The 144,179-nt window shown below is 43.6% G+C and overlaps 4 protein-coding genes, 1 long non-coding RNA gene, 5 other non-coding genes and 1 pseudogene across 16 annotated transcripts in view; 4 read left to right on the forward strand and 7 right to left on the reverse strand.

Annotated features, from left to right (window-relative positions):
* Positions 1–264, forward strand: part of ZNF184 (zinc finger protein 184) — a 22,778-nt gene extending 22,514 nt beyond the window's left edge. For all 3 annotated transcript variants that reach the window (XM_055322067.1, XM_055322068.1, XM_055322069.1), the window contains exon 6: positions 1–264. This exon is cut by the window's left edge and continues 2,153 nt beyond it. The gene's annotated coding sequence lies outside the window, so the exon portion shown is untranslated.
* A 29,860-nt stretch (positions 265–30,124) lies between these two features.
* Positions 30,125–40,085, reverse strand: ZNF391 (zinc finger protein 391). 5 transcript variants are annotated; one of them, XM_055322085.1, is made up of 5 exons: positions 39,796–40,085; positions 39,277–39,347; positions 38,224–38,299; positions 33,987–34,252; positions 30,125–33,312 (listed from the first exon to the last, which is right to left on the reverse strand). In XM_055322085.1, the coding sequence occupies exon 5, from the start codon at positions 32,986–32,988 to the stop codon at positions 32,164–32,166; it is 825 nt and encodes a 274-aa protein (XP_055178060.1). In that variant the 5' UTR covers positions 32,989–33,312; positions 33,987–34,252; positions 38,224–38,299; positions 39,277–39,347; positions 39,796–40,085; the 3' UTR covers positions 30,125–32,163. The 5 variants fall into 5 exon arrangements, with proteins under 5 accessions (XP_055178060.1, XP_055178058.1, XP_055178057.1 ...); XM_055322083.1 differs by lacking the exon at positions 39,277–39,347 and having other exon boundaries at positions 33,987–34,170; XM_055322082.1 differs by lacking the exon at positions 39,277–39,347.
* Positions 40,086–43,885: 3,800 nt separating this feature from the next.
* LOC129507848 (protein LSM14 homolog B-like) lies at positions 43,886–58,491 on the reverse strand (annotated as a pseudogene).
* A 2,541-nt stretch (positions 58,492–61,032) lies between these two features.
* Positions 61,033–61,105, forward strand: TRNAK-UUU (transfer RNA lysine (anticodon UUU)). Its single transcript has one exon. It is a non-coding gene; the product is annotated as a tRNA-Lys (tRNA).
* Positions 61,106–67,714: 6,609 nt separating this feature from the next.
* On the forward strand, positions 67,715–71,394 carry POM121L2 (POM121 transmembrane nucleoporin like 2). Its single transcript, XM_055322593.1, is given in 7 exon segments — positions 67,715–68,175; positions 68,296–68,465; positions 68,468–68,857; positions 68,860–69,069; positions 69,072–69,777; positions 69,779–70,178; positions 70,180–71,394. Coding segments are annotated over 7 exon segments (3,552 nt in total).
* Positions 71,395–83,840: 12,446 nt separating this feature from the next.
* Positions 83,841–83,922, reverse strand: TRNAS-GCU (transfer RNA serine (anticodon GCU)). Its single transcript has one exon. It is a non-coding gene; the product is annotated as a tRNA-Ser (tRNA).
* Positions 83,923–86,172: 2,250 nt separating this feature from the next.
* LOC129507629 (uncharacterized) lies at positions 86,173–88,913 on the reverse strand. Its single transcript, XR_008664041.1, has 4 exons — positions 88,699–88,913; positions 88,225–88,483; positions 86,501–86,662; positions 86,173–86,377 (listed from the first exon to the last, which is right to left on the reverse strand). It is a non-coding gene; the product is annotated as an uncharacterized LOC129507629 (long non-coding RNA).
* On the reverse strand, positions 87,846–87,917 carry TRNAQ-CUG (transfer RNA glutamine (anticodon CUG)). The gene has a single exon. It is a non-coding gene; the product is annotated as a tRNA-Gln (tRNA).
* Positions 88,914–109,144: 20,231 nt separating the features above from the next.
* Positions 109,145–109,217, forward strand: TRNAV-UAC (transfer RNA valine (anticodon UAC)). The gene has a single exon. It is a non-coding gene; the product is annotated as a tRNA-Val (tRNA).
* Positions 109,218–124,583: 15,366 nt separating this feature from the next.
* On the reverse strand, positions 124,584–131,599 carry PRSS16 (serine protease 16). The gene is made up of 12 exons (XM_055322146.1): positions 131,333–131,599; positions 131,097–131,257; positions 130,321–130,420; positions 130,110–130,239; positions 128,659–128,782; positions 128,328–128,405; positions 128,205–128,252; positions 127,392–127,682; positions 126,393–126,534; positions 125,053–125,232; positions 124,826–124,971; positions 124,584–124,731 (listed from the first exon to the last, which is right to left on the reverse strand). The coding sequence occupies exons 1-12, from the start codon at positions 131,418–131,420 to the stop codon at positions 124,663–124,665; spliced, it is 1,557 nt and encodes a 518-aa protein (XP_055178121.1). The 5' UTR covers positions 131,421–131,599; the 3' UTR covers positions 124,584–124,662.
* A 6,846-nt stretch (positions 131,600–138,445) lies between these two features.
* On the reverse strand, positions 138,446–138,518 carry TRNAV-AAC (transfer RNA valine (anticodon AAC)). The gene has a single exon. It is a non-coding gene; the product is annotated as a tRNA-Val (tRNA).
* Positions 138,519–144,179: the final 5,661 nt, after the last annotated feature.

A 144,179-nucleotide genomic window follows, 5' to 3' on the forward strand; every position in this document is an offset into this window, starting at 1 on the left:
GTTTGCTCTGTGAATGAGGGGTTTGGAGTAGATGGTTTCAGAAGTGGTTTGGAGTTTTATATTCCAGTTTTGAATATTCACAATATATTCTTGATCAGGGTTACTATACATCAGCATTTTCCTATGTTGCATCTAGAGTGTGTGTATTTATGCATGTTTTGCTAATAGAAAGCATTTGTGCTTCAGTAACTAGACTGAGGATCTATTATGCTCCTGTTCTGATGCATTTAAGTTGATTTATTGGTTCTTAATAAAAATAATTGTAAAAAATTCTTAATTTATCAGTAATATAATAGTTCACCTCAGGGCAAGTATTAAACCTTCCTGTTAACTATCTCTTCTTAGCACGTTTTAACATTCTAGAAGTTCATCACAACTACAAAGATCCCCTTCCATAGCTAAACCAGTATTATTTAACTTTCACTGAATAGTGGAATCACTTCAAGAACTTTATAAAATTCTGTTGCCAAGGCCCCACCCTTGAAGACGTAATTAAATTGGTCAGGGGGTAGGGGCCAGGCTTTAGTATGTTTTTTGAACTCCTAATATGCACCTTGAAAGAACTGGAATAGATTTCATTATCCACTCCTTTAGTTGATAGCTGTGTCATGTGGCTCCTCCTAGGAGCCTCAGAGATTAGCTGTTGTACACATAATTTTGACTACCATCTTGTTTTGTAAGTTGGGTTCTCACAAGCTCTGGGAGGTAGGATTAATTTATTTCCTCACTGAAGTACAGAAATTCAACAGCTTTTTAAAGATCATTTTATTTGCTTATCAAATGCAGATGACAGGGTTAACGATGCCCGTGGCAGTGTGCAGCCCACAGCCTGTATGGCCAGTGGTGGCCAACCTGGTCAGGATAGCATGCAAGCCAAAAATCTGTATGGGCCAAGCACGGAAGAGAAAGGCCCCTATGTTTCCTTCGCGATCTAGTCTAATTATCAGACAGCTCTTTTCAGAGCAACTGACAATTTCCCAGCCTGGCCTTGAGAATGGAGATCTCTGAGAACAGAAGGTAGTACAGAAATGTTCTAGACTCTTCTACAGGGGAGGTTTTTGAGGAGGGGGTGCTGCAGATTTTCACAAGTGAAAATAATCAGTGCAGTCTTTGGCTTACCTAAATGCTAGCAACCTACACTGGAATCTTGTCCCCTCCTTAACTGAAGGTGCCAGACAGAAACAGATCAAATTCAGGAAGTAAAGCAGCTATTTCAAATCTCAGGACCTTTCTCCGTTGTAAGTTGAAACCACTGTAAAGGAATGTCATCTTGGTATTAATTTCTCAAGGCTTCCATTATGGAGGAATTACAGTGCTCCCACTGTAGAGATGTGGAAACCGGCAGAAAGGAGAGATCTCAGGATACAGGGCAAGGCCCTCCCACAGCAATGAAGTTTCTGGACTTGTGTGAAGGGTCTTCTCATTTCCAGAGGAGATCCCACAATGAAACACTAGAGGCCGTGTGGAATGGGAGACTCCTGTCCTTGTGCCACTGGTTACTAAATGAAGGAGTAGAATTTATGTAGAAATTTGTCATTAACCCAGAAGGATCCCACTTTGTTCCACTAATTTGATCTCTTCATAGATTTTGTCAGATCAGATCCAAAGCACCAAGGGTATGTGATCACTACCAAACTTAATTCTTTTCTGCCTTCCCTGTGCTTGCCTGTCCTCCATCTGCTCAGTTTGTAAATGTGCTAATAATCACTCCCAGATAATACAGGCCTGGAGAATAGAGAAGCAAGGAGCCTCCTGAAGTTAACATGACCTTGATATTTCTGTATCTTTTTGAGTAGCTCAAAAAAAACAACATCTCTATTAGTTGTCCCAGAATACATTCCAAGTTCCCCAGGTGGGCAGATTGGCAACTGCTGCTGCTGCTCAGACACAATCAATCTAATGCTACATGGTGGAGAGTGAAAGTGTTCATCACCTGACATGTCCCCTAGCCATGTACATTCTTCCCCCCACCCCTATTTTAAGAACTGAGAGAAATTAAAGTGGTTTCTTAGTCTTTTTTTTCTTGATTATATGCCACAAACACCTACTATAATATAACATGCTCTATCCCCATGTCAGTCTTCCTGCTTAGCGGTGAGTCTGCTTCTCCTTCTCCCTCTGCTTCTCCCCTCTCTTGTTCTCTCTCTCAAATAAACAAACTTTAAAAAACTTTGATGAAGCTCCTTGTCAAAAGCTTTTGAAAAGTTAAATCACATCATCAAGGCAAACTTCATTGCGCTGGCGTAACAGGACTGCCAGTATACCCTCAGTTGATAATAATAATAAAAGCAAATGATCTTTCAAAATGAGTGCCTATACTGTAATGATCATGAAGCAATGAAAAGTAGCATTACCATTTAGACCTGAAATTAAATACCCTGACCATCTGTAGAACTTCAGGTTTTCAGGTTTTAGCTTGTCTATACTATATACAGAGAGCTACAGCATTATCAAATGGATACCATCAGGCTCCCTAAACCTGATTCTTTTGGATGCCTGAGCCACTTCTCACCACCTTTCACTAGAGCTTTCCTCCTGTGGAATCAGACCCAATTCATTCTAACTCAATTTGTCATAAATGAATTAGAAATCAATGCATGACCAATTTGTTGAAAACTCAATTCGTCCATTTTACAAAAATAAATAAATAAATAATATATAATTATATAAATAAAATATACAGTTGGGTAAAGCAGGAAAAGAAATAAGCCATGACAAAAGTGGAAACATTGGGATTCATGAATTCTAATATTTTTTAAGAGTACTGTAAAATTTCAGCTAGGCAATTTTCATTTTTCTAGAATACAAAAACGTTGGAAAAAAAATCAATTTGGGGGACTAAAGATCATAAGGTAGTTTCATCTTCTAATCAGTTGTGCAAAAAAGACTAGACTCGGAGACCAAAAACTTCAGTGTAGGATTAGTACTCGGCATCTGATAGACACGGATCATTTTTTGCTAAGACACAATCTAGGGTGGTGCTTCTCAGACTTTGAAGTACCTATGCATCACTGAGGATCCTGTTACTGCTCTTCAGAAGGTCAGGGGAAAGGTCTGAGTTTCCAACAAGCTGCTGATCTAGGAAGTACACTCTAAAATAGTCCCTAAAGTGGCCTCTTCAACATGAAATAGCAAAGTTTTTGCTACGAATTGCTAGAAAAACAAACTTAGAGCTACAGTGTCATTTATGACATCAATAGAATGGCAACAGTATCTAGAGATTGGCAAAATGAAAAAATAACATTCAAAAATGTAAAAATTCAAAAGTAGCCTCCCAAATCCCATTACCATAGAATTTTAAATTTATAATTTAGTTGCTAGAAATACAAACTTTGAGGAATACAAACTTTAAGTGAATACTCAAAGTGACTTTGGGAGAGTGTATTCACTCAAATACAAACTTTGAATACAAACTTTGAGTGAATACACAAAGTGACTCTGTGGCTTCTGCTTGGAAGCTCCATCTCTCAGATCTTTCCTTGGTGGGAAACTCTTTTCCAAAAATAGCCATAGCAATATTTCCTAAACATTCTTCCAGAAAGGCTCTTCTCCCAACCCAGGCAGAGCTTTGTTACTGCCTCCTGAACAAAAAAAAGTAACCAGGCTTCCAGGTCTAGGTCAAGAAAGGAGAAGACTTCTCCATCCAGCTTCTCCTTCCACCCCAGAAACTGCCTGTTCATCCCCACTCTTGATCCTTTGTAGCATGTGCTACAAGCAGGGACACCCCCTTTGCCTTCTAGGCAGTAGATTTTTGGAGGAAGAGGTCTTTGAAAAATTTTACTTGATCTTTATTACTGTTTTCTCTCTACAATTCATGCAGCTGAAAAAGAGGACAGTATAAATACCAGACATCATGTGGCACTCAAAATCATTCTTTATTCAGCTCTTGATCCTCTATCCTTAGCATCTGATACAGATCCACCCTCACTTCCATAGCATGAACTCTTTGCCACAAGGTTCTTGACCCTTCATGTAGAAACTACTTGTAATTAAGAGTCTATTTTTCATTGCTGACTATTCACACATTTCAAGCTACCCCCACTCGCCCCCTTCTGCCTGATATCTGGGCAAGTCCTGGTGCTTCTTCCTTTGGCATCCTGAGTGGAGGGTGGTCATACCACACAATCCCTGGCTTACATGTGGGAACTCTCATCCCCGTCCATGCTAGGAACCCACCCCCTGCTATTTTCTTGCTGTAATCTCCCCAGAAAGTCTCATTCCATGGGGAGAAAAAACAAAAAACCCTTTCATACTATCTTGGTGCCTGTGTGCAGTCATCAGTCTTGACATCTGAACTGCATTCTGGGAGGGGAGATCCTCCATGCCTGCGTGGGGTGACCAGGCCACCACCTCCATCCAAGTCCTTGCAGGAACACAGCTCGGGGTTCAGCTGGCTCTTCATGCAAAGGTGTTAGGAATCAAACTGCCTGCCTGCAAAACTTGTGGCTATACTACAAAAACATCCTATAAAACTCAGATCACAACCCAGCAAACAGGTGTGATCTGAGTTTTAACAGTTCACACTGCTAAAGCACGCATAATTACTTTGCTCCCCGATCTTGCATTTTGTAGTCTACAAGTGCTGAGAGTGTGGGAAGTTGCTAAAGGTTTCAGAAATAGGGCAGAACGAATGTTGAGGGAAAAAGAAAAAAACAAAAATCCATTAACTTCTCTCCCTGTAAGCTGCAATTATTAAATTTCAGTGGTGCTGTATCTTTCCAGCTACTGGTAGAGAGGGGTTCCCAGGAAAAATAGACAGGTTTCTCTCTCTTGATCTGTCCCTGTGGAGAGGTGTGGAGAGAGGAGGGAAAGGGGACCAATAGGAACAACGGTGCAGTGGGATGGGACCTGTACTCTAGACACTGTGCTGGTCACAGCCTCTGCTTCAGATGGGCTTCCAGGTGCCTGAGCCACCTCGGTCCGGGACCAGCAAGAAAGGACCCAGGTTCAGGGCCCAGGGACAAGAGAACATGTCATCACCCAGGCCTCCCAGAAAGGCAGTTCTGAGCAGATCATTCTGGGGCTAGAAATGTGGACTCACAGTTCTGAGGGCTGATGGCCCTATCACTGCTCAAGAAGATCCAGAAACAAACGTGGGTCTGCTGGCAAAGGAGAGATTTTCAGGGCCCTCTTCTTGTCTGGTTCCTTACTCTCTTTGCCCCACCTCCAGGCAGAGACACAGAAGGAAACTGATGGTACACGCGAGCAGTTTAATGGAAGAAAAAGTAACCAGGACTTGGAACTAAACAAGGACAGTGGACACGGGCATCTGGCAGCTGCAGAGAGACATCACCACCCCTGAGCCTGAAAGATCAAGGGCAAAAGAAGACTGTTCATTTCCTGTGGCGGCAATGGAGGATTCCCGCAGGCTTGATGGCTTAAAACATGTATCTTTTCACATTTCTGGAGTCCAAGAGTTTGAAATCAGTCTCACTAGGCCAAAATCAAGGTATTGTCAGGGCCATGCTCCTTCTGGAAGCTCTACAGGAGGAGTCATTGCTTGCCTCTTGTATATGGAGGTGGCTGCTGACAAGCTTTGGCTTGAGGTTGTATCACTCCAGCCTCAGTCCCTGCGGCCTCCTCCTCTTCCTCCCTCTTAGGAGGACACATGTGATGGATTTAGGGTCCACCTTTATAATCATGATCATCTCCCTATCGAAAGATCCGTAATTTAATGACATTGGCAAAGTCCTTTGTTCCATGTAAGAGAACATTCACTTACCTGGGTGCCAGGGGCTCGGATGTAACTCATCTTGGTGGAGGGTGGTGGTAGTGTTCAGCTTATTCAAGGAGACCCGGTGGGGGGATAAGACTCTAAGCTTGTTCTTCCTCCATCCTGTGCAGTTCACAGAGAGCAGCCTCTTGCTGGTAAAGAATGCACACAGAGGGGCTGCAGGGGCCATGTGAGGGAATGAGGCTTGGTCATGGTGTCCCCGAGGCCATCTATCTCGAGGAGCCCCTGGCTCATTTACCAAACAACCACATACTACAACCTCAGACTGGGGGCCCAGGCACCGTGGAGCTTGAGGTTGACGTGATCTCAGCCTGCAGGAGCTTGCAGCACACACTGGAGAGTAAGTGCAGGCCCAGAGCTCTGGGCGGCAAGGCCAATCAGTCCCCCAGGTGCCATGAGTCCAGGCCTCCTTCCACTTGGCTAATTCTCCAGGGACGTCTCGCTTTGCCTGGGGCCAATGCGCCGCCTGTAACAAAGGAACAAGTCAGTGATCTACAGTTTATTCCAAAAGGAGGAGACAATGAACACGATCTCTAATGCATCATTTTGGAGACATGTGATTTTTGACCTTGCCATTTCTGTGGGGCAATGAATGTGTGTGTGCACACGCACATATGTGTGCACAACCACAACAATCAGTTGGCTGGGGTGTCCTACACACGTGATCCACAAAGCAGGCCAGGAGGAAACCCCAATACCTTGTCTTTCAGCCTTGGAGGTCACACCCGTTCTTTGGAAGGGAGCCCTAAGTTCGGCCCATGCTCAAGGGAAGGGGTAAGGCTCTGCTGTTTGAAGGGAGATTCAAAGAATTTGTAAACGTCTTTCAGACTACTACAGTACCTAACTTGTGGTTGTCCTGAGGGTGAGATAAGACAAAACATGAGAAGTGCTTAGCACGACTCCTGGCTCACATCAAGGACCACCTGTGCAGGCTACCTTATCAGGTAAGGCGCTTGCCTCTGCTTTTCTGTGGTTTTGCTTTCCACGGTTTCAGTTACTCATGGTCAGCCCCTGTCCAAAGCAGATGGTCTTCCTTCTAAGGGTCTGCTGGTCAATAGTAGCCTAAGGCCATGTCCCGATGCTCACATCATTCTGTTCCTCTCATCACAAAGACATTTCATCATCTCATGTCAACAAGAAGTGTGTGGCACATTCAGATATTTGGAGAACAGAACCACATTCACATAACTTTTATTACAAGTTCTATTTTATGTTGTTCTATTTTATTACTAGTCATTGTTGCTAACCTCTTACTGTGCCTAATTTATAAATTAAGCTCTACCACAGGGATGTATTTGTAGGAAGACACATACTAGGATGTAGGGTCAGACCAAGGACACAGTATGTTCGCGACATGGTACTATCTCCAGAGGTCTTGGGATGTTCCTGCAGACAAGGGAGGGAGACTATTCTCTTTCTCTCCCTGTACCCCCGCCACACCTGCTCAGTCAGCTCTCCTCTACCCATACAAAGGAGAGACCGTTGTGGCTGCTATCGTGGTGGTAAAGAGGACACAGCCCACTCTTCCACCAACTCTTAGTCCAAAGGTTCATACTATTTTGGACTTAAATAAAAGTTGGGGGAGCATTTGCCTTTTCATTTATCATAACTTTTATTTATATTTTCTTCTGTTATTCTCACAAGAGGCCTTTGAGGGACAAGTAGTTAATTTTGCAAATAAGAAAAACTGAAGCCCAGGTCTTGTTACATAACATCACAGAAGTAATTAGTGGCACCACAGCAACGAGAATCCTGGGTTCCCTGAGCCTATGTACAATCTCTTCTCAGACCATCACTTCATAGAACTGATCTCTTAGTTCCACAAAACTATGAACTAAGTATTTGGTTTCCTCAAATGCTTCTTGAGTCAGGTGGGTTTTATGGAAGAGTGTCTTCCCTTAACTAATGCAGTCTGGCTCAGATGGGAGCAGATTCAGAGATTGGGCACATGTGTCAAGATAAGGACTTGATGTTGTGTCCTTGGTCTGACCCTACATCCTAGTAACCATCTAAGCCACCCAGGCACCAGGATGATGATTTTTTGCATGGGAATCCTAGGAGCTCCTGAACAGGACATGTGTAGCTCCCAAAGGGGAGCCCAGACAAGGTGGAAATGAATGTTGGGCCCCCACACAGGAGTGGAGGGAAAGCTGGCAAAGCACGCTCTCAGTCTGGGTGCATTGTTTATGGAAGAGTACCATGATCTGTTAAGTTCGGAGGAAAGGTAACTGACTGCAAATGTGAAGAGTAGGAAATTGAAGATCAGAGGCAGCTTAAGAAGCCTTTGCAAAGTTGTAGCTGAGAGTTCATGTGTGAAGTAAGCCAGTGACAGCAGCAGAAGTGGGATCAGCAGGGCTGGGCAATCAGCTCAGTGGAGGAGCACTGAAAAGAGAAGACTTATAGATGACACCATATTTTGAACCAAGATGATGGGCTGGAAGCTGAGGTATGTGGGTCGGACGGTTCCCACTGTGCCAGACTGCCACAGCATTTAGTATGTTTATCATCACTGGCTCCTGCCCACTAGTCAAGTAACCCTCCCCAGTCACTGTGACCACCAAAATGCCCTCTACAGGGGTGGGGATACCACTTGACATAGTAGCCAGTAAAAAAGGCGGGTTGAAGATGATGATGAAGAGTTCCTTTTCACAGCTACTAGTTTGTGGCACCAATAGAATAATGGTCTGGAGACACCCAGGAAGGAGGTGGAAGTTTCAGTGTCAAGCTCCTGAGGAAGGCTGTGTGTGAAGATGCAGACCAGGACTGCAGGGTTGATGGTTTCAACTCATAGGAGGAGGAGAAAGCCAGAGGAAAGACACTAAAGCAGAACTTTGGAGAATGTCCATGGTCAAAAACCAGAAGAGTCAGAGGAAGATGTAAAGCAAGTCAGAGTATGAGTTGGATCAAAGCTCTGAGAAGTGAAATGAGGCAATCCCAAGGCAAGATTGCAGGTGCAGCATGCTGCTTACTGAGCGGGCACTGACATGGGAACAAGCACATCCAGCAACAAGGAGATCATGAAAGGAAAAAGTTCAAGTTTTTGAATAGGTAAAAATAGGGGCCCCTGGGTAGGTCAGTTTGAGCATCTGCCTCTGGTTCCGGTCATGATCCCAGGACCCTGGGAACAAATCCCCCGTGGGCTCCCTGAGGGAGCCTGCTTCTCCCTCTGCCTATGTCTCTGCCTCTTTCTCTGTTTCCTCTCATGAATAGATAAAATCTTTAAAAAAGAAAAGAAAAGAAAAATTGGCTCATTCAATCGTGGGATCCGACAAGTCCAAAATCCCTCAAGCAGGCCAGCAGGCTGAAAACTCGGGCAAGATTTCTGTGTTACAGTCTAGAGGTAGAATTCCTTCTGCTCTGGGAAACCTCAGTTTTTGTCTTAAGGCCTACAACTGATTGAATGAGGCCCACTTCACACTACGGAGGGTTATCAACTTTACTAAATAATCACCTCTACAAAATACCTTCACAGAAACATCTAGTGTTTTTAGTAGTCTTATCAAAGACCTAAGAATGCTGTCCCTGTATCAGCATTTCTTTCCAGGCTTTCTAAATAGCAGTGTTTTTTGTTTTGCACCCTAAGAAAATGCTTCAGTCAGCTCGTATCAAAACAATATTATCAAATTATTAATTTTGTTAGTTGTGATAATGACATTATGGTTATGCTTAAAAGGAAGCAAAATCCTTTATAGGTTAAAAGACATGAGTTGTGTGATATTTGGGTCTTACTGAAAAATACTCTAGGAATCAATAAAAGTGGGGAGCGAAGGGGCAATCACTAAATAAGATTGGCAAAATATTGATCATCATTGGGATACCTAGGTGGCTCAGTGGTCAAGCATCTGCCTTGGCTCAGGCCCTTGATCCCAGGGTCCTGGGACTGAGTCCTGTATCAGGTCCTGGGATCAAGTCCTGTATCCCGGAAGGAGCCTGCCTCTCCCTCTGCCTATGTCTCTGTGTCTCTCATAAATAAATAAAATCTTTAAAAAATATTGATCATCATCGGAGTGAGGGATACACTGGAGTATACTATTCTGTGTCCATTTGGAATTTTCTGTAATGACTTCTCTGTACCAGTGTTCCTCCTGGAACAATGAGGTCTGCTAATTCCTGCCTCATGTTCAGGTCATCCAAGTGAAGAATTTTTACTTGTGGTCATTCCTAGGATGCTGGTGATCCCTCTTCCTGAGACCCATCTTGTTACTAGATTTTCCACAGCACTTCTGAGGCCAAAGTAAATCTCAGGTTTTCCCAGAACACACTTTTTATCTTCCTACTCCCTCATTCTCCCTCCTCCTGGTCTCAGACATACGTGACTTCAGTATCTGGCTTATAGCCTTCTGCTCTACTTCCTGGTCTCATTTCATTGAGTGACATCAGTGTGGCTCACAGGGTCAATGCTCAGTAAATATTTGTTGAATCTCGGTGTCCACATGGATGAATCATCCAGCAAACATTCTGCTTTTTCTCTGGAAGCCTGGGGTCCTGGCAGCAGGAATCCCCAAGCCTGTAGGTGCTGAAGCATCTGGAACCTATGCCTTTCCTCTCCCACCAGTGGTGAATCTAATCCCTTTTTAATTCTTGTTCCCAAAGTTCTCCTCCCCCTCTGCCTTTAAAAGGTGCCTGCCATCTGCTCCCCACCCACAAGCATCTGTCCTCCACACTTTCCACACCCACCACTCAGCTCCTATCATCCATCCCAACTTTGTGGGAGATACAATTCTTTGTCTCTTTTATGACTTTGCTCTCACACTCTTCAATTTTCAGTCTCTCTTCTTCTGGTGACTTGTTTCATTATTACTTTAAACAAGTCTAGTGGGGGGTACCTGGGTGGTTCAGCAGTTGAGCCTTTGGCTCAGGATGTGAGCAAACACTAGATGTTTCTGTGAAGGTATTTTGTAGAGGTGATTATTTAGTAAAGTTGATAACCCTCCGTAGTGTGAAGTGGGCCTCATTCAATCAGTTGTAGGCCTTAAGACAAAAACTGAGGTTTCCCAGAGCAGAAGGAATTCTACCTCTAGACTGTAACACAGAAATCTTGCCCGAGTTTTCAGCCTGCTGGCCTGCTTGAGGGATTTTGGACTTGTCGGATCCCACGATTGAATGAGCCAATTTTTCTTTTCTTTTCTTTTTTAAAGATTTTATCTATTCATGAGAGGAAACAGAGAAAGAGGCAGAGACATAGGCAGAGGGAGAAGCAGGCTCCCTCAGGGAGCCCACGGGGGATTTGTTCCCAGGGTCCTGGGATCATGACCGGAACCAGAGGCAGATGCTCAAACTGACCTACCCAGGGGCCCCTATTTTTACCTATTCAAAAACTTGAACTTTTTCCTTTCATGATCTCCTTGTTGCTGGATGTGCTTGTTCCCATGTCAGTGCCCGCTCAGTAAGCAGCATGCTGCACCTGCAATCTTGCCTTGGGATTGCCTCATTTCACTTCTCAGAGCTTTGATCCAACTCATACTCTGACTCTGCACCTGCAATCTTGCCTTGGGACTACTAAAAATGATAATGTAAAATATTAACATGGAGGAAGTTCTAGATGAATGTATAAACATTTTGTTACATATACACCTCTCTCTCCATACCTAACTTAGGCAGATATAAACAGATATTGGGGGGAATAAAGATTGAAAGAACATGTTCCAGCATGAGTGACGTGGTGTTCGTTTCTGCTTTTTCAGCGAAGGTGGTGGGGTCGGGGAGGGCTGGGGGAAGGATCGCTGCCTCTTGGGCTGAAGCAATATTCAGGGAAGTGACTCATCTTCAGTCTCCCGTCCACAAACCAGAAATGCAGATGAGCATGGGGCAGGCAAGGAAAGAATATGTTAAACACGTTAAACGAATAAACAGATATCCATGGACATAATTAACATGTTAAACATGTTAAACGAATAAAGAACATGTTAAACGAATAACGAAAAAGAGCGAAGGCTTCACTCTGACTTATCACTTCGTTGGAAAAGACAGCAACAGAGTCAGGGTCTTCACCCTCCCAGATGGAGGCGCACCAGCGCCCCGGCAGCACCTGCCGCGGCCGCGCCGTCGACGCCCTGCAGCGGTTCCAGCCCGCAGCCCTGACGTCACACAGGGTTAGCAGTGTGGGCGGGACTTGGCCCTGAGACTCCTGGGAAACGGAGTCTGGGCGCTGGGAGCCCACGGGGGTTTCTGGGAATGTAGTTCTCAGTCTCAGAGGGGGATCAGCCCTCGCCGGGAGGGTGAGGGGTCCCTGGGAGCGCACTCTGCTGGGTCCCGAGGCGCCTCCGCACTGCAGGAGGGACCCGAGGCTCGGCGCGCTCTTACCCGCCCTTGCAGGAGGGGAAGGCTGGGTACGCCGGGTGCTGCCCGGCAGGAAAGGCCTGCTCTAGCGCAGTTCCTGTGCGGGCCTGTGTGAAAGGAGGCTTGCAGCCGCTGTCCGACCGCAGGACAGGGGCGCCCCAGCGCCCACCGACTGGGCCGGACCCAGAGGCCAAGACCACCGCGCGCCTGCGCCCCTGGGAGACGGGGATTCTCACCAGGGAAAACAAACCTGACCTGCCGCTTTTCAGCCCGAGATTTCAGGGAAGAAGAGTCACAGGAAGGAATATATCGTGAAGCCGCCGAGGTCGAAGCCATTTCTGATTGCTTTACCAGGGAAATGTAGGATTAAGGTGAAGCTGCAAAATCCTCTGTGAATATCAAAGAGATGGTGAGTGCTGGGTGTCTCGAAGCCTCAGAGGAGGATAATAGAAAGATGAGATTTAAGAGAAGACCAGAACAATCTCCAAAGGTTGGGAAGATGAAAAATAGACATCCCCGAGGAGAACCCTTGAAGAGAAGTCCGGGGAAAGGATGTCTGTCTTGCTTCCGTGTGAGGTGCCGGCCGAAGCCGTGGTGGCCCTCTGTAATGTCGGCCTCACATCAGGTCATGCAGACCACTTCTTTCCCGTAGGCGCTGCTGTGTGGGCCGTTTCGTTTGGTCTATGAAATTGGGGTGGGGGGAGGGAACACTACAGTTATCAAGCCCCTTAGCCCACTTTCCAAAGGTGCATTCCTTGCAGGGAGGCATGGCAGCGTAGAAGAACGTGCCTCCCAGCCCCAAACAACCTAGGTTCAAGCCCTGGCTCTATATGACTTTGTGACTAAATTATGTATCCCTGCCTCAGTGGCAATCATCTTATCTCTTGATGTCACCATGCCTGAATAATAAAAACTACATTTTAAGAAAGAGGCAAAGAAAACAAGGTAGGGTTTTTAGGCAGGCCTAAGACTGGTGAAAACCCATGAGAAAGCCAGCATATCAAGAGCAGAGGTCTGAGAGGATAGAAAGAGGAAGGAGGTTAACCAGGGCCTCTAAAGACTTTGTAGGTCATATTTAGAATGCTGATCTTTATTCAGGTTGAAAACTGTAATTTTAGTTACTGTCTTATGGAAAGTAGACCGAGATAGAAGAATGTCTGACTCATCTCTGATGTTGATTAGAAAAAATCAACTGGAGGGTGGGCATTTGCATTAGGTGAGTCTGAGAAGCATAAGCAGGGCACTCACCATCTATTTCTTTCCTCTCTTCAGCAAGTAGGGCATAGAGCAGGGATTGGCTACCATTCTCTTGCAGGCTGAGACCCAGGTGAGGCTGAGTTTCTGCTCTTTCCAAAATGCCATTTGGGTTTCTGGAGTGGCAACAAACTTCCCTGTCCTAGATTATTTTTCCCTCCTCTAATCCCATGTAAAGACAGGATTTGCCAAGGCAAAGTGGGATTGTCAAAGAGATAGAGATCAAGGGTGATGGCTACATTTCAAGCCTGAGAGAATGGTTGTACCATTAAGAGATAGAGAAATCAGATTTGGGCTTTTGATGGGAATAATCTAAATTTCCTATCAACCAGGACAGAAAATGGTTAAGAACCTTTAGCAAACCCTTAAGCAAATACTAGACAAATCACATCAGATGATTCTAATCTTAGTAAAAGAGAGAGAGGGGATAAATAACTCATTTTAAATTAGAAAGTTTGCTGTTTGGGTTTCACCTGTACAGTTAATGCTGATTTCCTTGGCTAGATGGTGGATACATGTTTGTTCAATATGTTAACATTTGTAATATTTTGAATGTCTTGAATATTTCCTAATGATTTAAAAAAGCATATGGGGAGATTGTTGGGCAAGGAGGTAGTGTGAATAATTATGTAGACAATAATAATAAATCTCTCCATAATTGTCCATGAAACATTTATAAAAATACTTTAGTTCTTCAAAAAAAATACTTTAGTTCTAAAATTTAACAAAATAATATCTATGCATATTTTTAAAAGCCAAAGAATACTATTCGACTTATAAGGAAAAACAGTTATACCTACTTCCATGACCTGCTGTCCAAAGGGAACTATTATTAAGTCTTTTGGCTATTTTGGCGTTACCCTCAATGTTTCTAAGAAGAATGTTTCTACAGTATTGTCTATTCTTGGTTTTTTTGGTTTTAGGTAATTATATATGGGCTTTTGCTATGGAGGATGAGAATTTTTACCTCTCTCAACCTCCCTATACATACCCTGTCCCCAACCTTTCCAACAAACTGACATCACAAGGTTGAGTGAAATCAATTTTGATAACTAGGACTATATACATATCGTTCACAGATAAGCCACATAGTATAATATGATTAATTTTCTTTTTCTTGGTACAGATTTTTGTTTTTCATAAAGGTAGTTATTAATCCTTTTTTGCTTGCTTAGTTTTCTAAATACCAATTCACAAATTCACCAGTAGATTCATAAAAATCTTCTTGGTACGGTCAAACACATCAGAATATCAGGTCATCTGTTTTTCCTTGCTGACAACACTTTTGGGGGCCGCCTCCTCCTGTTCTCATCTTGACTCTTTATGCTTACTACATGGTTAACATCCTGAGGCCTTACAGCTTGGAACACTATCAATGTTATTTTAGTTTGGTCCTCTCTCACTTCTGGCTACTTCATTCTTCATCCTACTGGTACCATATATCTTTGATGTTTTAGGAACTAATAACATCCAAGGATGATTTTAGACTTTACCCAGGAGAAGGGGCAACAAGTGGACCTTGCTCAGACAGACATATAGGGATGTGATGCTTAAAAATTATAAAAACTGGTAGCACTAGGTAATAATAGCTTCTCCCAAGATTCAAATTTCCTCATGTAAGGTACTCTCTGCTTTCATTCTAAAATGATAATAGTACCTTATATTTGTTTGGTGTTTTACAGTACTTACATTGCTTCTATTGCTTCTATATATGTTCCCTCATTGGATCCAGACAATATCCCTGTTCACATTTTCTTGCTTATATAACTACAATTATTTATTTTGTTGCTGGGTGAACTGGAGAGGCCCTCTTGATCCAGACAACCACAAAGATGTCACCAAGGGCTCTTGGTTGTATCACAAGAAAGAATTCAAGGGCAGACAACACAGCAGAGAAGCAAGAAAGTTTATTGAAGTGAAAGCACACTCTCCCTATCTGAGAGCAGCAAGCTAGAGAGAGAGAGAGAGAGAGCATGGGTTGTATACACCCCCGGGTGTGTGTGTGTGTGTGTGTGTGTGTGTGTGTGTGTGTGTGTGTGTTGTGCTTCTTTTATTGACAGTTGTTAACAAGGGGATGGGAATATCCATCATTTGAGGTGGGAATTTCTTGGATGCAGGGTTTTGTGGCTTTTCTTTGTTATTTGGTCAGGGGTTTCTGACCTTCCATGTCACTCATATTGGGCCTGTCTGGTTGGATCCTGCTTCTTGTGGCTTTGTCTTGGAGTGCTGCCAGGACTGGCTGACTTTCTGAGAGTTAGCAAAGACTTCCTCTTGGCTGACCTCCAGGCATCTTCCTAGAACCTAACTAACTCGCTCTAACAAGTTGAACTGGTATCCAAATAAGATCCATATATTAAGATTGGTTGATGTCTCTTGAGACTTTTTAATCTATAGTGTCTTCTCTGTATTTTTTTCTTGCAATTTTTTATTGAATTAACTAGGTTAATAGTGCTTCCCATTGTTGTACTGGTTCTGCTGGTTGTATGCCCAGTGTCATTTAATAGATTTCTTTTGTCCCTCGTGTTTCCTATAAATCAATAGATCCAAGAGGCTTCATCAAATATATCTATATTTATATATTTACATTTATATATAATTTATATATATATTTAATTATATCTATTTATATATTTTAATTATATCTATTTATATATCTCTATATTTATTCTGGCAGAAAGGATACTTCATAGGCGGTGTTCTACATTACATCTATTAGAGGTACATAATGGCAGTGATGGCAGCCATTGGTGATCATTGCCTCAATCAACTAATTCATTATCTCTTGATTTCTGATTTTAAATATTTTCCTTATTTCTTTTGATCTACTATTGTGTTTATTTGCTCTTCTGTTCTTTGTAGTGTTAGGTTTTCTTTTAATGATCAGCAGAGAAACTTAAAGATAGAGCCAGGCTGTAGGTTCAAGAGTGCTTTAATGGGGAGCGCTCCCAGGCGAGGTTCCTTGACTTGGAGAGGCTCCAGTTAGGAAAGTCGCACCCAGGCAAACTGCAGGGGCGTTTATAAAGTTTTTGGCAGGAAGATGGGGGTGGGGCAGCAAGGCGGCGTTATTGGGAGGTTCTGGCCTCATGTCGGCCATTTTGAGGTCCCCAGTCTCACCAGCCCAACGTAGTTTAATCTTCATTTCTGAAATTATTTTTCTTTTTTTCAATTCTTTCTTGTTAGTTCCTTTCCAAATATCTGTATTTCTGGTTGTGATAGTGGTGAAGTTTTGGAATATAGGTGAAGTCCAGAGTCCACGACCAAGAAAGAACTCTTGAGATGTCTTTGGTGCAAAATGGTTTTATTAAAGCATGGGTACAGGACCCATGCTGCCCCAGGCTTGTGAGGACTGGCTGATTATATACCAGGGAGTTGGGGGAAATAGGGAAAAGGGAGATTTCTAAGGATTTCCATATGCTAAGGAGGACCTCCAAGATACTGGAGGCCTTGCCATTGTCAGATTAAAGATTGTTTTTCTCTCTAGCAAGGCATTAACATTAAGACCATTAGAAACTCTCTGAGGAATGTCATACATATCCCATCCTGGGGTAGGGGGGTTGTTTGTAGGATATCAGCTTGTGCTTTGTCCTCATCTAACCCTCTGTTCCCCATACATACAAATATGTATTTGGCCTTGTCCCATTCCTGAGCTCCAAAAACCCTTGCAATTTCATAAGTAATAAAAGCAATAGAAGCATCTGCTATTTCTGATTTCTGTCCCCAGCTTCTAAAACAGTTCCAGAATGATAGAATGATAAAGATGAAAGAACATCTTTTGTTATAAAAAACAAAACAAAACAAAACAAACAAACCTTACAGCCACCCTGAATTTATGTTAACGAGGTGAGTTTTGGAAAGCCCCTAAGCATGCACTGGTTACCAGGGGAACCACCCTTGTGATTGGAGAGTTGAAACTTTCATCCCTAGTCCCAATTTCCAAGCAGGGGAGAGAGGGCTGGAGGTTGAGTTAAAATTTTTTTTAATTTTTTATTTATTTATGATAGTCACACAGTGAGAGAGAGAGAGAGGCAGAGACATAGGCAGAGGGAGAAGCAGGCTCCATGCACTGGGAGCCCGACGTGGGATTCGATCCCGGGTCTCCAGGATCACAACCTGGGCCAAAGGCAAGGGCCAAACCGCTGCGCCACCCAGGGATCCCTGGAGGTTGAGTTAATCACTAATGGCCAGTGATTTAACCCATCGTGCCAATGTAATGAAGCATCCGTTAAAAACCCTCCCCTGAGGGGTTCTGAGAGCTTCCAGGTTGATGAATACATCAAGGTACAAAGGGAGGGCATAGAAGCTCTGTGCCCCTTCCTCAATACCTTGCTCTATACAACTCTTCTATCTGGCCATTTCCTGACTTACATCCTTTTTTCTAGGAAGTATACAGTAGGATACTATTATTTACTAGAAGTAGAGGCCTTAGAAAGGCCTCCAAAAATTCTTCCTTATAACATGTTGCTAAATCAGTACTCCTGAGACTGGGAATATACTAAATAACCTGTTCAGAAGTTGCTTTCAGCTCTTCCCAAAGAGCTCACTAAGAGGAATAAATGTGTGAAGTGGAGATTATAATACTTATGAGGTCTTGATGCATAAGACTGGCCTAAGAAAGTTAAATGTACATAAATTGGTCTTTGAGTAGGTAATACTATTTTATCCAAATAGTGGAGAAGTCTTATACATTTTAATTATTTCACAAAATGATAAATATGACTGACATTGTTTTGCTCTCACATCAGTTTGTCCCCACAGTATGTACTGTCGTTTATTTTGAAAAATTATCAGCCATTATTACTCTAAATATATCTTTTGGTCCTTTGTCTCTTTCTTCTCTGGTATTCCCATTAAGCATGTCACAATTTTTGGGGTAATTGCTTCATAGTTCTTGGATATTCTGTTATGCTTTTTATTCTTTTTTTCTCTTTTTCAGTTTGGGGGTTTCTATCAACATATATTCAAGGTGAATGATTCTTTGCTTGGCTGTGTCCAGTCTACTGATGGGCCTATCTAAACTATTCATTTCTTTACAGTGCTTTTAAACTCTAGCATTTCCTTTTGATTCATGCTTAGAATTTTTGCTTACATTATCTGTTCTTATATCTTGTTCACTTTTTAAAGCCCTTAACGTACTCATCATATTTTAAATTCCTGGTCTGATAATTCCAAAATCTCTGCCATGTCTTAATCTGCTTCTCATTGTTTGCTTTGTCTCATTAGTCTGTGTTTTGTGCTTTGTAGTACTCCTTATAATTATTTGTTAAAATCCAGACATGATGTATTGGGTAAAAGGAACTGAAGTAAATAGTAAACAGGTCTTCAACATGGAATTTGTGTGGCTAGGAATTAGACTGTGTTTATAATTTTCTGCAGCCACAGCCTCCGAGGCTAATTTCCTCTGTCCTTGTTTTTGTCTTCTCTGTTGTCCTTGGGTTTCCCTAGAGATTCTTTCTCAAATACATCCTGAGTCTTACTTGAAAATAGGCAGATAGTCAGGCTCTGACAGGATGCCTGGAGGCCAGCAAGGAGGACCCTGGGGAAGGTCCAAGGCCTGTCCTGGCAGCAATCTACAGGAAGTCAGATCACACCAAACAGGCCCAAGATGGTGGTGCCATGACAAAACCCCTGAGCAAGTTAGGAAGGAAAGGGAGGAAACCTTGCTTCCAAGAAATTCCTGCCCCAAGTAATGAATAATCCCAAATTAACGACTATCAGTAAAAGACAGAAACCCAAACCCCAGGACATAGTTTGCTCTCTCTTAAGCTCACTTACTCTCACATCTTGAGAGTACAATCTCCTTTAATAAACTTTTCCACTCATGTTGCTCATCCACTGTATTGTGTCTGTCCTTGAATTCTTTCTTCTGACATGACTAAGAAGACAGGTTTGGTCAAGGCCCCAAGGCCTGGAGCCCTCCCAGTTCACTTGGCAACATTACGACTCTTTCATGTGTAATCCTCCATTATTATACAGGAACTATACCGATGTGGTGGTATGTCAGGGTGGGAGGGAGCAGTGTTCTATAATCTCTGGTTAGGCAACAGTTGTTGTGTCCTTGTGACCCTGGGCTGGGACCTTCACAAGTACTTCTCAGTACTCCTCCTCCCTTTTAGGTGAGAGAGGAAGGCAAGAGCTAGAGTCGGGAATTTCCCTTCCCCCACATAGTTAGACTCTAGTAAAATAGTTCTCTAGACAGCAGGCATTTGTCAAGGAGACTAGAATAGCTCTGGGCATATTTCAAAATTATTACTTCTAGCAGGGAGAGGATTTTTCTCAGATCTTCACAGTAAGAACCTGACAGGGCTCCTAGAGGTAAACCTCATAATGTTGGTCTCCACAAAGGTTGGATTCTCAGGTTTTTTAACTCTCTAGTTAGACCATGCTCAGTCTCCAGCAGCTAGTCAATTAGCCTTTAGTTAATCCTATCAGTAGCTGGCTCCAACCTCAGTTTCTGCCCTTGGTAAGTGGTGATTCTCTGTATCCACCTGTCTGTCTCTCCAGTTTTCAGGGTGGTATTTACCCTGTGACCTCAATTCTATGATGGATCTAAGAAAATTTGTTAATTTTCAGTTTGTTCAGCTTTTTTCTTGTTGTGATGATAAGAGTGATAACTTCCAAGCTCTTTACATGCTACCCTGGAAACCAGATGTCTATATTGTATGTTATGGAGTTTTGGTGCTATGTAAGAACAGAACTGCCTCTGAGATTTTTCTCTCAGAATTCTCTGATGCTGTGAAAGACATGAGCTGAGTGAAGATCCTTCCACATGTGCCATATTTTTTTTTTAAATTTTTTTTGTTTTATTTATTTATGATAGGCACACAGTGAGAGAGAGAGAGGCAGAGACACAGGCAGAGGGAGAAGCAGGCTCCATACACCGGGAGCCCGACATGGGATTCGATCCCCGGTCTCCAGGATCGCGCCCCGGGCCAAAGGCAGGCGCCAAACCGCTGCGCCACCCAGGGATCCCCCCACATGTGCCATATTGATAGGACTTCTAATATTTTTTGATGTTAAGACATGAAACAAAACCAAAGGATTTCCCACATTGATCAGATCATGTTTTTAATCTGTATGAGTCAAGAGACGAGTTATGCTTTGTTGGGGAGCAAGAATACCCTTCAAGGTTCTTCTAGCTGGACTAAGAATCAAACTGACATGAGAAAGATTAACAGGAGAAAATAAAATTTAATGACATATATACAGGGAATCCATGCAGACGTGGAAATTCCAAAGACAGTCAAGCAAAATGAGATACTATGTCTTCCTCAAATAAGGAGAAGGGGATAGGGGTCTGGAACTCAAAGGGAAGAAATGCAAAAGATGAAAAGTAGTAAATGTTTGGTAAACAAATATTTCCTGGGCCACTCAGAAACAATGGGACACAGGGAGGACTTTGGTTGAACAGCCTGCTAGGTTCCTCTTTGTCCACAGTACCTAGTTCATACCATAATGTTGTTATCCGTGGTGACAGCTCTCTTCCTGGAGTAGGACCTCTATCTACATTATTTTTAGGCATGTGGGGAAGGTAAAGAGCTTTTCCTGAATCTCCTGGGTTTTGATTGCTTTTTTTTTTTTAAGATTTTATTTACTTATTCATGAGAAACACACAGAGAGGCAGAGGGAGAAGCAGGCTTCATGCAGGCAGCCTGATGTGGGACTTGATCCAGGGATTGAGGGACCACACCCTGAGCCAACAGCAGACAGGCAACTGCTAAGCCACCCAGCTGTCCCTGTTGATTGCTTTTTAAAGATTTTTTTTGAGATTTTATGTATTTATTCATGAGAGACACAAACACACACACACATACACACACACACACACAGAGGCAGAGACACAGGCAGAGGGAGAAGCAGGCTCCATGCAGGGAGCCCAACGTGGGACCAGATCCCAGGACTCCAGGATTACGCCCTGGGCCGAAGGCGGTGCTAAACCACTGAGCCACCCGGGCTGCCCTGTTGATTGCTTTTTAATTCAAAATAGTCTTTTTTTTAAATAATAAATTTATTTTTTATCGGTGTTCAATTTGCCAACATACAGAATAACACCCAGTGCTCATCCCGTCAAGTGCCCCCCTCAGTGCCCGTTACCCATTCACCCCCACCCCCCCCGCCCTCCTCCCCTTCCACCACCCCTAGTTTGTTTCCCAGATTTAGGAGTCTTTATGTTCTATCACCCTTTCTGATATTTCCTTCCCATTTCTTCTCCCTTCCCTTCTCTTTCCTTTCACTATTATTTATATTCCCCAAATGAATGAGAACATATAATGTTAGTCCTTCTCCGATTGACTCATTTCACTAGAAAGATGAATGGATAAAGATGTGGTCTATGTATACAATGGAATATTACTCAGCCATTAGAAATGACAAATACCCACCATTTGCTTCAACGTGGATGGAACTGGGGTTTTCATGCTGAGTGAAATGAGTCAAAATAGTCTTCATTCTAAAGTGGCCTAACTTGGGGGCAGCCTGCTACTGGCCCCTACAGCTTAAAGGCTCCTCCTCTTTACAACAGTGGTATGGTTTTTACCAGTATCAATGGCTGATGTTTGAAAAAGTGTGCAGGGCAAATGTTAAGGCCTTCCCATATTAATTTAACTTGTTGGTTTTTCTCCAGCATGAAGTATATTATACGCTGAATAAGTTATGCATATTGGTTGAAAGAGTTCTCATTATCACTCTTGTTAAACAAGATGTGAACTATGACTAAAAGTGTTCCTACATTTACTGAATTTATATGGTTTCTCCCCTGTAGGAGTTCTGATGTAGTAAGGGAGAAAGGAGCTAGAGGGAGACAGAAAGGGAGAGAGGGAGGGACGGGGTGGGGGGGGGGGGACAGGGATGAAAGAGAGAGAGAAAGAGAGAGAAGAAACACATCTGTCAAAAAATGTTCCCACATTCACTGGCTATAAAATGAATTCTACCTTGCACTGTAAGGGAAGTAGTTCAAGGAAATGCCTTTTTCCATACAGTGCATTTTTAAGGCCTCATTCCTATAGGTATTATTTGACATTGGCTCAAGACAGCTTGCTGAGTAAAGGATTTGCCAAATTCAATACATGTACAAGACCTCTCTTCTTCTTCTCCTCCTCCTCCTCCTCCTCCTCCTTCTTCTTCTTCTTCTTTTTAAAGATTTTATTTATTTATTCATGAGAGACACACACACAGAGAGAGAGGCAGAGACACAGGCAGAGGGAGAAGCAGGCTCCATGCAGGGAGCCTGATGTGGGACTCGATCCCGGGACTCCAGGATCACACCCTGGGCCAAAGGCAGGGGCCAAACAACTGAGCCACCCAAGGATCCCAAGACCTTTCTTCTTATGACTTTGATAACAAATAAAGGCTTTCAAATTCTTTCTTTTTTATCTTGAATAAGATTGGAATGATCAAGTCTTTTCCACAATCATTACAAGAGTATATCTCCTCTCTAGTAAAAATAATCTGATCTTTTATTGGCTTTGAATTCCATTTGAAGCTTTTCTCATATATATTACGATTAATGAGATCTTCCTGTAAGAACTCTATTGTTCAGTGAATACTGTCTTTGTTGGGCCAGTGGGATCAAGGGGGATCGGGAGGCACCAACAAATGGCGCGGACCCCCCACCTTGTTGCCCCAACCCCACCTTGTTGCCCCAACCCCAACTTTCCCATCACCAGCAGACACCCTGCCCCCCCAGGACACGTCATCACAGGAGCCTGGACCTATGCAGGAAACCTGAACCTACTTTACCCAGACCCCATATAAGGGTATGGGCAGTTATTGCCCCAGGCCGATTCCACCAGTAATATGCCTAATACCTATCACCCTGTATAGACATACAACCCCTTCCCCCTTCCCCCTTAAAAAGCCTACTTGCCCTCCCCTGAGAGCGACTTCCCTGGCCCGAGACTTTCCTGCTCTCTCCCTCCCCTGTGGCCGCGGAACCTCGACTGAGAGCACGTCCCAACTTTTGCCTAGCCTCTCTATTTCATTTTACTACCGATCAGATTAAACCTGACATTTGGTGCCAAAACCCGGGAGGAGATCAAGGCCCCATGCTGGTGGGGAACCTCTCTCTTCTCACCACCAGGCTCAGTGGCCCCCTGGGGGTACTTCTGACTAAACCTGACAGTCTTAGCTTTTGCTAAACGTATTACATTCATACTTACACTGCACAGTGCGATTTTCAGGTCAGTGACTAGTATTTTTTGTGAGGCCCCTTTTTTCAGAAAGGTATTTCTTGTGATGTGTTCCTACACAAGTTCTTCTAAGTTAAAAAGTTAAGTATAGAACTACCCTATGACTTAATCACAGTACTGGTATTTACCCCAAATATTCACCAATTCAAAGGGATAGATGCACCCTTATGTTTATAGCAGCAGCATCTACAATAACCAAATTAGGGAAGCAGCCCAAGTGCCCAATGACAGATGAATGGATAAAGAAGATGTGGTATAGACACAATGGAATATTACTCAGCCACCAAAAAGAATGAAATCTTGCCATTTGCAATGACATGGATGGAACTAGAGGGTACTATGCTAAGCAAAGTAAGTCAGAGAAAGACAAATACCATACAATTTCACTCACGTGTCAATTTTTTTTTCACATGTGAAATTTAAGAAACAAGAAACAAATAAGCCAAGGGGGAAAAACAGACACATGAAGAAATAGACTCTAAACTACAGAGAACAAGTGATGGGGGAGGATGGGGGATGGGGGAAATAGGTGATAGGGATTAAGGAGGGCATTTTATCATGATAAGCACTGGGCACTGTATGGAATTGTTGAATCACTGTACTGGATAACTGAAACTAATATAACACTATAGGTTAACTACACTGGAATTTAAATTTTAAAAAAAATTTTTAATTAAAAAAATTTTTAAGTCTCAGCAAAAGAATAAAACAAAGAAAGAAAAGAGGGACAAATAAAGCAAATGTGACAAATTTTTAATAATTGTTGGATCTGGACAATGGGCATATGGGAATTTATTGTACTGTCTAATTTTGTGTATGTTTTAAATTTGTCATAATATTTTTTTTATAAGTGAACACTGTTTTATCAGTTTTTTATTTCCTAGAGAACAAGTTTAAAATGGATTCGACTGGTTTTATGATCTTTGAGATGAAACTTCAAAGCAATCATAGAAGGTATGGACTTGGTGTCTTTGTCCCTTTCCAACCCCTTTTCCTAAATTTTATCACCTTATATGATTACCCTTGCTTTCCATCTCCTTCATTTCCTTTCACAGCCAAATATGAACAAACACCATGTGTTGGGAGAGAAAAGGCAAAAAGTGGTATGAAGAGATAAAAATGGCTTTGGTGAGAGGTAAAAGCTAGATTGATCAGCAGCTGCTGCCCCCATGTCCCAAAACTCAGTGTAAGGAGCCATCAGCTAGGAGTTAGGGCCTGTATCTCAGCAACTGCAAAGTCGGCGTTCCTTTTTCTATCTTTGCTAAAAAAAATATTAAAATGCAACACCTTCTGATTAGTTTGCAAGAACAAGTTGACTCCTATCAGGAAAGACAGAGAACCACCAGCACAATTCCAATAAGGACCTCTGCATAAAAATGGGACCCAAAAATAAGTATACGGATTCCACAGGCAGAGGCCAACAATGCCCTTTCTTCCTTAAAACCGTGTTTCCAGTAAACAGAATCTAGTCAGATCCCACATCCCTGCATCAAAAAGCATTAAAGCAATGATGAAAACAACGCAAGTCGCAGTCCAGTTTTTGGCACCACCAGCAGCTCCCGAAGCTGTCGGAAAATCCGGCGCGCCCCCCCGCCCCCCCCCCCCCCCCCGCCGTCGGAGGAAAGCGCGGCAGGGCCCACGTCTCGCACTCAGGCCACCCGGGAGGGCACCGGGGGACGGGAGGCCGAGGCGCTCCCCGCGTCCCCCGCGTCCCCGCCCCGCCTCGGCGAGCCCGCACTGCGCGTTGGAGAGCGCCTTCCCAGACGTCCGCGCCAGCCCGCGGCCTCCCGGCCCGGGAACGCCTCTGCGCGTCGGTCGCCGGCCTACGGGGTCCAGCAGGGCGGCAGAGCGTCGGAACGCGGGGCCCCGCGGAAGGAGCGCTTCACCCGGGGCCGCGTGACTTCCGGGAGACCCTCCGCCTTTCCTCACTGTAAGGCTGGCCCCGCCCAGTCACGCTTCCCTCTGACCAGACGTCCCCGCGGAAACCACACGGTTCTAGCTCCGCTCTGACTTCAGAGAAGCGGGGTAATCTTACCAGAGCGTCCACACATTCATGTCGCGGTGGTGCTGACCTGAGGTGTGTCAGACCCCGCCCTACGGGTGACCCCACTTCAAAGGGACAGGGAATCACGGCCATCCTGGAGGTAGCCTCTGGACCAGTTCTCCCAGCCAGAGTCCCGGCAGCCTGACTTGCATTCCCCACCTTCCCGGGTCCACAGCTCCCAACTTTCCCCTATGCTCTGACTCAGGTCCATGCCCTCCGGCCTCTCTCCTGGGTTTTTCTCCCGCGAGACTGAACTGCTTGAACATGATCAGCAGCCTCCCGTAATTCCCTTACTTCACACAAACACTATCCAGACCTGGAGGTTGTCATCATCAAGCTATCCAATCCCAGACAGCGATCGCATTCTTGATACCCCGAATTCCTTCCCATGGACAATCCAGGGCCTCTCCTGACCTCTATGCCTGTTCACAGTTCTCTCCACGAAGGACAGTCCAGCGCATCTCTAGAAGAACGGGCCACTCCCCATCTCTGTGCCAGTACTCACAGTTGTCTCCGTGATGGACAGTCCAGCACATCCCCACCTCTGTGCCTGTATTCACAGTTGTCTCCGTGATGGACACTCCAGGACATCTCCATGAGCACAAAGGGCCTCTCCCCAGCTCTGTACTGGTAATCATACTTCTGTCAAGGACAGTCTAGCGCATCTCAAGTTGCAGAAGGTGCCTCTCCCTACCTCTGTGCCTGTACTCGCAGTTCTCTCCCTACCATGGACAGTCCAGCAATCTCCTGGAGCACACAGGGCCTCTCCATAACTCTGTGCCTGTACTCACGTTTCTTTTCCCGCCATGGACAACCAATTCATATCCGGAACACACATCTCTCCCCACCTCTGTGCCTGTACTCACAGTTCTCTCCCTGATGGACAACACTTCAGCTCAACTCCAGGAGTACACAGGGCCTCTCCCCACCTTTGTGCCTATCTCACAGTTTACTCTGTAATGGACAGTCCAGCATACCTCCAGGGTCAGACACAGCCTCTTCCCACCTCTGTGCCGGTACTCACAGTTCTCTCCCAGATGGACAGTCCAGCATATCTCCAGGAGCAGACGGGGTCTCTCCCCACCTCTCCAACTGTACTCACAATTCTCGCCCTGCTATGGAGAGTCCCACCCAACTCTGGGAGAGCACAGCGCCTCTCTGCACCTGTGTCTGTACACACAGTACTTTCCTTGATGGATATTCCAACACCTCTCTGGAGGGGACACGGCCTCTCCCCACCTCTGTGCATGTATTCACATTTCACTCCAGCCATGGACAGTCCAGTGCATCTTGAGCACCACACAGGGCTTCTCCGGACCTCTGTGCCTGGATTCCGTTGTCTCCTTGATATATGGTCCAGCGCATCTCTAGGAACAGATAGGGCCACTCCCTACCTCTTTGCCTACACTAACGGTTCTCTCCCTGATGGACAGTCCAGCGTATCTCTAGGAACAGATAGGGCTGCTCCCTACCTCATTGCCTATGCTCATAGTTTTCTCCATGATGGACGGTCCAGTGCATCTCTAGGAACAAAAGGGACATATCCCTACCTCTGTGACTGTCCTCACAGTTCTCTCCCTGCCTTGGAAATTACAGCACATCTCCAGGAGCAGACAGGTCCTCTCACCAATCTGTGCCAGTACTCACAGTTCTCTCCCTGAAGGACACTCCAGTTCATCTCCAGGGGTAGACAGGGCTTTCCCCACCTCTGTGCCTGTACTCAAAATACTCTCCCTGATAACTAGTCCAGCACATCTCCAGCAGCAGACATAGCCTCCCCCTACCTCAGTGTCTGTACACACAATTATCTCCCTGATGGACAGTCTGGCATATCTCCTCCAGCACACAGGGGCTGTCCACGCCTCTGTGCCAGTACTCACAGTTCTCTCCCTGATGGACAGTCCAGCACATCTCTAAGGAGCTGAGAGGCCTCTGTACCTCTGTGCTTGTGCTCAGTTTTCTCCGTGATGGACAGTCCCGCATATCTTTAACAGCAGACACGGCCTTTCCCCACCTCTGTGCTGGTACTTACAGTTCTCTCCTTTTTTTTTTTTTTAAGATTTTATTTATTTATTCATGAGAGACACAGAGAGAGAGGCAGAGACCCACAGAGAGAGAGAAGCAGGCTCCATGCAGGGAGCCTGATGCAGGACTCGATCCCTGGGCCGGGGGATCACACCCTGGGCCGAAGGAGGGGCACTAAACTGCTGAGCCAACCAGGGATTCCCTAGTTCTCTCCTTGATTCACAGTCCAGCCCATCTCCTGAGCAGACAGGGCCTCTCTGCACCTCTGTGCCCGAACTCAAGAGTTCTCTCCCTGCCATGGACAGTCCAACACATCTACCAGAAAAGACATGACCTCTCCCCACCTCTGTGCTTATACTTACAGTTCTCCTCTGATCGACCATCCAGCACATCTCCAGGAGCAAACAGGGCTTCTCTGCACCTCTGGGCCTACACTCACAGTTCTCTTCCTGTCATGGGCAGTCCAGCGCATCTCTAGGAGCAAACAGGGTCTCTCCCTACCACAGTGTCTATACAAACAGGTATCTCCTTGATGGACAGTGCAGCACACCTCCTTGAGCACACAGGGCATCTCTGCACCTCTGAGCCTGTACTCACAGTTTTCTCCCTGATGGACAGTCCAGCACATCTCCTGGAGCAGAGAGGGCCTCTCAGCACCTCTGTGCCTATACTCACAGTTTTCTACCTGCCTTGGAAATTATAGCACATCTCCAGGAGCAGACAGGTCTTCTCCACAGTCTGTGCCTGTATTCACACTTCTCTCCCTGATGGACACTCCAGCTCATCTCCAGGAGTACACAGGGCATCTCCCCACCTCTGTGCCTATCTCACAGTTTACTCTGTAATGGACAGTCCAGCATATCTCCAGCGTCAGACACAGCTTCTCCCCACCTCTGTGCAGGTACTAACAGTTCTCTCCTTGATTCACAGTCCAGCCCATCTCCTGAAGCAGACAGGGCATCTCCACGCCTGTGTTCCTGAAATCACAGTTACCTCCCTACCGTGGACAATCCAACATATCTCTGGGAGCAGAGAGGCCCTCTCCCCACCTCTGTGCCTTTACTCACAGTTCTCTCCCTGCCATGAACAGTCCAGCGCATCTCTAGGAGCAGACAGGGTCTCTCCCTAACTCAGTGTGTGTACTCACAGTTATCGCCCTGATAGATAGTCCAGCCTATCTCTAGGACCAGAGAGAGCCTCTCCCCACCTCTGTGCTTGTATTCAAACTTCTCTCCCTGATGGAGAGTCCAGCACATCCCTAGGAGCAGAACAGGCCTCTCCCCACCTCTGAAATGATTCTCCCTCTGAAATGGAGAGTGGTGCACATGTCTAGAAGCAGACTGGGCCTCTGTACATCTCTGTGCTTATTCTCACAGTTCTCTCCCTAATGGACAGTCCAGCGCACCTCCTGGAGCATAGACGGTCACCCCCTACCTCTGTGCCTATATTCACATTTTTCTCCCTGATGGATAGTCCAGCCCATTCCAGGAGCAGAACAGGCCTCTACCAAACTCTGTGCCTGGACTCCCAATTCTCTCCTGATAGTCCAGTGCATCTTTGGGAGCACACAGGGCTTCTCCCCACTTCTCTGCCTATACTCACAGTTCTCTCCCTGTTGGACAGTCCACTGCATCTTATAGAGCAGACAGGGCCTCTCCCTACCTCTTTGCCTGCACTCACAGTTTTCTCCCTGATTGACATTCCATCGCATCTTGTGGAGGAGACGGGCTCTCCAACCTTGGGTCTGAACTCATTGTTCTTTCCCTGTTGGACTGTCCAGTGCATATCCAGGAGCACACAGGGCCTTTCCCCTCCTTTTTGCCTGTACTCATAGTTCTCTCCTTCCTGCCACCTTATGTAGTCCAGTACTGGTTAGCAGAACTGGGCTCAAATCCTGGTGTTTGGTAAGTATCTTAACATCTGTAAACTTCAGATTTTTTCATTGTATAGGGCAGGAAATTAGACTCAAATGGGTGAAAAGAGCTTTTCTTATGGTTCACGGTTATTATGTGCTTATCTGCTCTATGCTCTGCTCCTTCTAACCCCACTCCACCCCAAGACAATCTTTGCCCCTACCTTTCATAGCCTTCCACTATGAACTAAATATTCATTTACCGTAGAACCTACATGTTAGATGTTGTAGAAAATATATTGTTTTTTGTTTTGGTTTCAAATGCATTGTATAATTAAATGCAGAGAAATGGAGAAATTCATCTTAAGTCTATTAGGAAAGCTTTGCTGTCCTTGAAGAATGGATATATTTTTCTTTCTAAATACAAAGTAACTAACCTCAGTTGGCGGAATGCTCTGTTGGCACCTCTATCTGGGTACCTATAGCATACCATAGATTGTCTTGATCTTGGTCTTCAAGGCTTTCTCCTTTTTCTAAAGCTGACTTATATGTGTTTCAGTTTTTATTTTATCAATCTTAAAGTTATATTGAATCCTTTTTGACACGTGATAGTTATAATAAAATAGATGGCTGTTGCCTATCATTACAGTTTGCAGAAATGTCTTCTAATATAATTGTAATCCTAGTTTTCCATTTCTGGCACTGGATTTATAGACCCTGCAGGAGATGAAATGAAAGGCTATAGGCTGATGCACTGCAGAATCATAACAATTAGCATTTATTGAGCATTTACTTTATGTTAGGCACTGTTTTCATCATTTTACATGAATAAGCTCCCTTATTCCTTACAACAGTCTCTGAGAAGGGAAAGCCAGGAGGCCAGCATCCCTGGAACTCCAAAGGAAAATATGTCCCAAGAGTGAATTTACATAATTCAAGGTAAGACAAAAAGGACCAAAATTTTTATGAGGTTATCTCTCCCTTCAAAAGACTAAAGAGATTGTACTCGTAAATTAAACCCTGCCGGTCTGGATTAAAACTAGAGTCCAGATCTGTATTATACCATGTATTTAGATGGGGCTTCTGAGAGATTTAAGACAGTTTCTAACTTCAGAAGCTTCTGGGAAAAAAGCACCTGAAAGAATCAGAAAACAGAACAGGAAAGTTTGTAATGCAGGAAAATAAATTCAAACCTCCAGAGCAAAGCACTTCTGAGGTGGAGGACTCAGACTGTCAGATGAGGCAGGATTTGAGAAAGGCCTTTTAGAAAGTGTGGACAGGATTTCTGGCGATACCAGGAGGAAAGCAGGACATGTGAAAGGGTGCCATAGAATCATGTGAAAAGGAGCCACGTGAGAATAGGGCATAGTAGACACACAGGAAAGGCCTGCCCACAGGTCCTGGGGAGTAAAGGAAAATAAGTAAATAGATCTAACTGTGGAAGGCCTTGGAATTAAACCATCTGATCTTTTTCCTGGGAACTGTGGCCTCTTTGAACAAGGTGGTGGTTTAGTCAGGCAGCTACATCAAGACAGGGAGACAAGAGCAGCAGTGTTGACTCTAGTAATCTGGGCCCAAACTGCTGAGCACCTAGCACCTAGCAGCAGCACCAAGAATAGAGGGAGAAATCAACTCATAAGCCATTTCAAATGAAACCTAGCAGGCTGATTACCTGGGAGAAAGTAGGCAGGAATTACAGATCATTTAGTGACTATTCAGCACTTTGGATGTTTTACAGGGATCTAAAAGATTTTTTTCTTCAAGAAGCTTACAATCTAATTGAGTAACCTCAGGTATTATATATATAACCTGATAAAATGAGATTATTCTGGTCTAACTCTTGCCTAAAGTTCTAGAGCTGATCATTGTTAATCAGAGTGTCTGGGAGGTAGGAAAAGTGTGGATCAGCACAGAATAGGATGCCAGAAGAAGTTAAAATTTTAAGGCATAAGCATGGCCAAAAGTGCCAGTTCTGCAAATGTCAAGTAGAAAAAAAAGACTAAGAAATAGGCACTGAATTTGTCCTTGAGAGATCAGCTTTATAGGATTTGGGAGAGTTGGGGCCAGAGGGTGTACATTTCATGAAGTCTATAAACAAAAGAAAAATTTAAAAACTAGGGCAGCATTTTTTTCTAAATAATGGAAGAACTAAATGAAAGTCTTAAGACAGTCTTGGTAATAATAATATAAAATAATATTAGGATTAATTAGGCACATTAGAACTATGGTTTATACTTTGAGGAAAATCTACTACAGTAAAAAAAGGTGTAAGAGAGAAATCTGTCCTTATAAAAGAGACTGAATTTACCTCAACACTATTATCACCAAACTAGTGGGAAGCTTTTTGTCCTGTTCTGAAGCCAGCTCCTTCTCTTCTGCTACTGGAGCCAGTATCATTCACACTGAAACACTCACACAGTCACACATTGGATTTCCTCTTTAAGTCAGGGGCTGATGTGCTTGGGAAACAAAGTTCCCTGACTGTTCAGGGACCTAAACCCCATGGAATAGATAAAGTGGGCAAATACAAGGTGTCAGGTAGGTCTATACACTACGGCTAGAGTCCTCCAGAAGAGGAGATGGACTGTATCAGGTTCTTAAAATCATCCCCTTGTACCAATCACTCATTTGAGCATCTAGATTACAGAAAGGAAGGCAGGCAGGCTAACTTGAAACTAGCTTATAGCTAGCTAGTAAAGAAGAAAACTTCAAAGATATCTATATTTTTCTTTTCAGCTGTAGGAAGTTAATGCTGTGTGCTCTTTTGTGAACACTGATGAAAGCTCAAATATCATTCTTTGGTGTGAAGTTGCTGATGTCTGATGAGTGTTGAACTTTGACCAAAGGCTTTCCCACAGTCATTACATTTGTAGGGCTTCTCTCCAGTGTGAGTCCTCTGGTGAATAAGAAGGGAGGAGCCCCGACTGAAGCCCTTCCCACACTCTCTGCACTCATGGGGCTTCTCTCCCGTGTGGATTCTCTGGTGCTCGGTGAGGGATGAGCCTCGACTGAACACTTTCCCACACTCACAGCATGCATAGGGGTTCTCTCCAGTGTGTGTTCTCTGGTGCTCAATAAGGGAGGAGATCCAGCTGAAGGCCTTTCCACATTCACTGCACTCATAGGGGTTCTCGCCAGTGTGGATTCGTTGGTGCTGAATTATGGTGGAACGGTCACCAAAGGCTTTCCCACATTCATTACACTTGTAGGGTTTTTCTTGAGTGTGGGTTCGCTGATGTTGACTGAGGTTAGTGCTTCGGCTGAAGGCTTTTCCACATTCACTGCATTCGTATGGTTTTTCTCCAGTGTGGATCCTCTGATGTAGACTAAGATGAGTGCTCCGGCTAAAAGCTTTCCCACAGTCACTGCATTCATATGGCTTCTCTCCAGTGTGAGTTCTCTGGTGCTCAATAAGGTGTGTACTTCGGCTAAAAGTCTTCCCACACTCATTGCATTCAAAAGGCTTTTCTCCACCATGAATTCTACTGTGAATGATAAGGTCTGATTTGTAACTGAAGGCTTTCCCACACTCAATGCATTTACAAAGTTTCTTTTGTGGGAAAAGTTTTTGGTGTTCAATAAAGTCTGAATTATCTTTGGAATTCTTCCTAGACATGGGGGATCTAGCTCCCTTTGGAATGTCCTGCTGTATATTAGCTTTTGAGCTTAGGCTAAATTCACTGATTCAGGAGCTCTCTCCCTAGTGAAAATTTCCTTGAGGGTCATTGACACTTTTCTGATGGCTGTTTTCTCAAAAGATATCTTCTGTACAGGACATTTTGTCTGCCTTGATAACCGGCCCTTGCCTTTATAGGCCTCTTCATTTGCAGGACCTTGGGCAGTATTCCCTGAGAATTTCCATCGCTGACCCTGAAAACTTTAGTTCTTCAGAAATAGCCTGATAGGTGTAGATGCTTTGGCTCAGTTCAAATCTCCCTATCTGAAAGACATTTAAAGTGCAGATGTCACCTGCATCTAGTATGGAGAACAAGGAAAATAAACCAGCAGAAAAAGAAAAAAAAAAAAAAACGACAAAAATTTGCAATTCACACACACTAGCAACTTTATATGGGAAGAAAACAAAAAGGGACAGTTAGAGGAGGGAAGTGAATGGGGCAGAAGAGATAACAGGAAGAATTTTTTTACTCAGCACAGGGAGCTCAGAGACATCAGGATATACCAGGATATACAGGAAGGGTGAGTGCGTACTATGCTGAGCCCCAAAAAAATGGAAATAAGCAGATACGCCAGTTGATGAGCAGAGAGTAGGGGATTAGGAGGTAAAATGATCTGTCAGTTACTGTAACTGATCATCAGCAATGGTAAATGGGAGAAAGGAAAGGGATGAGAAGAGTAGACTCTGAAGTGTAGAAAAGATACCCTCTAAAAAAGCAAACAGTAAGGATGATTCTATCAAGCTTGGATGTAATCATTTTCATGGAATTGAGAGAGAATAGGATTTAAGACATGCTATCTACCACCCTTCTGCCACCCCTACCTGTCTCCCCACCATCCTTCCAATTAGTTTAGGAATTCTTCTAAACAACACTACTATCAGAATTCACCCAGGCCAGCTCATATTTATCTGACAAATAGAAAGCAGACTCAAGTTACCTGGCGAATTCCAAGAGGTCAGACTAGAACTCATGTCTCTTCAATATCAAATTGGTGGTCTTTTCATGGTGTCACCTACCCAAACAGGTAGTTTCACTCACTGCCCTCTTCGGTTTCCTGAAGATTCAGCTATCACAGCTGTTCTCTAACTGAAGGACCATGTCCAGTTCACATGCTGGGATTCCTGATGGGAAATGATGATTTAACACAAGGCTCTGGGTGCTAGAGACACAGGGCTATTCAGAGTCCAATCTTAATGCTTTGACCTATAGAGACAATAGTGTAAACGTTCAGAAACTGTGGGAGGAGGGCCTGGTGAAAATGGCTTTCTGAAAGTGGCCAAAATTGGGTTCCAGAAGGTTATACACATTCACATCAGAATCCCCTGTGGAACTTATTATTCAAGATACTTGGGCTTTGCTTCACAGCTAATAGGTATGATATGGGGCCCAGACATTTGTATTTTATAACTTCATCTAACTTGACAAGTAGAATTGTCCAAAAAGAACCTTAGAAACATACTCCGGGTTGCCTGAAAAATGTGCTCCCCAACGAACGTTCCTCACAGAGCAGGAGGGTCTAAAATATAAACTCAGCCTTCCCCACTAATGCTTTTTTCTTTAAGCCATTCTCTTGTGGATTCCTCTTGAGCACTTGTGCTTGACAACAGGCTACAAACTATAACATTTCCTCTAAAGCTTCTGCTCACAGCATAGTTTAAACTCCCCTGGGTCAAGACATAATTTAGTTTCAGAGGTATTTCCTTTCTTGTAGACTGGGAACCTCCCAGGTGCACAGGTGAACCTTGGACATCCACCAAGAAGTCATGCATACAGAACCTCAATGGCAGTATGATGATGTTGTTGGGACTCAGCTTTGCCAAAACCATGCCTTTCATCTGGAAACAGAGAACACAGAAGCCCTACCACTAGACTAAATAAGTCTCATTTATATAGAACCTTCCAGTAAGATCCAGCTGCATACTTTATGGTACCATCATTCCTTAGTAGGAATTTGCCTTCTTACAAGGTTGGCTGGCCTCATTCTTATAGCAGAGACACTTCAGCTTCTCCATCATTACTCTGTTGATACTTCACTGTTATTTCTTTTATTACAGTAATTCTCAAGGCAGTAGTACTACTTCCCAGGGAGAGTTCCAGGAATTGGTGAGGGTTTTTTTGGAGATTGTCATGTTGATTGGATGGTGCTATTGGAATTTAGTGGGGGTCAGGGATAATGGATATTCCTGCAAAACAAAAAAAATGTTCCTCATCCTGTATGACTTTCAAAAAAGTTGTTAATAGGGGCGCCTGGGTGGCTCAGTCGGTTAAGTGTCTGACACTTGATTTTGGCTCAGGTCATGATCTAAGGGTTGTGAGATCCAGCCCTGTGTTAAGTTCTGTGCTGGGCATGAAGCCTGCTTAAGATTCTCTCTCTCCTCTCTTTGCCCCTCCCCCTGCTCTAAAAAAAAAGTTAAGGGACACCTGGGTGGCTCAGCAGTTGAGCATCTGCCTTCTGCTCAAGGCGTGATCCTGGAGTCCCAGGATCGAGTCCCACATCAGGCTTCCTGCATGGAGCCTGCTTCTCCCTCTGCCTGTGTCTCTGCCATTCTTTCTGTGTCTCTCATGAATAAATAAATAAAATCTTTAAAATAAATAAATAAATAAATAAATAAATAAATAAATAAATAAATAAATAATTTTAAAAAAGTTAATAGTTACCTTAGGCTAGAACATAACACTATATTACATAGAGCTACAATATATTTTGCATAGCTGATAGATATTGGAAAATTAAGGAAATATACTTCTTCTTTGGATGTTAAGAATTGTTCACCATTTCAGGAAAATTAAACCACTTATGGAGTTAGATTCACAAATACGACATTCATGTATCAGGCTATATTTGGAGCTGTTGTATGCACAGTGATTCTGTGAATAGGTGCAGGCCTCTATTTCATCCAATCTGTACACAATGAAATATATACTATCCTAATATAAATTCTTTCCTTCATATCAGAGTTAGATAATATATTGATATTCAGAAATTATATCTATAGGTAATATTATCTGTAAGTTTTACTTCAGGATAGCAAATTGGGACTTCTGTTCACAGTGGAATATTACTACATTAGTACATTTTATATTCCATCCTGGAGAAGAGATATAGAAAATGTTTAGGTTTTTTGTGGTTTAGGTCTTCCCTCTAATCAGGAAGATCTGAAATTTGAAGATCTTTGTAAATTGTCTTCCTAGGACCATGAAAACATAAGCTACCTAAAAGTAAGCAGAATATCCTGACTAGAGAAAAGAACTAGGACAGAAGTCAAAGGAGATGGCCAGTTTGAGGTTGATAGTTCTCCTTAATGCTCGTTCACACCTTGGGATTGACAAACTGAGCCAATGTGCTATCGGTTTATCTACATAATTCAATTCACATATATACCATGTAGTACAGGTATCCCAAACTGTAGTTGTTTTGGCATTTCAAATAAATTCATTATATATATATATATATATGTGACACATGATCGATAACATAGAAACTCCATTGGGGAAAGTTTCTACATTAAAACAGAAGACCCTAACTTGGGAGATTCTTTAGGTCTTGTGGGTCTGCCCATTATAAACATTTTATGAATATGGACTCATTTATGCTTCACAACAGTGAGTGGGGTACTATTGTTATTCCCACAATACAAATGAAGAACTGAGAAATGAAGAGGTTAAGTAATTTGGCCCAAAGCTAAGTGTTAAATACTGGACTCAAACTCACTAGAGAACAACACTTGAGTTGCACTCTCCACTCCTGTGGCCCCTAAATGGCCAACAAATTAACCTCCACCGATCCCAGGGTACCAGCATGACCGTAACCACAGAACGCCATGGGGGTTTAGAGAGTGCCTGCCTCTGAAAGGTGACTGCCCTGAGAGGCTACAGTGAGTCCCAGTCATGCAAAAGCCCTATCTATATAACCTGAGCATTAAATTTTCAGGTCACCTCAGTGCAGGTGGCACCGCTGGCACGATGCAGTGAAACATTAGATAGAGGTCCTGTGATGTAAGCATTTACCAGGTAATCTGGACTTAAAAAAAAATCTATTTATTAATTTGAGTGGAGAGGGCAGAGGGAGAGGCAGAGAGAGAATCTCAGCAGTTCTACTCTAAGCACAGAACCCAATGAGTTTGATCCCACAACCCTGAAATCATGATCTGAGCTGAAACCAAGAGTTGGATGCTTAACTGATTGTGCCACCCAGGCACCTCGGTAATCTGGATTTTGATCGTAGTTCTATTGATAGCTATATAAAAACCAGGGGAAAATAATTAATCTATTTATGTTTCATCTGTCCAATGAAGATGTTGGCCTTGATTGTTTGGTACAAAGCTTTCTGATTCCTGGAATTTAGTTTTAGGTCCCAAATACTAAGGCACATACATGTGTGCTTAGACTAAGGGGATTAGACTAATGTGAACCTTGTCTTTTTCAAATCACCAGAGACATGTGAGATCCTAAGGTCCATGTTTCAGATAAAACCATTTAAGAAACAGGCCAGTAAGGTGTTCTTCAAACACCTAATGATGAAATTGAGAAAAGGAGGAAGACATGAAGGGCAATAAGTCAGCAGGCAAACAAGGAATAGTCCCATCCTGGGCAAAATGTGGCAGACTCACCCAAGGGAAGTTCTACGAAAAGAGATATAAATGTATCGCCTGCTTGGTGAAATGACACCCTCAGAAAAGAAGGAAGAATCCTTTACTTACATGGGACATAGCTCTTCTAGTAAGATGACAATTGCCTTTACCTCTTCTGCCTCCTCTTGGTTTTCTTTTGGGTCAAAGGCAAAGCTAGCAAAAGCCGTATCCCAGGCAGCCAGAATCACTGGTCTAGTAATGTCCACATCTGGTCAACTGAATGCAACTGTAAGGGTTGAGGTAAAACAAATGCCTAAAAGCAAGCCTACCTCCTCCCATAGACATTGATGTGTGACCCAAAGTCTCTAGTTCTTTAATGATAAAAAGTAAAAGGGATGGATCTGGACCAAGTCTAAACCCTCCCTAAACTCCCTAGGTGATCTGAGGCCAAAATCCAGGCTCTTTATGAATTTCCTCACATGGGATAGGAGTTCAAGCAGAGTATGACAGCAGTCTCTTAATTACTTCTGAGGATCAAAGCGGAAGGCAGCTCACACTGCTCCACCACCATAAGGCTGGGCATCCCTGGGCAAGTCTACTCACCTTTCTGAAAGTCACGTCCCACACTGTAAGATGGCATACCTCAGTCCTTACTTTTCTCACAAAGCTTCTGTTAATGCTACAAGTTAAAAGACAGCAAAGCATTTACAATAAAGAATGTCATATACAACATAAAGAGATATTATTGCAGTGTACATCTCAAATGAATTAATTTTAGAATTGTGAGGGTGTACATTTAAGCAAAGATGCTCTCAGAGAATGTGTGAGGCTCTCTTCAGCGGCTACTGCTCTAGAGCAGGGACAGATGAGTTCTTTTTCCTGGCTTTGGAGGATGCACTCCAAGGCAGGCCTGGTGTGTATGACAAAAGTCTCAGCGGGGAACCCTCAGATATTTCAGAGAGGCTAGGAGGTTATTGTCTCTGCAAGCTCAGAGCCATTCCCTTGCTCAGGTGCCATCCAAGGGATTTCTCTGCCATAGAGTGGCTAGTCCTTTTCTCTTTTCCTCCTTTCTACCTCTGGATCACCTTACTGCTTTATACATACTGTAGCCCCACCAAATCATTATTCTCTCGAGTACAGAGGTCATAAGTGCTGCAGCACCAGCCAACCCAGTCTGCTTTTCTGGGACTAACTTCCCACCGCTGTCCACCTTCTATTACCCTAACCATATGAAATTCTTTTGACCATGCCATTTCCTCTTCAAATCAATTTGTAATCCAGCAAGACTTCTCCCTTATTTCTATTCCCTTCAGTATTAAGAATTTCTCTCATTCAGAAGGAAGCAGGTTCTGAAGGTTCTGGGATAGCTATTGTCCAGGGGCTTTGTTTTCTGGTCTTGGGCGGACTGCTTGCTGGAGACCTTGCCTATGCACAAAGGAATCAGCACCAGGGCCCAGGCAGCCAGAGTTCGACCCTGGAACACAGATTGTCAAGTCCTGAAACCTACTAACAGATAGTCTTCAGGCAACAGTGTTCATAGAAACTGGTTCAAAATAACACAGAATTTGATACACAGAATTTGTCAATAAATAAGGACCTACTATCTGAAGTACCAACTATTAACATCAGAACCATAAAATAAAAGCTACTACTCACAAGCTGTGTAACTTCAAGGAAGGTGCCTCATTTCTGTGTGCCTCAGTTTCCTCATGGGCATCATGGGGATACTAAGAGTATATGTCATGGGGTGATTGCGAGGTTAGTCAGTCCGGGTAGAAACTCAAGGGCCAGTGATAGGCTCACCCACGGGCCCTTCGACGTGTGGCGTGGTGGGGAGGGGGTCTGGGGGGCCCAGGGGAGCGGAGCGCTGGGGGAGCCAGGGGAACGGGGGCTGGGGGGGAGGAGGGCGTGGCTGGGGGGGAGCAGACGGCTGGAGGGGCCCAGGGGAGCGGGGATGCAGCTGGAGGCCACCGTCTGGCCGCAGCGCAGTCCCAGGACAGCACCGGCTCCCTGGCCAGCGCACCCCGAGTCTCAGGAGTGGAGGCGCCTCCCGGCAGGGTCTACAACCAACCCGCTCGGGCTTTGGGCTAGAAAAGGGCCTCCCAGGGCCTCCGGGCCCTCCCGCCCAGACCAGGCCCGGTGCCTGGCGTCCGGCGCCCTGAGCGTTGCACTCACCGGCCGCCTCCAGCCCCGCGTCGGGACACACCGAGCCCGGGACACACCCGCGGCCGGACCTACTCTGGATGGAACCCGAGTGCGCGGCGAGCGGAGGGAGCCGGAAGGCTTAGCGCGGGGCCCGCGCGCCCGCCCGCTGCTCGCTCGCTCACCCAGCCGGCCCGGGCAGCAGCGCCTCCTCGCGCGCTCGGTGGGGCCCGGCCTCGTCCTCCCGGCGCTGGCGGCCTCGTCCTCCCCGCGCAGACCTGCAGCAGGACTACGGAGCTGGTGGGGAGCGTGGGCGGCGAGGTTCTGCGCCTGCGCCTGAGAGCTCTGGCCCGCGGTGTCCGGAGCCCTTCCCGCGGTGGGGGAGGGGGGTGCTGCGAGGTCGCAGGGGGTGGGGCTCCCGGACAGCCTGGGGCGCGCCACTCGGCGCAGCTCGGACCCTTGCTGCCTAGGTGGTTGGGAGCTGCGTACCCGCCCAGGTCCCCGGCCTGCGCAGGGTCCCCTGAACGCGGCTCTTCCAAGGCCCTCTGCGGGCGGCCCCCGTGCTCACGGCGGAGACCTGGCTCTGCCCGCCTCCAGATCCCTCCAGAGCTGTAGCGACGTACCCTAATCTGTTAGATTGCTACACAAAATTTTAATAGGAGGGGATCCCTGGGTGGCTCAGTGGTTTAGCGCCTGCCTTCGGCCCGGGGCGCGATCCTGGAGTTCTGGGATCGAGTCCCACATCAGGCTCCTTGCATGGAGCTTGCTTCTCCCTCTGCCTGTGTCTCCGCCTCTCTCTCTCTCTCTGTACTCTCATGAATAAATAAATAAAATCTTAAAAAAAAAAAAGGCAGAGCTATTGCCTTATTTAAAAGAAAGAAGAAGAAGAAGAGGAAGAAGACAGTGTCATGGCACCAAAATCGGTACAATCGTTCGGGCCCTTCATAGGGGACAGCACCGATGGGGCGAGGTACGTCGGAGTAGTGTGGCGCAGAGGAGGAGAAACAGTGGAAGATCCCGGAGGGAACTGATGGACCAGAGTGGAGAGCGTGTGCAGAGCTGTGGACCGGGTGTGTGACCGCCGTGTGTAGGGGCCACGGAGTAATCCAAGAGGACCAGGATCCCGATCCTAGATCTACAAGGGACCCGGAGACCGTCTACTGTTGCCATTTTCATTATATTTCTATTTGAAATTTCAAATCGTAGTAAAACATACCCAACACAAAATTTCCCATTTTAGCTATTTTAAATTGCATGGGGAAGTTTTTAGTGTATTCAGAATGTTGTGCAAACACTACCACCATCTGATTTCAGAACATTTCCTCACCCCAAAAGAACCCTGGAACACACTGAGCAGTCACTCCTCATCACCCTCCTCCCCACTCCTAGTAATTCCATTTTACTTCCTGCATCTATGAATTTGCCTGTTCTAGACAACACATATAAGTGGAATAGTACATAATTTATCTTTTAGTATCTGGTTTATCTCAATTAGCATAATGTTTTCAAGGTTAATCCATCTTATGGGGTGTGTCATGTTATAGCATGTATTGTGTTATAGTGTGTTCCAAGTTCATCCATATTATAGCATGATCCATTCATCTCTTGTTCAACACTCAGGTTGTTTCTACCTTTTGGCTGTTGTGAATACTACTGCTGTGAACGTTGGTTACAAGCACCTGAGTCCTTATTTTCAGTTCTTGTTTTAATTCCTGTTGTGATTTTGACCAGGGTTGTATTAAATATATGCATCCATCTTGAAGAGTTGGTGTCTAAAAAATATTGAGTCTTCAGTTTATGAACATGGTATATTTCTCAGTTTATTTAAGTTTTCTTTAATGTTCTGAACCATCTATTTAGTTTTCAGTTTAAAGTTCATACATGTGTTTTGTTAACTTTAACCCTAAATAGTTTATGGCTTTTATAATAGAAATGGAATCATTTGCATTTCATTTTCTGGTTGTTTGCTTCTAGTATATAGAAAGACAATTTTTAAAAAGAATTTTACTTATTATTTTAGAAAGAAAGAAGCTCAAGCAAGGGGAGGAGCAGAGGGAGGGAGAATGTCAGGTAGAATCTCAGGTAGACTCTTCACTGAGCATGGAGCCTTGGCTCCATCTCACGACCCTAAGATCATGACCTGAGCTGCGAAATTGAGTTGGACACTTAACTGACTGAGTCACCTGGGTGCCCTGGCAATTGATTTTTTTAATACTGATCTTATATTGTATCACCTTGTTATATTTACTTATTTTTTTCAGTAATTGTTTTGTAGGTTCCTTGGGGTTTTCCATATAAATAATGTTACCTGTGAATATAGAGTTATACTTCTTCTTTCCCAATCTTTAGGCCTTCTATTTGTCTTATTTTATTAAATCTTTGGTTATTATCTGTTTATTCCTCATATTTATTACTTTTATTTCACCAGCTAGAGCCTCTATTACAATGCTGATGGATATGATGACAGCAGATGCCTATGTCCTATATTCAATCTTAGCAGAAATTTTTATATTTCACCATTAAATAAATCATTTTTATATTTCACCATTAAATAAATCATTTTTATATTTCACCATTAAATAAATCATTGTATTAAATTGTAGAATTTTGATTCAATTCCTAGTTTGCTAAGACTTTTTAAAAAATAAATTGGTATTGAATTTTATCACCTTTTCTGCATCTATTTAAAAGATCATGTAATTTTCTCCTTTATTTTGTTAATATGATGAATTACATCAATTACTCAAATGTTGTGTAAACCTTACATTTCAGGCATAAACCCCATGTGATCCTGACATATTATTTTGTTTAAATCCTGATGGATTCTTGATCTCAGGATCATGAAATCAAGCCCCATGTTGGGCTCTGCACTCAGTGTGGAGTCTGCTTGTGATTGTCTCTCCCTCTGCCCCTTCTCCCACTCTTTTTCTCTCTCTAAAATAAAAATAAGTAAATCCTTAAAAAAAAAAGTTTTAAATGTTGGTGGATCCTGATAGTACACTTTTAAGGATTGTTGCATCTATGTTCATGAAGGATATTGATCTATAATTTTATCATATTTTTGGGGGGATTTGGTGTCAGGATTATGCTGTCCCCATAAAACAACCTGGGAACTGTTCCCTTCCCTTCCTTTATATTTTTGGGAAGATTTGGGGGAAGTATAGTATTATTTCTTCCTTATGTGTTTGATGGAATTTACCATGTGGGCCCGAGGGTTGTTTTCTCTTCTCTTCTCTTCTCTTCTCTTCTCTTCTCTTCTCTTCTCTTCTCTTCTCTTCTCTTCTCTTCTCTTCTCTTCTTCTCTCTCTTCTCTTCTTCTTTCTCTTCTCTTCTCTTCTTTCTCTTCTCTTCTCTTCTCTTCTCTTCTCTTCTCTTCTCTTCTCTTCTCTTCTCCTCTCTCTCCTCTCCTCTCCTCTCCTCTCCTCTCTTCTCTCCTCTCCTCTCCTCTTCCTCTTTTCTTTTTTGTAGTATTCTATTTGTAGTATTCTAATGCATTAAATTTCTTTAATAAACACAGGGCTATTTATTCATTTTTCTATTTCCTCTTGTGCTAGTTTTATTGTATTTTTCATAGAATTTTCCCATTTCATCTTAGTTGGATTTAGTGGCAGGAGTTTGTTCATACTAATACCCTTAGTATTTTTTTGATGTCTACAGAATCTGTAATGATATCTTCTGCTCATTATTCATATTGATAAGTTGTGTGCTTTCTCTTTTTTCTTGATCAGCTTTTCTAGGAAGTATGAATTTTACCAATATTTAAAAAAAAACTACTTTTTCCATTGATTTTTCTTAAACCTTTATCTATTTTCTACTTCATTGCCTTCTAGTCTTTAACATCTATTTACTTAGTTGGGGTTTAATATGCTCTTTTTATAGCTTCTCAAGATAGACACTTACATAATTGATTTTGAATCTTTTTATCTAATATAAACATTTAAAGGTACAAACTTCCCTCTAACAGAGCTGTTCAACAAGATCTCATGCATTTTGCTATGTTGCACTTTTACTATCATTTAGTTTGAAATATTTTCTGATTTCCCTAATGATTTTTTCCTTTGACTCACAAGTTACTTAGAAATGTGTTTTTAATTTCTAAATGTAGTCAGTCTTTTCTCAATTGTCAATAGTTGTGTTTTTGTTTTACAGTGGGTGGAGGGTGGATGAGAATATAAATTTGACTTCTCCTTCTTGTCCCCTTCTCAGCTTTGTCATCTTTAAAATTCAGTTTCTCCTTAAGCTCTTTGTCCAGCTCTGCTCTGTTCAACTGGGCATTGACAGTCTTAAAATCAAAGTTGCCTTCAAGCTTAGTTGTGTTTTCTTTGACATCAGTCTGGCAGTTTTGCCCTCTGGTGTGCTTCCTGACTCGTCCCTAATGTCCTCCTCTGAGGCCTTCCATTGTCCTCATTTACCTACTGGTGACTGTGCACACCTGCCGACTGGACAACATCACTGGTGGTCTTGCTGCTTGGTTGGGGGATGGGGCACTCCCCAGGGACCTGTACCCCACAGGGCCCAGCCAGGTAACAGCTTCTTGGCCTTCAGGTTATCAACAGAACAAGCATGGACAGCCTGCTCCAGCATGGGGCTCTTGCAGCCTGGGACAGATGGAAAACCAGCTCCCTTCGAGGTGAGCTGATGTGGCTCTGAGGACAAGTACGCTCTGAGATGGGCTGTGGGGATGGAGGAGAACCAAGGCTCACCAGCTTCTCCAGACCTAAGAAAGTGGGTCTTACAGGCTGAGCAGAGGGCTAGCAGCCAGCTAGCTGTGGGTGGCATCCCTCTGAAGAGACTGTGAGGCACGTGTGGCTGGAAGGTGGCTGAGCCCAAGCCTGGAGGAGACCCAGCAACAGCAGGATCAAGCAGGAATGCATGCTGAGCCTTTGCAGGTTCACACATGGAGGTATGTGTGATATCGTTTCCCAGGAAAATAATGCAGGCACGCACTTCCTCTCTTGGGGGACCCGCCCATCTGTGGGGCGGTCTTCAGCACCAAAAGACCTCACTTTGGCGAGCACCATGGTGTTGTCCACACTGATGGTGTAGAGGATTCGATGGTGTAGGAAATACTCTGGAGACAAGACCGATCTTGCTGCTGGGGTATCGGGGTTCGGAGGAGCCGCTCAAGACAGTAGCCTCCTGGCTGGGTCACCTTGACAGTATTTTTGTACTTCTTTTTTCCCAGCACAAATCTTAGCATAGAGCAGATACTTGAGTTACACTTGCCCTGACTTCATGCGTTCAGAGCTTTATTCGCTGGCACTACCTGCATGCCTCTCGCTTGTTCTAAAACTTCTGCTGAACAAGTATTGTCTGTTTTTTTTGTGGGGGAGGGCTTTGATTTTTTTTTCAAGATGTGGCAATATATTTTAGGGAGGAAATGTGGCACCCAGACTCCATTTAGAGGGACTTATACAGAGATGTGATGCTGGAGAACTGCAGAAATCTAGTCTTTGTGGGTAAGCGGTTTCCCCTTGAGTCTTGACATTGGTCCAGGAAAGCAAATTGGGCTGCTAATAGAAAGGGCTTACTTAAGCCGTGAGTTGGAGTTCATGCATCATAGACTCCATATATATATATATATATATATATATATATATATATATATATGAATATGGATATATTTAGGTTTAGTGATAAGATGTTTCTGCTCTTCATTCCCAAGTGAATGTCTGCAGTTGGTAGAGTTGACTATAGGCAACATGTTTGTTGTGTCCGCCAGCAAGTCTCCCCAAGGAGCCAGGGCTGATGCAGTGAGACAGCATTTTCTCAATAGTGGGACAAATCATGAATCTTCCTGGTTATGAATGAACTTTTCACCATGATCTTCCTCTCTTCCTTGAACATAATGCCAACTCCCTTTCCCCTTCTTCAAAGTGCTGCCTTCAAAACAAGTCCTGCAAACCTCCTCCAACCCTCCCTATAGCCTTATGTCATGAAATAATTGATAGTTTCAGATCTTATTATGTCCAGTACCACTGCCAGGTCACATGCCTTTCCTTATGAATAGGGCTGCCAGTTTCCAAGCTTGATGTGATCATTTACCTACAAGAGGGAAAAAAAAACATGTGTGTTGAAGAAAGAATTTCCTACATATACCTGGCCAGATGGGTGAAGCCAATGGATGTGAATGGAAGAAGCATCCCAACCATTTGGTGCAGGGCAGCCTAAGAAGTTGGGGCTTCTCCCCATAGCCTAGGGAATCCCTCTCCCTACCTCTTACCAGAATTTCTGGTCTTCAAAGGAGTCATAGTCTTTCTTAAAGCTAATCACTCTCCCTAAGCTCTGGATCCCACCTCTGGATATGTTTACTCGAAACCTACCTAGCTCCTTTTCAGGCATCCTCAGTATTTCATTTTCTATGCTCCTTATCCTGGGCCTTCATATGTTTATTGCTTTCCTTTATCTTAAAATTGCCACTTCTAGCTACTATTTAATGTTTTTCTTCTGTCTTCCCTTAATGAACTCCAGATTTGAGTGATATGCACCTGCTACCTTCACTTCTTCACCTTTTGTTTTCCTCTTCCTTTGGAATATGCCTCTCATTCATTCTACTGAAAGTTATCCTCAGGGAGGTCTCTGCTCAGTTCATTATTTCTACCCCCTGCCATTTTCTTTCTTTCTTTCTCCCCTTTTACCTTTGTTCCTTATTCCTATATCTCCACATCATCCATAGGCAATGTTATGTTTGATATTCATCCATGTTGTGTGTATATCAGCAAATCTTTTCTTATTGCTATATAATAATGTGTACTTTTTGTAATATTGTTATAAAATGTAAATGGTTACTTTTAATTAACCTAAATGATTTTGTTACAAATACCATTCTTTTTATTATTTTTTACTTTTTAAGATTTTATTTATTTGTGCATGAGAGACATACAGAGAGAGAGGCAGAGACACAGACAGAGGGAGAAGCAGGTTCCACGCAGGGAGCCCGACATGGCACTTGATCCCGGATCTCCAGGATTCCACCCCAGGCCAAGGCGGCGCTAAACCACTGAGCCACCTGGACTGCCCCCATTCTTTTTAAAAAATATTTTATTTATTTACTTGAGCACAAGCTGGATGAGGGGCAGAGGGAGAAGCAGACTCCCCACTGAGCAGGGAGCTGGACCAGGACTCAATCCCAGGATCCTGGGATAATGACCTGAGCTGAAGGCAGATGTGTAATTGACAGAATCACTCAGGGACCCTATGCTGTTTACTTTTTTCACTTAATATTGTGTCTCTGAAGCTTGCTTTGAGCATATCTAATCTATTGTTCCTAATTGCTCTGTCAATTTTGATACAGTGGGCTAACCTGACTTGTGTTCTCCCCTTCTCCCAGTTACTTTTATTATTCTTACTTCTGCTCTCTAATACTGTGACTTAATTATTTTTTTCTCATAGTTCTGCTTCTCTGTGCCAGTATTCATCCAACAGTGGGGCTACTCCCATAGCGGGCATTAGGAGGCATTTGGAAATGTGTAGAGATGTTTTGGGGGTAGAAGCATTCCTAGCATTTAGTGCCCAGGGATGTTATATGCGCAGTGATGGATGAAACATCTAGCACAACAAAGAATTGCTCCTCTCACCATGTCCATAGTGGCCTGTGGGAAACTCTGCATTCTGACTACCAGATTTGACCTCTGTAGCTCCAACTTCTTACCTTCTCTCCACCTTCCTTCATCACACATTCACATGGGTGACTAGCCATCCCCATAAGTTAAATTTGCCTGAAGTCAAAATCTGTCTTCTTCCCAGTATTCCTGTTTCTTCAGTGAATTTCCTTTTTAAAATTTTAATTTTTATAAACTGTTATGGAAAATCTCAAACATTTACAAAAGCCAACAGAATAGTATAATCAAGCTCCATGTATCTATTGTCTAGCTTCAACAACAATAAACACATGGTAATCTTATCTCATTTCCTTATATTTATATCTCTCTGGCTGCACATGATATTACCATCTTTTGTGGAGGCCGAGAAAAATTAAGGCCATTCCACCTCAAGTTTAGCATTAGCACAAATACAGCCATCTTAGGTCCCTAGGAATAAGAGCTGAACTTTACAGGAAAAACTGCAGATTGTCCTAGGCAGGGAATCCCATATCAGAAAGACAATAAAGCTCAGAATGCCCTCAGCAGAGAATCCCGTATCAGATCCCCCCACCCTTTCCCCCATATTGGAATGGAAAAAATTCCTCCACCCCTTCTGAAGATCCCCTTGACCAGCCCATAAAAAATCCAGCTGTAACCCACTTTGGGGTCCAAGTCCCTGCTCTGCTGTATGGAATATACTTGGACCCAAGCTCGAGCTTGTAAATAAACCCTCATGTACTTGCATTGGTGTGGGCTCCTTGGTGGTTTCTCGGATTCGCAATCTTGGGCACAACATTTGGGGGCTCGACTGGGATCTGAGAGACCTCCAGGACCCTATCCCGAGTGTCCCACACGTGGTGAGTGCACTCAACTTTTTCCACCTTTTGCGCGCATATTCTCTGAGAGCTCTAAACTGTACTTTTACCTGTAGGAATTCCAATCCGTATTGTGTTGACATCAGCTTAGGCGGACGCGCTGGCGGGCGGTTGGTCGACCCAGGGTCTTGGAAGACGTCCCTAGCCCCTGCCTGGAGGACAGGGTCCTCATCTGTGAGAAGGACAGGGTTCTCATCTGTAAGGAGGGCCGGCTGCCAGCCCTTTGGGTTACTTTCTGTTTTGTCTCCGTGGCTGCACTGGAACGTTTGTCTGTTACTGTGTTCTTGTTAACTGTTTGTGCGTTTGACTGTGCTATTTGTTAACTGTCATAACTGTGCCTTGGTGTGGATGGGGGACATAATGGGGCAGACCCCCCCCCACCCTTATGCTCTCCCACTTCTCCGACGTTAAAGAAAAAGCTCACAATCTGAGCACAGACATACAGAAAGGGAAATTTCGAACTTACTGCAAGTCAGAATGGCCAACCTTTGATGTGGGATGGCCCCGAGAAGGAACTTTCCATCTACCTATTATCTTACAGGCTAAGGCCGTGATCTTCAGGGATAAACCGGATGGCCACCCTCACCAGGTGCCCTACATCCTGGCTTGGCAGGACCTGATCAAGAATCCCCCTCCTTGGCTAAAACTATTTTTACCCCCCAAAGCAGGACCTACCAAGATTCTAGCCCTGCGGAAAGGTCGAGAAGGAGACGGACTGTAAGATAAAAGCGCCTCTTTATCCAGTTTTACAGGATTCCTCCCTGGAGGAACCTGATCCTCCCGCCGTCCTACTGGGCACCCCCTCGCCCTTCCGCCCCCCCATCAGAGGTACCGGGGGCTGCAGAAGGAGAGCCACCCCTCCCAGATGAGGGAATTTCTGTGCCGGCAGTGGGGACGCGCAGACAGACCCACCGTGCAGCCCCATCCCCTAAGGCGGGCCGCTGGACTCCACCGCCCTTCCCCTCCGCGCCATGGGACCCCCCCCCCCCAACGAGATTGGCGGACAGCTAATGTTGTACTGGCCGTTCTCCACCAGTGATTTATATAATTGGAAAACCCAAAATGCTAAGTTCTCTGATAATCCGAGAGAGATCGGAGAAAGATCTAATCAGGCTTTTAGATACTGTTCTCTTTACCCACCAGCCTACTTGGGATGACTGCCAACAGCTCTTGCAGGTTCTCATCACCACCGAAGAGAGGAAAAGAATTCAGGTAGAAGTCTGGAAGTCTGTCCTGGGAGAGGACAGACAGCCGACTCAAAACCCAAACCTCATAAACGCTGCCTTCCCCTTATCCCTCCCTATCTGGGACCACAACTTGGCTGACAGTAAGGGGAGACTCCGGGTCCACCACCAGACTCTAATGGCAGGTCTCCAGGCTGCCACGCACAAGCCAACCAATCTGGCAGAGGTATATGATGTGAGACCGGGTAAGGATGAGAGTCCAGCAGCCCTCTTAGAGAGAATCATAGAGGCTTTTAGGCAGTACACCCCTATGAACTCAGAAGCCCCAGAAACAAAGGCTGCAATTATCATGGCTTTTGTTAACCAGGCCACTCTGGACATTAAAAAGAAATTGCAAAGAGTAGAGAGACTGGGAGAGAAAAGCTTGCAGGACTTAGTAATAGTAGCAGAAAGAGTCTATAATAATAGAGAAAGTCCAGAAGAGCAATAAACCCAACTAAGTGACCAGCAGACCTGAAACCTGGCCAAGATCCTGCTGGCCACAACCATGGATGACCCACAGGAAAGACGGAGGCACCTCAAGAAGCTGGCTTCAGGGACAAGTAAGGAGGATGGCCCTGGTCCCCGTCGGGAGCACCCTAAACTGAACAAAAACCAATGTGCCCATTGCAAGGAAGAGGGCCACTGGGTGAAAGACTGTCTTAACAAAAGACCTAAGGCCCCTGCCAAGATCTTGGAGATGGAGGACCTGGACGATTAGGGGAGTCGGGGTTCAGCACCCCTCCCCGAGCCCAGGGTAACTCTCGGAGTAGAGGGGCAACCTGTTGAATTCCTAGTGGACACTGGGGCACAACACTCAGTTTTATTACAACCCCAAGGGAAAATGGCAAGCAAGACTTCATGGATGCAAGGGGCCACAGGCACCAAACAGTACTCATGGACTACCAGAAGAACTGTGGATCTCGGCATGGGCCGGGTATCCCACTCCTTCATGGTCATCCCTGAGTGCTCCTACCCATTATTAAGTCGGGATTTGCTCACCAAGATGGGGGCACAAATTCGCTCCCCCCTCCCAGGGGCAAAAATCCTAAATAAGGAGGGGCACCCGATTCAGGTGCTGGTCCTGAGTTTAGAAGACGAATAGCAAGAAGACCACCAATTACTTAACACTGCCCCCTCCAAATTCCCCCACCAGTGTCTCAAATAAAAATTGATGATGGGGAGCAAATTGATGGACTTTAAATGGATCCAGATGGGACATAGTAAATAGGTCTTGAAAATTATCACTACTAAACCTGAAACTTTTATTCTATTGAGGCTTACTGAAGGTCACATAAGCTCTGTTATCTTTTTGCAATTTGTTAGTAAAAAAAATGGCTAAAATGATGGTTAATTGTTTCCAAGTTTTCATAAGTAATTGTTAAGATACCTATCAAAGTCCTTGGTAACCTGAAACCTTAGTTACATTTTGATGATAAATGGAATTAAATTCATCGGACATCTAGGTCTTTTCAAAACAGGAAAACGTGCTGAAACGTTGATTTGAATCTGTTGGTGAACATGCTTTGTACTTAACTGTTTCATAAATTTGCCGTCTAAAGAGTTCTGGTGTTCGAAAATCGCTTACTCCTTAGTTTTCACTGGAGACTAGAATTCTTAGTTCTTAAGGAACCTTAGGAACTAAGGTTCCTAAGAATGGAAAAACTCTGCAAAAATAAGACTGATGACTGATAAAGAAAGCAACTCTATATGTAGAAAAGAGATATGTAAGAAAAATGTAAGGAATGGGAATATATTTTTGTTCAAGATAAAAGAAAGTAATTTTGTCCTAAATGAGACTGACTGGAAAGAAATGGCTTGGGACAAATTCTGAATGCAAAGGAAGGTATAAAAGGGTTGTGAAGGGAAATCCTTGGAAAGGAATTTTAGATGTGGTCAGGACAGACTAAGACCAAAGTAAATGGATTTTAAAGTACAAGAGTATAAGGTTAAAAGTCTACTTTCTGTTCAAAAGTTTCCTTGATTTGTTGGTCTGCTCTTGATAAGAGCAGCAGTTTTGTCTAAGGAGTCAGATATGCGGAGGGAGTGGTAACCATGGAAACGGAGACCCTCTGGGCAGAGCCATTGGCAGCCTGAACATCGGCTCAACGGGCAGAACTGACCGCACTGGCCAAGGCGCTGACCATGGGAGAAGGTGAAAGAATCAACATCTACACCGACAGCAGGTACGCCTTCGCCACCGCTCACCATGGAGCCCTTTACAGAGAGAAAGGGCTTCTGACAGCAGAGGGGAAAACTACTAAAAACAAAACAGAGATTCTTGAACTCCTGAGGGCCCTCTGGCTGCCCAATGCACTAGCTATCATCCGTTGTCCAGGACACCAGAGAGCAGACACACCAGTAGCCGGGGGAAACTGGCTAGCCGACTCAGAAGCTAAGGAGGCGGCCCTAAATGTGACCCAGGTTTTAACAACCACACTACCTAATCAGGGGGCACCGACCCTGCCTGACACCCCCAACTATACTGACACTGACTTACACTGGATCAAACGCTTGTGTATGACCCAGTGCTTGCGGGGCTGGTGGAGGGCCGCAGACTCCAGCATCATCCTGCCAGAGGAACTAGGATGGCGAATCCTATCCAGAATGCATCGGAGTACTCATATGGGAACAAGGAAGATAGAAGATCACTATTAAAGACTCTTGAGCAAAGATCAAGCAAATTGTAGCAAGCTGCCACTGCCACGCATGCCAGTGGCACTGCAATGGCTACATTAGGGTAGCTCATGTAACAGGGAAAGGAGAAAACTGATTCTCTGTAGACCAGGTATGCTTTCTGTAGACCAGAAAGTACGAGCCATGTTCAGCAATGTGAGAGATTAGCCCTTACCAATCTCTCAAAGGGGGGATTGAGCTCATTTCTTAATTAACTTTAAGTAGGTCTTTCTTTCCAAGTGATGTGCCTAGGCCAAGGACAGACCTCCTCAAAGCAAACATGTTACAAAGGAAATATAAACAGGTGTCAAGCCCAATGAAGGTCTGTTGCTCTCCACTCAAACCTGTTAGAAAAGTTGGAACCTTTGTTTCAGTCCAACTTACCTGGAAACCAAAGTAATGATTCCCATGGAAAAGACGTGACACATAGCTGACCAACTCCATCCATAGCAGGGGATGAAAAGGCCATAGCAGATGGGTGGGAGAGACAGAAACTCTACTTCTGGGACCAGACACACAGCAGGAGGAATCTTATAGGCCTGGAGTTTCTTGGAGGAGCGAGGGGCTTATGTCCCATTCCAGGACCCACACTAGAGTCCCGACGCCCCCAAAATACCTGGCTTTGGAAGCTAAAGGGGCCTATGTCCTGGGTCCCTGGGGGGCTGTGGAGTCTGAGATACTCCTTTTGAAAGGCTCCTAGGTTGATTCACTCTTCCCACAGTTGACTGATTATATGTCAAGGAGATTCGTTTACTAAGCTTAAAGTGTCTGCTGGAGGGGCAGGGACCAGTGGAACCTTCTTCATAGAGGGGGTGCTGATAAGCCCGGTTTTTGCCTGTTCCCTCTGCCTGACAGGTGCAGAGGCATAGGTGGGCAGGACACAAGTGCCCTGAGGCTGGGTCCCCAGCACTCTCCTCCCACATCCCTGAGGCCCTGCCAGCCCCTGGCTCAGCACCTCCTGGCAGCCTCTCATGCTGGTGGGCCAGCATGTGCCACGTAGGTAAAGTGAGCTGAATCAGACAGAGAAATACTGCATGATTTCACTTTTACGTGGATTCTGAAAAAACAGAGCAAAGGAACAAACAAAACAAAACTCACAGGGAACAGACTGGTTGTTGTCAGAGACGAGAGGTTGGAGGGTGGGTGGAAGGCATGGAGCAGATAATGATGCAGGGTAACTAGACTTAGTATGGTGATAACTTTGTATTGTATACAAATATCAAAGTATTATGTAGTGCACCTGAAACTAATGCTATATACAAAATTTACCTCAAAGCCAAACTTCGTTTAAAACGTTATCAACTCAGACAGTGTAGTATTTGTGCAAGGACAGACAAAAGGGCTAATGGAATAGAAAGGGTGCACATTTTGTATCAAATAAACAGGATATAGAAGAGTATTGAAAGCAAGGACTTTCCAATAAATTGTGCTGGTGTAATTACATATCTAAATGGAAACAAATACACCACACATAAAAATAAATTCCAGACACATTAATGCTGAAACATAAAAGGCAAAAGCATAAAAGATGTAGAAGAGAATATAACAAAATACACTGAGAACTTTTGGATAGGAATAAGGCATAAGACACAACAGCACTAAACAGGGAACATGGGTAAATGTATGAGATCAAATTCACAGATGATTTTAAGAATAAGTGAAATGAAGAACTCATTCACCAAAAAGCACTAGGAAAAATGAATCTGTCGCAAAAGGGAAGAAGATATTTGCAATATAAATAACTCGCACAGGACTAGCATGAAAATATAGAATATAGAAAGAACTTCTATGACTATGAGGTCTATGAGAGAGAAAGGAAGCTGGACAGAAAACATTGAGCCTGAGATGTCATCAGTGTGTCTTCTGCTTTACTGTTAGAAGTCAGTTACTATGGCCCTCCCAGGCAAGAAGAGAGGATTTGGACCAAAATTCTGATGACAGGAATGCCAAAGAGTTTGTGGACTTACTTTATTATTATTTTTATATTTTTTAAGATTTTATGTAGTTATTCATAAGAGACAGAGAGGCAGAGACACAGGCAGAGGGAGAAGCAGGCTCCCTGTGGGGACCCCGATGCGGGACTCTGGGATCATGACCTGAGCCAAAGGCAGATGCTCAACCACTGAGCCACCCAGGTGCCCCCTATTTTTAAAAAAGATTTATTTATTTATTTATTTATTTAAGAGAGGGAGAGAACATGAGCAAGTTGGGAGCCTGTCGAGGGGCTCAATCTCATGACCCATGAAATCACAACCTGAGCCAAAACCAAGAGTCATATGCTCAACTGACTGAGCCACCCAACTGCCCCTGTGGACATACTTTAAAACAACTACAGCAAACTTATTAGAAATTAGGAAAAAGGGGATTCCTGGGTGGGTCAGTGGTTTTAGCTCCTGCCTTCAGCCCAGGGCATGATTCTGGCCTTCAGCCCAGGGCATGATTCTGGAGTCCAGGGCATGATTGAGTCCCGCATCAGGCTCCCTGCATGGAGCCTGCTTCTCCCTCTGCCTCTCTGTGTGTGTGTGTGTGTGTGTCTCTCATGAATAAATAAATAAAATCTTTAAAAAATGAATTAGGGAAATGAAAATTAATCCTGTTATTAGATGTTACTGATCTTCCACCAGAATTGCTAAAATTAAAAACATAAGAGGTACTAATTATTGGCAAGGCTGTTAAGTAATAACTTTCATCACTACTATTGAGAATGTAAACTGATACAAATACTATGGAAAACAGCTGGGGATCCCTGGGTGGTGCAGCGGTTTAGCACCTGCCTTTGGCCCAGGGTGCGATCCTGGAGACCCAGGATCGAATCCCACGTCGGGCTCCCAGTGCATGGAGCCTGCTTCTCCCTCTCCCTGTGTCTCTGCCTCTCTCTCTCTCTCTCTCTGTGTGTGACTATCATAAATAAATAAAAATTTTAAAAAATCTTTAAAAAAGAAAACAGTTGGACTTTAGTAAGTTGAAGATACACATACCGTGTTATCCTAGATCTCTATCCAAGAGAAATATATGCAAATGTACAGCAGGAGATTTTTAAGAGGATTTTCACAGTAGTGTTGTTTGTAGAGTCAACAATTGAAAACAAGTGGAATGCACATTTGCACCAACTTGAATAAACGGTGTGGAATACTATTCAGCAATTGACAACAGGTCAGAACTACAGAAAACAACACTGATGAACCTTACAAACATAATTTTGTGAAAGGAAGACACAAAGGAAGCATTTAGTAGGATTATGCTTATATAAGTTTCAAAACCAAGCAAAATTAGGTTATATTGTTTAGGGATATATATATGTACATGGTGAAATATATCAAGAATGTAAATACACAGTTACTGTAAAAGTCAGGAAAACTGAATTTTCCTGGGGGCATAAGGAGAACATGGAGGGAGCGCAGAAATCATACAGGGAAGAGACACACAATTTCCTGATTGCCAGCAACTCCCTGATCAGTCTTGAGTGACAGTTAGATGTTCGCTTTATAATTACTTGTTAACCTGACAATGTAGATTTTATTTACCTCTCTGTGTATTCTATTTCATAATAAGAAAAAAAAAACAGAACAAACAAGGAAGCTTCCTCTGTATCATGTAAAGATTTCCAACATATAGTGAAGTATCAAAAGCAAGGCCCAGAACCAAGGAATATATAGGTGAAAGTGGATAAAGAAATTCCAGAAGGATTGGTTCAAATTTAAGAACAGCAGAACAAGGTAGGAACCAGGTAGGTAGGCAGGTGATAAGGGAAATGTCACTGTATAATTATTTTGAACTTGTGATTGCTTTACTATTTCAAAAATACTAAACCACTAAATAAGTAAAATCTCTTATTAGAGCAATATTCAGAAGGCTTCCAGGAATGTGCATCCTCTTAAGAACAGAATTCCCATTCCTTGGAATGCTGTGCATTATATCCTCATCCTTTGGCACCAGTGGCTCAGGAGTCAGGCTTTATTCCTGGGCAGCTACAGGTCTGGAAAGGGGAAGGACTAATGATGACAGAGGTTAATACGTGTGGCCCAGCAGGTGAGACTAGGAACATCAAGTGCTAAGTCCCACCACAAGCTTTGATACCTCCTCAAACACTGACTAGCTTGGCAGACCACAGAATTAGGCATAAGATTCACAGTTAGCAACTCAGATTTATACACGTGACCAGGAGCCGTATACACAGAATCTAGAACACTTGACCTATGAAAAGACCATTCCTGTCCCCTTTCGGGGTTAAGCTCCTGAAATTTGCTTCCCCATCCTCTTGCAGAAGACTTGTTTACTGAGTGCTTCCTATGTGGCTGGTAGGCCATTCATTCAACATTTACTTAACAAACTGTTAACGAGTAGCTGCTGTATGACACATATTCCCTTAGATACAGGGACAATAGTTTTGTTCAAACATCTCTGTCTTCATGGATTTTTGCTTTCTAATGGGAAATTCAGACAAATGGATTTTAAAATATATGGTATAAGTACTAATAAAAAAATAAAGGAGGAAGATAATAGGGATGACTTCTTAAAAAGTGTTTTGAAATTTTAAAGTTGCTGGGGCACCTGGGTGGCTCAGTGGTTGAGCATCTGCCTTTGGCTCAGGTCATGATCCTGGGGTCCTGGGATCGAGTCCTCCATCAGGCTCCCTGTTGGGAGCCTGCTTCTCCCTCTGCCTATGTCTCTGTGTCTCTCATGAATAAATAAATAAATACTTTTTTTAAAAAAATTAAATTTGCAGGGCAGCCCTGGTGGCGCAGCGGTTTAGTACCACCCGCAGGCTGGGGTGTGATCCTGGAGACCCAGGATCGAGTCCCATGTTGGGCTCCCTGCATGGAGCCTGCTTCTCTCTCTGCCTGTGTCTCTGCCTCTCTCTCTCTCAAATAAATAAATAAAACATTAAAAAAAATTTAAAAAATTAAATTTGCTGAACAGGTAAGATTTCCCTGAGAAGGTGATATTTGTTTTTTTTTTAAGATTTTATTTATTTATTCATGAGATATACAGAGAGAGAAAGGCAGAAACATAGGCAGAGGGAGAAGCAGGCTCCCTGCAAGGAGCCCCATGGGGGACTTGATCCTGGGACAGGATCACACCCTAAGCCAAAGGCAGATGGTCAACCTCTGGAGCCACCCAGGTGTCCCAAGAAGGTGGTATTTGACCTAAACCTAAAGGACAGGAAGAAATGAGGAACCTATTTGGAGAAACAAAAGTGTTTCCAGGCAGAGCACACAGGGACTGCAAAGGCCCTGAGGCTGGGGCAGGCCTGACTTGTGCTGACTGTCTAAGGATGAGCAGGAGGCTGTGTGGCTGGAGAAGAGGGGTGGAGGGAGAGGATAGGGCAGGCAATGGCTGTGCAAGTCACTAGAAACACTTTGGCTTTTATATTGGCATCAGAGTGGAGCCCTTGGAGAGTTTTGCACTAATTCTGTATTTAGAAAATAGATAGAAAAGAGAAATAGAAACAGGAAGGCCACAGTGAAGAGTCTATTGCAAAAATTGCAAGAGGTGATGGTAGATGTCTAGCGTGAGGGCAACGAAAATAGTTAAGAAAAGGTTGGCTAATGGATACACTTCAAGGGCGAGGCTGATGGATGGGATCTAGGATCCCAGTGGGAGGGAGAATCCACAGACAACTGCAGCTGCTGCTTGTTGAGATGGGGAGGATGGGTGAGCTCCTTTGGGGTGGAGGGAAGAGCAGGAGTTCCGTTTTTGACAATGTTATGTTTAAAATACCTGTGGAGGGGTGCTCAGTAGGTTGAGTGTGTGCCTTCAGCTCAGGTCATGATCCCAGTGTCTTGGGATCAAGCCCCACATAGTGCTACCTGCTCAGCGGGGAGCCTGCTTCTCCCTCTGCCCCTTCTGCTCCCCCTGCTTGTGCTCTCTCTGTGTCAAATAAATAAATACAATCAAATAAAATAAAATACCTGTGGCGAAAGCAGTTGCATCAGTGACTGTGGAGTTTGAAGGAGCAGGTCAAGATGAAGAGACATTTGCATATGCATGGTGTTTAAGGATTGAGCCCTGAGCATGCTAACGTTTAGGGAAGGAATTTACAAGAAAATTATAATATAGCACGTAATAAGTGCTATTAATAAACTTGAAATAATCTCAGAAATCCTGGGTGTATTCCAGGAGCTTCAAAAACCAGTTTTGAGTCAGCAGAAGCTTTCAGAAGGAGGTAAGGGGTAACGTAAGGGGAACTGAGACCTAAAGAACAAGGAGGGGGCTGGTCACTGGAAAAAGGCGGAGGAATTCCAAGGCAGCCACCCCTGCGAAGTGGAAAAGCAGGAGGACGTGACACGGCGGGAATGTCACGGTCGCGAGCGCTCCGGCCGCAGAGCCCGCGGGACAGACAGACTGCCGGGGGCCTGTGCCCGCAGACATGCCCGGAAGCAACCTGTGTGCAAGCACAGCAAGTCCTGGTCCCTGTCAGACCGGATCCACACTTACCCAGTCGGAATCGGATTCTGGAAGGCAAAGAAAAGCGTCTTGGCGATTTTCGGTGGGATCTGAGGCGACATCCGTGACCCGGGGCCGCAGGGCCGGCGGGGTGAGGGCGTACCCCGCGGTTCCTCCCCGCGCGCGGGTCCTTGGGGCGCGCCCCGCCGCCGGGGTCCAGACAGGGTCGGGAAAGCGGGTCCCAGGGCTGCACTGGGCGGGTCCGGAAGGCGGGAACGCGGAGAGGCTGCCGGAACCACCTGTCTCTTCAGGGGACCGGGTTTAAAGCCAAGAAAAGCGAGGAATGAGCGAGGAAGGACGAAGGAAAAAGATGGACGAGGGGGAAAGAAGTGAAACCATTTTCATATTGGAAAAACTAATTGCGATCCTGGGATTGAAGGTTGGCGAGGACGCATCTGCTCACAGCGGGGAGCAGCGGGGTCCACTGTCACCGAGTCCGAGCCATCCTCTCCTGCGAGTTTTACCGCAACTCCAGCTCAACTGCATGCAAACAGCTTAACTGAGTCTATTTCTAGACCTTTCATGGTTAACCTTTCCTAAGGAAAAACCTTTCTAAAATTCTTCTGGGAATCAGTCTGCCAGGGAAGGACAGCTCCAAATCCCATGTCCGCCCCTCCCCCTCGGAAAAATCTCACCCTTATGCGTGGTAAATGAAGGCATTTCTGCAAACACCCGTTTGCCTGAGGCTCCCTGTCCTGGGTGCGGAACTACCCTCCTTGCGGATTCCCAGTGTGGGAACAATTGGAGAGCGTGCTCGCTTTGGCAGCACATATACTAAAAAATGGGAACAATTGGAGATACTGAGTCAGAGATGCCTCCTTCAGTTGAGGTGCTCTCTTACAGGATTTCGTTGGGGAAGGAGGGGGAGAATAACGAATTTACATCCACATCCATTACATCTTCCAGCAAAGGGGGTCTTCAAATTTTTTAATTTATTTTTTGGGGGGCTGTCTTCAAATTATCTATTATTTTGCATTACAAGTAGATGCAAATCTAACCCAATCCACAGAGGTATTTATTTTTTTTAAAAAATAACCATTTTAGTGCTCATTTCGGCAGCACATATACTAAAACAAAAAACAAAAACAAAAACAAAACAAAACAAAACAACAACAAAAAACCCACCATTTTATTTATTTTAGAGAGAAAGCACAGGAGCTGAGGGTGGGGGAGGAGCCGAGGGAGAGGGAAAAGCAAGCACCTCGCTGAGCAGGAGCCCCACCTTGAGACTTGACCCCAGGACCCCTGGATCATGACCTGAGCCTGAGCTCAAGGCAGACACTTAACCTATTTAGTCACCTAGGTGCCCCAGCAGGGAAGTATTTTTAACACAGATTTGGGATCACGGGAAATAACCGCAGATTTCAATGTTTGTACCTGTATTTGGTGCCTAGAAGTCTGTAGGAGAATCAAGAAAGACTAAATAAAAAATGATGGTATTGGGATAAAATTCTATGGGAGACATGGAATGGAAATAACGAATTCAAGGAGATAAAGGATCATTGTAAAATCTTCCACAGAAGGTTAAAGAAGGGGTCTCTCTGTGTCTCTCTCCCTCCCTCTAGTTCTTAAGGGATATTGCTAAGTATTAAATTACTAAACTTTTTAGATTCCTGTGATATAAGTCACAATACCTTCAGAAGAATTTAAAGATATGACAAGGGACACCTGGTTGGCTCAGTGGTTGAGCATCTGCCTTCAGTTCAGGCCTTGATCCCTGGGTCCTAGGATTGAGTTCTGCAACTGGCTCCCTGTGGGAGCCTGCTCTCCCTTATCTATGTCTCTGCCTCTCTCTCTGTGTCTCTCATGGATAAATAAACAAAATCTAAAAAAAAAAAAAAAAGAATTTGAAGATATGATGAAAAATGCTGCATGTCCACTCAAACAATGTCAAAGGGGATACCAAGTTGTCAAAATTCTTTATAGGAGCCAAGAACACCAGTGAACTGGACAATGTAGGGCCATCCATAGTCACCAGACATTTCCCTTCCTTTTTAATGACTCACCTTTTTTCTTGAACGGAGAAAAAAATCGGTAGATGTTACCAAATTGGCAGATTCTTACAATTGTTCTCCATTGGTTCCCTTTCACTTTTCTTGTTTTTTTTATTATTTATTTATATTTTATTGTTTCTTTGTTTCTCTTTCTGTCCTTTTTGGTTATTTCTTGGTGCCCAGTAAATAAAAGCTGGCAGATTTTGCTAAGCATTCCATAAATATTTATTGGGAGCAATCAGTTGGTTTCTTTTGTTTATTTTCCCTTTTTACAACTGTATTCAAATAAGGATTGTTTTCTTGATGGCACTTAAACTCTACCTACCTACAGAAAACATAAACAAGTGCTGGGTGAATTGATTATAGAGGTTACACCTGCTGGGTTGCCTTTCCTGAATGAATGCAAGAATGTATTGATCACACTAGTAAGCTTGATCCTTTTTATGGATATGGAGAAGGCTTTTTATCTTGAGCCTGGGTAGCTCAGTTGGTAGAGCATCAGACTTTTAATCTGAGGGCCCAGGGTTCAAGTCCCTGTCCAGGCAGCAGCATGGTCTTTACCTTCCCTAGATCTGGGAGTCTTCAGCTTCCTTCAAAGAAGGAAGTTTGTGTTTTAGTTTGACTTTTACCTGTTTAGAGTGAGAGAATACCGAAAAGTCAGTTACCATCAACCTTAACCAGTAGCTAGGATTTACTACTCTATTCCAAGCAGAAGATGACTTTAGCACTTATTTTTTTAAAAGATTTTTATTCATTTATTCATGAGAGACACAGAAAGAGGCATAAGCAGAGGGAGAAGCAGCAGGCTTCCTGAGGGGAGCCTGATGCAGGACTCGATCCCAGGACCCAGGGATCATGATTTGAGCCAAAGGCAGATGCTCAACCACTGAGCCACCCAGGTGCCCCAACTTTAGCACTTTTTTTTTTTTTAGCACTTTTTAATAGAGATTTCCCCAGGAATACAGTACAAAAGACTTACAGTCCATGGTGTATAGGAAAGCTATCCTTCTAGACTAGGGTGTTTTAGGAAAGGAACTAGAAACCAGATTTATTGAGTGAAGTGTTCACTGTATCAAAACCCAGGCCCCTTAGATTTGCAATCCTTTGCAACTGAGCTACCTGGCAGATGGGGAGAGCTCTCTGCCAAGCCCTAGCGATGTCATTAGTATGGAGTTACTTGACATATACTGCAGTTTGGTCTTAGGTGAAATACTCATCCTACCCAGAAACACAGGACACTTTGTCATTCATTTCCACAATTTTGGTCAATTGTGAGTTGATGTGTGCAGTTGATTGCTCAGTGGATTGTATCTTTCTCTAGAAATACACATTTCCCCTCCCTTTCCGCCTAAGGATTGTACTTTCCATTCCATTTGAAGATGGTTCACCTAGAAAAATCCCAAGGAACCTAAAACAAAAACCTCCTAGAACTAATACATATGTTCAGCAAAGTCTCAGAATACAAGATCAAAATACAAAAAAGCAATTTTATTTCTATACACTAGCAATAAACATGTAGGCCTCAGAAATAAAATACAGTATCATTTACATAGCTTAAAAAATAACTTAGATGCCAATCTACCAGAACATGTACATGCTGGAAAATACAAAACTACAAAATGCTGATGAATGAAATCCAAGATCTAAATAAATAGAGAGATATTCTGTGTTCACTGATTGGAAGCCTAAGAGATGTCAAGTCTTCTCAAAATTAGATACAGGTTTAACATAATTCTTTTTTTTTTTTTAATTTATGATAGTCACACACACACACAGAGAGGCAGAGGGAGAAGCAGGCTCCATGCATCGGGAGCCCGATGTGGGATTCGATCCCAGGTCTCCAGGATGGTGCCCTGGGCCAAAGGTAGGCGCCAAACCGCTGTGCCACCCAGGGATCCCTGGTTTAACATAATTCTTATCAAAATCCAGGTGAGGTTTTTTTTTAGATACAAACATGACTACTTTAAAATTTCTATGGAAAGTCAAATGAGTTAGAATAAAACAATTTTGAGAAAAAGAGAAACAAAGTGGAAGAAATCACTCTTATTATTTCAAGACTTATTTTACAGCCACAGTAGTAAAGATTGTGCATTACTGGCAGAGGGATAGGCATATAAGTCAAAGAAACAGTATAGAGAAACCATAAATCATCACATACAAATACAGCCAAGTTATATTTAACGGAAGTACAAAAGGAATTTAGTGAAAGGACAAAAGTCTTAGTCTTTTAAAAAAAATGGTGGTGGAGAAATTTGATATCCATAGGCAAAAAAAAGCATGACCTCAACCTAAACCTACACTTTATTAAAAATTAACTGGAAATGATAGATTTACTGTAAAACATTAAACTATAAAAGTTTTATTTTTTTAATTTTTATTTATTTATGATAGTCACACAGAGAGAGAGAGAGAGAGGCAGAGACACAGGCAGAGGGAGAAGCAGGCCCCATGCACCGGGAGCCTGACGTGGGACTCGATCGCGCCCTGGGCCAAAGGCAGGTGCTAAACTGCTGCGCCACCCAGGGATCCCACTATAAAAGTTTTAGAAAAAAATAAAATTGGAGGACTTCAGGCTTGGAGAGTCTTAGACATGACACCAAAAACACAAACACAGAAGACAGATTTGACTAATTGAATTTCATCAAAACTAAAAGCTGTTGCTCTGCAAAGTACTCTCTTAAGAGGATAAAAAGGTCAGTTACAGATGGGAGAAAATGTTTGCAAACCACATATCTGGCAAAGACTCATATCTAGAATATACAAAGAACTCTCAAACACAACACTGAAACAACAATGAATTACAAAATCGGCAGAAGACATGAAAAGACATTTCACCAAAGAGGATATACAAATGGCACATGAAAAGATGTTCAATATCACTAGTCATTTAGAAAGTATGAATTAAGATCATGGTGAAGTATCACTGCACGTCTGTTAGAAGAGTTAAAATAACAAATTTTATTTGTTTGACATTGCCTATGGCTGGCAAGGATGCAGAGAAACTGCATCTGTCACGCATGGCTGATGGCATTTGGGAAATGGTGAAGCCACTTGGGAAAGCAGTTTGGCAGTTTCTTAAAGAAGTGACACATGACACTTACTATACAATCCAGCAATTCCACTCTCAGGCATTTATCCTCGGAATAATGAAAACTTAGGTCTACACAAAAACCATACATTATTTTTCAGAGAAGCTTTATTTGTAATAGCCTAAACCTAGAAATAACAAATGGGTTTCTCAGCAGGTGATTGGTTAAACCAACGGTGGTACACATCTATTCCATGGAATACAACTCAACAGTTTAAAAAAAAAAAAGAACGAACTACCAATGTATGCAACAATTTAGATGGATCTCAAGGGCATTGTGCTAAATGAAAAAAGCCAATCTTCAAAGGTCGCATACTTTTTTTTTTTATCTCTCGTATATATCATTCTCAAAATGACATTAGAGGGATGAGAAACAGATTGGTGGTTACAGGAGTTAAGGATGATGGGGAGTGGTGGGTGGAGAGAAAGCAGGAGAGAGATCTTTGTGGGTAATGCAATAGCTTTGTAACTTGGTTGCAGTAGTGGTTACACACACAAAAAATTACACATACAACAAAATGACAGGGAACAATTGGACTATATACATACATAGCAATGGAAGGTAACAATTACTCATCCTAGGAAAAATGGAAGGGGAACTTAATATACAAATATCTTCGAGGTATTCACAGAGAAAGGAGGGCATCTATCTAAAGCCTTTGGATTCATTGGTCCTGCCATATGACCAAAGGCCAGGGCAGGAGTAATTCTATAGAGACAGGAGGTAAGAATTCTCCAAGTAGAGAATCCAGTATGTTGGGTGCAAGAATTCTTCAGCAGGTGAAGGAGAAAAGAAATCACCTCACATGTATAGGATAGATGTGGAAAAAGCTGAATCAGAGAGGATTTCTTTTCTTTTTTTTTTAAATGATGATTTTTCTTTTTTATTATTATTTATTTATGATAGTCACAGAGAGAAAGAGGCAGAGACACAGGCAGAGGGAGAAGCAGGCTCCATGCACCGGGAGCCTGACGTGGGATCCGATCCTGGAGACCCGGGATCGCGCCCTGGGCCAAAGGCAGGCTCCAAACCGCTGTGCCACCCAGGGATCCCGCCATGGAAGTTTATTAAGCAGGTACAGAGAAAGCTCTCAGGAGTAAAAGGGGTCCCAACAAGGCTGCCACTGAAGGCTTTTTTGGGTTGGCCTTTTATTGAGAACCTAATCAAGGAGCCCATGGCCTTGAGATTTCTTTGTGCTGTCTTGAGTGATTGACATATAGCTGCTTTGGGGTCTGGTGAGTTTCTGTGATTATGTGCTAATCATCAAAGGGAGATACTCCCTAGCATTTCGGAGCTAGGGAGCCTGGTGGTTGTTTTGTTTTTGTTTTTGTTTTTCTGTATTTGCTGCTTTATCTCTGTTTCCTTGGGATGCCTGACTCTGGGGCCTCTCAGTGTCCTTGGGATTTATGGGAGCCCAGAGATTGGTGGGAGCCTGGCTCTGAGCCTTTCCCGTATCTTTCCTTGCCTAGGTCCATCTGTTTCTACTTCAAGAAGAACAAGTTGCCCGTGGTCTGGTTCCGGTCTCTGGGCTCCCTCCTTTTTCACCTCAAGTCTGGGAAAACAAATCTGAATTCAAGGCCATCCTTGTCCTGGTCTTGGCCTGAGGAAATCTTCGCTAAACAGAAGCTCCATCCCACCTGGACTGCCTTAAGAAGGCCCAAATTTAAAGGCCGTTTGAAATGAGAGCCTCCTTGGAAGCAAGGGAAATCCGAAATCGGCCCAGAGGTGACTAGCAGTGTTTCTTCGTCTGTTTCCGCCAGGGGACGCTGGTCTAGGGGAGTTGCCCGGTTCCCCAGGCTGCGGCCAGAGCTGCAGCAGCTGGGTGGGCAAGGGGTGCGCGCCCCAGCTCTGCCGGGGGAAGGCTGCCTCTGCCCGGGCTCCGCCCCGGGAAGGGGCACCCCCCGCTCCCCCCGCCCCCGGCCCCCCGCCCCGGCCGCCTGAGCTGTGCAGTGCGTGTGCGCGCCCCGGCTCTGCCCCGGGAGGGCTTTGCGCGCCGCTGGGAATCCGAGAAAGGCTGTCGCTGTGCCGCTGCGCTCACCACTCCCCAGAGGGAAAACGTTGCAGAGGCTGCTCCTTCAGTTTAATTGAGGACGCTGAAATGGAGTAACACGGCCTAGCCTTGTGAATGAGTGAATTCATTATTGCACATCATGCAAAATTTGACATTTGTAAAGATGAGAGGTGTACAGCTGTCCAGACGGGCCCTGGGACCTAACACAGAGGCAGCGACACACGAGGTCTAGTGTTCCGAGAAGTCCTAACAAGTTCTGCTCTCTGATAAAAGCCACAGGAAATGGAAGCTTATGTCTTTATTAGTTAAACATTTTTTAATTTCTGTGTGTGTGCCTGTCACAACGGTTCCAAACGAGATCCAACTGAAATTGTGGCCACCATATCATCATTTGAGCAATAAATTGGGTTTATTCCTTCTATTTGGGAGCATCGTCCTTGTGAAAATCTGTGCCCTTGCAAGCAAATAAAAATAACCATATATATTATATATATATATATATATATATATATATATATATTTTATCCAAATGGTGGTCCATGAGACTTTTAAGGAGGAAACATGGGAAGTAGTCAACACGATTCTTCTCTGATTGATGGTAAGTAGCAGGGTCGGCTCCACGACTTCCAGATTCCGCCGGAGTTTTGCTCGGCGCGCTGTTCCTCGGCTCTCTGAGCAAAGAGCAGCTCCAGAAGAATAAACAAAATTAAGGGCAAAAAGAATAGTTTCCCGAGCTTGGACATTGTTTGGCAGGTTGGAAAAGCGCAGCCCCGAAGAGACGGCCCTCGGCCACCTGGTGGTGAAAGAGCGGATCTCTGACACATGGAAGAAAGGAGGGTGGCAAAAGCTATCAGAAAGGAAAACATTCAGAAAAAAAAAAGAATTTTCTCAACACAGAAAAGGTGATTGATCTTCATCATTAACAGAATAAATAGGAAAACTGGGACAGCAAGCAGAGTGGCGCAGTGGAAGCGTGCTGGGCCCATAACCCAGAGGTGGGTGGATCAAAAACCATCCTCTGCTACAGAGCTTATACTTGCTTCTCATTGCTGAATTTTACTCATTAGGCTATAAGCCCCAAAGCCACTGTCTAGATCTTTCATATCGCCCTCTAATTTGGGCCCAGCCATCTTTGAAATCATGCTGTCTCCCAGTGGGCAATTCTCAAACTCATTCACCTGTCTGAAGTTCCCAGAATTGTAAAATGTCTTCCATCCAATAAAAAGTTCCCAGAATTGTAAAATGCCTGCCTAGTGAACACTAATCTAGAGCCCCGGCTCAGGGTCTTTACCCGGTCCCTGCCCTGGGCTCCCCTCCCCCAGCTGACCTCCTGGTGCTGGGTCCTACCGCCCTTCTCTCTACCTCCTGGGGAAGCCACCAGGGAACTTTCCGGGTTAAATGTAATGGCGGCTCGAGTATCCGCTGGGGTTGGGGAGCCCTGGGGCTGACCCTGTGGTCACTTTATCTGTGAAAAAGAGACTCTGGCATTTGGTTCAGGATGGGTTGGAGTCTAGAGAGGCTGGCAGCGCATACACCGTCGGGAAAGCACTTAACGAAAGTCGTTATTTGGAAGGACCCAGGCCTCTGGGCGCCCAGCAGAGGAGTGAGAGCAGCCTCGGGCCTGGACTCTGGGGAAGCACAAGACTTCTGCCCTTTCCTTTGTCCAGACATGGCTGTACCTCGGGTCTTTTATTCAGAAACTTTGTACTTTTAACTTAATGGAACACGGAGAATTTTTCTTTCCCGAGGGCAGACTCCAGGAGTAGATTCATCCACAGACAGTCACGAAGGACTCGAGAAGGGAATCTATCCGGCCCCTGGGAGGAGGGCGTCCCTCCGGTCTTTCACGCGTGTCTCCCGTCCTGACCTGCTCCTACCCGGGCCCGAAGCCAGAGCCCTAGACTCGCTGCGCCCGGAGCCACCCGGCTCTGGGTCCCTCTCCAGGGTCCTCCTGTCGTCCCGCCTGCAATTGGAGGGTGACCAGGATTCGGACCTCGGGAAGACCCTGGACCGGTCCGGGAGGTCGTAGCATTCGGAGCTCGTCCTCCCGGCGCATGATCGGCCCTGGAGACGAAAACGTAGAGGCAGCAGGAAAGGAGAAGCGAGGGAAACGTGTGATCCCTGAATTCGGTGTACAGGGTTGCAGGCTGCTCGGAGCCCCGGGTCTGTTCTCCAGCCCTGCGCACCCCGAGCGCCGCCAGCACCCACCCTGCGGGGCTGGGACCTCACGGCTCACCCCGACTCTGGGGAACCTGCGAGCTGACCCATCCGTGCCGGGGCCGCACGCCTGGACCCCTGAGCGGCCGCAGTCAGAGCTGGAGACCCGTCGGCAACTCGGCTGCAGCTCCGGGAGGGCGCGGGGACTCGGGCCGCACGGTCCCTGGCGGCGCTCTGGGCACCCAGCGAGATCGCGCGCTCCCTCCTGGCGGGTCCCCCGCGCGCCGCCGAGAGCGCACAGGCCTGAGCGCCCCGCTGAAGCCTCAGAACCGCACAGCGAGCTGCTGGAGCTGCGGCGGTCACTCTCCCCTGTCCCCATGGGGCTGCCGAGCGCCCCGAGACCCGCGCACTTTCCTTGCGCCGGGATCCCGTTCAACCGTCAGCGGAACAAGGCGCGCTCCGACTCCGGCTGAGTCAGTCAGAAACCTCGGGAACCGACCCACCTCATCGCTCCTCATGGGCAGTTACTGGGCAAGCTGGGGTCCCCGCCGTCGTCCCCACCAGAGGTGCGCACGGGCGAGACCGGGAGGCCGCCGAACCGCCGACCGGCTCAGCCGCTTCAACAGGTCCACCGGGTTCGGCAAGTCCATGCGCCTGCCCTGCCCTGCGGCACAGACCTGGGAGGAAGCCGCCAAACTGCGACCCTGCCAGTCCCACCGCGTGGGTGGCCAGTGAGTCTTGCAGGCGCTTTCCCATGGAGAGGGCCCACAATTCCACTGTGGGGCCCCTTCCCTCGGACTGGTGGGAGAGCTACCTCCAGCGGACTATCTGGTCTCTGCGGCACGCCGGAGCCGTGTGCAGCCCGGTGACCATCAAGATAGCACCTCCCGAGCCGAAAGTGCTTCTCTCCAGCCCTCCAGCAGAGGTGAGGGACTCCGCAGGATCCTCACCCTCGGAGAAGCCCCCAGACCCATGTGCCAAGGAGACAGTGCTGAGGGCCCTCAGAGAGTGCAAGAAAGGGAGGGAGAGGTTGGAAGAACCACCGCGTCGTTGGCTTGCCAGGTAAGGGAAGGAGTCCCTGAGGCCAGACCATCCACATTTAAGCCCCTGATGAAAAATGGAGTCCTCACTTCTTTTGTGCCCACGCCTGGGGCTCTGAAGAGAAGCCTCAACTCCTGGAGCTCAGATCACAGCTTGAACGAGAGGCCCAGTTGCTCCTCCGTGAACTCCTTGGCCAGCACATGCACAGGTGGCCCCTCCGCTCCAGGAGAAATGCTATCGCAAGTTCCTACAGCTCTTCTAGAGCTTTCTCTGAGTCTCGGAAGAGAAGTGTTCCCAGTGCCTCCCTGCAGCCACCAGAAAGGCCTGTAAAAAAGAAAGGCAAGGGTCATCATTCTCACTCTCTGGTCCTGATGTACTCGGACCAGTTCCCAGCAGCATCTGGGGAACCAAGTCTGCAGACGCCTCAGCTTTTCTCTAGCCCTGGGAACCTGCTGTCACAGACCCCACCTGCCCAGCTAGGGAATGCAGACCCTAAAGGGGACCTGGCCTTACGGAAAAAAGGTAGACTCCAGTGGAGCAATCCAGCCAGAGAGGAGACGCCTGAGGGCACCACCCACTCAGGCTCTGACACTTGGTCTGCTGCTCAGCCTTCGCTGTCTCTTCCCATGCCTCCTGCAGGCACAGCTCCAACCCAGGGCACAAATCCACAGATGGAAAGCTTAGCAGACAGGCAGGAGCCTCCTGGGGAGGATGTCAGTGTAGCCCATTCACCTCTGGAGGTCTGGAGACTGCTGTCTTCACATGGCTTCCCCTGCATGCAGTCAGGGCCCCTGCTGGGCACTTCTTCAGACTCACATCCCACAGCCACATTCATCTTGCTGACCCCAGTTTCTCCCACCTGTCCAGTCACTGATGCCACATGGCCCTCATCTCCCTCTCCTAGGACTCCCATGCCCCCCACCCCCCACACCGCCAACACTTCCTGTGCAAAGTACTTTGTTTGGAGTGAGTAGCCCAGCTCCGCATTTTCCTGCATCTTCATGTCCTGCTGCAACTTCTGCTGGCCCCACAGTGAGCCCTGTTTGGGGGCCCCAACCCTACAGTGAGATCAGAGGTTCCTTATATTCCAGCACTTCTGTGGTGGCTGCAGCATCTTCAACTCCAGCTGTCTTCGCTCCCACCTTCATGCCTATCTTTGGTGGCCTAGGACCTCTGAAAACTCTGCCTAGGATAGCTCACTTCTCTTTCAAGCAAACCTCTCCTCCAGCTCCTCCCACTTCTACCCATCTGCCCCATAGCCTGGTCAAGACGACTTCTGTAGTCATGGCCACCACCCCAGCCAGCACATCCAAAGACTCTTTTTTTCACACAGCCTTTGGATTTTGGTGTCGTGAATGTTACCAGTACCATGGACAGCACTTACTCCATCCCTTCTACTTGCCACACTTTACTTCTTGGGGCTGCCTGTGCCTTCAGAGCCAGCTTCTCTCCAGACACAAGTTTCATCTTCCCACCACAGCAGCGTGCTACCATTCCCACCGTACACACAGTCACCATCTTTAGCCAGGTTCTTACCAGTGCTGCCCAGATATCCCCAAATAAAAGCACTGCCAATTTTCGGGGTGTGGGTGATCCTCTTTCAGCCTCAGCCCTGGTCACCACAAACCAGCCCTCATTATCATCCAGCATCTCCAATCCAACCTCAGCATTTGCAGTTTCCTTGGGGTCAGGCTCGAGGCCATCTTTCCCACTCTTCCCAGGAGCCACCTCCCAGCCAGCATTCAGGGCTACAGGTAGGCAGAAGCCAGGAGCCCTCCAACCAGCCCTGGGCCCAAGCTTCAGTAGCTCTTTCATTTTTGGAGACTCTGCAGTGGTGTCCCCAACCTCAACCCTAACTCCAGCTCAGCCAGACTTCAGCAGTACCACGCAGTCACCCTGTGGGGGTATGACACCCTCAGCCTCCACCTTTCACATCCCTGCCAGCATCTTGCCAAATTTGGGCAGTACTCTAGCAGGTTTTCCCTTTGGTCAACCTAGTACAACTGATATTGGAGTTGTCAACCAGACCCACCAGAATGGGGCTTGTGGTTCAGTGTTCGGCAGCACAGCCCCACGACCTTTTGCCTTTGGGGTATTGGTGACCCCTATGGACTGTGGGGAGATTGGGATCAGTGCCCCAGACATGAGCTCCAACTCTGGAGCATTCAGCATTGGAGCGGTGCCAAGTGGGACAACTAGCACCATCACACCCTTTGGAAAAGGCTGTAGCCAGAACACCCAAGGCCTGACCAGCCAGAACACACCTTTTGTCGTGGGGAGGGCCAGCATCTCTGCAAGAAAGACTATGTCTGGGGGCCCCTGCATGGCCCCCTTTGCTCAGAGCATGCCTGTCCCTGGGCCAATACAGACTAACAGTAGCCTTGGCTTTGGGATGCCCTCTCCACTTGCTCAGGGTTCTCCTGGGAGAGGACCTTTCAGATCATCAGCCTCTTCATTTTCCATTGGTGCAAAATCAAAACCCCCAAAGAATTGGGGGCAAGCGCATTCCCGAAGGCATCATGCACACAAGAAATAGTCTGTGTCCCCTGTCCCTAGTCTGGACCTAAGTATTGTGAAGAGCCTTGGTGTCTTCCAATTCTCTAAAGCAAACATACCCCAGATCTAAGGCTAGAGCTTTACATATTCACCCTGTGGGTCCAAATTTATAATCTAGAAAAAGGTGAAGGACCAAGATATCTAGTGGTAACAGCAGAATGAAACTGGATGGGACCAAACCTTTTGATTGAGGAAGTTCTTCTCCTTGGCTGCTCCTCTCTGGGTCAGGTGTGAGCTCAGGGAACAGACATGCCAGGAAGGCAGCAAGTAGAGCTCACATTCTCTTGCATCTTTGGGGGGAGGAACAGATTCTCTGTAAATCTCAGCCTACTTTCATTTAGCCCTAAGAAGTAGTTCTCTTTCTCTTATCCCCCAGGGATGCCCATCCTCACTCCTCACTGCTTTATTCTTCAATGAGTTCTTGGAAGAGCTTTTGATGTAATTTGACCTTGAATCAGATGAAATCTGACGTCATTTTCCATGATTGATCAACCCTTGAGGGCCCTTATATGTACTGCTCTTGCTGTGTCACCTCCTCCCACCAAGTTGTTTTAATCTTTCCCCAGGAGAAGTGATGCTCCAGCCCCATCCTCCCCCTCCTGCCGATTTAGCCCCTAACACATTGGTAGGGTCAAGACTCAGTCTGTCAGATCCCAGTGGTCACTCATCATTCCAGAAAAGGGAAGCTCTCGGGCAGTTTCCCTCCAGGCTTGGAGCAAGCCACCTGGGCCTTCTGCTTGCCACTCTCCATTGTGTCTATGCAGAAACTCGCTCTCACCATTTTGTCTGACACTACTGTGCCTTTTGTAGTGTCAGCTGAGTTTGGAGGAGGATGGCTTGTAGGAGTGATGCTATGTGGATAGAACCAGAGCACCTGTGGAAAGGTTTCTGGGACCTGGCTGATTGTATAGGGCAAGAACCACTTAATGGCTACAAGTGTTGATCCCTGAATTCACAACAGTGTTTTGACTTTAAGGGATGACTTGTCATGAAGTTATAGAGCCTAGAGAGGGGAGGACAGGGTTCTTCTCTCTATAGGTCATGATCCCTTCCAGTATGAGCCAGAAATGCCCAATTAGGGAGCCAAAGTTTATATTTCAAATTTTCTTTGAATTCGTACCTCATAAAATCACCTTTCCACATTCATATCTCTCCTGGAAAGGACAGGCAGTACAGGAGCCTATTGGATCTGAGGACAAAGGGAGAAAGGGGAAACAGTAGATACTTCAGCAGACTTCTCCTGGAAGGTCTGTGAGTGAGTGCTATTCCTTAGCACTTCCTAGTGGGAGTGGGGAAAGAGGCAAGAATGACTCCCTGAATACATCTATCTCCTGTTTCATGAATACCTTGGAAGAGGTCCAATTGGAAAAATAAGCAATCTTAAATTGGTTGATAAAATAAAAATAAATTGTTAAAATAAGTATATGATACAGGAATTACTATTCAACTTCTATCAATAGAGAGGCAGAAAGATGTTAAGAAACTTGCCCAAGACTACCCAGTTAGTAAAGGCTAGATTTGGGATTTAAAGCCTAATGACTCCAAAGTCCTTGGTCACTTCTTCCCTACTATAGCAGATCACCAAAGTTAGAGCTCTACTGTACAAGTATGTCTCACTCTAAATATCTCTGCTGTTTCAATTTTTTAAGGCATCCCATGACTCAAGATTGCCACATTACAGAGTGGGGAAAGAGGAAAATACAAGATTTTGTCTTTATATGATAATTTAACATTTATCTAGTGAGGACTACATGCTCTGTATTGTGCTTTTATCAGACATTCAGAAGCAAAGGACAAATCCTGTTTGGGAAAATTAAGTGAGTGGTGACATTGGTAAGTAAGCCAACAAATCCAATGTAAATGACCAATGCCACGGGTATGGAAGCAGAGCAGAAGGTCATCTTATTTCAGACTCAGAACTTCAAACCTGTCTTAGTGTGTTCTGAGCACCAAGTGGAAAAGGCATTGGAGGCCAAAGACAGAGCATGTGCACAGACAGTTCTGAAAGACAGAGCAGATCTATTGAGTTGACTTCCAAGGAGATACAGGGATCCTTCTAAGTGCGGCTGGGAAGAAGCCAATCGATCTTGGGGCAGATTGTGGGCATGCTGACAAACATGGGGCAGTATGGACAGTGTTCTAATGTAGAGCTATAGGAAGATTTTAAGCAGGGAAGACACAAGTTTGGGTTTGACTGTTCTGGCTGTCACACAAGGGAGGAATCACGCAGGGACAGACTGGAAGCTTGGAGACGCATGGGATAGTGTGAAGACACTTAAAGATGTGAGTTCCAACTAGTCGCTAACAATGACTGCTAGCCAGGTAGTAAGAGGACAGAGGTTAAGGAGCAGGAACTGGTAACAGACTGCATGGTTGTGGACAGACGAGAGTATCAAATGATGGAAAGAGGGAGCTGAAGAAGACAGATTCTTAGCCACCTGGCCTGGAAGACTGGGTAACACAGTTTGGGCAGAATGCATGGAATTTCACATAGATTGTGAAATGACTATAGAATGTGAAGGAAATGTTCAGACTATTCAATCATTCACTCAAAAAACACTGGCCATCTGATATTGGTTCCTAGGCACTCTTCTAATATATGAGATGTTTCAGTGACAGACAAAATTCCTATTCTCACGGAGCTTTTATTCTGGGTGGTGATAAAAATAAATAATAAATGTAATAGAAAGTAACTACTAGGTGAAAGAGATGGTAAATGGCGTGGCCTAAATATAGAGCAAACAGGGAGGGTTGATTAAGAATTTCATCTGAGGTCTTTTGAGAAATTGACATCTGAGCAAAGATGGTAATTCAACCACAGACCTAGTCATGCCAGCGAATGAGGGAAGAGGACCCCAGACAAGAAGAAAACTGGTCCGAGACTTCAGAGTGGGATGTGGAGCACAGGGAGGCTTTGGGGCAGAGAAGTGACATTGTTTGACTACTTTTAGGTATTATTCTGACTGCTGGCTGAGATGAGACTGCAGAGTAAGCAGGCAGAGTAAGCAGGCAGACTGCAGAGTAAGTAAGGCAGTGGGAGGAAAGTTCTAGAGGAGTCCAGGTGAGAGATAATGGTGGCCTAGACCAGAAAGGTCATAATGGAAGTGGTGAGAAGTGGTCAGATATGGTATATATTTTCAGAGATTTACTCTTAAATTGGTTTCGAGGTGTGAGATGAAGAGATGAGCCCAGGAGAAAGCTAAGGTTTTTGGTTTGGGCAACTGAATGGATAGACTGACTGGGTAGGGGGGCTGTAGAAAGATTTGAGCCTTGTCAATGTGTATTAGAATATGGCCATCTGGGAAAGAGATGTTATTCTTTAGGAGGAGGGGATAGAAGGTGAATTAGTGGTGATAGAGGTGATAGAAGACAGAATTAGGGTTTTTTGATTGGCAGGAAGTTAATGAATTTCTCAACTGTAATTGGTATAAGAAGCTCAATTCTACAAAAACATACTGCTGCTTAATTTCATACAATTAACAAAAATGAATTCCAGATGTATTAAGATTCTAAGAGTATGTAATAAAATTATTTTAAAAATCAGAAGAAGGGATCCCTGGGTGGCGCAGCGGTTTGGTGCTTGCCTTTGGCCCAGGGCGCGATCCTGGAGACCCGGGATCGAAATCCCACGTCAGGCTCCCGGTGCATGGAACCTGCTTCTCCCTCTGCCTATGTCTCTCTCTCTATCTCTCTGTGACTATCATAAATAAATAAAAATTTAAAAAAATCAGAAGAAAATATAGATTATGTTTGTATCCTGGGGACAAGGAAGTCCTTCTTACAACCAAAAATAAGAAAAATTACTTATATATCTATGTTAAAATTAAGAAACTTTGTAATAAAAAAGACTCCAAAACATAAAGACTTGTGAAACTGGGAGAAGGGCTTTCAGCAAATAGGATATATATATATATATATATATATATATATATATATATATATATATATATATGAAACATATATATATTGGAAATATATAATGGAAATATATATAATGGATATATATATATAGTCACCATATCAAGAAGAAAAAAAGCAAAAAGCAAGGAACTCAGAAGAAAACTAGGAAGGAGTGTAAATATAAAATTCAGAAAAGAGGTACTGTTCTTTTTTTATAAAGGATTCTAAACTGACTAGCAATTAGTGAGTGAAAATTTGAAATGTAATATTGCTTTAAAAAGTTCATGGGGTGCCTGGATGGCTCAATCGGTGAAGTGTCTGCCTTCACCTTAGGTCATGATCTTGGGGTCCTGGGATTCAGCCTCCTGTCAGGCTCCCTGCTCAGCAGGGTGTCTGCTTTTCCCTCTCCCTCTGCCTGTTGCTCTGCCTGCTTATGTTCTTTTTCTTTGTGTCAAATAAATAAAAGGTTTAAAAAATATTCAGGATAGAGCAAGTGGGCAAGTGTGAGAGAGAACAGTCATTCAAATATACTATAGGTAAAAATGTAAGTTGATCTATTGATAGAAATGAAGACAACTTACTTGACTTGTGCCAGAAGAAGAAATGAATTACCCTGAAGGAGATGGTCCCTATGGAGCCAAAATAACCCAACCCAACCCAAACTCAGAAAGAAACAACACAGAAACAGAGCCTACCGAGCAGGATCTTTCAGGGTTTGTGCAGCACTATGATGAGGAGGATGCACTTTTCAGTCTGGGAGGAGCAGCATTAGAGCATTAGCCCACAGTGACATAGGTTCTGTAGGTGGTCAGGGACATATTGCCATGCCCACGACAGCCTGGATGAGTTCCCCCTGGAAATTCTTCTCCCATGGCTCCAATGCTAGGCTCAACAAGCAACCTCCAGTTTCCTTTTTTTTTTTTTTAAAGATTTTATTTATTTATTCATGAGAGACACACACAGAAAGAGGCAGAGACACAGGCAGAGGAGAAGAAGGCTCCTTACAGGGAGTCTGATGTGGAACTCGATCCCCAAACTAGGATTATGTCTTGAGCCAAAGGCAGACGCTCAACCACTGACCCACCCCGGCGTCCCTCCACTTTCCTAATTAGATTATTTTGACACCTCAACCTGAAGACCACAATGGATCCCATTAGTTATTTCACTATAAAGGTATAGCTCCTACAGGCACTTAAAACTACATCTGCAAAGATTGTTTTGTGGGTTATTTTGTTATGATTTTTTCTTGACAGCCTTATCAGCTTCTCTGATGAACCTTCTCTTCCCTGACATAATTCCTAGTTTCTAGACTGGCAGTGCTGAGTGCTATAGCCTATGAAGCCAGGTTGTACTAGCTTTCTACTGCTGCATAACACATGACCCCAAACTTAGCAGCTTAAAACAACACACATTAGGGCTACCTGGGTGCCTCAGTGGTTGAGCATCTGCCTTCAGCTCAGGGTGTGATCCTGATCTGGGATCCAGTCCTGCATTGGGCTCCCTGTGAGGAGCCTGCTTCTCCCTCTGCCTATGTCTCTACCTTTCTCTGTGTGTGTCTCATGAATAATAATAAAAAAAAACCAACACATATTAGCATATAGTTACTGTGAGTGAAGAGTTTCAACATGGCTCAGCTGGGTCTTCTGCTTAGGATCTCAACAAGTGGCAATGAAGGTGTTAGTTAAGGCTGTGATCTCATCTAAGGTTGGCTGAAAAAGGAAGCACTTTCAAGAATACTCAGGTCATTGATAGAATTCTGTTCTTTGCTGCTACAGGATGGAGGATTGTCAGTTTCTTGCTGTGTGTCAGGGAAGGCTAAGCCATCGTTGCTGGCCATGTGGGCCTCCCAACATGAATAGGCCACCACTGGCCCCTTGCTTCCTAAAGCCAGGAAGAAGGGAGGTGGAGAGAGAGAGAGAGAGATGGGGTGAGGGGTAGGATTAGGGCAGGCCCCAGCAAATAGATGGGTGATACTAAGTCATGTAACTTATTCACATCATCATGTGTACGTAATCACGTACCTCCTGTCACCTTTGCCATATTCTGTTAGAAAACACAGGTCTTGCCAGACACTCAAGGGAAGAGATCACACAGAAGCATGGATATCAGGAGGGATTGTGGGGATCGTGTTGAGAGTTTGTCATGCTGGTTGGCTGGCCAGTTCATCCATCTCCACCCATGACTCTTGTGTCACATCCTACAGTATCAACGTCATGGAAAATGAAAAAAAAAAAAAAAAAAAACAAAACCCAAAAACCAACAACCCTGTTAGGCTGGGGGTGGGTGGGCATGACCATCCCATAGAAGGCTCAAAGGATTTACTGAAGAAATAGTTTTATTTTGCATAGTATTTATTGTATATACATATTTTAATATATCAGTTTTTACTTAATATTAAATTTACGTGTATTTTCCTACTACAGCAAATATAGGAGGGTAGCCTTTGGGAGACCATACATCTTTAGAGGCTCAAAATTTTTTTAACTATGCAAGCTTATATATATGAAATATACTTATTCTTTTTTTTTTAAGTAGGCTCCACACCCAGCAGACTCTCATGATTCTGAAATCAAGACCTGAGCTGAGATTAAGAGTCAGGTGCTTGACCAACTGAATCACCCAGACACCTCAGTGCTTTCTTATTCTTGAGATATCGAAATTTCCATTTTGATTGTAATTTCTCATTTATTATTATTTTTTATTATTATTTTGCAATCTAAATGAGATTTCTGCTCAAGCAAACTACCCTAGTAGAGTTGAGACCTGTATCTGTTGAACAGAAAGACAAGTTTTTTTTTTTTTTTGTATCTTTGGGGTCTCATTTTAAAGCAGACTAGACTGTACCATAAAAAATACAAATAAGCTTCATATTGAGAAAGAAGGGAATTCTAACCAAAGTGATATTGTCTTTACCCGTGTAGCCAGCAATGAATCAGACAGCTCAGCTTTGCTACCTTATAAAATTACAGCATTTTCCTGTGGCAGGTGTATGGTTTCTATTTCCATCACATTGGGTACGTTTGAGAGGAAGGCACAAAGAGGCAGTGTGGCTATGTGGAGTGGCCACATCAGGACTGGCAAATTCCCTCTTCAGTATTCCTCCTCACCCCAAAGGCCTCCACTATAAAGCCACACATATTTTTGTTCATTTGTTTGGTTTAGCTCTATTCTTTGTGACTTCCTCACAGAGAGACCATGAAGCTGGGTTTTAGAGAATCCTTAACCTTCAGAGGTGGCATCACAGAGTTTCTGACGGTGTATCTGTAGATATCATTCTCTCTCAAAAGCATGCAAGACCACCTCTCCAGTTGAACAACCACTGCTTGAACTTCTAGATTTCCCAGCGTCCATGGAACTGTGACCTCATGGACAACATGGAGAAAACTAAATCTGTTGTTTGTATACGTAAGTCGTGAAAAATACTTAACTTGGTGAGAAGGCATAATTTCTACCTAAGAATCCACTTTCCAGAAAACAAATATCTGTATTTTAGTTCTGATCTCTCTTATTATACTCCTCGAACTGATATGAAGGAAATGAATTCCTGGAAGTAATACTGTGAAGATAAATTTTCTTTCACTTGTTGCGGAGAATGCTCTCAGCACCTTTAAGTTGTCATTCTTTCCTTTTTATTACATATCTTATTTATTTATTCATGAGAGACACACAGAGAGAGGCAGAGACATAGGCAGAGGGAGAAGCAGGCTCCCTATGGGGAGTCTGAGGTAGGACTCAATCCCAGGGATCTCTACCTGAGCCAAAGGCAGACACTCAACCACTAAGCAACCCAGGCATCCCTGAGTTTGTCATTCTTTCATGCATTCAAGATGGTGATTAATCCTGCTAACATTTGCCCAAGAAGCCTTTTACAGAGAGAGAGTATTGTCTGCTGGAGGCACAGCTTAGGCACTTTTCCCAAAGACTGTTGTGAATTATCTCCTGTTCCTAAGGACCACTTCATGTTTCTACAACTTATTTTGGGAAGTTGTCTTCTGGTGGCCACTTTTGCCTTAGCTCCCTGATATATATATAGAGAGAGGGTATTTATTTTCCTTTCTCCTCTCTCTCCCCACCCTCCTTCTCTTTTGATTATTATATCTCTGTGGTCCCTTTTATCTCAGTACATTATTGAAGTATACTTTACATACAGTAAAATGCATAGATCTTAAGTGTAGATAAAGCAATTAACTTGAGATATGTATATCCCTTGTGACGACCATTTGCATCAAGATCAAGAATATTCCCATTACTCCAGAAGGCTGTCTTATGCTGCCTTACCAGTCAATACTGCATCCTGCGAGCTAATCGTTATTCTGATTTCTATTGCCAGTTTTGCTTGCTCTTAAACTTCATTTAAGTGGAATCATATAGTAGTACATCCTGTTGTGTACAGGATGTATTTTTTTTCCCAGCATGATGTTTTTGAGATTTAATTGCACTGTTACATATACAATAAAATTCACAGAAATGTATTGCTTTTATTGCTAAGTAGGATTCTATTTTATTAGTGAACCGTAGTTTACCTATGTGGTATAAGCAAACTAGATACCTGATCATATTCATAGTTAGAAGAATGTCATGCTTCACAGCATAGCCAGCAGAGTGGTGCAGTGGGGAAGCATGCCGGCCCATAACCCAGAGGCTAATGGATTGAAACCATCCTCTGCTAGGGCATCTGATTTTTCTCTCTCCCAGATCTCAGGCAGATTTTGGTCAGGTCGCAGAACCTGCTTTTCCTTTGGCAACTCCTGTGATTTTTTTTGCCACACCTTACTTAGTCTCTGCAAATGGTTAGTATTTCCCCCAAAGTTTTTATTTTTTTCAAAAGCCACTCTTTTCTCGCATTTCAAAAGAGAAGTAAATCTCTCCCTTCTTACTCTGCCAGAGGTGATAAATTTATCTGGAATTTCCAATGGATCAGCATTATACCTTTCAGAATACACACTTGTTGCCAATTATGGTTTTATATTTTCTTTACACTTGAAGGAAAAACATTTTCATTGATATCTGCCTGAAGAGTATATTGCATTTTACTTGGGCGTTAGTCATCATCTGTTCCTTGACACTTCTTTATTCAGTCCTATGTCTGATTTATCACATTTAGATCAAGTTAATGGGAATGTTTTGTGAATCCTTCTCTAAAGCAGTACATGTTGGAATAATCATGAAGACACCATCTGTATGGATTTTATGGCAAAACAGAAGCAAAGAAGTTAAATGTGAGGTGTTAAGAGAAAAATGGAAGGGAGGCATTACAGTAAAAACGTTTGTGCATCAGGATCCAATGGACAAACTCAGAAAACACACAACACAAAACAAAACATGTAAGTCTTACCACAATACTTGCAAAAATGTGTCTTTGAGGAAATTTTATTTTTGAACAATAAAGAATTTAGTGAAAGGACATGGAACGGTCACAGATTTGTGGGAACAGTGGTGAACCAGCTTCTGCTTCGGGCAGGAATAGGCTCTCTGGTTACAGAGCCCAAAAATCATGCTGCAGACCCAGACACCGTGATGGCCACGGTGGACTCCAGAGACAGCAGCTTGTTACACAAACTGTCACTGTGCAAAGCCAGAGTGCTGGACCCTGCTGCCACGGCTGCTGGGATGGATGTGCCACCACCCCTCCTTCTCAGCTCACTTGGCCCCAATTCAAAGTCCAGATCCATCTGATGGGCTGAGTCCAGACCACTGACCTGTGCCCATTGGCGAGGGAGCTGGGAAAGCAAACCTTTTCCGCTTCTGCTGTGGGAGGTGGGCTGCACCTCCCTCTGAGATGCAAAGGGTAGCAGATTTTCAAACAGGAAGATCTTGACCCTGGGATCCCAGACTAGAGTCCATGCCAGGTAGTAAGAAATTGAAGGTCTAACATTATTCTTGTAAGAAGTTTGGAGGGGAAGGGAAAGACAGGCATTAAACTGAGGGAACAGCAAAACCAAAGGATATTTTTTTCTCTTTTCTTTTCTTTTCTTTTTGGTAAGATTAAGGGCCTTAATAGCAGTTCCCTAGAGGAGAAGAAACAAGAAATTCTCTTGACATAACAGAACTAGCTGGCACTCCAATCCACGTGTGTAGCAGCACAACAGCAGTATCTGAGGATGAGAGTACTTTGGGCAAAAGGACACTGCCTCTGAAACAAAGGAACCGGATGCATCACCAGTGGCTCTTCAAAGGTTTCAGTTGTCTGTTGCCTTTAATTAATCTCTAAAAAGAGAATATATCCTTTTATGATTATAATAAGGAAATGCCTATGAACAAAATAGATAACTTTTTTGACAAATGCCTAGGAAAGGATGGTGTCAGCCAAGTTCATCCAAGGCATTAAGTAGCAGCATCTATGCAGCCAGGCCATGATCAGTGTTTGGGGTTGGAGGTAAATATCCGCAATCTGTGCATACTTTTGATTTCTTCTTTTAGTGCCTGATTGATCATCTGATGCTGCTGGATGGTTCTCTTCTCCTTAAATTCTTGAGTCGATATGGATTTCATACATCGCTCCACAGCCTCCTGAAATGTCAGTGACTTGGATAGCTGTAGCTCCAGGAAAGTTTTCCTTGAGAATCCGGGTCACTTTGAGCTCCCCCTCAGTCTGTGAGACAAACAGCCCCTGGGCACAGTGAACAAGAGGAGGCCCGCCATGCAGGGCCTACGAGGCCCGCTGCCCGAGGTCACCACCTTTGAGGAAAATTTAGTAAGTAAAGTACTCTTCAGTGAATTTCTACATTGTAACAAGAAAGTACAAATTCCTATAACAACAAGCACCTTAAATAATGAAAAATTTTAAAAATCACATGGAAAAATATAAATAAAGTGATGGGTTGGAGGACCAGAGGCAGGGAGAAGGGGCAAGGGTACTGCTTTGATCCTTTACATTTATGGGTATGCACTTTGACTTGCAATAGAATGTGCAGAAAATGTTGGAAATGAAATACCATCATCCTGTAACCAGCCTAGTAAAGACTGGTTATTGATACACACTAACTCTGAGGGGTAACTCTAATGGGCCACGGGGAGGCTGCTCCATCATGGCCACTTTGGCATTCACAAAACGTGCATAACCTGAACCTAATTATGGGCAAAAAAAAAAAAAAATCTCACAAAGCACAAATTAAAAGCGTTATTTAAAACAACAACAGCAACAAAATAAACAACAAAGTGAGCCATTGCCATACACTCAAAAAATGTCAATGTCATAAAAAAGAAAAAGGCTATGGAGATGTCTTAGATGAAAGGAAATTAAAAGGATATGGATAACTGATGTTAACTAACTGGAATTTAAATAAAAACATTTTAAAAAAGAGTATGGGCAACTGATACAATAGCTAATCCGTGGCGGGAGGTGCTATAAAGGACATTATTGGTCAAAAGATATATTGAAATACGGGTGACGAGATTTTTAAAACAATATCATTAGATACACTGAACTGATACATCTACTGTCATTATATAGAGAGAATATCCTTTTTAGGAACTATCTATTTATTTTAAGATATTTATTTATTTGAGAGACAGAGAGAGAGGACAGGAGCAGGGGGAGAGGGAGAAGCAGACTCTCCACTGAGTGAGCCCTACGGGGCTGGATTCAGAGTCTTGGGGATTAGGACCTGAGAGGAAGGCAGATGCTCAACCCTTTAAGCCATCCAGGTGTCCCAGGTAATAACTATTTAAATATATAATAGCAAAAGGCTATGAAATATACAATTTACTCTTACATGGTTCTGAAAACAGAAATATAGAGATGAAGATGGAGACTACATCTAAGTTGGAGTGAGGTGAGGGTAGAGAGAGGGAGAGAGAGGGAGGGAGAAGAGGAAAGGAGAGGGAGTGGTTACTAATGTTAATAGGTGAATCCCAAAAAAAGGTATATAGGTAGATTTTTTTACTGTTCTTATTCTTACCAGTTTTAAGTGTGAATTTATTTCCAAGGAAAGTGTTTAAGATCATCATAATGGCAATTTGAAAAAGTAAAGAAAGAATAGTATGATAAACCAGCATAAAGGGCTAGCAGCATTTTGTCATGTCTTTCTTCCATTATTCGCCAGCCACCCATCAGCATTTTGAAGCAAATCCAAGAGGGTATGTCCCAAGCGCTGCACTGTGACAAGAAACGAGGAAAGGTAAGAATGACTGAGGCCTGAGGATAGGAAGGAGGTGGACAGCGTTGTGCACTGTTCATAGAGGGGTCCTGACCAAAACCTTGGCTTCTTTGGCTCTGAGCTGCGTTGTGATAGGATGGGGGAGTGTCCCACCAGGATGCCCTGAGTCCCCCTAGGGCACCGTCCACCTGCCGGATGTGTAAGGAGCAGGAAGAAGCAATAAATAGTGTTCTAAAAGCAGAGAGCTGTGGCTCTCACCCAGACGGGTGGGAGCCCACACGTCCCAGCGAAACTACCTGTTGGAAGGGAGAGGGAAGGTGCAGAAAGGGAAGCAGGAAAGTTGCACGCCGGGGAGCGGTGGTCCTTGGGGCAAGTCACTCAAAGAAGCACAAAACAGAGGCCTGTGCTCCTGAGAGGGGGAGAAAGCCGACGAGGATGGGATTCGAACCCACGCGTGCAGAGCACAATGGATTAGCAGTCCATCGCCTTAACCACTCGGCCACCTCGTCACCTGAAGGCTGTGTGTCTTGAATACTCTCTTAACTCGTACATTTAGCAAACATGGGTCCTGGGACGCGGCCTTGTTTTCAAACTACAGTCGTCCAGTCCCAGAGAATTCTCTCGTTAGACCAGTTCTTCTCTCACCTTCCCCCAGGGAGCCTCTCTCACCTTAGCCTGCCAGCGTCTCCTGCCTCCAGGGTCATCCTTCCTTGGTGATCATACTGGCCTCCAGGCCCAGGAAATTCTGTTCTCCCTAAACTCCAAAATTTGATTTTCTACCCGCTGCATTCTAGTATCCCCTCTGCCCTCGATTGGCCAGCTTTCCTTCTCTGCTCATTCTTCAGATGTCAACTAAGCCCTGACAGCCCCCTAGCCCTTTCTTCCCTTGCATTAGTACCTCGAAGCTTTACAGGTGAGTCTGGGGATCCCTGGGTGGCTCAGGGGTTTAGTGCCTGCCTTTGGCCCAGGATGTGGTCGTGGGGTCGAGTCCCATGTCAGGCTCCTAGCATGGAGTGTGCTTCTTCTGCCTCTTTATGTCTATCATGAGTAAATAAGTAAGATCTCTTAAAAAAAAAAAAAAAACTACTTGTGAATGTATTTTCTTCATTCCACATCTGCTACAGAATTGTATTGTAATATTATGTCTTTTTATGCTCAAACATCCTATTGTGCCACTATGCAACTGAGAGCATAAATTGAAATCTAAGTTTTTGTTATTTCCAAGGATGATACATCTGTTCAAGACTATTCTTCTGACTTGAATTGCTTTCGTATTTATTTATTTATTTATTTATTATTTATTTATTTATTTATTTTGCTTTCGCTTTCGTATTTAGTAGTAACACACAATAAAAGATACACACCGATAATTTTGAGAAGTAATTTACTATATATATGAAGTAGAATTGCACTAGAAATGCATTCTTTAGTGAAAGTGCTGGGAATATTTTCCCCTATCAAGTTATGTGTCCTCAGAGGAAAACCTCTTTTGACTGGAATGAGAAGAATTTGGTGGGAATTAACAGCAAAAAGACCACTGTTTTGTGCTTCTGAGTAAGTGTGGGGCTTTTACAAAAGATGTTTTTATGATTATTTAAGGTGCATGATCTTCAATACATTTTTTCTATCCAAATTTAATAAATATAGTCGTGAATCACAGTGATAGTGAAGAGGGGACTTGCAACCCCGTAAACATAGTTTTACAAAACATGATGATCTATTTCCTCTGACAAAAGTCAAGGAGGAACATTGTCTTATGAGTCTGAATAAGTGTAAAAAAAAAAAAAAGAAAAAGAAAAAGTAAAGCCCTAACTTCCCATGACATGTGTGCATTCCTTTCCTTTAAAATGTATGGGTACTCAGAAGTGGAGGGGAAATTTATCATCTCCTCCACGAAGAAACCGTGGAAAATATACAACGGAAACACTGATCTGTGTCTTGTTTACAGACAATAATTACTGACTAGGGAAGATGCCAATATTATCAATTGTTCTTTCTTGTCAACAGGAAATATCCCCCTCCACCTCGAGGTCACATGCTGCAGTAAGTTGTTAGTAAAAAGTAATAAAAAGGCTTGATTTGCAAGGGGATGTGGAAGTAGCCATGGCTCACATCCACCAGGAGCAGAGTGAACACGCCAAGGTACTTGTTAGTAAAGTATTGTACTGTGTCTGCGATTTCCAGTTCTCCAGCCCCTGCTGCAGGGCGCGCTGGTTTGTCTCATCTTCACTAACACTAGGCTGTTTTTTTCTCACCACATTTCCTTCCTTCTTGCTGGCTGGCCTGCTGCTTCCCCCCCTCCATCAATTTCCTAAATGAAAGTCCCCAGCAATTCCCAGAATGACTGCTGCACAGCCAACTTCAAAGTCAAGTAGTAGTTCCAATAATTCATTTTTGCTTTTGTTTCTCTTGCCTTCATGGATGTATCTTGCAAGACAAGACGTTGCAGTGGAATATTCCTCAGCCATTAGAAACGACAAATACCCACTATTTTCTTCGATGTGGAGAGACCTGGAGGGTATTGTGCTGAGTGAAATAAATCAATCGGAAAAGGACAAACGTTATATGGTCTCATTCATTTGGGGAATATAGAAATTAGTGAAAGGGAATAAAGGGAAAGGAGTGAAAATATCAGTGAGGGTGACAAAACATGAGAGACACCTAACTCTGGGAAATGAACAAGGGGTAGTAGAAGGGGAACTGGGCGGGGGATTGGGGTGACTGGGTGATGGGCACTGAGGGGGGCACTTGGCGGGATGAGCACTGGGTGTTATGCTATATGTTGGCAAATTGAACTCCAATAAAAAGAAAAAAAAGTCAGGTAGTAAATGTCTTATTCGTGTCTTACTGAGCCCCGGGACAGTATTTCAGGCAGCTCTGAAGAACTCACCGGGGATTGTAGGCAGGAACTGGCTCCAGAGCAGCTCTCCAAATCCTTGCACTTACAAGGTATAATCTGATAGGCTGTAAAAATAGATACATACTGATTTCCACATTGATACTCAAAAGACCCACATGTCCTGTTAATACATATATTCCTATCATATCCAATTATTTAAAAATAGTGCTTGTATGCCGCCACTTAACTGGTTTTGTGGGTTTTTTCCTGTTGTCCATATTTCCTGAGATCATCCGAAAAGGTCACAGAAGGCTGATGCACAAGGGCTTCTGGGTCCGGAGCTGCATAGACGGCTGAGGAGCAGCCCGGAGGAAGGCCCACAGGGGACCCTCACCTAGAAGGGTTGAGGCCTGCGGAGTAAACATCAATGTTCTCCGAAAGAATCTATGGATCAGCTCTTTGGTCTCTGTCCTGAACCAGCCAAGCTTGCTCCTGCAACCCAAAGCACTGCATCTACCCAGTAATGATTACCGCATATCATTATCTTCCCATCCCCCCGGGTCTACCCACCCAGATCTCCAACCTGGCTGCTGCTGCTGCGGTTTTTGTGCTCTTGCCCCCAAGGACAGTTTTCTCTCTGCCTAGATCAACTCAGCTAGACACACAACTCAGGGGTAAATCCTTTTCTTAATTTCCATGACTTTTATCAGCAGGTGACAACCACCACATTTCCTCTTGCTCTTCCCATAGGCCACCTTCCCTGGAGTCTCAGTTTGGGGATCACTTCCAGATTTCCAGTTCCAGCAAGACTGGGGAGATTTCCTTGTGCATTTGCTTCAGAGATTTCTACCACCTACTCCCGCTTTCCCGCCCCCAGGTGTGCACCACAAGCATTAAGCTGTTGGTTGGCTAGTGTCAAGGCCAGGGTCAGACAGCCCCAAAATGGGCCACTTTGGCTGGCAGATTATTTTGAGCTGAAAACAATCAAGGCCCAGAAAACTCAGAAACTTTGGCACCCCCTCACCCCTAACTGCCTAAAAGAACCCATTCCAGGAAGAGAGCTATCCCCATAGATAAGGACCTCATACTCTGAACTAGAGGTGATAGGGAAGAACCTGAAAGGCCTGTTTGATCAAAGTGCTCTTTGTGTCTCATTGTTTTTGAGTAGCCCAGCAAACATATGTTTACCAAACTTTTTTTTTTTTTCATTGCCCTGTGAAGTATTTTCCTTCCATTCGAAGTCACGGACCCCCTACCCCTTTCTCCTTAGTTTGGAATAACATATATACCTCATTTTGCCTATCTTTGGAATCTCATTCTGTTTGGGTTCCCTGAACCTTTGAAATTAAATTTGTTTTTTTCCTTTTAATTTGTCTCATGTGAATTTAAGTTCTTAGTTCAGCTAAAGAATATTGAAAGGCAATGGACATTTTTCTGGTCCCCAGTGCTGATGACTGCAGACCCTGACTCAGTCAATACTTGTGACAGGAATATCAAGAATAAGTTTGAGCACAGCGATTTGCATGGGGAAAAAAAAAAAGTATGAGTAACAGAAAGAAGATGAGTGTGTAAAAGTTAAAGGAAGGCCACCAAAGGTCCCACCGAGATTTAAACTCAGATCACGGGATTCAGAGTCCAGAGTGCTAACCATTACACCATGAGACCCACCTCTGGGTTCTTCCCTAAAGGCTTGGTTGACCTACTTCCTTAAATCCAGTTGCTTGAAAAGTGGGAACATTTTGCTTTTCCTCCTCTAGGATTAAGTCATGGACGGTTACCTGTCGCACACCCTCTACCCCAGAGTCTTACTGCAGCGCCCTGACCTCCAAACGTCAGGAATCCTCCCTCCACCCACCCCCGAATCCCAGGCGGTTCCCCAACTGGGTGCCCGGTAAAACAGGTGAGGCCGCGACAGAGAGGAGCCCTGAGCGAGGTGCAGGCCTTGGGGCAGGTGCTTCTATTGTTCCCTGACCTCAGGCCCAGGGCCGCCTTGCGAGATGGGGGCCACCGTCGCTACTTTGCAGGGGCACACCGGAGGCAGAGTCCCAAGGTCCTTCGCTCCGCTTCGTTATCCGGTCTCATCTCTTCCCGAAGGTCTCCTTCCGTGGGAGATCCCTGCGCTCCAGGCAGGTTTCAGCGGGCCCGCAGCGGCGGCGCTGGCGCTCCCGGATTAGAAGTGCAGGTGCTTGCGCCTCCAGGCTGGGGGAGGGTCCCTGCGTGGCCGGGAGCACCTGCGGGTCGGGAAGCGGACGCGAGGAGGGACAGATCAAGTGCCTCCCCCCACCCCCGTCCTCCCGCTCCTGAGCGCTCATCAACCCGCAACGTGGACAGGACAGACCAGACCTCCAAACAGCCCAGAGCACGACCCCCGCCCGGCCCCGACGGCGAGCGCCCCTTCCTCGGGCCTGCACCGGAGCCCTCGCCGGGAACAGCCGCAAAACCAGACCTGTCCGCGTGGTGCGTCTCTGCGGGCGCAGCGTGTCAGCATCGGAGCCTCCGCCGGGCTGAAGCGCCGCCGACCTACGCACATGCTGAACAGGGAATTGAGGGCCGTTTCGGTGGTGGTATAGTAACAGGACAGGGCTGTCCTCCCAGAGGTTTACCGGATTCCATTCTCGTTCGCGGAGAGCAGACCCAGGGGGATTCCAAGTCCGCCTGTAAACCCTGGAGGCCGGGAGGCAGGGAGGCGACCCGATTGGGCCGCAGGGGCCCCCGCCCTCCCCCCGCCCGCCTCTCCTCCCCGCCCTTTCCTGGGCACACAGGGTAAAGCACAAACCCCGCCCGCTATGTCCTAAGAGTTTTAGGTGTACCCTCTGCATCACTGTCAGCATCGTCGTGAACGTTTTCACCTTTTACAGATGGAGACACATTGCCTCAACCTAGGGAAGGACAGAGCCTGGAGATCCAAGCCAAGTAGTCTGGCACCAGGTCGAAGGGACAACGGGAAGGGCTGCCCGTCACTTAGTGACATGGTCTCCCTCATTCAGCTTTAAGAGGTATTGTTGGGAATAAGTAGTTCTATGTCTAGGCTGGGAGACTTACTGATGTCTTAATTCTTTTTAAAAGTGTCATCAATATTATTTTTTTAACAGAGAGGGAAAAAGCTTGAGGATTTAAGAACACTCTTTTTTTACATTTAACCACCAATGAGCACACTGCAAAACCACTGACTCTACTAACAATGTATCCAGAAGAACCGGCTTCTGACTTCAGTGTCAGTTCCCTGAGACAATTGCCTTCGAACTTGTTTTCCCTCAGCTCTGGGCAACCAATCCTCCTCCCCCAGAGACAGAGCCTAGGACACTCAGGTCAGGGTGGCCTAGCTCGGAAGCCAGGCCACTTCCTCAAAATCAGTCTGAGCCCAATCCTAGGGTCTGAACACACAGACCAGGATTTTAGAGGTCAGCTTTTGTAGAAGGGTGGAGAGGGAGAGTGTCTGCCTCAGACACTCCTGTCTATCTCATGGAATAAAAGTGTTCATAACTGCCAGAATTCCTTGAGTGATTTGTTTGCTCAAGTAATAAAATAATTATACACCAGATACCTATGCTATACATATCATAGGTGCATTTAAGAAATAATAAAATTATGACATAGTTTTTTTAAAAAAAGATTTTTAAAAAAGATTTTATTTATTCATGAAAGACACAGAGAGAGGCAGAAACACAGGCAGAGGGAGAAGCAGGCTCCATGCAGGGAGCCTGGTGCGGGACTCTATCATGGGTCCTGGGTCTCCAGGATCACACCCAGGACTGAAGGTGACGCTAGACCTCTGAGCCACCCAGGCTGCCCTTTAAAAAAGATTTTATTCATTTATTTGACACAGAGAGAGAGCACAAACAGGAGGAGTGGCAGGCAGAGGCAGAGGGAGAAGCAGGCTCCCAGCCCAGCAGGGAGCCCAGCTGGACCGCTGGATCTAGGACCCAGAGAATAGGACCAGAGCCAAGGCAGATGCCTAACCCACTGAGCTACCCAGATGCTCTATGACTGTAGTATCTAAAGACTTATTCACAGGAAGTAAGAGGTCACCTTCCCAGTAGCCTCTCAAGCTGAATGTTTGATGCTCCCTGACTAACCCCAGAGGTGGCTTCTATATCAACAGCACCATGATCACTCTAGTTATGCACAAAACAATGTTTTGAGTCACCTCCATGTGTTCTCACTCTGTGCCCTCTCTCTCTCTTTCTGCTCTACATCTGGGTTGTGGCCTGAGTTTGTGGTCCACACCCCTATTCAGGACTCACAGCTGGACACTCAGCTCTTCCAATGGCCTCCACCTACATCTCAGCCTCCTGCTCTACACCAAATCTTTCATTTTTTAAAATTCATTCTCTTTAAAATAGTAAATATCGGGATCCCTGGGTGGCGCAGCGGTTTGGCGCCTGCCTTTGGCCCAGGGCACGATCCTGGAGACCTGGGATCGAATCCCACGTCGGGCTCCCAGTGCATGGAGCCTGCTTCTCCTTCTGCCTATGTCTCTGCCTCTCTCTCTTTCTCTCTCTGTGACTATCATAAATAAATAAAAAAATTAAAAAAAATAAAAAAATAAAATAAAATAGTAAATATCTGGGTGGTTTCTTGTAGTATATAATTTCTGTTGAAAATGCAAAACAAGGAAAATTGACCTCCTTCCAAACCCACTCCAGTGGTTCCCATAGGTAACTGTTTTATGAAAAGATTGGATTATAATCTTTCAACTTTGCTTTTGGCCTATGGGAAAAAATATTTATCTACACTTCGGTAGCTATATTTATACACCAATAAAGCCCAATAGATGTAATGTTACATAATTTTTAAACATATGTGTGCTGGACACACTTCAAACACTAATACATAAAATTTTGCCTTATCTTATTTGTTTGAGTCTGTGCTGTAGTGTAATTTATTTAACCATACCTTATTTGTTGAACATTCTGGTGATTCCATGTTTTCTCTCTCATTAAGAAGTTTCATACTAATGCACTTCACCCTCTGCCCCTAGACCTGTCACCTGCTGCCTGCCTTCCCAAGGCTGACCCCTACATCCTCATGCATATGCCCATCTCCTAGAACTTCCTGCTGTACCTCTCTGGCCCTGACAGCTTGCTGCTGGTCCCTCTACAGATAGAAACTTTGACCTCTAGATCCCAGTCTTGTTTCTTTTGTGAGAGCCTGGGAAGGCCTAAGGCTAGTATTTTACCTCCTTGGGATGTAGAAAATTGTGTCTGGACCATATATTAAAGTCTGGCAGGGCTGCAGACACAGAACCCTGTCCCCAGGCCTTTGTGACCCAGGTGCAAGCAGCAGAGGGGAGTACAGCAATTTCCACTTGACTCTTGAGGGAAGGGGAGAAGCATAAGACCATGGTTCTCTCATCTGTCTAAAGAGATTATTGCCCTCATGCCTTATGCAAGTTCGGTCTTTGCCCCTGTGATTTTAATTTCCATTTCCCTAATGACTAGCCATGAGTTTTTCATGTGAATAGCCAACTGTGCCCACACTCTTTGTGGAAAGGACCATCCTTTGTATCATTGAATGGCCTTGGCACTTTTGTTGAAAACCAGTTGGCAGTATGTGGACAGGGTTACTTCTGGACCCTCAGGTGTGTTCTGTTGATTTGTGTGTCTGTCCTGTGCCAGTAACTCAGTCTTGGTTACTGTATCATTGTAGAAAGTTTTCAAATCAACAAGTGTAAATCCTCCAACTTTGGTCTTCTTCTTTGAAAATTACATTTCCTTTCCTGGGTCTTTTACATTTCCATATGGATTTTAAGATGAACTTTTCTGTTTCTGGGGGGAAAAGGCTTCGCTGAGATTTTGATCAGATGGCAGGATCTAGGAAAGACGAAATTTCCCAGGCAGCGAGGTTCATTTGTGGTTGAAAATGGATTTTTTTTGTTTTAGTTTTTCTATTCCTGCTAAGTTGGATGGAAAGAGAAAAATAGGAAAAAGTCTACCTTCTCAGGAAGACCTATTACAGAAACAGGGATTTAAAATTGGAAGCAAAAACAGAGAGAAATTAGATTGGCTGGTTAGCTCAGCTGATTAGAGCATGGTGCTAATAATGCTAAGGCTACAGGTTTGAGCTCCCTATGAGCATGTTGTCACTTTCTCTCTTAACACTTTGATTTCAATACTACCTACAGACATTTCCTTATACTTTTCTAAATAAGGCTGGCACTTGAAGTGGCTTCTAAATGACTACTGTCCTAAGAGTGGCCTACTGGCCCAGTCAGTAGCGCAGGTGATTCTGATCATGGGTTTGGGAGTTCAAGCCCCACCCACCTTGACCAGAGAGCTTCTTTTGTCCAGGATATATCCATTCTATTATTTTACAATCAATTGTTTCACCAAAAATCTTTCCGTTAACTTATCTGTCTTCAGCATTTACTCACAGTTTCAGCCTGAAAGGAGCCTTTCCAGCTTCTAAAATTCCTAAAATAGTCATTTTATTCATATTTAGCAGCTAAAAAGCATTTTACTTCCCCCATTTTCCTTATAAATTATTTCTGGAATTTCTGAGACCACTAAGGTAATTGCTGAAATGTGTGGACATTTCTGGTCGTCATCACACTGGCTGGTTCTTCTGGCATTTAGTAACTGAGGCTAGGCATGCTGAGCATCCTAAAATATGCTGGATAGTCCACAGATTGTCCTGAGCTCCACCAGACTTCCAATCGTCCTTCTGGAGTGAAAAGTGAAAATGTGAAAAGTGAAAATGCTTTCCTTACCCGAGCCTAAATCTGAATTCTCTTTGCATATAGATGCAAGCATTTTACATGGCTTTGGTGTCTACCAAATTGATAAACTGAGGATTGGTTGACTTGTTTTACCTGCTAAGCGGTGCTTATTATAGAAAATTGTGTCATTGAGACCAGTTCATTGGGTTTTGAGTTAGAAATGAAACATGCTTTGTCATGATTCTGAGTCTAGATATCCAAGTACACCAAGGGCGTGCATCAGTGCCAGATACACACAGTAAGTGTTCCATCCACAGACAGATGTTGATTGAATGAATCCTCCCTGACAGAGGGCATGCTGCCCATGCTTTTATTTTGCCATTCTGGTAGGCAGGTGAAAAGGTATACTCCATAGAGTTTAATTATTTATATTCCTCTGATAATGAGTAAGTCTAAATATCTTGTCATATATATGAGACATTTTTATTTCTTTTCTGTGAACTGTGTGTGATATCCATTCTAAAGTGTTGTTAGTCTTTTTCCTTCTGATTTGTGGGATCTCTTTACATATGAGAGCTGTTGGTCATTTGTCTATGATGTGAAACAAATATTCTAATTTGTCATTTGCCTTTTGATTTCCCTTAGGATTGATTTTGTCTTGCCCCAAAATAGTCATTTTTGTAGTTATACATATCAAATTTTCAGGTTTTTAGTTTCTGTTTTTCCACTTTACTGTCATAGAAACTTTTACCTAAGTGTTCTTTTGGAATATTCACATTTCTGTATGTTACATTTGATTCTATGAGCCATTGGAAATGTGTCCTTTTTAACACGTGCTGTATGATTCCTGCACAGTGATTCCCCTTGCTCCCCCACCCAGAGGGCTACACAGCTACCCATGCCATTCTTTCTCCACAGATCTGAAATACTGCCTTTATCAGGTGTATATCCTTGCTCGTTTCCCCATTTTAAGTGGTACTGTTTTCTTTGAGAGTAAAAGAGGGATCCCTGGGTGGCGCAGTGGTTTGGCACCTGCCTTTGGCCCAGGGTGCAATCCCGGAGACCCGGAATCCAGTCCCACGTCAGGCTCCTGGTGCATGGAGCCTGCTTCTCCCTCTGCCTGTGTCTCTGCCCCCCCCCCATGTGACTATCATAAATAAAAGTTTTTTTTAAAAAAAAGAGAGAGTAAAAGAGCACGGAACCTGGATCTTATCTCCATAAATTTGAGTTTAAATTCCATATTCCCCCCCCCTTTTTTTTTTACAATTTTCTCCTTTTTGAAATGGAAATACTCCCTTATACAAATCCCTGCAAAAAACAAACAAACAAACAAACAATAAAAATTAAAATGGCAGGGTGCCTAGGTGGCTCAGTTGGTTAAACATCTGCTTCTGCTCAGGTCATGATCCCAGGGTCCTGGGACTGAGTCCCATGTTGGGCTCTCTGCTCAGTGGGGAATCTGCTTCTTTCTCACACATATTCTCTCTCTCTCTCTCTCTCTCTCTCTCTCTCTCTACCTATCTCAAATAAATAAAATCTTCAAAAAATAAAAAAAATAAAAATGACAATTGGTTAAGGAGTCTAAATCCATTTTCCCTGTAACAGAAATTACTCCTTTCTTTTACAAACTCCCTTTACTGGACAACTTTCTTGTCCTCATTCAGTTACATCTTTGTGGTTCTTTAATATTTTAATCATTCATTTATGCTATGCCTAAATGTGAGTCATAACATCTCATTAGCACATAGGGGAGCCAAATGTTTGACTTAAGTATTCTCAATAAAAGCAGTAGATGTTCACCTCATGCTATATCAGTATTCTCTGCTTATGACTTCAGTCAAGGATTCTCTACTCTATGACTTTGATCAAGCAACTAGTGCATCCTGGGCATACAGGATGTCTCTTTTTCATTCTAAGGATTCTGAATCTGAAGTTTTCCTCAGGTTCAGAAACTGGGAAAAACATTGTGATTTTTATTGGTGTAACTACTCTCAGTATCCTGATCATTCATCATTGTTTTCTTTAATGACACAGACTGAGCATTAAGTATCTCCACAATTCTCTGTGACTCAGGTTTTCTTGGCGTCTGCTCCAGCTTTGTTGCTTATTCTATTTCTTATAAACGAGAGGTTTCTGGCAGTGAAATTTAGCTTGTATGGTTTTGATGTCCTCTTAGTCTGATGGTTAGTAGAGTCTAATTTTGTAATAGCCTTCCCACTCAACAGCTGTGACCTGCAGAGAAGAGCCAATAAAAAGAAATGATCATAGCTTTTAATGTCATGCTCTAAATACTTTTGTCTATGATAATACCGTGAAGATATTCTCTATTTCTTTATCTAAAGGTTATATAATTTTACCTTTGATATTTACATCTACATCTGTGAAAAGAACTATAAGAATAATAAAAAATAAATGCAGATGAGACTGAAGAATGGATGAAGGTAAAGATAAAAATGGTACAATACTGAGGATAGTTGAAACTGGGTGATGGATACATGATGATTTATTATAGTGCTCTGTTTCTTTTGTAAGAAAGATATGATTATAAGATTTGAAAGTTCTTGTAATAAAATATAAGTTTCTACAGGTGATGAGTCCCAGCTCTGCAACTTAGACAATTAACTACTCACTATGAGCCTCAGTTCTTCATCTCAAAATTGGGATAGCATTTACCTTGTAGGATCATGGTAAGGGTTCACATTTTTGTTCACTTAACATTTATTAAGCATATTAGCAATGCAATAGACAGAGTTTCATTGATGAGCAAGACCGGGCCCTGCACCTATCCTCTTGGAAATGATTTTCTAGCCAGGGAGACACAGCAAGTCATCACACAGATTAACACAGACTCTGCAATAAAAGGTACATAGTGCTGAGAGTACTATGAAGATTTATTTAGAAAGTTGTGGGTAAGATTTTTCTGAAAGAGTAATGATTGAACTCAAGTGTGAAGGTTGAGGAAATATTAAGGAGGTACAGAAAAGCACCCTGGTAAGAACTAATAATAAATACATAGGGGAGCTCTGGTCACTCAGCAGTTTAGCGTCGCCTTCAGCCCAGGGCCTGATCCTGGAGACCAGGAATCAAGTCCCACATCAGGCTCCCTGCATGGAACCTGCTTCTCCCTCTGCCTGTGTCTTTGCCTCTCTCTCTCTCTCTCTCTCTCTCTCTCTCTCTTTCTCTGTGTCTCTCATGAATAAATAAATAAAATCTTTTAAAAAATAATAAATACATAAATCCAGTCAATAAGACAGACTGTTGTGGCTGAGAGGAAGGGGCAGTGAAGTGTGAAGCGAGGCTGAAGACACAGGACAGACCATGGAGGGGATTTCAGGCCATAATCTTAAAGGTTATATGATTAAGAGGAAGAAAAAGCCGTAACATGTATAGGCGATTGTCAATACTTCTAGAAATATCAGTTTCTGCCTTCATCCTTTTGTCCTCTCAAAGTACACAGCATTTGAGATCTGGTCTTTAGGAAGGTAAGTGGAAACCAGCTAAATTACTCCAGAACACTTTGAAAAAAGCCAAGAATTTGGATCACGAATCCCATTAGTCCTCTAGGGACCAACCCTGTGGCCTGGGTTGAAAGCATCCAGTTCTCAGCCACCCGCTAGGGCTGTGGCTGCAGATTCAGGGCTCTAGTAGCTAAGACGTCGCGTAAATCATATCCGTGACGAAAAGCCACACAACATCCACTCCACGTGCCACGAAGCGATTTCCTTCTGTCCTCCCTCATTCCGGAGAAACCCTGCCCACAGCGCAGCACGTCCAGCCTCAGAGCAGCGCTCGAGTCCCTGGCGACCGCCCTAGGAGCAGGTGCCATCCCGGATACCCCGCTCTCGCGGGTCCCACAGACTTTCCTCTGGGCTTCCATACCCCCCGGAGACCCGCCCAAGCCCCTGGCCTGTCCCCGCCGGGACTGCGGTGCCAGGTGGAGCGATCCGCGAGGCCACTTCCAGCGTGGGGCCACGAGGGGCCAGAGCGGGCGCTGCTGCTGCTTCGGCAGGTGCGGCGGCGGGGACCCCGCCGTGGGAGTGAGCCCAGGCAGGCCGGTCCCCGAGGTCTGCAGGTGCGCCACGAGCGTCCGGCGGGCCCAAGGGAGAAAGGAAAGAAGGCTGAGGATAAGCAACCTTCCCTGCCCGAAGAGAGCTCTGCGCCTTCCCTGCACCCCGAGTCAGCTCCAGGCACCTGCTCACGCAAAAGGTTTGGGGAAATATTTTTGGCGAGGAGAAAAAATGTGGGAAATGGATGACACGTGCTAAGTAAGCATCACCCTCTGCTTGCCATTTGTTTTGCCTTGTGCTTTGATTTGCTGCAGGATTCCTCCGTGCCTACTGGCACGCCCCTTGCAGCGCAGCTGGCGGCCCAGAGCTGGGAGTGCAAACGGGAAAGCCTGCGAGGAACGTTCAGACAAATACTTTGTGCCTTTGAGGAAGGCAAATAGTTCATGTACAGGACATAACAAGTCCTCAGCGTGACAGGAAGGTGGATGCTCTGGACTTAAGAAACTCGGAACACACTTTTCCGCAGAAGGCTCAGTGGAGAGAGAGGAGACACCTGCCACAGATTGAAGGAGACATTCTCACATGTATATTGTAAAAGGGATCCAGGCAACATAAAGACCTCTTCTAGTACAAACCGTAAGGAGAAAGGATCTAACTGTGCAGTAAACGGGTGGATTTTGAGGAGGGTCCTCATTTTGGAAGGTAGGGCCTCCCCTGCCACGGGCGTACCAGGCAGGTGAGGATGTAGGTGTCAGCGCTGCTGGAATCCTGAAAATCTGTTTTGGGGGAGACCTCTAAGGGGTGCATGCACAAAGGCTTTGGCACTCAGTGAATGGCATTTCCTCCGTAAAGTGACAGAGTCCTAACGGATGGGTGTTTCTGCTCAGTTTCAAACCGGAGACCTCTTGCCTGTTAGGCAAATGTGATGGCCACTACACCACAGAAACCCACTGATAGTATAAGCCTCCAGGGTAGGATGGATGATACACCTATTTCCTGGGTGCCCCCATACCTAGTAATTTTGACTGATTTTTTAGTATATTTCACTTGATGAATTTATTTCCCCTCACGCTCTTTGTTTGTTAAAATAACAATATAGAGACTCCATAGCTCAACACCAAATGTAACTCAAAACCAGATGCCAGCAGGGTTCCCTCAGGCTCCCAGGGGATTTGGTGTCCCCTCTCTCCTGACCTTGAGAAGCAGGACTCAACAGAGCTCACTGGAGACCTCCCAAACTTCCTCCAGGGCCAAGCTGGTCTGGGTGCCTCTGCTGAGCCGGGGTGGGGACTATGCCCAGTTACTGTGTGGGGGTGGTGACAAAGAGATGACCTGACAACTCTGTGTCCCTCCCAGTGCTCTACAATGCCAGGGCTCAGTGAGCGGTGTCAATCTTTAACATCTGGTACGCTTGCCTATTTTTAATTTTTTTCCTCTTCATTTAAACTGACGATCATCACTTTTTCCCCTTCCCAGCATTTTCTTGAAGGATCTAGAAGGTGCTCACTAAGAAATTATCTTTCCTCAAATCTGTGGTGAGAAATCCACGTATCTGCACCTCTGACAAATGGCAAAGTGGAAAACCTTCCCTCTTTCTCACTAAAAACTGGTTTGGTCCCAATGTTGCTGAAACAGAAGAGGAATGTTGCTTTCTAAGAGGGCAAGTTCTTTGGTCTTATTTTTTCTTCTGATATCAAGTCGACTGCAAAAATGACACTTCATTTTTTTCAATGAGTTAATTAGGCATTTATTTTAAAAGAATTAATGAGTAGCCCACAATGTGCCCAAAGCTGATCTAGGCTGTGGAGGTACCAGATGTTTGGTAATACCTGAAAATTTGGACAGGCCTGGGATATAGCAAAGGGCACATGCCCTGATGATTATAATATGATTGCACACAGTAGGTTAAGTATCTTAAAATTGCCAAAAGAAACCACAGAGATAAATGCTCATGTGTTTTCACAGAAGCATAGAAACAGGGGAATTTTCCAAGTCCTATTGACTAGGAAAGGCTTTCAAAAGAAGTGATAACTGACCTATGATTTGACAGATGAAAAGAAATACATTGGTGGAAGAGAGGTTGGGCAGGTGTGTGTGGTGGTAGATCTGGCATTAGGCTCAGCATGGTAGGTCATGGGTCAGGGGAGATTCCATGGGACCTAGTAATAATGAGGTTACATTAACTTTAGTCAGTAGAGAAATAGGATTTCAGTTAAAGATAAAACACTTTAATAAAGACATATTGGTGAATTTCCAGGTCTTATTTGGCATCAAACTGGAACAAACATTCTCTAGTTATTATGTTTAGGTAAGTACTCACCTCTCCCAGCAGTATTTCCTATCACTGTTAATCACCTTTATTTCTTACAGTAGCCAGGATTCCAGTCCAAGAGTTCTATAAAATAAGTCTTCTGCACAAAGCATTCCTCCAAAACGGCTCACAAAAGGAGAAATCAGCCTGTTAGACCACTATGGGGAGAAGCAAGAAACTAATTGAAATGAAACCCATTCGTTTGAGAAATGTTGTATACCAAGAGTAGGGAGGAGAGCATTTAGGGAGTATGATAAATACTTTAAAAGTATTTCTTAGAATATAGAAGACATAGAGCAGATAAAGAAGGAAATCTCGTCTTGGGGTTAAAGTACTTTTCCAGGGATGCCTGGGTGACTCAGTGGTTGAGCCTCTGCCTTCCACTCAGGGCATGATCCTGGGGTCTTGGGATGGAGTCCCGCATTGGGTCCCACGTTGGGTTCCCCATAGGGAGCCAGCTTCTCCCTCTGCCTATGTCGCTCCTTCTCTCTTTGTGTCTCTCATGTATAAATAAATAAAATCCTTAAAAAAGTACTTTCCCAGATTATTCTTTTTAAGAGTTATCTAACTAGTAAATGCACCAAGAGTTTTCAGATTTATACTTTTATTTCCAGTTGCCTCTGGCATTCTTAAGGGAATTTTGTGTGCTTTGCCATTTATTCTTTTTTTTATCCTCTCCTCTTTCAGATACAATCATATTACACGTCCTTCCAAAATTTCTGCTATATTCTAGAATCCCTTATCACATAAAAGGTAAAACAGTTATAGCACTCTTGATTTACACTAATTTATATTATCATTTTTACCTTGTTCTTTCATTTCTTTTGAATTGGATTTGACAAAAGGCAAATGAGTAAACACAACTCCTGTTTCAGTACTGGGTGTGGAAAATAGCCATAAACATATAAAATAAGAGACTCAAAGCCACAACTATTGAGGTGCTGGGAATACTGGACAGCCACATGCAAAAGAATGAAATTAGACCATATTTATACCCTATAGAAATCCTAATTAAAAATGGATTAAAGACTTTAATGTAAGACCTCAAACCATAGAATTCCTCGAAGAAAATAAAGGCAGTAGGTTCCTTGACATCAGTTTTAGTGATGCTTTCCTGGATTTTAACCTAAATGCAAGGGAAACAAAAGCAAAAATAAACAAATGGGACTACATCAAACCAAAAAGCTTTTGCATGGCAAAAGAAACCATCCATCACAATGACAACCTACTGAAAGGAAGAAGATATTTGCAAATCATTATTCAGTAAGAGGTTAATATCCAAAATATAAAAAGAACTCATACCACTCAACAATAAGAAAACAAACAATGTAATTAAAAACTGGACAGGTGATCTGAATAGACATTTTTCTAAAGAAGACATACAGATGGCCCACAGGTACATGGAATGATGTTCAAAATGACTAATTATCAGGTAAAGGCAAAAGCCCAATGAGATGTCACCTCATAACCGTTAGAATAACTTGTATCAAAAAGACAAGGAATAACAAGTGTGGAGAGGATGTGGAGGAAAGGGAGCCCTCATATACTGTTGGTGGGAAAATAAGTTGGTGCAGTCTCTATAGAAATCAGTATGAAGATTCCTCAAAAAAATAAGAATAGATCTACCATATGATCCAGCTACCCTACTTCTGGGTATTTATCCAAAGAATTTGAAAATATTTTAAAAGATGTATATACTCTTATGTCCATTGCAGCATTATTTATAATAGCCAAGATATGGAAACAACCTAAGTGTCCATTGATAGGTGAATAGATAAGGAAAATGTGGCATATATATACAGTGAATACTAATCAGTTATAAGGAGGAATGAAATCTTGCCATTTGTGACAACATGGATGGACCTTGAGGATATTATGCCAGGTTAAATAAGTCAGTTAGAGAAAGACAAATATTGTATGATCTCACTCATATGTGGAATCTAAGGAACAACACAAATGAGCAAAAAAACAATATGAAAACAAATTCATAGATACAGAGAACACATTAGTGGTTATCAGAGGGGAAGGGGATCAGGGAGCAGGCAAAATGGATGAAGGGGATCCATTATATGGTAACGAATGGTAACTAGACTTTTGGTGGTGATCCCTTTTAGTGCATATAGATATCTAATTATAATATGCACTTGAAAGTTAAATTATATTATATACCAATTTTACCTTTAAAAAAAAAGCCACAACTATTGAAACTAGATCACTAAGCCACTAGCCTTTCTATACAGAATATGGGCCATGTAACAGCAGCATAGACATTAGCTATGGGGGAGTTTGTATAAATGCTGAATTTCAGGCCCCATCAGAGATTTAGTGAATTAAATCTTTCATTTTAACAGATCACCAGGTAATTAATGTGTTGACTAAATTTTGAGAACCATGGCTCTGCTCAAATGCATTATTCAGTGGCCCAAAAAGTTACTTGGTGCAAAATCGGGGATGGAGGAGGGGGAATGGCCATTCAAGGAATTGTGCAAGAAAAACACATGCTGACAATGTCTGAACTGGTAAAGAATCTAGGAGGCAAAAATAATTAAGACAGTCACAGAATTCACATAAATCCTAAGTGGTGAGTGCCTGACATTTGATCTAAAATGGTAAAAGAAGACCAAGAAGCAAACCTCACTTATCCTAGGGAATTCCAATGCTCTGAGTTTTTCAGTTCTCAGCATATTTTGGTTTTTCTATCACTGTAGCCTGGGACAGGTGTTTCTGGCTTTTTTTTTTTTTAAATAAGATTCTTAATCTAACACTGTCCTTTCCACTCCTGGGGTTTTATAGAAGTGGAGAATTGGAGATCATTGGGGTCTGCAAGTTCTTTTTTTTAGGTCTGCAAATTCTAAACTGATTTCATAGTAATAAACTCCAATGATCTCCAATTCTCCACTCTAAATTAGAAAAGCTCACAGTTGAAGGCCCCACTGGGAGTCAAACCCAGGATCTCCCATATACTAAGCAGGTGCTTTGACCAGCTAAACCACAGAGCCAGTGCTGGTAGGAGGCTCATTTGTAAATAACTTAACCGTGATTCCACCATTTGGTCTGATTGATGTGGTTCTCAAGAATTTTTGATCAACAGAGGTGCATGCAGACTAATTCTCAGGATGCTGCTGCTGCTGCTGATGATGATGATGATGATTTTTAATTCTTAGGATTTTTATCAAGTTTTCTCACTTTCTTTTGAAACGTACCCAGCAGTTTATATACTGTGCAGGGAAGTACTTCTCACCCCTGGACCCCTTGCACTTGGCAGCCAGACCATTTCACTTCCAGGAACGCTTACAACCACACATGGAAACTAGATTCAGCTTGGAGTCTACAATAGGGAGCCCGTGGTACTTCTTGGCTACGCTGGCCCGAGCAATGCAGGTTGCCCTGAGGCTTTATTGGAATGACATGAAATCACTTGGCAAAATACAGGCTCTCACACGCTGGCAGTTTTCTTCTTTGTTGCTAAACAGTTGTTCTTTATCCCATGTGTAACTGACCATTTTCTGTATTTGCAGAGTGTGGCAATTTGCTGTAGCGATGAGATACATTAAAAATGCACAGTGCTTCTTATATTCCACACCTGAAATTAATATTACATTTTATGTTAACTACCTGGAATTCAAATAAAAACTTGGAAAAAAGTTTTTTAAAGAAGAAATACATACCAAAACACATGAAAACATCAGTGGTATGTTAACTTTTACATTTTCTCACTAATGTTGGATGGACCTCTTCTTACTCTCACCTTTTTCCTGATATTCATATTAAAATTGATATTTATCTCTTTCTTTCTGAAAAACAAATACTAAAAATTATTTGGAAAAGGCACATGTTCTCATTCCAAGAAATTGGAGCTGGACAAATCCTTCAGATCATCTTGTCTAACCTTGAGACAAATGTTGGAAGAGTATATGTAATGATGGGGGAACAGAGCTGAGGATAAAGCACATTGGCAAGTCCTTGAAACAAGCAGAGGGACATTCCTCTACAGACTCAACTGCCTCCATGTTCATACTTTGCTAAGGGCAGAAGGCAATCTTAGCCCGACCTCAGGAGCCTGTAAGTCTCTTTAACATACAAAAATTCCTTTAGAAATTTCCTTCATCTCTAAACTCCCAAGATACAGGTTGGCGATCATCCCCAAACACATGGCCAACCAGTATCCATCTGAAGGGTCTCATGACTCAGGTTTTATTAGACGGTGATAAGTGACCTTTCCCCAACAATAGCTAGCCCCCTCAAGGTCCTGGGAACCTTGCTTCCAAAATTCCGTAGAGAACAGGCTCTCCCCAAACCCCTCCCAACTCCCAGGTATATAATCAGCCTCCCCTCACAGACCCGGGGCAGCAGCTCTTCCTGCCCACGGGTCCTGTCCCTGTGCATTAATAAAACCACCATTTTGCACCAAAGACGTCTTAAGAATTCTTTCTTTGTCGTGGGCTCCAGACGTCACCTATACTCCAAAATTTCATCATGTAACACACACTAATTAAACACACATATCTATAATAATTCCACAAACTTCTAAAAAACAAATAGCTTTTGGTTGGGAGCATCTTCGCTGGGTCGTCACTACTCGGCGCCCCCTCGAAGTCCCCGCCTTTTCCCCTGGCCCTTCCCCGCCCTTGCCCAGCCCCTGCCGGCACCGTCCCCCACCTCCCACCCCCCCGAGCTCCCTGCCGGGGGCGGCCCAGGCCCAGGGAAGGTGTAACGGTGTAGCTGAGGAGGGTGGGCGATTGGGAAGAGCCCCAAAGATCAGGGCAACATCCAGGCCTGGTCCTGCAAAGATGAAGCTAGGCTGAAAAATTTGCAGCACTTTCTGAGGGAAAAAAGTGCAAATAAAACGGAAAAGAGCGAGGCTAGGGAAACGGAGCAAAGTGACTAATGGAGAAACCAAGGGTTGAGACTTACAACTAGGAGCATCTAGAGTCAAATGAAGCAGGAAGAAGACAAACCTAATTATCTCTGACCCGCAGCGAGTCTCAGCACGGTTCCCTGTTAGCTCCCATAGGAAGAGTGTAATCAACCACTTGTAAATGTAAATAACAGCCTACATATACATATATAATAATCAGGGAATTCCACCACCTCTTTCCCTGGCCTCATGTTTAAATAAATTTAAATCAAGTACTATTGATTTAAATAATCAAATAAATTTGAAATCAAGTACTATTTGTTTTCCTGTACAACCAGAAACTAGTTGATTTTGGGGTTATGAGAGGTTTGTCTCCTGTGTGAAGCTTGCATTCCACTGTTCACTGGGGTCAGCATCAGGAGAGATGAGGGAACAGTTCACACAGTTCTTCCCAAGTTATTCTCTGATGCTTAAAATGATTTAGGAAGAAAGATATTTTTTAAAAGTACAAGAGCAAGCCAGCCAATTGCTGAATCGGGAAAGTTTTTTTTTTTTTAAGATTTTATTTATTTATTAGAGAGTGTGTGCATGAGTACGGGTGGGAGGGGTAGAGGGCCAGGGAGAAGCAGACTTCCTTCTGAGCGGGGAGCCCCATTCCAGGCTCCATTCAAGGGAGCCCCTGGAGATCAGGACCTGAGCCAAAGTCAGACACTTAACCCTTTAACTGACTAAGTCACGCAGACGCCCCTGGGTTGATTTTTAGATGACATACCCACTGCCTCACTAAAACTCATCCAGAAAACACCTTCAAAATGCCTTTTTCATTAGATACCATCTGTTGAGTCCAGGAAGAAGTAGTTGGTTTCTGGACACAGACAGAAGGTGCTTGAATGTGTGATTCTTGAACTCAGACCAATTCACTTTATGCTCAGTTTCCAAAATACACATTCATTCATTTATTTATTTTTGTAATAAAAAACAAGTGTTGCTATCCTTTTGAACATTTTTACATGCAATGGGGTGGATGTAGTTCCATGAAGGTCTTTTTGCTTTTGTATATACTTTCATGTTTGTCTAATTCTGAGCTCGTGAAATACTATTTTGCAGTTGGTTGATCTCTGTAGCCTTTCCTGAGAATGCGAATGAATCCTTAATTAAGAGTTACAGTGTTTAATTCCTAATGGTAACTCTCAAGTAGACTTATTTATTTTGTCGGTATTCTATTAATTTAAACAGATGAAATGCTGCAAAAAGATAGCACATGTTATTCCAACTATCATTTAAGAAATTAACCAAGAAATCGATCTAGCATGCAAATAATTGTAGCAGAGGAGAGAAATAGCATACTTTCAGTAAATTATGAAATGGGATTATGTATGGGAGAAAATGTGTTTTTAATATGGCAAATCAAATAATAATTCAATATCATGTTCTATCCTATGTGTTTGATAATCTCTAAAACTACTGCAAACAGAGGCCAAGCCAATTGCGTTGGTATTCTTCCCTCACTGCATTCTTGCATGTAATAGGTACCGAAGGCACAAAAAATATTTATAACTAATGAGTAACATCTAAAATTTTTAGATGCACAGAAAAAATGAGAAAACTCAATAGAAACTTTCAACATTCCAGCCTACATTGAAAGTAATTATATTTAGCATTTTTTTCAGAAGTTTCTTGAACTATAGGTCTCACATGAACAGAACTGCTTTAAAGAATTTATGTTAAGTACTTCAGTTTCATAAAAATGACAATAGCAAGTCTAATAAAAATACACAAAAGAAGCCTTAATATATAAAGGGAAAATGCAACTGTTTAAGAGATCTGGTTGTTATAATATACGGATAGCAAATCCTTTGAAAACGGTTGTTAAGCATTTTATACATTATGTTAATTCTTGAATATTATTGCAGTAGGCCGAATGAAAAAGATGGGTGGGAGGTGTGGGGATAAGTATACTTTAGCTATTTAAAATTCAGTGATATTTTACAAATGTTCCATTCTTCACAATTTGTTCTTCATTTCTAAATAAATTGGAGTATTGAAATAAGGCACTGTATTTTTTTCTGTTGTACATTTTACAAGTTATGTTATCCTTTCGGTTATGTGGGAACTCTCTTTATGAGATTATGGGTATTCTTGGTCTGGGCCTCTGTGGAAGCTCCATGGACAACCCTATTCTGCCAAAATTCATCTTTTTCACTAGAGCATCTAAAATTCAAGTTGTTTCCACTTTGGAAGTTGTACTTCCACCAAACTGATTAAAGCCTCTGCAGTCTTTCCTAGACTTTCACTCTAAAAGACCTACTGCTTTCCCTTCCAGTGGAAAATGCCCTGCTCACACCTCCACAATTTAATTTTAGTTTTGTAATATGGATGTCTTGAAACAAAGCACACGTATTGGAATATGATATGTGCTGTAATACCTGTATGGACTTTATCACATCTTTGGCTACTGTTATTGTTAAAAAAAGCATTATCTTACAAAAAGAAAAATGATTGCTAATATTTATTTTAAAACTGTGACAGATAAAGGCAGGAAAAAGGAAAAAACAAGGTAATAATTCAGCAAGCTCTGATATTTCATTCATTTTTATGGCCGAGTAATATTCTAGCATGTGTGTGGGTGTGTATGTGTGTAATATCTTCTTTATCCATTCATCTATCAATGGACACTTGAGCTGCTTCCATATCTTAGCTATTATAAATAATGCTGTAATTAACATAAGGGTGTATATATCTTTTCAAATTAGTGTGTTCATTTTATTTGGGTAAATATGTAGTAGTGAAATTGCTGGATCATATGGTAATTCTATTCTTAATTTTTTCAGGAATCTCCATACTGTCATCCACAGTGGCTGCACCAATTTAAATTCCTATCAACAGTGCACAAGGGTTCTCTTTTCTTCACATTCTCACCAATACTTGTTAATTCTTATCTTTTCTGATACTGGCCATTCTGACTAGTGTAAGGTGATATATCACTGTGGTTTTGATTTGCAATTCCTGTAATTGCAAATCAAATTTCAATGCTCAATTCTGTTGGGCATCTTTTCATGTGTCTGTTGGCCATTTATACGTCTTCTTTGGAAAAATGCCTATTCAGGTTGTGTGGAATTTTCTACATAGAAAATCATGTTGTTTGTGAAAAAAGAGAGCTTTATTTTTTCCATTTCAATCTGCACTTTTTGTTTTATTCTAGTAGCTAGGACCTCTAAGTCTTTCCTTGACCAGAAAGTGGGAAAGAGGACATTTTTGCCTTGATTTAAATCTTGGAAGGAACCATTCAGTCTTTCACCATTAAGTATAATGTTGGTTGTGCTTTTTTTTGGGGGGGGGAGGGTAGATATCCTTTATTTGATTAAGGAAGTAAACCTTTCTTCTAATCCAATTTGCTGTTAATTTTTATCATGAATGGATGTTGAATTTTACTGAATGATTTTTCTGCCTCTATTGATATGATCATATTGGGTTTTTTGAATTTAGTTAGCCTATTAATATGGTGAATTACAAGAATATGGTGAATTTCAGTGATTGATTTTTGTTTTTGTTTTTGTTTTTTAATTTTTATTTATTTATGATAGTCACACACACACAGAGAGAGGCAGAGACACAGGCAGAGGGAAAAACAGGCTCCATGCACCGGGAGCCTGACGTGGGATTCGATCCCGAGTCTCCAGGATCGCGCCCTGGGCCAAAGGCAGGCGCGAAACCGCTGCGCCACCCAGGGATCCCCAGTGATTGATTTTTGAATGTTAAAACAGACTGGGATAAATTTCATGTAGTAATAATGTATTAATTACCCCTGTTTATATCAAATGTATTTGATTTGCCAATATTTGTTTAAGGATTTTTGTGCCTATGTTTAAGAGAGACGTGGGTCTTTAATTTTGTTTTAATGGCTCTGTCTCATTTTGGTATGTATATTTTAATATATATCCTAATGTAAATAAAAATCAATTTCTATCTGGGACCATTGGAATGTTGATCAAATATACTGGTCCAACACTAAGTGGAAATTTCCCACAGAGAGTGTGTCAATCAATAGCTCATGGCTAAACAGGTGTGGACAGGTGATGTGTAATGGATATGCCTTCATCTCAGAGTGGATATTCTCAAATTCTGTCCTCTTCTGTGTCAATCTGCTGTTACTGCGTAAGAAATCACCCCAAATACCACCAACATAAAACATAAATGTCTATTCCCAAAAAACTACTGGTTGGCTCCTGGTCATTTGATGTAGGTTGGACTCAACTGGATAAATCTACTGATTTCAGCTGGCCTTGATCAAACATCTGCACATCAGTTTATAAAGACTCAGACTGGTGTAGAGGGAGAGTGGACTCTGTTCCATGTGAGTCTCATCCTCCTCATGGAACTAGCGGACTGGCTTAGGCATATTCTTCTGCCTATGGGAGCACAAAGAAGTAAGTACAACCTCACAAATACTTTGGTTATATAAAGGTAAGGCATTTAAACAACCTCAAGAGTCTTCAAGAGGTCTGTAAGTTCTTTTTTTTAGGTCTGCAAATTCTAAACTGATTTCATAGTAATACTAGATATTTATGATGGGCTTGTTAGTGATCTTAATGAATGCATTTTTTTAATCTTATGAATTGAAATATGCAGTAGTTTCAGGACAAGGGGCAAAGGAGGAGTTGTCCTGCTAAATTCAAAGAGAGTTCCCATGAAATATAAATGCACCTTTATGTGGCTAGTACCATAATGTCATCTCAAGAAGGGATTTTTTTCTCTTTGTATTTACTACTGTATCCCAGAGCTTTGAAAAGTATCTGGAACTAGTAAACTCTCAATAAATATAAGTAGAAAAACAATAAATGTTGTCCAGACTGAGTGTTCCAGGAGAATGGAAGTCATAGTACTCATTAAATTTTGATTTTTGTGTATGTGAGAAGCAGATAGTTCATTTGTTCTACGTATCCCCACTGGGTGAAGTTCACAGGAGTTAATTCTTAGTCATAATAACAGTGTATAATTTTGATCTTCTGTTCTCACCTTGACTCTAGTAAGAATACATAGGAGGCAGTGGCATCTCCAGGTTCCATGGTGTAGTGGTTAGCACATCTGCCTTACACGCAGAAAATCCTGGGTTCGATTCCCAGTGGAACCAGAAAGGTATCTGGGTTTCTGTTCAAAGAGAAGTTAGGGAGCCCTCACTTTTAGATTCCCCTTCTGGACACTCATGAGCTGGCTGGGGACTCACTGTTTTGTACTATCAGAGGATTCCTCAGCTTGGCTTTTCATGGCCGGGGAGAAAACCATTACTGCTTATCAACAACAAACAACAAATGTGGAATACTTTAAAATATACATACGCAGCAGGGCCTTATTGAAAAGATTATTTTAATTCCACAGTAATTACAATGTTAAGGATTTATAATTTTCAAACAACATCCACTTTAGCAAGCTTAAGCAGTAGGGGTGAAAAAATGTAGTTAAAGGAAATTGATCTCAGAAACTGAAAAACTCTAGTTTTCATAAGAGATGTGCAGTTTCCCACAGAATCAGATTTTAAGGGGGGGGGGTAGATCAGACATCCTTTTATAGTTTTGTAAAGAAACATGAACTTTCATACACCAGTAGACAGAAAGTTACTACAGTAGCTATGTTGGAAAATTTGACACTATTAAATAAAATGGAAAGCACCTCCCTCCTTTTTAAAGCACTATGAAATTTTTTAATGTCTCATAATTTGGGTAGTGATTTAAACCCTGAGGATAGTAATAATCACTCAGATCTGAACTTCCCAACATATTAAAACACATACGACAATAGAACCATACCCTCTCCCCAACGAGAGGAGGAACACTGCAAACTTCAAGTTCAAGTACAACTGTGAACACCCAATCCAAGCAAACCTATCTTTCAAGAGCTCCCAAAGGCAAGTCTTTGCAGTGGATGGGAGGAGATCCGGAAATTCATCTAGAAGTAAGAAAATGGGAACAGAGATCCCAAGAATCAGCTAAAATTCCGCTCCTCTTAGCAATCCCACTTGGAGTGAGAAAACACTGAAAAAAGGCTCCTGGTAGATCAAAGCATTGTCTCTAGGTAAGGAACCTGGGCATCTGCCAGAAATGAGGCAGCAGCCACACAAAGGCAGGACCTCTGGGTGAAAAGAAAATAGGGTGAAGAAGCTCCCTTTGAAGACTAGATGGTAAAGGAAAAAAGAAGAGGATTCAAAATGCTGCAAGGCCAAAGGAGACATAAAAATCGGAAGACACAGAAATTTTTCCTCCAACCCCTCCCCTAAAGACACCATTAAAGTTACTGTATTTTTATGTAGGGATAGAAGAGGTTTGCCTTGAACTAGGAATCTTGTAAATTATCCCAAATCTCTTTACACAATATCTGAATAACTTTTATACAAAGCAACTATAAGAAAACACAAAGTCAGTATATTTTAGGTTTTGAAAATTCTTACAAAAATGAAAAAGCAGAAGAAAAATTTTACGCAGCTCTCAAAATTTGAATGAGACATTTTCTTTTTTTCACATTTCAAAAGCAGTTTTAATGAGAACATATGAAAACAAATTTGCCAAATTATATAATGACATTATTGAACATAACTACAAATTTATGCTGAAGAAAATAATCTGCTAAAATTAATGCATACAAAAATTATTTTCTGAAAATCAAAAACCACGTTTGCATAAATAAATGAAAATATAAAAAAACTATTTTCTGAAAGTACAACCTAGTTTAAAAGTATGGTATTTACCTAGTTAATCTAGTTTCAAAGTGTAGTGTTTCTCAGGAACAAATATATTTTGATTATACTATTTTTTGTGTACTTATTTCTTCCCAATAATGTGAAGTGGCAATAAGTACTAATTATGTAATGGGTATTGAATAAAGAGCCATTGTAACTTAAGCCATTATTTTTATATGAGAAATATTCATGACATACAATAGTTTTCTTTTTTTAACAGTACATAGTATATTGCATTAAAGAAAATTTGACATGATCACTTTAAGATTGTGTACAATCTCATTTACTGAAGGAAATGATAAGGCACATCAATAAACTAAAGTTAAGATTAACAACATTATATACTTGTAAAATATATGTTACATTTAGTAATTAAGAAAATATCACTTTTTGATCCTTTTATTTTTTTCTCTTTAATTTTTATTTTTTAAATTTAAATTCAATTAACATATAGTGTATTATTAGTTTCAGGGGTAGAATTCAGTGGCTCATCAGTTGGATATAACACCCAGTGCTCATTACATTATGTGTCCTCCTTCATGCCCATCACCCACTTACTCCATCTCCACTCCCCCTCCCCTGCACCCCCCCTCCTCTCCAGCAACCCTCAGTTTGTTTTCTCTGATTAAGAGTTTCTTACAGTTTGTCTCCCTCTCTGATTTCATCTTGTTTTATTTTTCCCTCCCTTCCTCTATGATCCTCTGGTTTATTTCTTAAATTCCACATATAAGTGAAATCATATGATAATTGGCTTTCTCTGATTGACTTATTTCGCTCAGCATAATACCCTCTAGTTCTATCCACATTGTTGCAAGAGACATTTTCAAACAAGCATTTTGAATTTTAAAAAATCACATTAAGTCAGAAATTTCAAAAAATTAAAACAAATGGACAAAATGGGAAGAAATGAAAAGAAAGTTGGTTGAATGTAGAAGAAATAGAGGAAAAAAAGAAAAATCACATCAGGATCACATCAGAGTGAAGACTACATTACAAGGCACCCAAGAGAGAATAAATTTACAACATAAATGTTTGGTAATGGGAATTAAAGAAAGAGAAATCACCAAGAAAATGAAAAGAAAATAAAGGAAGAAGTAAAATGAGCCAAAGAAATTCCAATATATGAGCAATTAGAGTTCCTGAGAGAAAATAAACAGTCAATAAAATATAAATAATTAAGTCTATAATCCAAGAAGTTCCTATAAATAGAAACCTAGCATCAGACCTCTGAAGAGCAATATAAAAAATTAGATTAGATTAAAAAAACTGACATAGAAGAGTGAAGCATTAGAATCCACAAAGAGTGAATTCTATATCTAGCCAAGCTGAGATCTTCAAGAATCAAGAATATAGACGCTTCTATAGAGAGTTTTAAGTATACACATACTGAACTCTTCTTGCAGAGTATACAATAGGGTGGGTACATTCAATCAAGAAATAAAGGAACTCCACCGGGTGAACATTTAATATATTTAATTGTAGATCTATAACTAAAATAAATGCAAGGGCAAAGGTGGGAGAATAATAGTAAATGTTTCTATTCTGGCACAAGAGAAACAGTGCATGCAAAAATAGGAAAAGAAGGGAGAGGAAAGAGGAAACAAAATAAATGTACAGACCACCACAGAGACAATAAGCAAGAGTGAATGGCCAAGAACAATAACAAAACTGGGAAAAAAACAAGTTATAGAGTGTAAATAAATGGGGAAAACATGAGCATTAAGATAACTTGCCAGAACAAAAATTCAAACTATTCTAGATGTCACAAAAAACTTTTTAAATGAGAAAAGAAATATCAAAAAAGAAATACAAGAAATATACATTATAATGATAAAATGGTAATGATAAACTATGACAGAACAAATGCATCAATCATATCATTATATATTAATGGGCTTATGTCATGTGATAAAATGTTTTCAAATTGGCTCGCAGAGCAGAGGGTAACAACATATTGTTAAGATGTACATCTAAAATGAAATTATTCAGCAAGAAGAAAATAAAGAAATGGGCTAGGGTATGCCAGGAGGAAACCATAAAAAAGCAGGGCCTGTGATCTTGACATCAGATAATTTTAAATTCAAGCCCCCCCTAAACTAAACATGACAAAGATCAGTTTTGAGTGTTAAAGTCTATGAATCTGATAGTTAGAACACTTTTAGTTAATTACCTAAGAATGTGTCAATTACATTTATAAAATAAAAATTATGGAAGATACATAATTAAAAACAATAATAGAGACTTTAACAGGCATCTTCAGCACAAGATAGGGGCAGTGAATCCAAATAAGAAAGGATATAGAAAACCAGAGCAGCATAATTAGGAAGGTAGATCTTATGGATGTCAATCAAAATGTATAACCTGGTATAGAGAATATATGTTCTTCTCAAGGGCATAGGGAACAATGACAAAAACTAGTAATGGAACAGGTCACAAAGGGAGCTCCTGGGGAGAGTAAGCTCCGTTTAGCAGAACAGTTTACAACCAGGGCTCTGGGCCTGACAGGAGCTTGCTGCTTCGCAAGACTCAGCCTGGACCTTAAGGAGTGTTCTGCATGCAATCTCTGCTTTGAAACTGTGAGATAATAGAAATATATATGGGTCTCTGCCCCCAGTTCCTGGAATAAGGCTTCTGAAGTCCTTGTAACTTCCTGGGTGACAGGAGTGTCTTTTGTTCTAAGGAGGTGACTCTAGATGGGCTCCTAGGTAGGGGCTGGTCATGGGAAAGGCAAAGCCATGAGCAGAAGAAGCCTGGAATTTTGTGTCCAACCCTCCATTCTCTTCAGATAGGTAAGGGCTACAAATGGAATTACCGATTGTGCCCACCTGATCATGAAGCATTTATAAAATCCCAAAAGTATGAGGTTCAGAGGGCTTCCAGGCTGGTGGACATGAGGAGGTGTGGGGAGAGAGGTGCTCTAGGACAGGGTGTGGAAGATCCATGCTTTTCCCACAGACCTCATCCAGCCCATCCTTTACATGTGGGTGGTCATCTGTATCCTATATCACATTCCTTAAGAAATTGGTAAGTGTAAGTGTTTCCTGGAGTTCTGTGAGCTGCTCTAGCAAATTAAGGCAACTACAGGAGGTGGCCATGGGAACCTCCAATTCTGGCCAAATCAGACAGAAGTTGTGGATGACCCACCTGGAGACCTTTGATTGGCATCTGAAGTGAGGTCAGAGTGTTGTGGAACTGAGCTCTTAGCCCGTGGGATCTGAACTATCTCCAGGGAGATAACGTCAGAATTGAGTTAAATTGAAAGACACCCACTTGTTGTCCCAAAGAATTCCTTGTTGTGAGAAAAATCTCTACACATTTGGTGACCAGAAATGTCAGAAGTGGAGTGTTTTGTGTGAGGACGAGAAGAGACGCACAGATGAAAGACTCACAGTAGGGAAGAACAGGACTTTCTTCACACAGAAGGTGGAAATGTGAATTTTTCCCTTTTATAAATGAATAGGGACGTTGGGAATTGCTGCTGGAAAATAAAAATAAATACCTTAGCTTCCCAGCATTGCCAGAATTCCTGATTCTCTTCAATGAGTTTCTATTTTTTTCAATCTGTAAGACAGATTAAAGATAGTAGGAGCTAGGTTTATCTTTGCTGGGGAAGGAAGCTACAAATATAGAATCAAATAAACCCTGGCTTGTTGGATTTTGGTTGGAGACATCAGTGAGAAATCACGGTTACATCTATTTACAGATAGCTAGATGTCAATATTGAAATACATAGATGTGCATATGTATGTATGTGCAGGTTTCCTACCTCCGTCCATGAGAGAGAGGGCCTGGGAAAAATGAGCATATCAAGTACTTAGAACTTGATTTCTAAAAACCATTCCCTGATAAGAGCATCCAGAGCTCCTTTGAAAAACAGCTGATCTCAAGATCAGCCCCCAAAATGACAATATAAATGTGGGGCTTTTTCTTATCCCCCAAATTAAGAACTTCATAAAATATGATGGTATGTGTCAAAAAGACACAGGAGTTAGTTTGAAGGGTCCCCACTGGCCAGATTTGTGACAATCTGGGCAGCTCTGGTGGCTCAGCGGTTTAGCGGTGCCTTCAGCCCAGGGCGTGATCTTGGAGACCCAGGATCCAGTCAGGCTCCCTGCATGGAGCCTGCTTCTCCCTCTACCTGTGTCTCTGCCTCTCTCTCTCTCTCTCTCTGTCTCTCATGAATAAATAAATAAAATCTTAAAAAAAAAGATTTGTGACAATCTGAGCATAAATATGCATTATTAATGATTATAATTCTTTGAGCAGGAATCTGTGTGAGTTCATTTGAGAGAAATAAGATGAAAGATGATAGATAGATAGATAGATAGATGATAGATAGATGATAGATAGATAGATAGATAGATAGATAGATAGATAGATGGGAGAGAAGGGGAAGCTCTTCCTTACAATAGAATTTAAACAATCCATATAAAAAGAAAAATAGGCTTTTGACATCATGATTTGAAATGATCATAGGAAAATTGATTGATACTAGAATTATGAATGGATGCCCAAACTAGTAGGTATGAGGAGAATGAAGCTATTTACATATTTATCAAAGACTCTCCACAAATTCCTTTTTAAAATACTGACATTTTTTATTATGGTAAAATGTACATAAGATAAAATTTATCATTTTAACAATTTTTAGGCATTGTTGTGCAACCATCACCAGCATCCATCTCCAGAACTTTTTTATCCTCTCCGGACTTCTACCCCAGGTACTAACTCCCCAAGCTCCTCCTCTCTGCCCCACAGCACCCATCTCTTTTACTTTTCCTCTCTATGATTTTGACTGCTCTAGGTATCTCATAAAAGTGGAATCATCCAATATTTGTCTTCTTGTGACTGGCTTATTTTATGCAGGTGTCAGAATGTCCTTCATTTCTGAGGTTGGATAATATTCCACTATAACACATATCTATAACACATTTTGTTTATCTACTCATCCGTCAATGGATACTTTGTGGTTTTGGCTATTGTGAATAAGTCTGCTAGAAAATGACTGTACAATATCTGTGTGAGTCGCCCTTTTCATTTCTTTTGGGTGTACACCCAGAAGTGGAATTGGTAGAGGATATGGCAATATTATGTTAAATTTTTGGAGGAATTGGGATATTCTTTTCCCCATGGGCTGCACCATTATACCCCTCCACTACTAATATCTGAGGGTTCCAGTTTGTCTACATCCTCGCCAACACTTGTTCTTTTCTGTCTTTTTTTTTTAATAAGAGCCATCCTAAAGGGTCTAGATATTACTCTAAAAATATACATTGGATAGCCATATAGATTAATGGGACACAATGGAGACTTCAAAAATAGAGGGATAAATATAAAATGAAATGACTTTTGATAGGGTTGGCAATATAGCAAATAGGAAAAGAACAGATTTTTGAAAAAATAGTGCTGGAAGATAAGGATAGCCATGTGGGAAAAAAATTAACTTTGACCTTTATCTCAGTATATGTAAAAGTTATAAATACATTATAGACCTAAACAAAAGTGCTAGTTTATATAATTCTGAGAAAAAAACATAGGAGAAGATCATCATGACCATGGAGAATGCCAAGACACTTTAGGATATCTTTGCATGAATTATAAAACACAAACATCTGATCAAATGTTCTCCATCAAAAGGAAATGAAAAGGCAAGTCAAGGCAGACTGTGAGAATATTAGATACATAACTAAGAAAGGACATGTATTCAGAATAAAGGACTCTTATAACTCAGTGCTAAATGACAAAACCCAAGAAAAACATGCATGAAAGACTTGAACACACTCTTCAAAAAAGAAGATATCTATCTATCTATCTATCTATCTATCTATCTATCTATAGATATAGATGATATAGATATACTTATTGGCTGTATATATGTATATAGTATATATACATGGCTGTATATATATATATATATACTATATACATGAAGAAATGCTCATTATTAGTTATGGTAAGTGTAAGTTAACACCACAATGAGATACTTCAAATCTAGTAGACTGTCTAAAATCTAAAAGTTTGACAATATCAAATGATGGAGAAATCTGGAGCAAATGGAACTCTCATGGAGTATTGTTTGGGATGTAAAATGGCATTACATTTTTGGAGACTATTTGGTAGTTTCTTATAAAGTCAAACATACATTGACCAAAAGAGCCAGCAATTCCATTCCTAGGTATTTTACCCCAGAAGAAATGAAAATGTATGCGATGGTTAACTTTTTGTGTCAATGGGGCTAGGCCACAGTACCCAGATATTTGGTCAGACATTAGTGTAGATTTTTCTATGGAAGATATTTTTTGGATGAGATTAACATTTAAACCAGTGGGCTTAGAGTAAAGCAGATTACCCTTCATAATGTGAGTGGGCCTCATTGATTCAGTGAAGTCCTTAAAAGAAAAAAGACGTTCCTCTCCGGAAGAAGAGGGAATTCTGCCTGCAGACTGTCTCTTGACTGGAACTGTAATGTCAGTTCTTTTCTGGGTCTCCACTCTGCCGACCTACCCCGCAGATGTGGCTTTGCCAGTCTTCACAATGACCTGTGCCAATTCCTTAAAATCTCTTCCTTTCTTTTTCTGGAGAACCCTGCCTAATGCAACATATATCCACACAAAGATTTGTCCCATTAATCTTCACAGCAGCCCTCTTCTTAATAGCTAGAAATGAAAACAGTGAAAATGTCCATTTGCATGCGAATGGAAAGCAAATGGTGATATAACTGTACAATGGAGTACAATTGAGCAATAAAATGGAGTCAGCACTGATACATGAAACAATATAAGTTAATCTCAGAAATACTGTGCTAACCAAAAGAAATCAGGAACACAAGAGTATGTAGTATATGATTTATAAGAAATTCCAGAAAAGGCAAAACCATCACGGCAGAAAGAAGCTCTGGAGTTGCCTCGGGCTGGGATGAAAGTATAACTCAGTGGAAGGGGTATGTATTGGTTTTCTATTGCAGTTCTAAATCACCACTAATTCAGTGGTTTAAGACAACATAAACTTACTATCCTACAGTTCTGGAGGTCTGTCTAAAATGGGTCAGCAGTACTATAGTCCTTCCCTAATCTCTAGAAGGAAATGTGTATCCTTGCTTTGTCCAATTTGTAGACAACGCTGCCTTCTCTGGCTAATAGCCCTGCATCTGTCCAACCTCTGCTTGTGTCATATCTCCTTCTGTGACCCTGACTCTTCTCACAGACCCTTGAGATTGCATTGGACCCAATCCCGATAATTCAGGATATTGCTTCATTTTCATATCTTTAACTTAACTGTATGTGCAAAGTCCCTTTTGCTGTGAAAAATAACATCCTTGTAGACTTCAGGGATTAGGATGTGGACATCTTTGGGAAGGGGGCATTGTTCTTACTATCACAGAGCACAAAGGAACTTTTGGGGATCATGGAAGTGTGCTCTACTTTGTGGCCATTCTTATTTGCGTGTATAAATATGTCAAAACTCACCAAAATCTATGCTTAAAATGAGTGCATTTTACTGTATGTAAATCATCTCATAATAAAGCTTATTTTAAAGCAGAAGAATCAGAATCTTACACAAACCATTTTGGGTTCTGCTTTTTTTCACATAACAATATATCTTCAGGGATGCCTAGGGGCTCAGCGGTTGAGTGTCTGCCTTCTGCTCAGGGCATGATCCCTGGGTCCAGAGATCAGATCCTTGGGTCCAGAGATTGAATCCCTGGGTGCAGAAATCAAATCCTGCCGGCTCCCTGCGAGGAGCCTGCTTCTCCCTCTGCCTATGTCTCTCATGAATAAATAAATAAATAATCTTTTAAAAAAAAACAACAATATGTCTTCAGCATCTAACAGATGCAGAATAACAGCTAATTATTGCATTCTGAAGAGTGGAGAGATTTAAACAAATGTTAAATAATGCATACTTTTCTTTCGGGGCTCTTTTAATGCTCCCAGTTTAGGTAGAACGTGCTTAGTTTGAACATTATGGAGGTCATCTGCCCCTCTGCTCTCAAGTTTTCCAAAGTCTCCTCGTTGCATACATTCCCTCCATCAATGATGCAAAAGGTTAGAACATTTCAGATTCAACTTCTTCTGAATATGTCAACTGTTTGGAAAATGAGCTCTAATTTTTCCCAGTGTACAATATTGAAAGCACTATTTGAAAGCTCTCAAAATACTGATAAAATAGAGATTCCACCTTATATTGCTAAGTGATGAAGGCAAGTTGCAACATATAGGCTGACTTTTTTATGGGAAGAAAACAAGAATTTGCTTGTACAAAGAAAATTGGAAAGAATCCATGAGCAAGTGTGCATAGAGATTACCTATAGAGTTGGAAATCATTCTTGGATGGATGAGGCATAAGGACGGAGGAAAATTTTCACTGTACCTTTTAATATTTTCTAACTTTGAAACACTCGAATGTATTTTTACCCCCAAATTAAACGTTTAGGGGTGAACAATGAGCCTTTTCTCAGAATGTTTATAGTGAAGCTGCCTTACTTTTCTACCGTGCTGATATTAATTAGAACATGTAACACACATGGCACTTGAAATACCTTGTTTCATGTTTCAGTGAACTAGTGGAAGTCCCAGATATGGAAGTGTAGAAAGTGCAGGCGGCTTTACAATTTCTTCCCACTTGGCAATAATCCAAATAGGTCAATTTTCTTTGCGAGAATCAGTTTCCCAATTGGAAAAAAAAAAAAACTTCCATAAAAGAATCTTTTCTTTTTCCTTTGCTCAGTCACTGCTGTCAAAGAAGGATCTAAGGCAGGGCAAGTCAGAGAAGACTGTTCAAGCTGTCTAAATTCTCAAGGAGACATGTTTCCTGTATTGATGGAGGGAGGCCTCAGGTGAGTCTGACACCCTGAGGTGTGCTTGCATGTAAAGGTAACGAAAACCCTAGTCATGGCCCACACGGGCATCGAAGCCACGACCTTGGCATTATTAACACCATATTCTAACCAGTTGAGCTAACTGGCCACCAGGGGACACCTTTTTACTCCCTGTAGAGAGTGTAATAGAAGCCAAAACATTTCAGGTTTTTTTCCAACATAGAACAGGAAATTCTCCAACTCTTTTATCCCCTTCTTGCCTAAATGTACCTGCCCTATTTTGCTCAATTTCCTTTAAAAATATTCTCCATTTTAACTTTCATTTGTGACTTCTTAAAAACAAAACAAAATAATGTGACATTAGGTCTACTGGCACTCCCAGGTATTTCTTGTTCTGCAGCTGCATCCTCTGGGGTTGGTACAGGGGAACTGCGCAGAAATAGTAAAACACACTACCACGTGGCCCTTGCGGCCTCAAACCCGTGACCTTGGTGTTGTTAGCACCACGCTCTAACCAACTGAGCCAACCGCCACCTACTGGCAGTTCTCCCCTCTGTTTAGAAGATGTAAACAAAGACTGAAGGCACCACAGTTTCTTCAAAGTAGGGTGGGGGGGGGGGGGTGTGATCAAAACAAAAAACACAAAAGATAAACAATTAAAGAATTAAAAAAAAATATCACATTCTTTCTATTTTGCTCTCCCACACCGTGGATGACGGAAAAAAGGAGAGAAGTGTAACACTTGGTATGAACGAAGAACCCTCCTCTCTTGTGGATCTTTCTCAAATTGCAATTCTGACCCAAAAAAAAATTCTGATCAGGGAACCCTGGGTGGCGCAGCAGTTTGGCGCCTGCCTTTGGCCCAGGGCGCGATCCTGGAGACCTGGGATCGAATCCCACATCGGGCTCCCGGGGCATGGAGCCTGCTTCTCCCTCTGCCTGTGTCTCTGCCTCTTTCTCTCTCTCTGTGACTATCATAAATAAATAAAAATTAAAAAAAATTCTGATCAAAATCGCCAAGAGGGGTTTCCTTATTCTCTTACCCATTTGTTATTGGCTTGTCTTTTTAAAATTGATTTCTAGGAATTTTTTGTCAAGTGTATGTCATGTGCATGTTTTCCTTCAGGCTTTTCCTTGTCTTTCCATTTCTTAATGTTTCTTAATGATATTTTTTTTAATGTGAAGTTTTCATTTTGATAATGTTAGCTTATCCTTTTTTATGTATCTTACACTATTCTTTTCTCCCTGAGAAATACTTGCCTGCTACTGGGTCATAAATAATTTTTCTATTTTTTTCTAGATATGCTATCGTTTTAGCTTTACATTTAGAACTACTATCCACTTGTATTAATTTTTGAGTACGGTATGAGATAGCAGTGAGGTTAAAATTTCCCTTCAAGCTCTGAAGCTCAGAGAATGCTTGGGAAGAGAAAGCAGTCTAGCACTCAAGCCAGACTCATTCAGATGTCAAGTTGTAAAGAAGTTTGCAAAAGAAATTGAGAGAAGGTCTATAATTTATCTGGTTGCTCCAGATCATTTGTTTAAAAGACTTTTCTTCCTCCCTGATTAGCATTGTCATCTTTGTAGAAAATTGATTAATCGTGTGTGTGTCTACTTCTGGACTCTGTCAGGTCTCATTGATCTATTTGTCTACATGTAATGCCAAAACCACATTGTCTTAATTATTGGAGCTTCATAGGAAATCTTTCTTTTTTATGATTTTATTTTTATTTGAGAGAAAGAGAGCATGAGAGGAAGGAGGAACAGAGGCAGAAGGAGAAGCAGGGTCCTCACTGAGCAGGGAGCCCAACGCGGAACTCAGATCCCAAGACCCCAGGATCATAACCTGAGCTAACAGTAGACACTTACCACTTGAGCCACCTAGATGCCCTGGAAATCTTTTGATCAGGTACTACTGGTCCTCCACTTTTGCTCTTCTTTAGAATCAATGTTAGAGATTTATGTAATGTTGAGAGTATGGTCAGTGAGGGTGCATAGAAAAGGCATTTTCACAATGCCCTGGAGTTCTCACTTTGGGATGAAGTTGTGCCTGCATCCGCACCAGTGCAGAAACCTCCAAAGCAGAGCACCCAGGAAAGAAGCCCTACTTGGTCACGTTTAAGGGTGGAATTTGTGTGAGACAAACCAGGGGTCTCCAGAACACACTGCTTCACCATTTCTTAACACTGTTTATCCTCATTATAATTCAAATGCTTCCTAAGATATAGAGCACCGCTGGTAAACTGAAAGTAAGGTAGGTGAACCACACGTTTGCCAATCCTCATAGTCCTGAGAAGTATTTTTTCGAGCTTTGATCCAATTTTGCAATCTTTGAGCTTCTTGAAAAGAGTTCACGTGAAATTGAGGAAGTTGTGAAACATGGAACTCAGATGGATGTGTTTGCTGGGATGGCATGGTTCCCTCTCTCAGGGACTCAGCACTCTGGTACAGAGGGCTTGGACAAAAATTAAAATAAGGTCATTTCACATAGAGCTCATGGCTGGGAAGCACATAAAACAGATGATGTGATAGGTAGTGACTGGGACATGGAAGCAATCAAGAAAGGCCTCTCAGAGGAGGTGACATTGGAGTTGAGTCTGAATGTTAAGAAGGAAGTAGTCATTTAAAAGTCATTAAAGGAATGACCTTTGGGCAGAGGGAACAGCTACTGGAAGTAGGAATTGGCTTTGGGGGATGCCTGGGCATCTGCCTTTGGCTCAAGTCATGGTCCCAGAGGAGTCCCTGGATCCAGTCCTGTCTGACTCCCTGCTCAGTAGGGAGTCTGCTTCTCCCTCTGCCCCTCCCTTGCTCCTTCTCTCTCTCTCTCTCTCTTTCTCTCTCTCTCTCTCAAATAAATAAATACAATCTTTAAAAAAAAAAAAGGAATTGGCTTTGGATTTTAAGTAACCAAAGGGGCCATGCAATTGGCATGTAATAGAGAGAGTAGTAGGAAATGAGTTCAGAGAAGAGTTCAAAAGCCAAAGTATGCAGGGCCTGGTAGTCCTGGGAAAGAATTCAGACTTTACTCTGGTTGTAGTAGGAAGCTATCTGAGGGTTTGAAGCAGAGGAGTGTCATCACCTGACTTACCTTTTGAAAGAATCCCTGTGGTTGCCAGGTAGGGAGTGGAGATTAGGAGCCAAGAATGGACAAGGAGGACAGGAAGAGGGAGCACCTCAGAATTTTCCATCCTTTTGTAACATAGACTGATGCAAACAGAGAGTAATGCTATTTATAGAGCAATCCTGGGTGAAAAAATGGGGCTGCCTGTTTACAGGCAGCTGGCCTGGAGGCTCAGGCCACCCCAGAGGTACGATATATTCCATGATGTACACCTGATAGCTCAGCCTGCCACCTCTGACACATGGCGAGGGCAGCTCTGAGCTCTGGGAACGATGGAGAATAGAGCCTAGCACCAAACCCAGTGTCAAGTTGCAAAGAAGTTGCAAAGGAGCTGGAGGGACGTTGTATCCGGCAAAGTGGAAGGGAAACCCAAAGTGTATGAAGAGTCAAGGTTAGACTTCATTCTTTCATTTCCCAACAGGCACTGAGCACTCACAATGGGTCGGACCATGGTGCACATGTGGAACATACAAGAGGGAGGCATGGAGGCTAAACAGAGCCCAGCTTGAGGGGCTATGTTTCAAGATCAGGAAACAGAATAGGCCGCACCTGCTGAGCAGGGCTGGGTTAGCTCTAGGCTAGAGCAAAGACTTAGTCCTCAGAATTTGGAGTCAAGATAGGTGAGGGACTTCCTCACAGGACAGTGGACTTGTGGCTTCTCTTACCATGCCCCCCCCCCCCCACCACCACATCCTGACTTGTTTTTACTTCTGTACTTCCTGGCTTCCCAGAGGCCCAGCTCCCCAAAGGTGCCGCCTCCCTGACTGGCTACCTCCTGTTCTGCGGGCCACAGCTCCACTGAGGCACCACTGAAGCAAGCTGAGCAGGCACCCGGGGATTAGGCCCACCCTCCCAGAACTGAGATGGGATGGCGGGGGTGTCCCTATCAGGAGACTTAACCAGAGCCCTACACCCCCAGGGTTGGAAGCTGAAAATGCCAGGAGGTGTCTGGTAGTGGGAAGCGATGGTGAGGGAAGGGTTAGGAAGGAAAATTGAAAGAGAGAGAAAGAGAGAGAGAGAGAGAGAGAGAGAACAAAGATTAAATGGCAGAATGAGAAATGGAAAGAGTAAAGATTATCAGACACACACAGAGAAGGCCTCAGGGAGACAGAGCCTGAGAAGCAGCACAGGAGAGACAGGGCAAATCTGAAGAGAGGGAAACAGAGGCAGAGATAGAGGGTGAGAGAGAAAGTGACAAAGGTGACACAGAGAGCAAGGTCGGGGGACACAGGCAGCGGTGACTGCCAGCGGCAGGACATGCTAGAGAAGAGGCAGAGAGAGAGCCATTGGAGACACTGTGACACAGAAAGAAGACAGCTGACTATGAACCAGGCAGTGAGTTCTCACAACACACCTGATTTTCCCGTGCCTTGATTTCACACTCCCCAGTTTCTAGAACCGTGAGAAATAACTAGCTGTTGTTTCTCAGCCGCCCTGCCCATTGTGTTCTGTGACAGCAGCCCGAAGTAAGACGGAGGCTGACCCCCTGTCCCTTTGGGATACTAAGAAGCGGCAGAGATTGCTGTTTTTGAAATTAGGGGAAAAAAAGAAATCAATGTGAAATGGTTCCAGAATTATATGACACAAAGCGACTTTACAGTAAGATACTTTAAACAATAAAGGACAGCCAGGAAACAATTAGTAAAATGCTCTCTAAAATATCAAATAAAATACCACTATTCACAATGAGAATAATTCTCCTCGTATAGTTACATAACTCTCTGTCACAAAGCATTTTCAGGCAGGAGTGACAAGGATGTTTGCGGACCCAAGTCAGTTACATGCAGAACGGGTGCTAAAGCCCAATTTTTGGGAATTTCCTCTTTCAGAACAAGCTGCTCTCTCCTGTCCAGTGAACATGTCCAGGGTGAGGTGGCCACGCAGGGAGTGGCGAGAGTAGGGGCCCCTCAGGCCCCACTCCGAACCTGGCTCTCCTCTGCCAGCCTGAGCCAGGTCTGCAGCTGCTGGAAGATGCTCTGTGCAGAGGTGGGGATGGCGAGTCAGATACCAGCCTAGCAGGGGACGGGGACATGTACATTAATATGCAAATGCAGAGCTGCCGCCTCTTACCTGGCGCCCTAGGCGGAGGCTGGGGGAGTCTGAGGGCCTCTCCGGTGCCATGTCCATGCAGTGGGAAGCACTTGGGATGAGAAGGGCTGACTCCAAGGGACCTGAGGCTTGTGTTATGCTTAGCACATGCCAGGGATCTGTGTCCCCTGATAAGAAAGGGAAGAATGTGGTGTGTTGCACCTGGAATAGGTGGAGACCTAGGAGTCAGGTTGTGATGGCAGGCTTACCATTAATGAAGAGCACTTGGGTGGCCCCTGGGGTCTGGCCACCATAATAGGAGTTTGTCTGGGCCACAGCCTGCACTACAGATGAGGCTGAGAGCCCAAACACCTGCTCACATAGCTCTAGCTGGGATGGCAGTGCTGGGACCTGGGAAAAAGGGCACCTGGGGCCCTCACAGGTGATATCTGTGGAGGGAGATACATATGAATGTGGGACATACAGCCCTCCCCTTCCATAATCATCCATAGCAATGCCCAAAACAGCTCCATAAGTTCCCAGTCTCATTAGAGAGACACCAGGCATCCTCAGACAGTGACAGCCCAGAACATCGTGGCTGCGATGGAAAAAGGCCTGGGGTGGGACGAATCCCAGAGGGAGCACAAGAGGCTCCAGAAAAGCAATCTGCCAGGGATAAAACCCTCAGGAGTCAGGAGTGAGCCAAGCAAAGAGAATAGAGCCCCACAAATAGGGAAGACAGCATGTGCACAGGGCTAGAGAGATAAAGAAACACTGCAGCGGAACGCACAAATTGGACCGTGTCTCCCTTGCTTAGAATCCACAGCACTCTTAGGCTTCTGTGCACTCATTCCTTTCTTTGCCATTTATTGAGCGCTTCTTGTGTGCTCAGATGCATTGTGAACAGTAATGGGAACACGGTAGCATCCAAGACAGTCCCAGGCTCTGCGGTGACAGGACTCCCAATGTAGAGGGGAAGATAGGCAATGAGGTCTGTATGATGAGGCTGGGGAAGTGCTCAGGAGAAGCACACAGAGCTGTGGAGGAAGTGGGAGGGGAGGCTACAGCAATCGGGAAAGACATCCTAAGGAGGAGGCACGTTGTATTGAGACTTGAAGATAAGTGAACCATGTGACAAGAGGAAGATAAGTCATCCAGGACAAGTAAACAGTATGTGCAAAGTTCCTGGGATGTCAGGGAAACTGGTATATTGAGGTGAACTGGAGAGCTGTCCGGTATGAAGAGTGGGCAGGGCTCAGTGACTACAGGCTAGGAGGACGAAGGGGAGGAGGCATGAGAAACGCTGCTGGGGCTTCTAGACGGGTAACCAGGGCGACAGGAGGGCCATTTCTGGGACAGGGACATGGATGAAGAGCAGATTGGAGAGATAATCATTCATGCAGAGGACTGTGTGTGTGAGGAAGAGTGTGAGGGCCAAGTGCACACACACATATAGTTGTCTACCCTCCAGCCCCACCCCTGCAGGCTAAACAAGACCCAGCAGTCCCCTCCCACCAAAAAGAAAACAAATCCAGACCACCTGTGAGACAGCTTGTCTGGACACCCCACAGAGATAGATGTCTTGGGGGTTGAGGGTTGGGCCACTCACAGAAGCCAAACTCTGTACATGTCTGGTACAACCACTGCCGGTCACCCACACCCGACATTTGGGAATCTGTGACCTTCAGTTGTGCCACTGTTTCTGCTCGAGAGAAGCTTAAACACCTCTGGCCGAGACTGTGCATGACAACCTAGAGGATGATACACATACATACATAAATCCCTCCTGTCCCCCCAGCAAGTCAAGGCCCAGGGCCTGAAAGCATACATAAGTTCCTGCATGTCAAAGGTCAGAAGTCAGAAGAGCTGCAGAGAGAGGTCCTGGGAGTCAAGGGTCAGAGCAAGTGGGTGCCTGGGTCTCTGTGGGTTAGACGTGAAGATACTAGATGACGGTGACACCTTGGGCAAGTGATCAGCTCTTGGACCTCAATTTCCTCATCTGTAAGTGGGGGAAAGATAGTGCCTATCTCCTAGAAGTATTGTGAGGAAATATATATATATATATATATAAAATTCATATAATTATTCATATATTATTTATATAAAATAATATATATAAATAAATATATGATTATGTATTAATATATTAATATTAGTATAATATATTAATATATATATATATATATATATATATATATATATATATATATATATAAAGCACTTAGGACAGCATTTGGTCCAGACAGCGCTAGGAAGTAAGAGTCGTTTGTAACTATGGGTTCCGAGGCTGGGTTCCTTGGAGAACTCTGTCCCGAGGGCTACATTTCCTCCTTCTTTCGAAAGGCTAATTGAGCATCTGCTATGCGCTAGACTGTTGCAGGCCTGGGGAAGGAGACAGAACGAGATGCGCAAAAGAGGTAACAGAGTCGCTAACATTTGCAAACCGCGTGCTTCCCTTGACCGACTTCAGTGCACCTCCCGAGGGCCCGTGGATGAGGAAACGATGGGCCCAGAAGGGCTCACGCTGGCCCTAGGACGCGCAGCAGAGCAGGAACCCCTGCCAGCCGAGGCCCCCACCGCGTCTCAAACCGCACGCAGGGCCGCTCACCTGCACTGCCCGCCGGAGCCCGTGGTAGGGCGCGGAGCGGCTGCGGTTGCTCGGGCCCTCGAGCAGGAGTCCGCAGAGCCCTCGCACGCTCAGCGGCACCCCGGCCTGCGCGTCGTACTGCACGGCGCCCCCCACCAGGGCCTGCAGCGCCCCCAGCAGCTCCGCCTGGTCCTCGGCTCTGTCCAGAGGTGAGCAGGCGCCCAGCTCCGACCGCAGCGCCGAGCGAGTCGCCCCGCCCGCGTGCAGCCGTCGCTCCACCTCTGCGAAGGCTGCGGACGCCGCCGCCCGGCACTGCGGGAGCGAGACACCGCGCGGGTGAAGACCTGGGCTTGGGCCTCGCCTTTCCTTGCCCAGGACCCGCGTCTTCCACGCGCGCTCCAGGTTCTCCCAGTCCCCGCCTGGGGCGGGGCTCCTTGCGACCGTCTCCCTCCCCCACCCCGCGCGGAGCCTCGTCCTGCTGATAGGGTGCCCCCCCCGGAACCCTCCCCGCCCCACGAAGCTTCATCCTGTTGATAGGGTTGCCCCCCATCGGCTCTCCCGCCCCGCAGAGCTTCATCCTGCTGAAAGGGTCGCGCCCCCTCCCCCCCCCGCCCCGCTGAGCCTCACCCTCCCGACAGGATCGCACTCCTCTCCTCCCCCCGCCTCCCTTCTAGGTGCCTCGCCCCATCTCTCGGTTCCCGCGTTCTCATCCGCCCACCTTCCGGGTCTCTGACCTCGCTCAGACCCGCCACCTTGCAAGTTTCACACTATTTGTCTGGCCCCCACCCTCCGAGGCCTCCCGCTCCCTACGTCCCATCTGGCCCCACCTCCTACCTCCGGGGATCCGCCGAGGGCAGTTCTCGTCAGGCTTCGGGACACCACCTGTGCACCGTGGGAGGGAAGGGATCAGGGGAACCCCCCCAGCACCCCCTGCACCTGCCGCCCGCTGCCTCTCACCTCGTTGTACTCGGAGAAATCCAGCGTGGCCCGCACTGGAGCGGAGGAGGCGACCGATGCGAAAATGAGGTGGGGGAACTGAGGGAGGGCCGCCATCAGCCTGCGGGGCAAGGGGACCAGGACCCCATGTTCCCTGCCCCTGTGTCTCTCCCTCAGACGGTGGCCTTAGGCCAGGCCCTGCCCTCCACCTGTGCCCTCTGGCAGAGACAGTTCGTGGGGAGCTCCTCTGGGGTGAAGGAGGGTGCGGGGCGGGGGGAGTGAATGAAGACGTGGGGACCCCTGCCCCCGAGATGGAGACCCTCCCCCGCCCGCTTAGACGGGCCCCGGAGACCTTTAGCCTGGCCCAGGCGGCCAAGGAGCCGGCGTATGATCCTCCAAAGCAGATCCAGGGGCTGGAGGTGGAGACGTTGAAGAGGCGGGCGAGTGCCAGGCGGGCAGAGGCCACGTCCGCCAGCCTGGGGGGCAGAGGGAAGGCTCGTGCATGTCCCTAAGAGTCCCTCCCTGCGCGGGCGGGGATCCAGAGACGTCGGTGGGGGCATCTGGCTAGATACCCTGGCCCTGCTCCCCAAATGTGTCCCGCAGTCGTTTCTGCAGGCACTCTCCCGGCCAGGGGAGACCCTCTTGGAAAGCCTCCACCCTCCTCCCTGCCGGCGACTTGGGGAAGAAAAAATCTCTAAGGCGTCATAGCTGGAAACCTGACAAATAACAGGGGAGGGTTGGGGGCAGATAGGGAGAGCTACTCAGGAAGAATAAAGGTCCCAGGCTGCACCGGGTAGAGGCCACTGGAGGAAGAGGAGACAGAGAGAGAGAGAGATGTGGAATGGACCTAATATCCTCTTTTCTATCCCAACTGTTTTTTTTCCTTCCGGAGCTTTCTGGCGCGGTATGTGGTTGGTGCCATCCTGCTGAGGTTAGAAACCGAGACAGCTTGTGAAAAACTTAAGAGATAGAAAGAAATAGAGGCAAAGAGATATAGGTGGAGATGGGGAGGGATGGAGGCCAGAGGGAGGCAGAGAGGCAGCAGGTGGGGGAGGACAGATTTGTCCCCAAAGAACAGTGGAGAACAGTGGAGCTGGCGATGGACACTGAGGAGGAGGAGGGGCTGTTAACCAGAGTAGGGACCCCGGAGGAGGGGAAGGAGGGAGTGGAGGGACCATACAAATATGTAGGGGCAGCCCACTCTCTGCAGAGGGAGGCTTTGAGAGGCTCCAGGCAGTAACGTGCCAGGAAGTCTGGAAAAGAGCAAGGACCTCAGTGTAGTTGGAGCCCAGCAGGTGTGAGGTCCGAGAGTTACCTGGGGACCTAGAGCCAAGAGGACCTCGTGGCCACTGTAAAGATTTTGACTTTAAGTGAGAGGAGAGATATGTGAGACATCTGAGCAGGGGAGTGGGGGTGGGTAGGAGGGGGGGCGGGTGTGCTCTACAGGTCACTCTGGCTTCATCTGTAGGATACCAAGTACCTGGAAGAGCCCAGGGGCAGAAACTGAAGCCCAGTGAGGAGGCTGTGGAACCCCAGTACCAGAGCTGGGGGTCTGGACCGGCAAGCTGTAATGATTAAGCAAGAGGTAAAAATATGCGTGAGAGGGAGAAAGAGATGAGGGGATGGGCAGAGACCCAGAGATAGAAAGAGAAAGCATAAGACACTGAAAAGGAGAAGAAAACATGCACCAGGGACCTGGGGGCCAACCTTAGGCCATGGAGGAGGGCAACACCGGTGCAGAGTTGCCAAAATACAGATGCGCTCAGTCCTGAGTCCCCAGATGCCCTCCCGACCCTCACTCACGCGTGGCGGCTGGACAAGAAGCGGAGCTGGGCCACATCCAGGCCTCCAGCGGGGACACTCAAGCCATAGAACCTGTGCTCCAGGCCTATCACCAGGGCTCCCCAGGCTGGGGCCAGGGCTGTAGGGTGCCCTGTGAGGAATATGTGGTTGGGGGGATGCAAGCTGCCCACCTCACTGCACTACAGGGGCAGCTCCCACCCTTGCATCTTACCTCTCAGCACTGAGCTAGACCTGAGGCTGCTCTCGCCTCCCAGATGCAGGAACACGGGTCCACGCTGGCTGGTCCAGTGTCGGTCATTCACCCAATACCGCTAACAGGTTGCATGGGGAAGGAGAAGTAGGATCTAGAGCCCTGACCTATTCTTTATTCTCAGTTCATGGCAGTCTCTCTCCCTTATGGGTCTGTCTTTCTATGGTTAGGAGTAGGTGAAATTGGCTTTGTGTGTGTGTGTGTGTGTGTGTGTGTGTGTGTGTGTGTTCCATTCTCTCCTGTGCGTCTCCTCAGCTAAAATGTAAGATCCATAAGAGCAGGTGGTTGGTCAGCTGTGCACTCTTGTGTCCCTGGGGTCTGAGATAGTGGCTGCATACTGTGATGATAAGTGCAGAATAAGTGATGAATGTGGATGGATTTGGACATAGGGCCTCGATGAGCTGACCTTTGCAGCCTGTGCACAGAGGACATCATTCATTAGATCTCTTCAAGTGTCTATTGTGAGGCAGGTCTGGTTCCAAATGGGCCCAGATTTCTGCTGCATTTTGAGATCTATATGTCAGTGGTGGATTTGATGATCAGTCTGAGGGACAGGGAGAAGTAGGGGGAAAGACAATGCCCAAGGGACAAAGGAAATGGAAGCTGAGAAACCCAAGTGGATGGAGGTAGGGGGTGGTCACTTACAGCGCAGAGGATGAGCCTATGGGGCCCAAAACCCCAGGCACTGAGGGTAGAGTGAGGGGAAGAAGGCACTGGGCTCCCCCTCCTGGCCTCACCTGCAGGAAGGACCGAGTGTCGGATGCGTTGAAGGGGTCCAGTGGCTGCTCCAGCCACCCTTGTTTGGGGATGGCCACAGCGCCTGGCCCTAAACTCAAACTGGGGCTGGAGCTGTCCTGAATCTGTCCAAGGTGCTCGCCCAAGCGCCGAAGGAGGGAGACTGTGAGCCACGGAGGGGATAGATTCAGGCCAGGCCTCCCTTAGGAGCCCCTGCCTGGCCTCCACCTCTCCTTACCTGGAGTGGAGGATGCACAGAGGGAAAGCAGGAGCAGAGGGCCCAGCCTCAGGGCAGACCGGTGGGCCATCCTGTCCCAGGTATGCATCGGCTCTGGGTGCTCTGGTTGCCCCACTCTCTGAGGACCTTTGTCAGGCTCCTAGGACTGGGCATCACATTTTATAGGCTTTCATCAGGCGCTCAGGTTTCTTTTCAGATGCCTCTCCCGGGCCAGGCCAAGCGTCTGTGGGAAGCAGTGCCGCAGGGAAGGGACGCCGGAGTCTGTACACACAGGCCTGCTGATGGGGCATCTGAGTATCCGGTTTCTCCCTCTGTCCCTGGATTTCTTATCCCTCTGTCCCCAGGCGCCCCCAATCTGGGCCTCAGTCTGCATTCTCCCTTTCAGACTCCACCTCTCCACCCAGAACTGGCCCTGCCAGCTCTGCCCCGCCCCCACCACCCCCATCCTCAGCCCCAGGGCACCCGGGTGCCCCACTTCCCTTTCTCCTCCTCCCCCAACCCCTCACTTTTCTTTTGTCTTCTCTACTTGAGCCTCTGTCTCTGAGTCTCACCCTGCCTGCTTCCTCGGTTCCTCCTCTTTCTGCCTCACCCCCAAACCTGTGACCCCCAAGTCTCAGCACTCTTAAAAAGAAGCCTCCTTTGGAGAAGAAGGATTCCCTTTAGCTTTAAAGAAACATAAGAATTCCAACAAACTTTTTACTCTTTTATGTAAAAAGGGGATCTGGCCATGTGGCGGGTTAGTTCAGGTGGGTAGAAGGTGATTCTACCAACACTGATGGTTGTGAGTTTGATTGCCAAAAAACATATTATTAGTTTTAAAATGTGTTTTAAAAAAGTAATTTTGCTGCAGTCTCCTCAGACATTGGAAATAGCGTCTCCAACATAAAATTGAGATTAAATGTTGACTATTTCTCAGTTGTCTACAGTGACACGCACTTTCTCTATCTAGGCAGGGCAGGGCAGGGGGAGAAAAAGAAGCAGTAACTGGAGAAAAGGTAGCGTAAACCTTCAGGTAGAAATCATAGTAAAGAAAAAAAGAAAACAAGGGTAAAAGTAGGGATGGTACTGGAGGTGACTTGAGTCTGTGGGCTGCTGGCCATCTGAAGGCCACGTGTCCTTGTCTGTTTCCTAGGGCCCAGCCCACCGAGTCTCCATGTCGCCCTTGGGTGCTTCATGTACCCAATTGTCTCCTCATCTCCCCACTGCCTTTCAATACCATTGAAGTTGGTATTTCTTATTTTATTTTTTTTTAAAAATCTAATCGGTCACAATATGTACTTTAAAAAGTTATCAGTTTGCTCCCACCAGAATTTCTTTCTATAAGACAATTTTTTTTTCTTCTGGATCTCTAAGACCAACAACAGTTTTGAACATAAGATAGGCATTCAGTCAGTATTTGTGGAGTCAGCATATAAAGACTTTCCATCAGAGGGTGTTTCCAAATGTTGGCATTTTATTTGTTAATTCTGATCAGTACACCTATATAAGCCTGCCCAAGTCACTGTGACAAGACAATATGGTTGTAAAGGTCACATTATTGTAGAGGATTCACATGAATATCAGAAATGAGAAATAAATTAAGAAATATAATCGATGGGCAGCCCGGGTGGCTCAGCGGTTTAGTGCCGCCTTTAGCCCAGTGCATGATCCTGGAGACCTAGGATCGAGTCCCACATTGGGCTCCCTGCATGGAGCATGCTTCTCCCTCTGCCTGTGTCTCTGCCTCTCTCTCTCTGTGCTCTCATGAATAAATAAATAAAATCTTAAAAAAATATATATATAACCACAGCAAAAAAGTAAATAAAATGTAGATGTTTTAGATTTGATAAACAGGCACTTTTAAAGGATAAGGAAACCATCACTCAATACTTGAAATATGGAGCCAGAGTTCACTGGCCCTTTGAGAGAGCTGAGGGATGATGTTTTGGGGGCAGGGGGTAGAGTGGGTTGACATGATCTATGGAAGTATGATTGTTTGGGAGAGACTGCTGTTGTTTGGCACGCAAGGGCTGTTTATTGAAATGAATCCATCTCTGACTGGCTGACCTTCAGAAGGCAGGGGTTGACAGTGATTCATTGAATTGAATACAATTATTATTGAGATTGAATTGGCTTAAAATCGGTTCTGGTGGCTATTAGTATGGCTACACAATAATTGGTCGTTTTCTAAGTTTGTGATTAGTTTATGTTCTCACCATTTTACTTCCACCTAAAGGCAAAGATCTTTCCTCCCTCCCTCCCTCCCTCCCTCCCTCCCTCCCTCCCTCCCTCCCTCCCTTCCTTCCCTTTCTTCCTTCCTCCCTTCCTCCCTCCCTCTCTCTGCCCTTTCCTATTTATTTATTTTAATATTCAAGTAATATATAATAAAAATGGTTTATCTCTGAGCCTCTCAATCCATCTTAGATACTTTTAACTTCTAGTTCAGTGATGAGATGAGTAGCAGAGATGGAGTTAGGGACATGATGGGGGATGTACCGTGTAGCTGGCAGGGATGGGTCATGATCATAGCTTGGGTGATGGTGGAATTAGGATAAGAAACTGGGATATAGGGAGCACATAACCAGATAATAAGAAAGTAATTTTTATTTAGATCTTTTTGCATCAAATTAACTAGAAAGAATTAACTACTGTGGTGGATGTGTTGCACTAATAACCTCAATTCATCTTCTTTCCCTTTAATCATGTTGTATTTTCATGTGACCGTGTTCTGCATTCTTCCTCTCTGTTGGCTGAACACTGTGACTTACATAGGCCAACAGGATGTTAGCAAACTTAACTAGGAGATTCTTGAATATGCCCTTTGCTCTTTCCACTTGCTTGCTTTGATTACTATTTTTTGTTTGTTTGTTTTTTAGTCTTTATTTTTAAGAGCAGTTTTAAGTTCATAGCAAAATTGAGTGGAAAGTTCTTATATACCCCCAACCCCACCACACACACAACCTCTGCACTATCAATATCCTGCATCAGAATGGTCCATTTGTTACAACTGATGAACCTACACTGACACATCATTATCACCCAAAGTTCATAGTTTGCATAGTGTAAATTCTGTATGTTTTGCCAAACACATATTGTATGTCTACCATTATCGTACCATACAGAATAGTTTCATTGCCCTAAAAATCCTCTATGTGCTGCCTGTTCATCCCTCTATCCCTCCTACTCCCTAACAACCTCTGATCTTTTAACTGTCTCTATAGTTTTGCCTTTTCCAAGTACCATATAGTTGAATCATACAGTATGCAGCAGCCTTTTCAGATTGGCTTCTGCCACTTAGTAATATTCACTTAAGATTCCTCCATATGGCTTGGTAGCTCATTTCTTTTTCGTGCTGTATGATATTCCATTGTGTGATATTCCATTGTATACCACAGTCTTGAAGTCAGGTAGTGTCAGTCCTCCAACTTGATTCTTTTCTTTCAATATTGTGTTGACAATTCTGGGTCTTTTTCTTCTGCATATAAACTTTAGGATAAGCTTGTTAATATTCACAAAACAATTTGCTGGGGTTTCAATTGGGATTGTGTTGAATCTATAGATTGAGTTGGGAAGAACTGATATCTTGTCAATGTTGAGTCTATCTATGAACATGGAATATCTATTCAGTTCTTCTCTGATTTCTTTCATCAAAGTTTCATAGTTTTCCTCACATATAAGTTTTATATAAATTTTGTTAGATTTATACCTAAGTATTTCATCTTGGGGGTGCTAGTATAAATCGCATTGTGTTTTTAATTTCAAATTCCAAGTTTTCATTGCTGGTGATTGGAAAGGAAAGATTTACTTTTGTATATTAGCTATGTATCCTACAACCTTGCTATAATTGCTTATTAGTTCCAGAAAGGGTTTATTTAGTATTTTTTTCCTGGTTGCTTTTCCCCTGAGCCATTGTTTTGAGAACTTGCCTGGGTTTAGCATGCTGGAGAATATGAGATGTATGGATATTGGCGGATTTTTGTTGTTCACCGGACATGTGAATCAACCCAGCTGGGAGATAAACAGTCTGGTCAATTCTAACCAATGTTAGTTAATGACAGACTAGTGAGCTAAATAGATTCTCATTGTTCTAAGCTACCGAATTAGGATAATTTGTTAAGCAGTAAATTGGAGGCAATAAATAACCAAAGTGTACATTAAAATACACTCCAGTAGAATTAGTCTCCCTGCTATTCCTTTAATGCACAAGGTAAATTCCACATCAGGGTCCCTGTGAGCACAGTAGCTTATGTCTGGAATGACTTTATCTAGACAGCCCCATAGCTCATTTATTTTCTTCCCTCAGATTTTTGCTCAAGTGTCACCAATAATCCATTTAGAATTTGAAAATAAAAATTCACCCCTAATTTCCTTCTCTCAATTTTCTCCTTAGCATTTACTATAACAATGTCAGCATTTTATATGTAACTTTGCTTTAAAAAATTTTCTGTAATCCTGCCAGTAGAAATGAAACATTTCTGTTTTGTTCATAGGTGTTATTCCAACAAATATTTATTGAATGAATGAGTGATTAAATTCTTTGTTCAAAGAAAAGAGGACACATGTTTGAAAAGAGGGTGGGAAATAGAGCAAACATCCCTTAGGTTAAAAAAAACAAAAAAAAACCAAAAAAACATACCTTAGGTCTGGCCCTCCAGAGATGTTCGGTCAGTAGAGCTGGAAGGACACATTTACCTTTTCCAAAAGTTCGTAAGAGGACCCACTTGGTGTAAGCTCCTTCCATTTCCTTTCCCTCCTTTCAACACCTAGAAGCTAGGTGGAATGGAATTACCCAATAGGATTTTAGGGATAAGATCATCTATATTGCAGTCAGAGGGGTCTCTTAATTTAACAAGATCTATAGAGTGTCTAGATTAATCATCTTGATGTCATTCACGGGCAGTAGTTCATTGCCCTATATGCTGGCAACTAGAGATTAACGTGAATCAGTAAATCTTTCAAAGTCATTTTCCCTTTGAATCTCTTCTGTCTACCGTCTCATTATTTTTGCTTTTTCCAGTTCCAGTTTACCCCCTAAAAAAATCCAGTTGAACCACCTATCTAAATACTTGAATCACTTTGGGGCAGAGATTTTTAGTGAGGATCAGGCTATAAGTCTCCTCACAGGTCCCTTGCCAGCCCATGGATTGACTGCTCTTGAGAGCTCTGGCCCAATCACATATGGCGGGAAGTTGGATGTCAGCATTGCTCGGTAGAAAATATGGCCATCCTTAAAGAGTACATAGCACACCTGTGACTGCAGGCTGATGGGGGAGCAATGTCTATTAAATGAGAATGAAGACATGGCAAGCAAGGGGATTACCAAGTCTGGCACTCCATAGTGGACATCTCATGATTCCTTCAACTGCTTTAAATTTTAGCATAGTTCCAGAACCAGTTTTCATGTATTTGTCCTGAAAAGGGAAAAAAACAGAGTAGAGAAACATGGAGTCAAATCTATTTGTGACATATTGTTATCATAGAACTTTGGAAAATTCTTCCATCTCCTCAGGGAAAGGAATTCACTTGTACTCCTGTTAGTGAATAACTAATGAATTACGGTTTTATCTGCATTGACTAGAGCAATCTCTTGACTACTGGATTATTCTCATGAATGTTCAAATATACTATTTGACTACTGTCTTAAAAAGGCTTCTTTTGCCTAAAGATTTTCTCCTAGCAACTGTCCTATTTGTCAGATGGCATTTTTATAAAATCCCTAAAGAGCTATGTAGACATACAGTCTGCAGTTCTCTCCTCCCATTCTTCTTTAAACTACATCCAGGATTTTTTTACACCACCACTGCATGGAAACTTCTTGTCAAGATCACCAATGACCTCTAAATGTCTAAAATTAATAATCACTTCTAAGTTCTTGACTTCTCAGGGTCCATAGGCACATCATCCTTCTTAAAATATTTTCTTTATTTGACTTTCAAGATGCTGCTGTCCTGGTTGTCTTTCTACCTCCCTGGCTTCTTATTCTCAATATCCTTTGTTTCCCCCTCTTCTCACCCACCCTTTGTTATAATGGAATGTCTCAGAATTTGGTCCTTGGACCTCTGCTTTATTTATAAACACTCATTTCTTGGTGATTTCATTTGTTCTCATGGCTTAAATAATGTCTATATGACTACAACTCACAAATTTGTATCCATAGTCTAGACCACTCCATTTAATTCCAGGCTTGTATATTCAATGGATTCCTTAGCATTACCCTTGAATGTTGTATACCAGGCATCTACCTGTTACCATGTCTAAAACAGAACTCCCATTTTTTCCCCCTAATGATGCTATTCCATCCAGTCTTACCCATTTCACTTCATGGCAACTCCATCCTTCCAGTTCTCCTGCAGAAAATCCTCAAAGTCATCACTGGTTCCACTTTTTTTCACTCTTCACATGCATTTTCTGAGGAATTTCTTTTGCTCTGTCTTTAAAATAGATCTAGACTGTAATTAATTTTCACCCACTTACCTGCCAGCATTCTGACAGTTATCTCTGATATGCAGCATGAAAGGCAATTCATAGATTTCCTTGCTTCTATTCCATTCCTTTCTCCATACAACATATTCTCCACAGATCTGGTAGAGGGGTCCTTCTAAAAAAACTTAAGTCATATGTATTCCCTTCACTGCTTAAAATCCAGCGTCTTTCTGTTTTATCAGTGAAGGCCAAAGTCCTCCAAGTCACTAACAAGGCCGCGCTTGACCTGCTCTGTGACTCCCTGCTGCCACCCCTCTGCCTCCTCCAGGAACTACTCTCCCCTCGGCTCTCTCCCTCCGCTGTAGTTTGGCTTCTTGACCCTCCTTGTAGACCCCGGCCCCACTCCGGTCTGAGGGCTATTCCTTCTCCTGTGTCTCCCACAAGGATGCGGACCAGCCTCTGCCTGAAAAGCCCCGCGGCCTAGTGTAGAATCCTCTCTGACCCAGGGGAGAAGACGCAACAAGATCAATGGTTGATGAGGGAGAGGAAGAGTCGCAGCTCTGGTCTTGTTATATACTATAGTTCTTGTAATTTAAAGTTTTGGGTTGCAGAGGGAGCACGAACATTTGAGACTTGGTAGAAATGTAGGCAGATTTAGGTAGAAAATTTCTGGAACGAAACAGAACTTCTGGGGAAAAAAGAAATAGCTCTTGTTTCCACCCGGTTTCAAACCGGGGACCTTTCGCGTGTTAGGCGAACGTGATAACCACTACACCATGGAAACCCACTGGAAGAAAGGTTCTCACATTCTCAGATTAAAGTGAACCTTAAGTTTATCCTTTCCTTGAGGCTATATTCGTGGAGGCACTACTTTCCTCTCCACACTCTCCGATTCTTAGAATCCACAATATCTGAACTAGACAATTCATAGCCAGGCCAGTGTCACCCCGAGAGTCCCAATTACTTTGCAGACATGGGGAGGGGGGGCGGAGGGATTGCAGTCAAACTCCTGGGACACGTCTTAATCTGTCATAGGCTCCTGTCACTGATCTTGTAAGATGTTCTGACCTTCATCTCTCAAGGAAATTGTTCTGTAGGAGCCAGAGCCAATTGGTGAACCCAGGACACTTGTCTGGACCACATGATGGTGGGCCAAAGGTGAAGTGAGTATGGCCAGCATTCCTACACTTAGCCTTTGTGAAGGACTGGGCATCCCTGACAAGCCACCTTTCCAGGACAGGCTGGGCTCACTTTCTTTTGGCTGCCTAGGAGAGGCAGGGTACCAAATGTTCTTCTCTGTTGCCAAGGGCATCAACAGCCTCACAGTCTCCTTTCTTTTTGAAGTCGAATGGCCTGGAGAATTGAAATCTCATCAGACAGGACACCCACGAGTGTTTTTTCCTAATGCTGGCAGCCTGTCAGGATCTTGGTATTGAAATTCATTCAGACATCTGCTTTTAACACTCCTAAATAAGATGCTTTTTTGAAGTTTGAAAGCAAAAGACAGGGATGGTGTTCATGCAAAGATGTACAACAAGAAATAAATTGCTTGGATGAGTTTGGGAAAGTTTCAAAATAAGGCAGAAAAAATTTATTCATGGGCTAGTCACCAACGAGCTAATGTGTGTGTGTGTGTGTGTGTGTGTGTGTGTATGTGTATATATGTCACACTGTATTTTTATTATAGTTTCATGCATATATTAGCAGCTTCCTCATGCATAATTATCTCAACTTAGCTTTGTGAACAATATTCAGGGGACCACACTTTACCAATCCTGAAGAAGGGAAGTTGATAAAAACTTCTAAGAATGGTTATGGTTTTCATCAAAGAAAAGTATATTTATTCAGCTTGGCATTAAAACACAAGTTGCCTGAGGGAAAAAGGATATTTTGTACCTTCTATTCTACTTTATTTGAAGTTATTCAGCAGTGCCTAGCATATAATAGGAATTAATAGTCCTTGAATGAATGAATGGATGATGGATGAATTAATGAATTAATAAGCAGGACCAAATAAAAAATCAAGAACTGAGTTTTAGATATCTAACCTGAACTTTTTCCTAGTGTATTCTAACCAAAGGGCATTTTGGGTGCATGCCAAATGAGATGCTTTTGAGTTTCCTGAGCACTTAAAATTCCCTCCTCAACTAGTTGTGATTAGACTGTCCCTGGACCTATTACCTGGAGCCAGTCTTTTGTCAGCCTTCTATTTCTCACATTTGTGCCTGTCTCCCACCGCAGGCACCAACACTGTGTCTTAGTGTAGTGGTTAATTCTTGTGTGTTACATGCAGAAGCCCTAGTCTTATTCCCCAAATCTGAAATAAACCAAGCACTGATTCCTTGGCCTGTTTTTTTTTTAATTTCATAATAGAGAAACCAAGATATTGTTTTACAACCTTTGGCATCTGGATGATGTCTGCTCCAGTAGCCTAAAGGGTTCTGGAGTCTGGCTGACATTTACACTCCCTCCTTTCTTGCTGGCTACCCTAAGGAGCCATCTAAAAGCATTTTCAACAAAACTAGGGTATCCATAATTGCCAAATATTCTCAGAACACAAAATTAACAGTTGATTTGGGGGACTGTGGTGGAAGCTATGGAAATATGGAATGCAGGCAGCTTCAGCTAACAAAGAGGAGGCCATGGCACCTGAGCACTGTGGGATGACCACCATGGGGAAAAATTGATGCTCAGTAATAAAAGATAGTCTCATTTGTGGCTTCCTACAAGTGGAGTTTCTGAGAAATTGGAACAGTAGAAGGGGAAGGATAGTGGTAGCTGAGTCAGAATTTTTCAGAATTTAGAAAGAGCCATCAGACACAGCAAGCAGCTTGCAAATGAATTTCTGATATGTCTTGAATGACATTTATTTCTTTAGCTTAATCTCATTGGATTGAAATGGGCAGTGGTGAAATGAGAAAGCAGGGAAATCTGACATAAAAAATTCTTCTTAAGCCTTTTCAGTATTTTGACCCCAATATAAATGGTAGTTGCCTATTACCACCCACTATTTTAGGAATTCTTTGGGTTTTATAGTGATAAAAAATCATATTCAAAGATTGACCTGATTATAATTATGGAAAATTAAGCACACATTTGCTTTCTCTAGAAACTAGAGAAACTAGAAAGGGCATTACAGATGTTTGAAGGCATAAATGCACAAAGACAAAGAGATGAGAAGTGGTGAGCAACAGTAAGATTTTGAAGACCAGGGAGCAGGATGATTACTGTAATGAAGGAAACAGAGTTTATTAAGTATGTTTTTAAAAACCTTTCTTTTGGGATCCCTGGGTGGCGCAGCGGTTTGGCGCCTTCCTTTGGCCCAGGGTGTGATCCTGGAGACCCGGGATCGAATCCCACATCGGGCTCCCGGTGCATGGAGCCTGCTTGTGTCTCTGCCTCTCTTTCTCTCTCTGTGTGACTATCATAAATAATTTAAAAAAAAGAAACTTTCTTTTTAAGGTTCACGAGTGTTATTACATGAAAATCTACTCTGTTACATTTTGTAGTTTCATAATATTCATTATTATACATTTACCATACTTACCTATCTACTACCTACCATCTATTACCTATTACCAATGATGGTGTCAAGGTAGAGTCTGATTCTGAAGGAACAAAAATAATGCTGCTATTAACATCCACATGTGACTCAATCTGTGCCTTTCTTAGATTTTTTGGGGGGTGATGATGAGTGAGGATTTTATACACCTGGGAGAAGAATGCCTAGGATCATTGGATCTGATAAATCTTGAATTAAAATTAATAGACTGCTCTCCAGGATGGCTGCATCAGGATAAAATTCCATCAGCAGGACCCGAGGATTATTATATCCCCATTCCTGCAATAATGGTCACATCCAGGTTTCTAACTCTTCAAACTTGAGGTAGAATAACATCTCTAGACTAAGCTGTCATTTTAAAATGTTCCACACATCTTCTATTTTAGTCATATCTGTCCATTTACTTTTCCATTGTTGCCTTCATTGAACATTTTTTATTTGGATGAAGTAAACTATACCAACTGTTTGTGCTTTTAGAATTTTTTTAACCTCCTCTCTGACATCTAGGTCACAAAGATATTTCTCTACGTACATTTCCGTTAATTTTTACCTCTCACATTTAAGAATTTATTAAAGTATTAAAACATACTTAACTACTCCCTAGTTAAGTATGTTTTATAAACTATAGATAATTCTACCCTGTGTGAAGAATCACAGTAATAGAGGCAACAAAAGCAAAAATAAACAAGTAGGACTATATCAAATAAAATCTTCTGCACAGCAAAGGAAACCATCAACAAAATAAAAAGGCAACCTTTGGAATGAGAGAAAATATTTGCAGACCATATATCTGATAGAGGGTTGATATCCAAAAAATTATAAAGAACTCACACAGCTAATTTCAAAACAAGCAAACAAACAAAAACAATAACAACAATAAAAAACCAAAATGGGCAGAGGACCTGAAGAGACATTTTTCCAAAGAAGACATCCAGATGGCCCACAGACACATGAAACAATGCTCAGCATCACTCATCATCAGGGAAATGCAAATCAAAACCACAGTGAGCTATCACCTCACACCTGTCAGAATGGTTATTATAAAAAAGATAAGAAATAACAACTGTTTGTAGGAATATGGAGAAAAGGGAACCCTGTTGGTGTCCCGCTGTTGGTGGGAACATAAAATGGTGCAGCCACTGTGGAAAACAGTGTGAGGTTTCCTCAAAAAATTAAAAATAGAAATAATGTATGATCCATCAATTCTACTCTGGATATTTAGCAGAAGAAAATGAAAACACTAACTTGAAAAAATACATGCATCCCATGTTCATTGCAGCAAAGGATCCCAAATAGCCAAGATACGGAAACAGTGTAAGTGCTCATCGATATGTGAATGGAGAAAGAAAATGTGGTATATATGCATAATGGAATATTATTCAGCTGTAAGAAAGAATGAAATCTTGCCATTTGTGACAACACAAATGGACTTTGAGGGAATTATGCTAAGTGAAATAAATTAGAGAAAGACAAATACCATATGATCTCACTTATATGTGAAATCTTCAAAGAAACAAACAAGCAAACAAAACAAAAAACCTGAGACCATAGATATGGAGAATAGATTGGCAGTGGCTAGAGATGGAAGGTGATGGGAGTGTGTGTGTGTGGGATAAGATTTGGCAAAATGGGTGAAGGGGGGCAAAAAGTGCAAATTTCCAGTTATAAAAGAAATAAGTCATGGGTTTGTAAGGTACATCATGGTGACGATGGCTATTAGTACTGTACTGCATTTTTGAAAGTTGTTAAGAAAGCCAGTCTTAAAAGTTCTCATCACAACAAAAAAATTTAACTACGTATGGTGATGGATGGTAACTAGACTTATTGTGGTGATCATTTTGCAATGTATACAGATATTGAATCATTACATTTTACACCTGAAGCTAAATAAGGCTATATGTCAACTATACGTCAATTAAAAAATGACAATAAAAAGAATCACAGTGATAGAATCATATAAGCACTCCTGTATGTCAATGTATGGGAACTCTTTTCTATGATACATGCTTTTTTGTACCTGCTGCTCCCTCCCTTCAAATCAGCTCTGACCCAGGCCCTGACTTGGCATTGACTCAAGCCTGGATTTCCCTCAATATGTAAAGGCAAGAATCTCTCAGGCCATCCCTTTGCTCGCTAGCACAGAATATCTGCAAAGCCAGAGACAGAGTTCTGAGCTGGATGGACTAATGAAATGAATGACACTTTCCTTTCTCATATCTTTATCAGGCAAGAGAAGACATGTTTTTGAACTTAGCTCTGTGAATTGCCAGGAATGGCTGGGCTCCTCCTGCATCAATGGTTTTGAGTCTGAGGAGACTGGTCCTTGGACCTTTTGTGCTTGTGTGGTACAGCTGACACAATCTTCTCATATTGCAGTTCTTTCCCCAGGTCATCAAAATGGCAGAGAGGTATTTATTTACTTACTTTGGAGGCTCTCAATAGGTGTTTTATGATGTTTATATATCGATTCTTTTCTAAGTCCACATCAGGATTAATTTCATCTCTGAGTCCAGAAGCCCTCACAGACTTTCAATACAACCCCCCAAATGCCCATCTGGTACCTGCTTTCATGAATTCTTAAACAGTCCAGTGACTGAAGTGTCTGGCGGTGTCTTACTGACTTAGTAGATGGTGTGCACCTACCTCAGTGCCTAGCACATAGTAGGTACTTAAGAAAGAGATTTCATTAGTGGATAGTTAGAACCCTTGGTTACAATACTTCCTTATTAAAATCAACATCACATATTAAATTCCAAACTCTATATGTGTGCAGTAGGGCTTTCTAAACTTACTTTAAAGGTAGTTTGTCTCAATATTAACTGTTCTCTGGTTCCAGACTCGAAGCCCTCACTTGGACAATCAGATTTAATGGGTTTGGAATGG

Source organism: Nyctereutes procyonoides, unplaced genomic scaffold (assembly GCF_905146905.1).
Source record: "Nyctereutes procyonoides isolate TBG_1078 unplaced genomic scaffold, NYPRO_anot_genome, whole genome shotgun sequence".
NCBI lineage: Eukaryota > Metazoa > Chordata > Mammalia > Carnivora > Canidae > Nyctereutes > Nyctereutes procyonoides.

Bases quoted from the DNA above. Each gene is read 5' to 3' on its own strand.
- ZNF391 (XM_055322083.1), bottom strand. From the start codon at position 32,988: ATGTCTAGGAAGAATTCCAAAGATAATTCAGACTTTATTGAACACCAA.
- PRSS16 (XM_055322146.1), bottom strand. From the start codon at position 131,420: ATGCATACCTGGGACAGGATGGCCCACCGGTCTGCCCTGAGGCTGGGC. The intron at 126,535-127,391 runs GTGAGCGGCCCT...ATCATCCTCTAG, and splicing joins GGCTCCGGCGGGCAGTGCAG to GTTGTCATGCACAGTCTCGG. The intron at 124,972-125,052 runs GTAAGCCTGCCA...CTTTCTTATCAG, and splicing joins CCAAGTGCTCTTCATTAATG to GGGACACAGATCCCTGGCAT.